Source organism: Apostichopus japonicus, chromosome 8 (genome assembly GCF_037975245.1).
Source record: "Apostichopus japonicus isolate 1M-3 chromosome 8, ASM3797524v1, whole genome shotgun sequence".
NCBI classification, from domain to species: domain Eukaryota; kingdom Metazoa; phylum Echinodermata; class Holothuroidea; order Aspidochirotida; family Stichopodidae; genus Apostichopus; species Apostichopus japonicus.
This window is the reverse complement of record NC_092568.1, coordinates 38569089-38690984: the sequence shown is the minus strand read 5'-3', so window position 1 is coordinate 38690984 and position 121896 is coordinate 38569089. Positions and strand designations below refer to the sequence as shown.

At 36.3% G+C, this 121896-nt stretch overlaps 4 protein-coding genes across 4 annotated transcripts; all 4 read right to left on the bottom strand.

Annotated features, from left to right (window-relative positions):
- Nucleotides 1-4130: 4130 nt before the first annotated feature.
- Nucleotides 4131-27627, bottom strand: LOC139971935 (uncharacterized). The gene is made up of 7 exons (XM_071978787.1): nt 27549-27627; nt 27093-27215; nt 24397-24475; nt 8386-8469; nt 7114-7132; nt 6491-6551; nt 4131-5577 (listed from the first exon to the last, which is right to left on the bottom strand). The coding sequence occupies exons 3-7, from the start codon at nt 24464-24466 to the stop codon at nt 4486-4488; spliced, it is 1326 nt and encodes a 441-aa protein (XP_071834888.1). The 5' UTR covers nt 24467-24475; nt 27093-27215; nt 27549-27627; the 3' UTR covers nt 4131-4485.
- Nucleotides 27628-32794: 5167 nt separating this feature from the next.
- LOC139971938 (uncharacterized) lies at nt 32795-56649 on the bottom strand. The gene is made up of 7 exons (XM_071978791.1): nt 56496-56649; nt 56031-56153; nt 54569-54647; nt 39550-39648; nt 36638-36656; nt 36025-36109; nt 32795-35662 (listed from the first exon to the last, which is right to left on the bottom strand). Exons 3-7 carry the CDS (start codon nt 54636-54638, stop codon nt 34643-34645), a joined length of 1293 nt encoding a protein of 430 aa, XP_071834892.1. The 5' UTR covers nt 54639-54647; nt 56031-56153; nt 56496-56649; the 3' UTR covers nt 32795-34642.
- Nucleotides 41882-49100, bottom strand: LOC139970412 (uncharacterized). Its single transcript, XM_071976061.1, has 5 exons — nt 48124-49100; nt 45691-45849; nt 44990-45073; nt 43187-43427; nt 41882-41889 (listed from the first exon to the last, which is right to left on the bottom strand). The coding sequence occupies exons 1-5, from the start codon at nt 48640-48642 to the stop codon at nt 41882-41884; spliced, it is 1011 nt and encodes a 336-aa protein (XP_071832162.1). The 5' UTR covers nt 48643-49100.
- A 37220-nt stretch (nt 56650-93869) lies between the features above and the next one.
- LOC139971939 (uncharacterized) lies at nt 93870-116429 on the bottom strand. Its single transcript, XM_071978792.1, has 7 exons — nt 116373-116429; nt 115906-116028; nt 114481-114559; nt 100701-100799; nt 97791-97809; nt 97178-97262; nt 93870-96815 (listed from the first exon to the last, which is right to left on the bottom strand). Exons 3-7 carry the CDS (start codon nt 114548-114550, stop codon nt 95796-95798), a joined length of 1293 nt encoding a protein of 430 aa, XP_071834893.1. The 5' UTR covers nt 114551-114559; nt 115906-116028; nt 116373-116429; the 3' UTR covers nt 93870-95795.
- Nucleotides 116430-121896: the final 5467 nt, after the last annotated feature.

Here is a 121896-nt window from a genome sequence, read left to right as displayed (position 1 = left end):
CTTTTAACCTTGGATAATTCTACAAGCTCACGGAATCGAAAGTATGACGTGGCTACCAAGACTGAGCGATATTCGTCAACCAGCTGCGTCCTGTTCATTAACAGACGGGCCACTGTAGCGAAAAACAGCTTTCAGTATCTGCCAGATACACCAGGCACCTACAATACATTCACCTACAAATATAATCGTAAATCGAATATGTTTGAGGCAGAACCCAGCTCTGACACCTACACCAGTTTCGAGACCTACACAGCCTCGCCGCTAGTTGCAAGTAAGCAACTGGTGGTTACAAGTAAGACCCAAGAAGTGTATTACAGCAAGACAGCCTCCAATAGACAAACAGACAACAGCAACAATCCGTCATCTTCCTTTGGCACCTCAACTAGAGAAACATCAAGGGAAACAACAAGGCAGAGTCCATCTGAGTCTTCGTTGCATGATTTAGATATAGAAGATGACGTCATAGACCGAAATGTGTGATAGTACCTACCAAGAAGATCAAACTGGCATCTATGTATATGATGTAACCCATCCTTAGGCAACACATATTAGGAAAAAGTGATAAGGCGTTTTCTTCCTTTTTGTATATAGACCGTCAACACGAATTAGAACATTGGCGTAAGCCCCTATCAAGCAAGAGAAATTCCCACAATTTATCTTTTCCTTTTTCTTACGGTCAGCATTTCGAACTTAGACTTCTTTTAATACCGAAACTTCAATTGCATATCAAATTTTGAGGGGTGATAAAGGGAGGGGGGTGCGGTAATGTTAACATGTCTTCTATTCATAGTTTTTTATTCTATGATAGGAACTTAATGACTCCTAAAAACTGCAAATTACTCCATCGGGACGTTGATAAAAAATATCAATGTTTCTTTGTGATGTCAATGAAACATATATTTAAGGTTAGTCCTTTTCGGAAACGGAAACAATGGGATGTTTACAGCTTTCACTTGAGAATTGTTTGCAGCTTTGAGAGTCATTAAGGGAACAATTAGAATGGGTCTCGTTTGATGTCGACACACATGTGGAAAAGAATTTTTACAAGAATCACTGCAAGGTAATGTCACTTTTAACCTGCTAGTCAACATACCGACAGATGGAATACTAACTAGAAGTGAAACACAACGATAATGTTTGGGTTTCAGCATCAGAAATGTGGGAAGAAAATGAATACACAGAACTAGCGGCCAGGTTCAGTTAAACTGATATATATTTGAACGTTAATACGATACAATTAGTAGAGTCATGCCATGATTACGATTATTATGATGAAGATGATACAACTAAACAAACTCAGAACAATCTATTACAAGTTTAACTGTCTCAGTGCATATAAGGATGTGTGTATATGGATGTACATTTCCAAGCTGCTTTTATCGTTGAGTTGTAACTTTGCGTTCTAATGTAATATTTTACTTAGGTTATCATGGGGTTAACACAATTTGACTATTCTTATGAGTTTACTAACTATTAAATCCAGTACAGCCGTAAATCTTGGAAGTGTTGCCGAGATATGAACGTTCCGAATGCAACATTTGCGGCCCAAAGAACATGTTGAGCAAGTTTTCAGGGGTTTTACCTTCTTTTCGCTTTGGGATACTCTACTGCAGATTCTTTATCTATCATATTTTCATTTTACTATAAAAAAAAATATAGTTAACGGGATTGGGTTCACATTTGTTCTGTTTAGGAAGTATGATAGTCATGAAGCCTAACTGTATTTTTAGTATGCCATGTAATATGTGATTACCATGGTAACTGAGGCCAAATGTATAATTTTGTTACTAAAATGTAAAAATCTCCTAACTGGACCGATAACCTCTCAAGTTGGTCGTGATATATCTCTGATAGAGACCAAGGCCTTGAAGACCTTCATAGGAAAGGTCACTTCAAAGATCGAATGAAAAGCGACTTTTTTCAATTAATACACATAGGGTATTTAGCTGAACAGACTTTCAACTTTAACAATATTAATGTAACTACATAATTAACAAGTAACAAGGTGAAAACGAGTTTATGTATGAAAGGTGTCAAGTTCATGGATGCTATTATATATCTCATAAGTTATCGATATTCATTGAGGGTCTTTGTAATGAGATATGTAAATCCGTGGATTGCCCTGCTGTTCATCTTCTACCAGATTTTTCACCAGGATGTTATGTTTCGCTCAAGCTGATACTTGATAATGTCATTTAGTTACAGTACTATGTTTAAGGGTTGTGTAGCATTGTTATGTCATGATAGAGTGGCGGTGCACATCCTCTAATTTAAATGACGTTACCTATTACATATTGGAAAAGAGTTGGTTACCAAAAGTGTGTCTTCAGGTACTTAATACGCCATATATTAGTAACCGAACACGATGCATCCATATTGATACACATTTTATGCAATGTGCAGCTTTCAAGCGCCAAGAGAAAGGTTTGTATATAATAACGATAAGCTCGAAGATCTATGTGGGTTTTACGATTTACGAACTTTTTATAATAATATGTGTCATCAAATTTAGTTTCTCTCCTGACCACTTAAATTATTTATTTATTTATTTGTTTGCCACAAAAGTACAAAGTGGAGGAAGTCTTCCATAAAGCTTAAAAGCTTAACAATGTGGAAGACTCCCTGAAGAAAGAAAAGAAAAGAAAAAACAAAATATATATATATGTGTATGAAAACATACATATAAATACAAATTAAATGTTCAATATATATATATATATATATATATATATATATATATTAATTACATACAGGTATAATTTAGTTTTAGTCAGTAACTAGCTATTATTTCCTTACAAAACCACTTCTTAAAGGATGTGACTGACTTTTCACTCTTTAAATCGTTCATTAGAAGATTCCATGTTTTTGTTGCACGGTTTTGTAGGCTTAAAGTTCCAATGGTGGTATTGTAGAGATTATAGTGGGCATGATTAGCATGCCTCGTGTTATGATTATGTACATCTCTGTTACTGGTTAAAAAATTGTCAAAGGCAGCTGGTAGTAATCCATTCCAGGTCTTGTAGGCAAATAATGCAAGCTTAACTTTAATGAGATCGTGCAATTTTAGTAAGTTGAGTTTCTTAAATAGGGGACTGGTGTGCTCACGTGGGGCTGAGTGTGTTATGTGGCGAATGGCTGCCTTTTGGAGTATTTTAAGATTGTTAAGGTTGGTGTTGTATGTACCAGACCAAATAATGGAACAATAAGTGAGATGCGGGACAACCAGGGTCTGGTATAGTGTTCTGAGTATGTTTTCCGATAGATAATATTTCAACTTAGATAATATGCCAACATTCCGTGCAATTATACTGCAAATAGTTGAAATATGGTTGCGCCAGCTAAGTTTACAATCAATATTTACACCTAAAAACTTAGTAGTATAAACTTGCTTAATTATTTTACCATCCATACATATATCTTTATTCCAAATAAGTGTATTACGAGTATTAAAGACAATGTAATTACTTTTTTGTACATTTAGTGATAATTTGTTGGCTGAAAACCAATTACAGAATTTATTTAATTCATTTGACACGTTGGAAGATAATGTGATTATGTCGTCGTTCTCGAAGAAAATACTGGTGTCATCAGCAAAGAGAATGATTTTGGCTAGTTTGGAGACATGACAAATATCGTTAATATATAGAATAAATAACAAAGGACCTAAGACTGAACCCTGTGGAACGCCGCAACGAATTGTAGCAAGATCGGATCTAGAGTTTTTATACAAGGTATACTGATATCTGTTCGAAATATAGCTTTCAAGCCAGTTGAGAGTAGTTCCTCTAATGCCGTATGAAAATAATTTATTGATAAGGATGGTATGATCGATCGTTTCAAACGCCTTCGAAAGGTCGAGGAATACACCAATGCAATTTTTGCCATTATTAAGACTAGTATGTAAACTGTTAAGTGCATCTGCCAAAGCCAGTTCAGTAGAATGTTCGGGTCGAAAGCCGTACTGTTCTTTACAGAGAATATTATATTGGTTAAGAAAATTAAATATGCGATTGAACATAAGTCGTTCTATGATTTTAGAAAAACAGGAAAGCAATGAAATCGGTCGATAATTCTCATATACATTTGAATATCCCTTTTTATAGATTGGTATAACCTTTGCCGTTTTGAGTTTATCTGGGAATACGCCAGTGTTAAATGATAAATTACATATATGGGTCAAAGGCTTAGCAATAAAAGAAATAACATTTTTTATAATACCAGATATAATTTTAAAATTATATCCTTGGAATCATCACAAATGCATGTTTTGACCATAAATCTTATCGACAAAAATATCTGGATACTAGGGAAGCAGAGAGTTGATATTATATGGCGTATGATTCATGCTGACGCCCCGCATTTGCAAGATCGTCGAATTCAAAACTTATCGCGAAATAAAAGTAACACTTAGGATGTTCGTCTGTATAAAGACAATTAAGAAAAGTGAACCGTGAGTCTTCTGCTCGAAGGAAAAAGTGGAAAACATCATTTAGGATTACAAGTTTTCCAGTCCCGCAATCTAACTTCAGAAGAAGAGCGTTGAAAAATAAGACGCAGCCTACACTGTCCCTTACCATACATATTTCTTTCAATCGCAGTCTGTTCGGAGGTTGCGTCTGTAAAGTAACTGAGCATGTTTCGCAGCTGTCCAGTGATCTTTTCGGGATAATTACGCGTTATATCATCCAGTTGTCTATTTAGCCAGATTTTATGTGATGTATCCAAAGACGTACGTTGCATAGACTGAAAGTCACATCGAACTTTTCGAATCATGTTCAAAAATGCTGTACAATTTTCTTTGATTTCGGTTGATTGTCTTTTCATTACCTTGTAATGCATTTCCCGGTAGAGTTTCATCACCTTCATATTTTTGCCTTCAAAAGACAAGATATCTTGTTCAATGGCTTTGCAGGAACCAGCTACAGCATTAAGGCTATGAGTGAAAATATCTAAGAATGGAATCATGATTTCATCCACCATGGCGAGAGCCGATCTATTGATTTTAGTTTCATGGCCCTCTGCTTCCGCTCTTCTTTCGTCAATGTTTGCACGTACATATAGAAGAGGAGAAGCAATGATATTTATCCCTGGAACGAATAAGAGATAAAATGCCCACTGTTTTTTCGTCTCAACAGAATTTTCCAATTCCATTTTCTTTCTTTCCATTTCTTCGGTGAGATTCGTTAGTTCAGCTTTCAATTCCACTGTTTGATCTCGCCTCTTCTTTACCCGAACCATGATTTCCATGTGCAGCTTTAGGAGGACGTCGCAACATTGTCTGAAACCCCTGACGTCATTCAGCATAACAGAAAGGTACTGTTCCCACTGGTCAAAGTCACGTGATACGTATTGGTTAAAGAAATTTTCTATGTTTCTCATTACTACAAAATGCAAAGGCAAAATACCATTAATATAGAGAAGGGCATCTTTTTTTGTCTCATCATGAAGATTTTTCAGAGGCAACCCTATTGCACTTTCAGCATACAGAGCACTTACAGAGATGGAGAAGATTTCTGTTTTTTCCTTTGTTTTCATCAGTTCGGACGAGAAGATCTCTAACGAGCCTCTAAGAGCACTCTGTAAACAGACAAATGAAAATATTTCATATGAGACGTTTTCAGGAAAAGCACTCGAGTACAGACGTAGATTTTCTGTATTTTTCTATCATGATAACGTGGAGGCCGATTCCAAATTTACCACACTTTTCAATCTCTTTACTATATAAAGCTTAATATTCAATAGTCAGTTTGGTTTTCTTCCGTGGGAATCTATTTCTCAGACTCTGTTTTTTCTCATCCATACCCTTTCGACCGCTTTATAAAACGGTTATTATATATGATACAGTGTAACACGCCTTTCTTTGTAGTGTTTTGGGAATTACATTAGTAATCCGTCCGTCCGTCCGTCCGTCCGTCCGTCCCTCCGTCCGTCCGTCCGTCCGTCCGTCCGTCCGTCCGTCCCTCCGTCCCTCCGTCCCTCCGTCCGTCCGTCCGTCCCTCCGTCCGTCCGTCCCTCCCTCCGTCCGTCCGTCCGTCCGTCCGTCCGTCCGTCCCTCCGTCCCTCCGTCCGTCCGTCCGTCCGTCCGTCCGTCCGTCCGTCCGTCCGTCCGTCCGTCCGTCCGTCCGTCCGTCCATCCGTCCACCCGTCCGTCCGTCCGTCCCTCCGTCCGTCCGTCCGTCCATCCATCCATCCCTCCATCCAGCCACCCAGCCATCCAGCCATCTATCCATCCAGACAGCCATCCAGCCATCTATCTATCTGTACAGTATAAACACACTTTTCCATCGCGTTGCAACTCAAGAGTTCTTTTTCGTAAGGCGATCATCAGTCTGATACTCCAAATATCTGCTTATCTAACAGATCTCAGTGAGTCGCTTGGACGTCAATGTACTCTCTTCTCCTGTGAATTTCAATACATGTTACTTTTTGTCACTTCCAGTGACCATGCACTGAATTAGAAGAATTTTGCTCGAAATATATACTGACTTACCATTGCCTTCTGCACTTTTAGAATATGTTGGGGATTTTCATTAGCCACTCGAACATATGGTCTTTGTAGAAATAAAATAGAACATTATCACACAAAATAATAATAGGCTTTAGGAATATACGGTCGTAAGTTAAATGATAATTCTGATGGTGTGTACAAAGACTCTTAGAATCAACACTGATGTGCAAGGAAATGAGAAATGCGTCCTTGTCATAAACCCTGGGATATTATCATGCCATCAGTGGGAAAGGTTATGGTATCAATTTATCGATTACCTTTGTAAAAACTTATTAAGTAAACAATATAGCATTCTGCGAACTAAATTTACCTGGATACTGTTTACAAGACATACAAATTGATACACACGAGAACAACATTGTTTGGCAATATCGCACATGATAACTAATTAACTTATGATTAGAATAGAGAGCAGCTAATGAACCTTCCTGGGAGAAGTACAGATATTCTTTACCAGTTATGTGTCACATAATTGTAATTGCAGATCTGTTGGAGTGTGCTTAGTAATGTTACTTTACAGTAAAGCTATATCACTCCACCCAGGGATCATCGGAAAGAAAGCTTGTAATATATATTCGCAAAATAAATTAAACAAGTTAACTTACTCAGGTGGCTGCATATCTGCTGTAAAAATAAGAAGAAACTCAAATTAAATGGATAAATCAATTTTAACTTTTAATGATCCGGACTATATTGAAATTTATTGAATGTACACGTCGAGGCAAATAATAATACAAGAGGGCAAGTCACGGAGTTGCTTCTTAAAAAAGGGGGAACTACAATATCTCCTAATGGGAGCGATGAGCTAAAACAAGCAATTTGTTCAAATGTTATTGAAACAAAGCTGTTACAAACAAGGAATGACATATTTAAAGCATAGGTCACAATAAACAACAAGGTTCTGCAAATCATGTCATATCAAACTTGAGACAGGTTTATAATACTTGAAACAATCTACGTCAAAATTCCATTGTTTCAGGATACGTGTTAGTACAGTCTATTTTAGAGCAAACGGGAATTTCCCAGTAGACAATGATATATTAACAATAGCTGGGATGAATTATGAAGGCAAGTTTACGTATTCCATTAGTAAATGCAAGTACTAATAGGAAGAATTTGAGCATACTCTCCCATAAAGTAAATGTAAGCATACACGTAAAATAAAGCTGGATTTTTTTTATTTCAGCAGGCACCGGCAAGATCAAAGTTAAGATGTGTGTGATGTCCCTCTATTATGAATTGAATGTTGTTTTCATATTTAATCTACTAAAACAGTCATTGGGTATGTTAAAGAAGAGTTACACCTACAGTATTCATATAATATGCAGTAATCATTCATGGTGTCTGCACATCCACAGTGATCTGGCAGCACAAAGCAGATGTTCTTTTAAAATCGTTAATCTCTCTGTAACATATCAATAACCCTAACCCTTAATATTTTCCAAATCTAGGGTATGAAGACGTATAAGAGGCAACAGAGAGATCCATTTTGGATTCTTTTTCTTTATGATTGTTTTATGAACCTTACGTTCATGTGTGTAAAACCACGCTGAATTGCCCCAATTTTTTGACCGACTTTGGCATCGATTTGAGAACGACTTTGGATTTTCACTAACCCGTACACCCCTGCATATAACTTGTCGATGTGTTATGTTTGTTCAAGATCTCGTCTTGCTTCATTTTCAAATTAAAGATATAATTTAAGTGGAGATAAAAGTTAATGTAATAGAGCATCCAGGTTATGTCATTTATCTATACCACTTAAAATATACCCATGTCTTGCAATAATTCCGTTTCTAAGTAATCCATGCATACAACCGATATTCCATATAGGTCCAGATTACTAGATTATGTAATTAACTATCTTAGAATCTAACCTTTAATTGATATGAAAGACAGGATTATTATGAGAGCAACGGCAACGGCCAGAGAGGAGACAGCCGAAGGCGAGGGTTGATCATCTGTGTATGAAACCATATTTAAACAACATTTTGTTAGCACAATATCAACACAATAATGTATATTGAGGGCATTTCTACATGCATAAGAGACATGCATACATACACACACATATACACATTTACATCATTATTTAAATCTCATTACTTGTCAGATGTGGTTTGTTAAAATATGTCTATGACTGACATATCAATATAGGGACTAAACATCAAGGCAAACTTGAAGACTTATAAGGGTGATTCCGCCCTGGGCCCCGACCAGGACTTCGCCCCTTGACCCACAAGGTCCCTAAGGCGGCCAATGGACCCCACCCGATAAAGGCTACGCTCACAATATAAATAATAAATTTTATACATGCTCAATCATTTATGTTCCCATACTTTTCAATTGGGATTGACGCCCCTGTCCTGAACTATATCAGCTTCAAATCAGTGATATACTGCGGTATACGCAAGTAAAGATAATAAAACTTGGAATAGCCTACATACATAATTATTGTGTGTATATGTTCAAGCAGTTGACTACCTATGAGATAGCATTGCAGACGACGTATACATGACTTGATCAGTTAGCCTGTTATAACTGAAACGCGTTGATAACATACAATACGTGTTAAAAGAGTTACGCATGTAATACGTCATTACTTTCAGATATGGGTGTGCGTCTGGGTGATAACGTCTATAGCAGTGCGAGTACCATAACTAATTAGCCTCTAACTTAATAGTAAACTGAAGATGTGCACAAAATTTACAGCGAACTTCAGGAACTCATATTTTCCTGCCATATTTCCTTCCCATGACTACCATGGCATAACGATAACTAATGACAGTCACCGCGGAATCATGGTGGGGGCCTTCAGCAAAATTTCAATGATTCGCAAAGGCAAGACTCAAGAAAGGTAAGACACAAACTTTAAATTTTAAGTTATCTAACAGTTGGTCAACGCTTTGCGCCCATTTGATTTATGAATCTGTCTGTTAACAATTTTTCCGTAGTAGCTTTATACTGACAGGTCTAACATGTGTTACGTTGTTATTTTATTATACTACGTTTGTCTCTTATGCACAGAACAAACTTTGTGTACATTGAAAGGGTATTACGCTCTGAAAATTACAGTTTGTATGTATCATCTAATGCATTTGGGCTAACCAGATCAAAATAAGTACGAAACTTATAATGTTATGCAGGTGCGTATCCAGGGGGGGCGTTGGGGGCGCGCGCCCCCCGGGTAAGGAAAAGAGGAGAGAAAAAAAAGAGAAGAAAAAAGGGAAAAGGAGGGGAAAAAAGAAAAGGAGGAGAGGAAGGAAGGGAAAAGAAAAAGAAAAAAGAGAGAAAAAGGAGAAAAGGAGGGAGTAGAAGATAGCCAAGACCTCGGGAAGAGAAAGATCCCTATTATATACACAGGGTAGCCAGTGACAGATCAAGGATTACGGAGGGGGTGTGCGCCTCACCCTACCCCTTACCCCGACAACTCCATTTTTGACGTTTCCGTTTTTCCTCTCTCACTAATGTACTTGAACTCGACCGAGTCGTCGGGGAACATAACGCATTTCGGGAAGGGGGCGACCGCCCCCCCCCCCGAGCAAATTTTCTTTATGACATCGCTAGTAATTTCAAAATAGACAATGCTTAGATGCAACTTACAAGACCTGGGAAGTGTCATTTCCAGCGATCTGGGAGACATTTTCGGCCAAAATTTTTCTTGTACGCTTCGCGCCAACTAATGGTGGCGCTTCGCTTAGATAGTTTGCCTACAGGCTTCGCCCTCCCTTGGCAATTACTCGCTACACGCCTGTTCGAATTTGTAAAGCAAAGAGCAGATATAACATCATATCAATGAGCATTGAAAATGCATGTCCACGATGTACAGCCTCAAAAACTGTCAATGTGTGTAGTCAAAGGCGTAGGAGCCAGATTGGATTTGGGGGCTGTAATAACTTGCCCGAAAAAAAAAGCCAAAATTTTTCGCGCAAGAAGCGCGCATTCAACATGTCGATGCCAATATCATATAGGCAAGATCGTGTACCGCACGGTCCGTCAAAGTTGCACAGTATACCGCCGGATGCTAATGTAAACAACCAAATGTCTTATGTAGATGGAGAAAAAGCATACAGATCCATTTATGTCAAAACTCTCTTTTACAGTAGTAATGTCGGCCAAGCTTACAACTTTATTTCAATTACCAAGGAGATCATTTTAAGCTATTCATTGCTATTTATTTTTTCTTTCAGTAGGTGCCTAACAAAAATGGGAAAACAATTGGGGGGGGGGGGGGCTGCAGCCCCCGCCTCCTACGGGACCTACGCCTATGAGTGAAGTGTTCGGTTTCGATATACCTGATATCGGAAATATCTGCTATTTTTCTGTTCCTTCAACCAAGTTTTGTAAAAGCCATTATAAGAGGTTGCAATATTTCTACACCAATAAATTAACTGTGTCGGAATTTTCGAAAATTTCCTCACCAACATTCTTCATAATACTTTCCTCTACTCGTTCAATTTTGACCTGTCTGTTAGGGGTTCAAGGAGGTTTTTCTATATTGGTTGTCTATAGATTGAATTTTGTGCAACATTATGGGTATGTTTTCAAGTGATTTTATTCACGAATTCTCAACAATGGGCTTAAAACCTTGAAAAGTGGGGCTTTCGGATATTGTGGGCCGTGACGTAGAATAACCTACAAAAGCAATGATCCATAGGACATGCAATGAGGTCGAACATGATGTGTGTGACTGCTGACAATCTTCAAAAAGGTTATGGATGGAAAAAACTTTTGGGAAATACTTGGTTCTCAGGCAAAAGTGTACATCTGGTTGCTCATTTTCAAGCCCGAGAAGTGCCATTTCCGGTGATCTGGGGGGTATCAAAACCAGAAATTTTCTTGTACGCTCCGCGCCAACCGATGGTGGCGCTCCGCTTAGATAGTAATTCGCGCCCCCCGGGTTAGAAAATCCTGGATACGCGCCTGTTATGTATGTACAAAGAGATCAAAGATCCATTAGTTTACCCAAGAAGATTAATTTTGCAAACTTCGGTTGATTAAATGAAAGTCATCCGTCGATTATTATGATTTCTGGCAAACCTATTTATACCGTCGAGATCCACAGGCATTGTAACGCTCGATTGTTAGAGAATGCAAGTGACTAGTTCTTCGATCTCTACTTGCTTTGAAGCTTCTCATAAATCCGACATTAAAAGCAGCAAGTTTTAGAGAGGTGCGAATAAGTTAATACAGTTTAAAAGCGCATTCTCATACGGCTACATCTGATTTGCAGGAACAAAAAATACTTAGAACATGGCAACATCAAGATTTTTGATGAGGTAGATAAAACTATGTAAATATTTGTCACTGAAAAAAGGAAATTTCTTTCGTTCATGCGGTACTAACGGCAAAGCTGGTCTGAAGTTTGAGGTATATTTTCTAATATACAATCATCATACAGTATTGTCAGTGGGCAATAATGGTTGAATATCAGTATGACTTAAGCGTACATTTTTACTTATACTTCCTTCTTTTCTAAACAATATCCTGTTCTTAAACCATTACTATACATTGTCCTTAATATGTTTATTATATTCCACGAACTTAGTAGTCGATTGAGGGGGAGGTGGGGGGGGGGGGGGTGGGGTGGGGGGGCGGTTCGGTAGGGTCGCCTCTACTTGCAAGTGATTAGAGGAGTAAATGTCTTATCCCCTCCACCACTTTTCCAAGGGATGCACTCAGCTTTGTTGAATTCAACAGCTGGAACCTTGGATTAGCAAAAAGATTGCGAGGTAATTCACAGACTGTAAATACTTAGTAAATGCGGTGATCGCACTTATTTTTTGCACACTAAGCAACAAATAACGAAATGAAAGCAGTGGTAAACATATTGTGTTCTGTCATAACTAACATCATAAACTCGTCAAACACATGCACACCCTATACGATTGCTCTTCTTGAAAATACTTAAAATTTTGTATTCGTAAACGGTTTTTATATACGATTTCTACCAGCTTTCATTGACATAGTCGTCGTCATCGCCAATATAGTTTATCTTGTTGCTTTTCACATTAACCATATTAAATTACATGTTACACAAACATTTTCGAAAACATGAAAATAAAGGTCACAGTATTAGTAAAGAAAATTAAAATATACAATATATGTTTAGTCTCTACTTTAAAACGAAACGACAAATTAAGGAAAAGAAACACACGTGGAAGTCCAAATATTAAATGATATATTGATAAACACCATTCAGATACAACAAGTTACACGTTGAACAAATGCTTATTATTACAATTTCAAGAAAAAGTAGAATTTGTTATGGTAAAAAATTGGCAGACAAGTACTTCTTCCTGAACCTGTTCAGTATGTGGTATACGGTCTGCAATCATAACATGCTAAATCGTTAAATTCTAAACAATTTAAAAGAGAATAAATTTGCTCTGCCAGTGACTTGTCTATTAATTAGTTGGGAGTGATACCAATGTAAGCCTTCATCTGTTGCAGGTGACGGTTACATGGCTTAGAAGATATGTAAGAAGGAATCAAACACCGATGCATTAATACAACCCAGAAAGCGGAAGGAAAGGAATTTCAGAAAACATCAATTCTGTTCGGGACAAGCCGGAATTTTCTGCTAATGGTTAAGCAATGATGAACGTGAGAAAGATACTTCTGAAGACACACCTCTTAACGGCTAGACCATATATTTCAATTTGAAAGAAAGGACTGTGTTTTTACCTACAATAATGACGACTTGACATGACACCACTTGTTGAACCCAACATGCTTGAATTTTAATGTCTCTGCTTTTGGTACTAGAGTAGGGTAAGAAAAGGCTAATTCGGTGCGAAAATCATAGCCTTTAATAATTATACACAACTGTGGTTTGATGGTAAAATAAAACGTTATTTTAAAACACTTTTTGTTTACATTTCGCCTAACACAGATATTAATTAATGCCAAATACAAAGTTAGCAAATGAAACGAATACCGAAAACAAATACAAATGGAGATAAGAAGCAAATAGAGACTATAACAGCTAACATAAGATCATAATATATAGCTTATAACGGCACATCGAAGCTTTAACGGCAGCAATACACAAGAACTAATTCCACATAAGCAAGTTGTCACAACCTTGTGTTCACAAGTTTGGAATAATCAGGAAAATTAAGGACGAGTGCAGTTTTCATTACCAACCGGGGAGAGGGAGTGGGTTTCAAATTACGGTATTACCTTAGAAGATCACTACAAATCTTTTCAAACAGTGTAATGTGAGTCAAACATATAAAGAGTCGTTTAAGATACGCTATTTTCCCCCAAAAAAATATGGATTTCCATTTCTCTGTTCTACATACTAAGTCCAGCAACTGGAAAAGTGATGACAAAACCGACAGAATAAATTAAATGTCCTCCTTTTCGTCCATCACAAAATGATCTTCAGCTGTGAGTGTAAAATTATGAAGCATGTTCTTCAGTTGACCTGTGATCTTTGCTGAATACTCTCTCTCTATATGTTCTTGCTGTTTCTGTAGCCATCGTTCAACATAGTTTCTGTCTTTGGGATACTCCGGTATAGCTTTGAAGTCACTTTCTACTTCTGGAATTATGGCGTAAAATTCTCGACAGTTTGTAGCAATGTTGGCTACTTGCTTTTTTATTATTTTGTAATGCGACTGCTGCTTTAATCCCATCTTCAGTTTGTTGGCTTCAAAAGACTTGATGTCACTTTCAACAACATTGAAGAAACCAGCTGCAGCATTAAGACCATCAACAAGAGCGGATATTGCTGGCATCATGGTTTCACTTATCACTAAGATAGCTGACTCACTTATTTTACTTTGCTGACCACTTGCTATAGCTTTAATGGTGTCTGAGTGTGCCCTCAATTGCAGAAGAGGAGCTGCAGTGACATTTAGTTCAGGAATAAGTAGAAGAAACATTGCCCATTGTTCTTTGCGCGTAGCTGATTTTTCAAATTCCTCCCTCTTCCTTTTTAATTCTTCGGTGAGATATTTTAGCTCAGATATTAATATCCTCACTTCATCCTGTCTCTTCTTGAAAGGAACCATGATTTCCTGATGCATCTTTACCAGAGTTTGGCAACATTGTCGGTAACCCTTCACATCATCAATCATTGAAGGAAGGAACTCTCTCCACTCAATGAAGTCAAGCGCCTCGTATACGTCAAAGAACTCTTTGATGGATCTCACTACTTCAGTAGATACTGGTAAAATTCCGTTCACATAGACCAAGGCATCTCTCCTTGTATCATCACGAATTCTGTTGAATTTTTCCGCCGTTTCTGAAGTGGTCCCTAGCGCCTATTCTGCATAGAGAGCTCTCATACAAAGAGAGAAAAATCGCATTTTTCTTGGTATGTCCTTAAATGAGTTTGCAAAGTTTGTCAACTCCCTGTTAAAATCTTCCTGTAAAAGAAATAGAAAATACTTTCGGTGGGATGCTTAGACTAGGCTTTGGCTTGGAATTAGAATGCCCTGTTCCCGGACATGAGATTTATTTTAGGCGAAACGACCATTTTTTTTATTGTTTCAATTAAACAACGTACTCGTTTTAATCTTTTTACAATTATTCTGTACTCTTTCCAGATACAAGAGACAAATGCTTTAAACACAAACTAATACACCTATCCTAATGGGTACATTATTATATGAACTTTCTTTCATCATCTAGAGTGAAATACTACACGGACTCCTAAGTGAAACGTTAAGTAACAATTGAGATAATACCATACGAGAGCAAACATAACAAGCAATAGTTGTATTTTCATACCATTTCCCTCCTGCCAACTGTGTATTTCCCTGCCAGAACTAGTTTGTTTTCCTTTTTAACTTCGCCGTGTCGACGTTCAGATGGTCTTTGTAGAAATTAGATATTATATTGACAGTTTTAATTACATCGATTTAGGGAAACATTTGGGTAAGTGTTGTATTTCAAACCAGTATTTCCAATCGTTTTTACAAAGCTTTCTGAATCCATAATAAATTAGTAAAACCTTCATCTCTTCCATGGATCATAGTTGATCAGAGAGATTTTGTACAAGGTCTCAATATCTTACGGTATATTAAATGACAATTTAGAACTGCTTACAATGCATAAGAGACTGATTCATCTAAGGAACAATAATTTAGAGTATAGTAGAAAATGATACAGAGACTAACAACAACCATGACTCCATATCGCTCCGTCAAAAAAGAATGCAGAAGAAATATCGTTTTGTAGAGTCCACCAAGCTAATAAAGAACATAGTATTATTCTGAAATTTATATGTGGGAAAGATTGTGAATTTTTGATAAACTGTTTTTCCACACTCAACATTAACGTTCTATACATTCATGTCTTCCAAGTAACTTCATCCAAATGATCAGAAAATTACTTAAAAACGTAATGCTTATTAGATCAATAACCAAAACAAAAACCTTGTTAACTCACTCGTCTTGACCCTTGCGTGCTGTCAATACAAGAAAAAAATTACATTTTAATGGAAATCTCATTTTTGTCGTAGAATGGTCAGTAAGGTACAACTGAACTATGCTCAGGCATTTAGTTAATTGGATGATCTTTTATTGTGAGACTTATATTTTTATGGGCGCAGTGGCTCAACATTGTTATTGCAGATCGCATTTCATATGTTTGACCATGCATATATCACATAGTTTACTTCAACAGCTGAAATGGTTAAGCCATACGAGCCAATACAACATTTGTGACATTCAATTACAGATCAGACATTTATCAAATTTGATTAACTTAGGATGTACCAGAAGTTTGATGCCTTTTGCGTGGTGGTGCCTAATTGATTTATCTGTACAATGTCTGACTGTATAATGGCAATAAAACATTAATTGTCCCGAATCAGGATCAATTGGGGTTCAAAACACCCTCTGTATGACCAAAGTACAAAAACAAAATAATGCTAGCTCACCATTATAGTAAAATGTACAATTATACATCATTTTACATCTAGAGACCTTAACATGTCTTATTTTGCCAAAGAAAATGGGACCCTTCCCCAGTATTCAGAAATTATGCCCCCCCCCCTCCCACACCTATAGGCCTAGACACACACACATTTGTGTATCCTTATTAGTAATTTCCTCAAAGGAACTTACAGAGAAATGGTTCCAAAACTCAGTTGAAACATTATTGCTCTTATCATGTTGAAGTTCCTGTCAAAACAGCCGAGTAGTAACAAGTTCTCGTTTTGTAAACAGAAAGCTCCATGTGGTTAAATTATCAAACAGACTACAATATATGAAATCTAGCTGTGGATTTTGGTCTTAACTATTTACTCATATTTGCTTTCAACAAATAAAAACAAGTTACGACAATTGGGTAAAAATGTTGGGCAATATTTTTCAAGCGCTTACAACTTTAGTCAAGCATACAATTGATTTTAATGTAAAATAAGCGATTGCTTGAGTTTTGCAAATGAGTTTTTACAACAAAACAAACGTGGTAAAAGAATACCATGATATGTGAGCCAATCAAGCCTATAGTTATTTTTTAACCGTGGAATGGCTGTTCGCCATTTAACATCGTGTTCTATGAAACAATTCTATGGGTGAATAACCAAAATATGATATCAATTTAAGTATAGGCCAGGTAGCATTGGATAAGCCACACAGAATGTAACGTAAGCGAAATAAAACCCATTTAGTTCTAGGCTGTTAACCCCATATACGCTAGCGCTGCCGCGCTGCTGTTTAGTATCCAGAAATTTAACTAGGCCATTCAGAATAAGCAGGTGTGAAGGTTGACAAAAAACATGAAAAATAAATTGCAATATGCAACGTAATGTATAAATAATGTCTTGTAAATGTGACCATAACATGTGACCATCAAATTGAGGAAAAGAGTTTCCCACGTGTAAAGTAAGGTAGGCCTAAATACTATTATGAAAAACATCGTCTTTCCTACGTGACGGCCTGGTCTTATCACAGATATAGATTGTATCATTTACTGTAGGTTACAAAAATTACCTGCGATGCCACTATGAGTTGTATCGATTTGGGCTAGTTGAGAAGACCTAGATAGTAAAATTTCCTTCCATCATGATACGTGTTACAGGCCCCAATAATTTGTATGATTTTTGCAACAAATAGTTGTATTATAAATCAATATTATAGAATATTATAAATTAATCTAAGAACCATAGTATAGAACTGCCTGGTATGTGTGCATATCTGGTGTGTGCAGAATATTTGGAAAAGTTGAGAAGCTTCTAGAAGAGTTAGAACATTTGAGAACAATTTAGATCATCCCAATACAGTACACATTGGAACAAGCTAGAACATTGGAGTGCCGCCAAGGGGAAATCCCCTGTGCTATTTTTAGAACACTAGGTGAGGATTTCCTGGAAAGGTGAAGTGACCTTTTGGGTTGGTTGAACTGAGCTGGAGCTACTGTAAGATGCTTCTAGAATGGATGGACATTTCAAGATCTTTCTGGACTTGTGAAAAGGCTATATAAGCACCTGATAATTTGAGATCAAGAGTTGTTTTAACCATCTTGGCTCCGGGAGTTTAATAGCATCTCGCTCAAGTAAATCCTACAATTCCAGTGTGAGTAAATACTCACTTAGTTTGACAGTAAAGTTATAGCTGTCTTTTTATTAGTGGATTTGCTACAAGTTTACCGGCTTCGAAGTCGCCCATCGTTGTGTAGCCGTCTTCGGTTCTGTGCCAGTCAGCACTACTTATTGTGGCCTCTGAGTTACCCAAGGACAGGAATCCAAGGATAAACAAGCTGCAAGCACAACTTGGACATTCATTAGTAGTCGACCTCCGAAGTGGAAGTCATCAAGTTGGGAGCTGGATTTCTTCAATATTGGACATTCGTCCGTCGACAAGTTTCGCTGGAATATTCACCAGGACTTTTTGTCACTGGACTTATGCTGCAGCTCGCGTCGCGGCACACACCAGGTCGTGAGTAAATTATAGTATAACTTATTAAATCTGTTTTAGTGTAAACTGCTTAGATATTGATAAATGATCTTTGTTTGATTTTAATTACCTTGAACACACAATTAAATAAATACTTATTGTTATATTTAAAGTTAAATTTTACAGTGTATTGTTTAGTCATTTGAGTTGTGAACCCAAGGGGAGGTGTATTCTGGCCTTGATCGAGTTGATCGTAACATACGTAAGAGTTCCATTTTCAGCCAGTCTGAACTACTGACTTTTTTCCGTAAGATCCTTTTCTGGGGTTTTTAAAACCACTTAGATAGCTCTCATCTCCTAGAAAATTGGCAATTTGTCCAACATTTTCGGCAAATTTTCCCATTTTTAGTTGACGCACGATTAATTGACCTACTGCTAACTATATGGAAGCCGAAATGCGACATATTTTCTAATAACACGGATATAGCCACTATCCATTACTGATTTATTTTACTAATTTTTGCTACTGCGTTCGGGGACACAACTTGTAACAAAATTCCCTCCTTCGTTATACCATTGCATATATTGTTCGGAAAGACACTATGTACCAACAGGCCTTGTAACATAGGTCCGGGTGACTTAAATGTACTGGTGTAAATACTGGTATAATCTAGTATACATTGTCCTATGGGGGACTAGGACAGGATGTAGGCTACTGAATCAGTGAAAACAGTTTATACTGCTACACAAGCGGATGAGTGCGTGCATGCAGTGACGTCGCTAGAGGGGGGGGGGGTAGGTTGTGGGGGTGTCTCACCCCAATGTTGGTAAAACTGACGAAAGTTGGAAAAATGGAGTGTGACAGTCGGAATTTCCGACTGTCGCAATCTTATTTACCTAGGCCTATTCATATATTCCTGTGTTTGTGAATGACCTAAGAAATGAAAAAGTTCGTTCAAAATTGACCTTTAATAAGTCACATTTACCACGTTTTCCTTGCCACTTCGAGAAATTATATCTCGCGATCCACTTTTCAAAACTTCGTATGATTCTGTATACTCTAATAAAAATGCCTAAGAGAGCTACCGTCGACGTTCGCCAGTTACAATTCGATTTATTTAAGTACTCATTTTGCTATTGGGAGGGTTGACCCTGTTCGCTAGCTTCATGTAAGTACAGTATTTATATTGTCTCTTTGGTATACAATCATAGGCGTAGGAGCCCAATTTGATTGGGGGGGGGGGGGGAGGCAGTAACGACTTGCCCGAAAAATAAAACCACAATTTTTTTGTGCGCGCTCCACGCGCGTTCAACAATATAATGTGCATTTTATATAGACATGCATAGGTTATTACATCGCATGCCAATAACATACAGAAAATTTCTGTTTTATTACCCTTATTGGTTATAATTATTGAGGAAATCGTTTCAATAAAATGATAACAAAAATATCATTTAAACCATTGAAAAACACATTGCAAATTATTTTTTCTCTCAGTAGGTGCCCGAAAAATTCTCAGCATATTGCCCGAATTTTCACAAAGTATATTTGGCTGGAGAGGGGGGGGGGGGCTGCACTTTTCTTCTTTGTTACATTAACAAAGCTTTTGTAGTTAGTACTCTATGTAGTCTTCAAAGCAAATACCTTATACTCAGTTGCTTACTTGCTCAACCAGAGTGATTAATAAGTTTGTGAAGTGAGGGCCAGTGGGTACAAATGTATCGAAACAAGTTCGAAACAACAATACAGCCGCGAAAGGTGGGGTGTCTGACTGACAATGACCTTATCGTTGACGAGTAGCGCGAGAGAGAGAAGGGGGGGGGGGGGGTGACACCTTGCTTGTTAACACGATGTCTCAAGAAGGGAGGTTTGAACCAATCTCATATTTGGTTCGTAACAATACCGCATTAAGTAGAAGCCTATCATTTTTGGGGAGGTCAAAGGTCATTTGGAGTCACCAGGGATCAAATTGTGGAAACATTGCTTTATATATTATTCAACAGTATATCCCACCGACCAGTCTATCCGATTACATGTACGTTTGGTCACATAAGAATAGGAGAGGCTGCTGCTGGCTGTTGGAAATTGGCATAGGGGCATCCGTAGGTAAGAATCCGAAGGCTCAGCCAAATCTCCATTGACTTAAGTGAGTCGGTTTCTATTGATTTGGAGTTGCCATGTACGTAAACACATATATGCTGGTACATAAAGGTGTTTAACGAACGTTGTACTGTTAGAGTAGCAGCCCCCTGGTAATACAACGTTGCTATTGGAATGGACAATATTATTGCGAATCAGCGATATTATATATCTTTGCTTCTCTTGTTGAATTTTCCGCGGTATTCTGCAATTTTCGAGATTCAGTGCCCAATAAAAACTTCAGGTTTGGATGTAGTAATGTTGGGAAAATGACCAGGCGCTATTTACGAAAATTAACTGTCGCCTAGTTAGATGTTGTAGAGGCAAACCAGACGCAAATTCAAAACTCTCCGGGGCGCCTGCTTAATGTACGGCTTTTAGGTGTACCACATTGAGTAGAAGAATCCTGTTGTATTCGGTAGAGATCAATCTGCATGCTAGGGACAAAAAAGTTTCCATCTCGGTCATCAGCCACATAGAGACAAGATACGCACACAACTCATAGCACACTCTTATTAGGAAATAATGTATCTGGTGTTGCAAAGTAGGCTGTCTTCCATGTCTTGTTTTAATGCTTACTTTGCTCATTTTTTGGGGTGAGTGGTGAGGTTGAAGCTTAAAATGCTGAAAACAATAATAAGATTGATAGTTTACTATGCCAAAAAACAGTTCTTGCACATTACTGTAAAAATGCAGTTAAAGAGGGTATTTTAATTGATTGTGGGACATGCCTGATTTTGAGCAACTGACTAATAATAGGTTGCTTCTCGTGACCTTTTGACCTGGCCCAAACTTTGTTAATATCTACTGTAGCTATTCTCGATTCGATTACGCACTGCCTGAAGATACGGTGACATACTCCTATCAGAGTATATATCGATCCGCCCGGATGTTCTCCTTCAGGAAAAGTGCCAAAATGCAGTAGGAAAACATCTTTTAAATACGTTATCAATCAGGATCTGGTTCCTTTGGCTTGCCTAGGCCTGTTGAAGTGCATGAATGGAAGTGCATATGGTGCAAAATTGGGTCGATTGAGGAAATTTTAGACCCCTTTAGTCCTCCCACGAGCAGTGTACGAAATTATTTTACTACTGAGTGAAGAGGTGTTTTAACAAGTGACGTAAACTTCCGACTCGGATAGCCAAAAAAATCTGCACTGTCATGATACAAAAAATTGATGGTGCCATTCAAGACCAATTTGTCAGCTGTGATGGGTAGCGTTTAGATAGACTTAGGGACCACATTACTTTTGTGATTTAGTGTGTAATTCAATGGGGTTTTTAATGGGCGTATGCTACCTTAAAGGTTGTGCATAGGTTGTGACATTGTTTTTAAAGACAGTTATAAGGGAAGAGAGGTGGATAGGGGGGATATTTCATGATGAAACATTCAAATTTGTTGGTCGGCAAAAGAAAAACAACGACAAATTGCCTTATACACCTTTGGTGGCAAGCACTGGTTCCTGTAGTTATAAAAAGTAGATCTTCCATTGAAACATTAATATACCTCTCTCTGGTGTCAGGGCGGTTATGGATGTGCTGTTACCTCATTTAACCAGTAGATTGCATTGATACACACCCATTCAAAGTATATATCTACGAATGCTGAGGACACATTAACTCTCTCTGAAAATTTATGACCCTGAGGCCTAGGCCTAAACTAACAACATTATGGGCATTTCATGCATTGAAACTGAGATTTCCCCTTAGTAAGGCACCACTTACTTCCAGCAAGAAATAACGTAAAATACGAATACCATGTACTTTAGGTTAGTCTGTTTTGAATATCAACATAAAGAATGTTAAATCATCATTTTAGCTTTCTTTATCTGTAAGCAAGATGGCATAATTTGGAAATTGATAAACATCGGTTGTATTTTCTAAATTGAGTGAGCCATAACTGTGTTATGTGTCATACTGTCATTTCTAAAACATAACACTATTTTCTGTGCAACGAATGGTCAGTGGCTGTTCGGCCTATAAATATGAGCTGCCACTCACAGATATCTCTAAAAACGAATTGTTTCAACTCTACATTGTCACAGTGGATGAATAGTGTGTGTAACACTCATATACTAATAATAGGATGTTCTGGAAAGTTTTATTGACTTCAATCTACATGAATTTTAGAGGAAGTTCATAAACAACAATAAAACACATACCAACCCAACAAAGCAACTGTAGGTCATTCTCAGATAGTGGAGGTATCCTGAGAAATTTTAATTTTTTTACACTTTTTAAATTCGATTTCAGATCAAGATACCTCTATTGAAGCAGATCACCAAACAGAAATTGAGGAACCTCTGAATAAACAACTCCTTCGATCATCAAAGTTGGCTTTTTTCTTATCAAGGTCACAGAAATTGCTACCAGAGGAGTGCATTATCTATACCTATGACGGCATTTAACAAGTCATCAATATACTTAAAAAAGTATCAGCTAATTTGCAAGAACCCCATGCTATTGCATTATTACTTTTTTATTTGAAACATAAGTACATATTAAGTGAAACAAGTGTGGGATGTACATTTGTGTATAAACAGAAATGCATTTTGATGAAATCTATTAATTTTAAATAAAAACCAACTTCCAACTTCATTTGACGTGCAGGACATGCAGTTAAAGTACCACATGTGCCTTCCATGTAGACAGGGACGTAAGTATTACAGGTCTTTGATGCCGTTCTGAATCATTCGGTTCGGTAGTAGCTCTGGCTCCGACCATTGTGGTCGAATTTGTATCGTTATAGGACTTTACTCATTTGTGACCATTTTCGTTTAAGTACTTGTTCGTCTTCAACATAGAGGGCTCCGTGCCGGTGTATTGTCTGTACCGTGGCTGATTATAGTAATAGATTGCGAAATCCCAGCGCTTGTCCTTTTCTCGTTTATCTGTGTGTTATACTCCTTGCATGTAATAGCGAGATTCAAGGCTCGTCGTTATTATTACACTGCCATCGTTTTCATACCACCACCTCAGTACGGAATATTTAGGCGCCTCCCAATCCTCACTTCACCCCCACCGGTATCTTAGACTGAGTTAACGTTACAATATACTATGTTATTTATACAGTAAGTTAAAGCCAGTGTATCATCAGTTTCTGACTATCAGAAATCTAATTTTTACCACAGAAACCAACAAAAAGTTGTAACGAAACTTTTCTCAATCAAGAATATCTCATTCCTGCCAAGTTTCGAGGTCATAGCTCAAGTAGAAATAACGATATCACAGCTTACATTTTTTCTAGTCAATCTTAAAAACAACATCAATTTTGGTTACCATGGCAACATCTGCTGAAGTCATCAAAACAGCTTTCAATATTCTATATTATCATATTTCTTGTGTGTATGAAACTTTCAGAAATTAATATTTGTTATGCCTTAAAAGTCTAAGCAACGGGTAAATATGCCCTCTGTTTTCCATGTAATTGTTCCCCAGTCAGTATCGGACAAATGTCACATTTGGTGCATGGGCTTATTGTTGTTGAGAAGAACCTTCATTGGGATTGTTTTATATTACTCTACTCTCCCACCCTGGCTAGTAAAAAAAAAAAATCCAAATTCATCACAGCCATATATGGGCATCTAGCCGCCATTTTGGTTCTAGTCACAGCCATGTGCACAGTTTGTTACTGCCAGCAAAGAGAAAACCAAACCTAATATAAAATTGTAAAAATTTTCACTCAAATCAAATAGTCACCCAAAATGTGAGCAAAATCCAAAACAAAATAAGCACATTTTGGCATATTTAAACAGCCTACAACCAATTGATATACACAATATGTTGTAGAGCAGTTTCTTTACACACGAACGTAGCTTTTCAGGCTTCTTACAACAAAGTCTCAACGCTGCTACACTACTAGTACTAAACACAAATTACTAAAATGTTATTTACCTTCATTAGAGTTAGCTTGACATTCCACAAGACTTGTTCCCAATAGCAACAATAACGTGATGACTTCCATGTTTTCGTTCTGTAAGAAAGAACAGACATATTTAGTGTTGTGAAGAATTGCTAACAAGGCAACGTTTAGTTCCTGTTGTGCGGACTACCTTTACGGAGGTTCTGTCTGATGGGGAAGTGGTTTTAGCAAGAAAATGTAGGCACATTATTCGTGCAATGACAGATAATATGAAAGATCATGGCGGTCTCAGGTTCTCCGTCTATGTCTTTCTGAAGAATATATTCGTTTCTAGTGTCTACCTGTTTACGAAGGAACCCGGTTTGAGTTTGTGATGTTCAAATTGGGTACACGGTTTTATTAAGTTGAAATTGGAATACCGCAAAAAAATAATATGAATAGTCAGTGAAATTTACTTTGCCTAATTATAAATTTCCATTGTATGCGACACAATCTTCAATTAAGGACATAGCCTGAATGGTAGTGATTATGGATACTTTATGGAATTGAGCCAAAATGGTGAAACCTTGGCCACACCGTTGCTATAAATATACCCTGACCGTTATTTTTTTAATTTATTTTATTCGTCGAAACACTGTTCGTGTTGTTTACTCATCGCTTTTTATGTCATGCATGTAATAGATTAACTAAACGACTGGCATATATTCTATACTCTATAAGGTCACTTGTATATATATTCCATAAGATATATCTACTCCGGGGTCACCTATGTCAAACCAGTTATGCACGAACCACCGAATAGAAGAGAAGTATAATCTCACCTACGCGTATTGAATGTGTTTTATTATTTTGTCTCACCCTGTACTGAAGCGGGATCACGACAATGCACATGGTAATATTATATCTAGTCAGTTGGTAATTGTAGCCTATGAGTCAAAGTTACCATCGCGACTGTTGCCATTGAAATGCATGGCATGGAAACTTTACTAATGCAGGAGTTCCATGATGACATAGAAATAAATAAGATTTTGGTGTTACTTGAACATTGAAGTTTTTTCACCTTCTTCCACCTATCATCTACCTATAAATTTTCTTCGATACCTGTCGTATATATATATATATATATGTTGTCCTCAATATGATAATTGGTTTTGTAGTACATCATTTTTCCCCACAATATGCTTATAATTATGGTTTTCTTCAAATCCACCTAGAGACTCCCGGGGCTACTGAACCACTCGGAGGAGATTACTGATTCTTGGAATCAAGTACTCCAAAGAGCAGGCAGGACACTCCGTAGTATCTGGAGAGAAGAGTTATCCCGCCAGGCAAAAAGGCAACGGGAGAGATTTCTAGAAAAGAAATATGTCCGATCAGTGAAAGCTACTAAAAGCTCCGAAAAATTCCGCACCACCAACAGGGAGCTACAGACTATACGTAGTCACTCAAAAGCCCAAAATCTTCGAAAAGAAGCAGAAACACTAAAAAAGTTCGTAAAGAACCTATCAGACAGAAACATGTCCAATATAGAGTTTATTGCGCTGGAAAAAGGTCTGAAGTTCATAGCCATTCCAGAAAAACCTAAACGAAGTAATATTCTCAAGTCATTGAAAGACCTAAAAGGATAAATGAGAATCCGCTTCGTCTTTACACAAAAAAAAGCAAAAAGGTTTACAAAACGCATTTGAAAAAAAAGCACTTTTGAAACATTGGCACTTAATCTCGCAACACGCGGAATTATCCAAACTGTTTCCAAAAGAACCGATTCTAGCCTACAAAAAGGCCCAAAATCTCAAAGATTTACTTGTTAACTCAAGGTTTCGTACTAACGAAGAATCAGCTAACTCTCAAGGTTCACACGAATCTTTTTTAGATGCTCTTATAGTTGCACCATGAGTCCATAAAAACTCGTGCACAGAAAATAGATGCATTTTGAGAACGAGACGCTCATGCCGAATATAAAATATTCAAAGGCTTACTACTGATGAAGCTCCTCCTATAAAAGTTGAGAGCAGAAACCGGTCTAGTTGGTCATAAGAACCTACGCTAGTCTTTCTTACTATTAAAAGTACACTCAATTCACCTAATAGGTGCAATTATGTTTCACCATGAGGAGCATGCTATAAGTTCATGTTCTTCGGGCCCTCCCTTAAAAATACTTCAGGTTCTTGGCTACTACGTTGCGTTAGATAGTGTAAAACCGCCTACACCCTCATTTCATCTCAAAGTATGCTGTTAATTTAATAAATTGTAATTAATGGTAAACTTTCAAAAGGCGTTTTCAGTCGCCTTTATGAAACTTATAACTTCAGCAGGCTGATATGACCGCCCTCGCACTTCCATTATCAATACTTACAGAGTCGTTACAAACAATACATGTATATATTTTATAAAATCAACGAAGCACTCATGCATCAAAGAAGAATTTACTGAATAGTTTAGAGCTCATAGAAACCGCCTTTTGTTTCTACCTATAGGTTAGAATTATCGAGTGCATATCCAACATTGACACCCAATCCAGCCATCATATTGAGTAGCAGACCAGGTTTAGATTAAAATATCCTTGCTATACAATCATACGAAACGCAATAGCCAAACGAATAATACAGATTTTGACTCTCTGTCTGTAAATTACAAACAAAACATACAGGATAATAGGCATATATTACGATATTTAATTTACAATAAAGAAGGAAATAATAATCTTGAAAGTCGTATGAAGGCCTACCTCAGATATTACTTCACTTTCGGTGAAAACGACAGAACAATAAGTAGGAGAATCAGGAGGGATATCTTCAGTAGAAAGACTGCAGATCCGAATGGGTGTTTCTTTCAATCCAAAAATAGCTCCCTGGAATTTTCCCGATAGGCCAGATGTAAAATATATTTTTAAAAACTACACTGGTTAACTGTTTGAGAGTAGCCAATATTTCATTCATGATTCCAGTTAAAAGACGTAACAATTTTTTTTTCGGGTGTCAACAATGGATTTCCAAAACAGATTTAGATTAAAGGTTCCTTGCTATTAAAACATTGAAACGCAATAGTCAAGCGCAAAATTAGGATTTTGACTCACTGTCTGTAAATTACAAACAAAACATACAGGATAATAGGCATATATTACGATGTTTTAATTTACAATGAAGGAGAAAATAATAATCTTGCAAGTCGTATGAAGGCCTACCTCAAATATTACTTCACTTTTGGTGAAAACGACAGAACAACAAGTAGGAGAACAAGGAGGGATGTCTTCAGTAGAAAGAATGCAGATCCGAATGGGCGTTTCTTCCAATCCAAAAGTAGCTTCCTGGAATTTTCCCGAGAGGCCAGATGTAAATGAATTTAAAAAATCTACACTGGTGGCAAGATTAATTTTTTTTGATATTTCATTCATGATTCCAGCAAAAAGACGTAACAATTTTTCGGGTGTCAACAATGCATTTCCAATTATTTTATCTGACTTAAATAAAGGGAAAGGATCTGCTTAAGCTGACGTGGCATGTTTTTGCCAATGACGACATTGATAAATGGCGCCATGTTCTAAACTATCGATCAGGATTAGCTTACGGCAAGGTTGCGTCTATTGTTTCGCATTTCACTGGCGGTGACATAGACGATCGATAGCATACGGCTTGCCTAGCAACAAGTTACTTGGAAGTCACTTTTGCTATTAGCATAACTATAACAATTATCGATGTATCAACTCAAGTAATGGTTAACAAACCTTTATAAGATTGAGATGTCAGTCTGCTCTTGCTGTTTGCCTACAATTACAAGTATGCACATAGATAGATAGAGGATTTATTCAGCCACATGCAACATGTGAGTCACTATGTATCACCGAAGGCTGTGAGAGTTACAAAATGGAGATCAATTTACAAAACGAAAACAAGTATTATTACAGAAGAGGAGACTTCTTGCAAACAGAAAACAAAGTACTGTGGCAGACTGCTAAAAATGCTACAATACACGGTTTATATGCCTATTTTTAGAAAGGTTATCTATTTCATCTTCCATGTTGACTTTATTTTGAAGTATGCATATACTGTACCAGTTTCCACTTGGACAATCCGATACATCAATTGAAAATAGTCACAAAGTATACAGAAAAATATATTCGGGGAAGATATATCCAAACTAGCATTGCGCGATGACATATTTTTCAACTTATACACAGCAATAATGATATCTTGGTTGTTTCATTAAGTCAATCTGTTAGGTACCTTTCAGTAGCCAGGCTGGATTCAGGCTGCATGCGCTAGACTATAGTTTCTCCACACCCCACCCCTTATTTTGTCTCACCACCATGTGAAAAACTTCACCCTGATGTAACATCACATGAGTATTGTGCTCCTCCTTTAATTATTGGTGGGCCTTCATAAATTGTTGATGCTCCTACTACTCGGAGTATCTACTCCCCAGGGTCCCAAACATTTCTGTAAAGCAGTTTCTCCAACATCTCTGTCTAATTAAAATCAGCATGATGGGTAGACGGTTGGGCTTTGTGCCCTATGTATCTAGATTCAAGAAAGTATGTAATATATAGGCTATATTACATACTTTCTTGAATCCTCTTTCCGACCCCCGACCCCCCCCCCCGACACATATACATATATACAAATTTTGGTTAACATGCATTTGAGACAGTAACTTTATTGTGCCCACGCTTAGGGGAATTGTGCCCACGCTTGGGAAAGTATGACTGAAATATAGTAGTCTTCACAGAAACTGTTCGAAAATTAAACGATTTAGAAAGCATTAAAACCCAGTACAAACGAGTAGACCCTTTAGGAACTGCACTATTTAAGAAGCCTATATATTACATACTTTCTTGAATCCTCTTTCCGACCCCCTCCCCCCCCCTCCCGACACATATACATATATACACATATACATATTGGTTAACATGCATGTGTGACAGTAACTTTATTGTGCCCACGCTTAGGAGAATTGTGCCCACGCTTGGGAAAGTATGACTGAAATATAGTAGTCTTCACAGAAACTGTTCGAAAATTAAGCGATTTAGAAAGCATTAAAACCCAGTACAAACGAGTAGGCCCTTTAGGAACTGCACTATTTAAGAAGCCTATATATTACATACTTTCTTGAATCCTCTTTCCGACCACCGACCCCCTCCCCCCTCCGACACATATACATATATACACATATACATATTGTTAACATGCATGTGTGACAGTAACTTTATTGTGCCCACGCTTAGGGGAATTGTGCCCACGCTTGGGAAAGTATGACTGAAATATAGTAGTCTTCACAGAAACCGTTTGAAAATTAGGCAATTTAGAAGGAATTAAAACCCAATACAAACGAGTAGACCCTTTAGGAACTGCACTATTAAAGAAGCCTATATATTAAATACTTTCTTAAATCCTCTTTCCGACCCCCGACCCCCCCCCCCACTACACATATACATATATACATATTGGTTAACATGCATGTGTGACAGTAACTTTATTGTGCCCACGCTTAGGAGAATTGTGCCCACGCTTGGGAAAGTATGACTGAAATATAGTAGTCTTCACAGAAACTGTTCGAAAATTAAGCGATTTAGAAAGCATTAAAACCCAGTACAAACGGGTAGACCCTTTAGGAACTGCACTATTTAAGAAGCCTTTATATTACATACTTTCTTGAATCCTCTTTCCGACACCCGACCCCCCCCCCTCCGACACATATACATATATACACATATACATATTGTTAACATGCATGTGTGACAGTAACTTTATTGTGCCCCCTCTTCATTTATTTTTCGAAGGTGTTACATACCGGGAAGTTTTGGTCTCCAGTTAGGTTCAAACCTTGTTATATGCAAATTCACTAGGTTAAAGCCCAATACAAACGAGTAGACCCTACACTACTAAATATTACAATCATACTACGTATGATTTATTGGTCCCATATATGCTACATATTAAAATATGGTCACCTTATGTTAAAATTCTTAAACTGTTTTATTAACCACCTTGGAGGAAATTTACCTAACTGGGAAATTTAGCCATCTTGTTGTGTGTGTTTATAATGTCAGCGAACAATATGGAGAGTGAACACCTTCAGGAAAGGACTTTTTTGAAAACTTCCAGCAATTACAGCATGCCGTAATTTGGGGCCATTACAGACTACTTTTGATGAGTATACGTATTTGAACTCGAAGCTCCTCCCCCCACAATCAATTTCCCCTCCCTAAATCTATTACGCCTGATTGACTCTGCGATCAATTTCATATATAGGTTGATGATACCTATACTTACTTTTAATTTAACATAATATGTTGATTACATATATCAACTGAAAATTATAGTGGGGGATCATAACGAGGAAGAAACTGTACCCATTAGCCTTAGATTAAAATGTATACGTACGCTTATGAGTACGGAATTTCCGACTGTCGCACTCTATTTTTCATAAATTCTTGCTATTTGTGAGTGACCTACAATTTTCGGTCAAACTTGACCTTTAATCAGTCATATTTACCACGTTTTCCTTGTCATATTAAGAAATTGTATCTCGCGGTTCTTATACTCCACCATACAAAACTTCGTGTGATTTTGAATACTCTAAAATACTCTAAATACTCTAAAAAAATGCCTAATAAACTACTGTACAACGTATACAATTAAAACGCTCAATGCTATTCTACGGAAGCTTTAAATGGCCATCAACATAAGAATAAACTTTGCCCATAAAGTGAAATTTTTCAGTAAATTGTTAAAATAACAAGATAAAATCTTATCCAAAAAAAAAACAGACAAATGTTGGATTGCTTAGTTGGTTAAACTGAGCAATTGAAAAATTTTCTGCAAAATGTTCAATTGACAACTTATCTTATCTCGTTAATTGGACATGTTTTTGGCAAAATATTCAATTGTTCACTTCATCCCAATTGAGCAATTGTAAAATTTTCTGCAAAATGTTTATTTGGCAACTTATCGTATCTCGTCAACTCAACATTTTTCTGCAAAATGTTTAACTGTTCACTTCATTCCCAATGCTCAGTTGGAATGAAGTGAACAATTTAATTTTTTTTTCATGTGAGTGATAAATAGCCCCCCCCCCCCCCCCAAAGAAAATAATATTAAGCGCGCTAGGAAAAAGCACTGTGTTTTGGGGTAGTTCACTATGTCGTCGAATATAATTTGTTGAAAAAGAAAAGTTTTCCCCTTTGTAACATTAACATAGCTTTTTTAGTTGGTAGTCTATGTAGCCTATCAAGCAGATAACTTATACTCATTGCTTACTCACTAACCCGAGTGATTAATAAATTTGTGAAGTGAGGGCCAGTGCATGCACGTGGTACAAATGTACCGAAAAAACAAAATACAGTCGCGAAAGATGGAGTGTCTGACTGACTGACTGACACTGACTGTATCGTTGACGAGTAGGGTGTGGGGGGGGGGGGGGCTGCGGGTTGCAATGCAGCAGGAGGAATTTTCTGGCTCCAAATCCCGTCCAGTTGGAATTTCAGCCACTATATCTCCCCCCCCCCCCCCACCCACTCTCAATCATCAGGCCTTAGCTACGTCCCTGTGTATAATACGTAAACGACGTTCATTACTGTTTAGGTTTTACGGAAAGGTCGAAAATAATTTATATCGCTTGAGAAAATAAGCACTATGCCAAAAAATGGCATATTCACGTGTGGTGTTTGTAAAAATCACGCACCTATATGCAAATGTATAATAGCTAAGATTGTCCTGTGTCCGTTATATAATTCCATTAAAGAAATGCATACCTGAGACACGGAAGTATTATCCTGTGAGGGTACGGTAATACATTCATGCTTGAGACACATGCAAGTCTTAAATAAACAGAATAGCAAGTCCCAAACATATAGACCTTCCTTACCGGTTTCGAACCTCTGGACATACAATCAGCGTCCATATAGCTTAGTGGTTAGGGTGTCCGCGTACAGAGCGGGAGGCCCGTGGTTCGAATCCCGGTGGAGGCTGACAGTTTTTTCACTGATCTTGATTTTCCAACTCATTACGATTTTCATTTATATAAATATATATATATATACATATATATATATATATATATATATATATATATATATATTCTTGGAAAGACTTAAGTTTTAGTATCCATAAACGGTTTATATAAACCATTTCTACTAGCTTTCATTGTCATAGTTGTCGTCATCGGCAATAAGGCTTTTTGTTTCTTTTTCTATGAACCATACTTGTTCCCAAAAATTTTTCAAAAACATGAAAATAAAAGGTCACAGTATTAGTAAAGAAAATTTAAATACAAGATTAGAACAAGATATGTTCAGTTTCTACTTTAACACGCAACGACAATTAAGGAAAATAAACACACGTGAAATCCAAATTTTAAATGATATTTTGATAATCACCACTCAGATACAAACAGTTGGACGATCATCGTGTACACGTTGAACAAATGCCTATAGTTATGATTTCAAGTAAAGGTACAATTTGTCATGGTACAAAACTTCTTGTGCTTCTTCCTGAACCTGTTCGTTATGTGCGGCAGTCTACAATCAAAACATATAAACAATGTTAGTAATTAACAACGAAAACATCTAAGTTTGTGAAATTATAAACAATTTTAAAAAGAAGCCGTTTGCACTACCGGTGACATGTCCAGTCATAAGTTGGGATTGATACCAATTGAAGCTTTTATTCGTTACAGGTGACAGTCACAGGCCACGGTATCTTGGAAAATGTGTAACAATGGATCAAACATCGATGCATTTATACCACCCAGACAGCGGCAGGGAAGGAATTTCAAAAAAACATCAATTTCATTCGGTACAAGCCGGAAATATCCAATGTCTATCAGAATTTTCTGCTAATGGTTAAACAATTGATTGACGTGAGAAAGATACTTCCGAAGAAACACCTCTTAAGGGCTCGAAAATATTTTTTAATTTGAGAGAAAGTGCTGTGTGTTTTACCTACAATAAAGACGACTTGAAACGACACCACCTGTAGAACCCACCATGCTTTACTTTTCATGTGTCTGTTTCGTTACTGGAGTTGGATATAAAAAGGCTAACTTTAAAATTGGCGTTCTATGATGTGCACACCCAAAAAATTATATTTTCATTAGGTCATCATATTTCAATGAATTGTGCCTCAGCTAGCTCTATAGTCATTTCTAAGAGGCTAAATTAAGGTTTCAGATACACCACCTTCCCTCCCTCCATCCGTTTGGAAACTCACATTAAGAGGTTAACATGTTTGATGTGGGGGGGGGGGAGGAATCTGCGATACACTATGCTCATTGATGTTTATGATTTTAGTTGTTGTTTTGGTGGACATTAGTGACTATAAGTAACTCTAACGATGCCGGCAAAACACTCACTGATGACGTAGGATTTATGGATTTTGAAAATAGTGCTGGTATTTGCCACCCCATGTTGTTTTTCTTTCCTGTAAACCAACAACCGTTCCTTGTTTGAAATGTTATTATTGCTTCTATTTGCAACTGCATGTTTCGACTATCCATCTGCATGGGCCTAAATGGTTCACGGTATCGTCACTAGCTCATTAGGGTTGAAAATAAAACGACATAATAACACCAAATCTTAACCTTTAAGTGATCATTACTTTTTTTAAAGTTGATACAGAAATTGAGAAATTAATAGCTGAATCATAATCTACATAATAAATGGCAAACGGATGAACAATGTTTTAGAGGAACCGGTTCAAGAGTGAGAGCTGGTCGGGCCCTTCCACTTACGCATTTATACTACATTTGACCCTAAAACACCAAGTGAAACGAATACCAAAAACAAATACAACTTGAGATAAGAAGCAAAAAGTTAATATACCAGTTAACATTGATTCATTACATATAGCTTAGCCTATAACGAAACATCACAACCTTTAACGGTAGCATAACACACACAAAAAAACTAATTCCACGTAAGCACGTTGTCACAACCTTGTGTTCACAAGTTTCGAATAATCAGGCAAATTAAGAAGGAGTGTAGTTTTCATTACATCTAATACATTTCTACTATCGAAAAGTGCAACAGTAGTAATCATACGTAACATTTCTGATACGTTGAATCAAAATGTCGGAACCAACCGGGGAGAGGGTTGCATGTTACGTTATAACCCATGACAAGTATATTGCTACACCGTAGACAATCAAAATAAGTTATTTCAAACAGTCTTATGTGAATCAACCATATAACGAGTCTAGGAACGTTTAAGGAATTATGGATGTCCATTTCTCTATTCTACATACCAGCAACTGGACAACTGGAAATGAAAACGAAAAAATAAATTAGACCTCTTTCAGTTTTTTATTCGTAAGATCAGCTGTGAGTGTGAGATAGCCAAGCAGAGTTTTCAGTGGGTCTGTGATCTTTGCTGCATACTGTTCCTTTATCTGTTTCTGCTGTTTTTCTAGCCATCGTTGAACGTAGTTTTTGTCATCGGGCATCTCCGGTATAGCTTTGAAGTCACTTTCTACATCTGGAATCATGGCGTAAAATTCTCGACAGTGTGTAGCAATTTTGACTGCTTGCTTTTTCATTATTTTGTAATGCAACTGCTGATGGCTTCCCCCATTCAGTTTGTTGTGTTCAAAAGATGCGATGTCATTTTCAATAACTTTGAAGAAACCAGCTGCAGCATTGAGACCATCAACAAAAGCGGATATTGCTGGCATCATGGTTTCACTTACCACGATGATAGTTGATCTATTTATTTTACTTTGCTGACCATCTGCTACAGCTTTAATGTTGTCTGCGGCTGCACTCAATTTCAGAAGAGGAGCTACAGTGACATTAAGCCCAGGAATAAATAAGAGATGACATGCCCATTTGTCTTTGCTTTTAGCTGATGTTTCCAATTCCAGTGTCTTCGCTTCTAATTCTTCGGTGAGACCTGTTAACTCAGAGATTAATACCCTCGCCTCATCCTGTCTCTTCTTCAAAGGAACCATGATTACCTGGTGCATCTTTACCAGAGTTTCGCAACATTGTCGGTGACCCTTCACGTCTTCAAGGATTGAAGGAAGGTACTCTCTCCACTCATCGAAGTCAAGCGAATCGTACATGTCAAAGAACTCTTTGAGGGATCTCACTACTGAAGTTGATACCGGTAAAATTCCGTTCACATAGACCAGGGCATCTCTCCTCGTATCATTACGAATTCTGTTGAGTTTCCTCGCCGTTGATGAAGAGGTCCCTATCGCGTGTTCTGCATACAGAGCTCTCATACAGAGGGAGAACAATCGCATGTTCTTTGGTATGTCCCTAAATGTATCTGCAAAGTCGGTCAACTGAGTGTTAAGAACTTCCTGTAAAATAAATAGAAAATACTTTGATGGGATACTTAGACTCGGCTTTGGCTTGGAATCGGACTGCCGTGTTCCCGGACTTGGGATTTATTCTAGACGAAACGACCAATATTCAATTATTTTAATTAAACAATTAACTCGCTTTACTCTTTTACATCTATTACGTACCTCTTCCAGTTACAAGAGACTAACGCTTTAAGCAAAAACGCATGTAACTTATCCAAATATGTATATAATTATATGAAATTTCTGTCATCATCTAGAGTGAAAGACTACACGGACTCCTAAGTGAAACTTTAAGTAACAATTGAGATGATACCATACGAGAGCAAACATAACAATCAATAGTTGTATTTTCATACCATTTCCCTACTGCCAACTTTGTATTTCCCTGCCAGAACTAGTTCGTTGTCCTTTTTAACTTCGCTGTGTTGACGTTCAGATGGTCTTTGTAGAAATTAGATATTATATAAACAGTTTTAATGACATCGATTCAGGGAAACATTTGGGTAAGTGTTTAGAATTCATAATGAATTAGTAAGAACTTCCTCCCTTCCATTGTTCGTAGTTGATCAGAGAGATGCTTTACAAGGTTTTCATATATTACGATGTTAATTGACAATTTACTACTGCTTATAATACAGAAGAAACTGATTCGTTTGAGAAACAATAACTTAGAGTATACTACAAAACAATACAGGGACTAGCAACAACCATGACTATTGACTCAAATAGAATACAGAAGAAATATGGTCTTGTCGAGTCCACAAAACTATTAAAGAACATATAATTATTGAGCCTAAATTACTATGTGGAAAGGGTTGTGGGTGTTTGATAAACTGTTTTCCCATACTCAACATTAACGTTTTATTTATGCATGTGGTCCAAGTAACTACATTCAAATGATAATGTCCTAACTTAAAAAGATGATGCCTATTAGATCAATTACCAAAAGTAAAAATCATGTTAACTCACTCATCATGACGCTTGCGTGCTGTCAATACAAGAAAACAAAATTACATTTTGATGGAAGTATAATTTTTGTCGTAGAATGGTCAGTAAGGTCATTCAAAAATTATTTACGTTAAATTTCTGCTGCATTTTCTTGCTACAAATATAATTTCAGTAAATGTAAAATGGTACTTAAATCATACTCTTATCATCGACGGTAATCCACTACGTCGCTCTTATATCCCACAATATATACTATAGTGTCCATGTTGCGTGAAGAGAAATACCAGACCGCAGCCAATTTACGACGTCGCTGAATGCATGCCATCTGCATAACAGACATAGGTCCGAATAAACATAGCTTTGATTTCGTCATTTAGACTTAACATGCTATATATAACTATATGATATTCGCAATCAGTGGTGTTACTTTCAATATGGGCAATCCTTAAACGTTATTATTTATATTTTTCACATTATTAGACAAACTTTCATATGCAAAGTTAACTTTTTCGTTAAGTTCGGTGCAACGCATTTAATGGCCTATATTTTATACGACCAATACTATATTTTCACTGAACCTAAATTTGAACTACCCCATAACATATAATTGTGATGAAAGGTATGAAGATATGTCAAATTTTGATGGTTTTTTAACTTTCCGTCAAGATGTGTCACTTCCAAAACACGACAGATAAGATGCTGTTCTTTATTTAGTCAATAAAATCATTCAATATAAGAACAAATCATTAAATTGGTGCAGTTATAGTATGTTTAGTAATTTGTGATAAACTCCTCAACATAGATGATATAATTGACTGAATTTGGAAATTAATGTTTCCTATGTGACACAATTTGGTTAAATATACTTTTTGTATATTTCTTTTTTCTGGGTTGAATAATATGCTCATAGATGGCATCCATTTCCTACAAATAAGACTGTTATATAATACTTATTAGGGTATTGCTAATCTATAACATGCATATTTGATAAATTGATTTCATATTTGTGTTTATTTCTCATGTACTGGACATGATACTATGCACAGTGCACACATTTGCGACAAAAATTGGAATCTTTACTTAGTAGAGAATTTTATTTCCATAGATACCGGATATAAACATAGTTAATATGATATATAGTACTATTGTACAGATTTATCAGACGTTTGCCAATTCTGTTTGTGATCTTTGCTAATGTTTTGAAGGTGACATTGCCTGTTTACATGTAATCCTTTAGGCACTCCGTAGTCTGTCAAACTTGCTACTAACATAATTGTTTGTGCTGCAATTGTAATTATTATTCACTGTACTACATTAATGTCAACTATGTTGTCTAGGTTTTATTTTGCACTGGTCAGAACTATTTTATTGTTATTGTGCTCTATAATAAACAGTAGTCTTTACTAGCCGTCCGGATTGTTGCTACATGTATGGTACATAGTACTGCAAACTATCTCCCTTTAACTATACGGATCTTGGTGAATTTGTGGTATTGTGAGTTAAGTCTTTGCAATTCGTGCAATCAACCGTCTTTTAAACTAACCATACATGCTTTCATTCCCGCTGTTCCTTCTGCATGAATAATGAGGACCCAAGAGCGTTAGCAAATGATAGAATTTTCAGCAAATATTTCAGTTCATTCCAATCACAACATGCATTTTTCATTATTTTTATGACATGAAGATAAAACAGGTTTTTAGGCTGTTACATTCAGCCTGAGAAGAATAAAACTTTGTCCAAGGCTGCCAGGATGCCCAAAAGGAGGTCCAAAGGTGAGGGATGGGTAGCACATCCCCTTCCAACCTCAGACAAGAATTCAAAAGTATTGATTGGCCCGACATTGCGTTGAGACCTAATTAATACTCCAAACATGCCTCAGAATGCACCAAATGTTTTAACATTTAACCCCATACGTGGGAGTAGGTTTCATCCATCCCACGGGCAACCGCTAGTAAATCCTGGATCCATTTCTGGCCCTCCCGTAAAAGTTAATATCCTTACCTTAATCAGTCAGTGTAAATTTAAGTCTCAACTACACCCCTCCCCCAGGCTGTGAAATTTTGCCAACATGGGTTCCTTTTCAAATTTTACCCGTGCCACCTAGTAGCAATATTCTCAATAACAGCTTATTATGGTCATGCACATTCTGCAACATTTGTCATGTGCCTTGACAAAAGCAAACGGTACGCACATCATGGCTGCAGGTATGAGGCAGAATAGAAAATAACGAAATATACGAAAGGACACGACTAAGCAAATATGAAAGTTATTGAGACAAGAAAAAACAAGCCGAGATATTGAAGACAGGCAACCTAAACAAGAGCAGCAACGCTGCAGGAACTCAACTAAGCTTCCATGTGAGAATTTGAGAAGTTTATAAATTTCTTTGTGCAAAATATCTTTACGATATACTCGGCGGGATAACGGTGTAATTTCCTTTCTTCCCATCTACTTTTCCCCTTGCCTTTGCACCTTCTTAGCAGACATAGTTTGTTACAATGCTATAATGTTAGACCCACATTGCTCACGACCTGCAACTTGTTTAAAATCGACGTGCAACATATTTTGAATGTAAAGAAAGATAAAGTATTAGATGTTTCCTTAAATTATTTATGAATGTTGGAGTTCGCAATTAGGTCATTAACCAAGATATTCTTGCATTATAAAATACATTTATATGTTAACAAATTAAAGTTTACTTAAACACGATTGTTGATTTAATTGTTGAAACATAGTTCGATTAAATCAAGTTTTGCTCAAATTTTTCTATTATATTATATTTGCATTAACATAAATTTCCTAGCTTCAAATGGACTTATTCACACACGAAATTGTTAAAAGTACATCAAATAGATGCTTGAAGTTTTTGACCAGAGTAATAACGTTGCACCACTGATTGTGAATATGATCTTGTGCAAATCTCAGTAACAAACCTCCGATTAAGTTAAAAGCAAGAAGTAGTATGATTACAACCAGTAAAACTACGACCGCAAAGACCAGGATATATACAGTCATCGAAAAAGGCTGAACAACTGTGAAAGAAAAAAAAAAAACCCATTCGTTTTATATTATGCGTTATTATCATAACAGTTTAATATATAAATGTATCAGAATATAGTCTAAGAGGCTGATTATCTAGGGAGAATATGTATAGATATCATGACCTAAGAGTAAAGGTTTGATGAACTGAATCTGGAGCCAGTGGCGTCGCTCATACATACAGAATGTGCTGTGACCCCATTGTTGAAGCTGGGGAAAGTATAATGACCTCACCAATAAGTGCATTGGTGCATAGGCAAAACATTAAAAATGGTAGTTTGAATAGTATGGTGCAAATAATGAAAGCAGGAATTGTTAGATGAATATTAAAACACCTGTGTGGAATAAATAAAAAATTAAACACCTTGTTCAAAAGCCTTACACTTTGCTGCCAACAAAACCGGGAATGTGTCATGTAACATTATTGTTAACAAATAACTATTTTATTCTTAGCTTTGATTTATGTAAATAAATACTACAACTACCCACCCACCTTCCTCCCCTCACCCCGGTCTTCTCCATGTTGTTCGTATGCATTCCATCTCAGAGAGTTTCGAGAATAAATAACTTCAAAATACAAAAGGTTCATTCGAGAACACAATCAATACTGCGAGGAAAACAGAAATTCAAGATTGCTTCATGATTTCGGTAAAGCTATTAGTTGCATAGTTTGAGATTCGGATATCGAAAGCTTCCTTTCTTTAGATACCGTCCTCGATCACAGATGGTTTACTTTAATAGACATGAAAGGAACATTTAATATTTTGAACTGAATTGATTTTTAAAAGGTGAAGTTAACCATATCTCTTCGTTCATAGCTCACACATTATGCAAGAATTCTGTCATTCCAAAACTTGAGATATTGATTTCTGTCTTTATAACTCTGTCCTCATGCATTTTATGGTAGCTCTCCAGTAACGTATACATCGAAAGGCAACTCTAAACGATTCGAGCCTATAGTGCGCACAAAACAATGTCCTAAATTCCTACTTTTACTTTACTTTGTGCAATACCACAACCAGTCCAGCGAACACAGGTAATTTCCAACAATTGGGAATGGCAGAAGGCATACGCTGTGTAATAACCTAGCATAGAACCATTGCTATCGTCCTGTTCCAATGGGCAATTGATTCATCTTACACTGTGATAACCTTCTTGACCTTGTCCGCCAAGAACAAAGAACAAAACACTTCCAACAATTGTGACTGGCAGAGCCATTGTTGTGTTGAAATTCGTTGAAATGTCTTGACATTGTGAGACCTATAATGTGAGTCATTATACTCAACCGGGGCAAGTTTACACCAGTTTATATGGATTCATACATATCAATACCAAGGTGCGCCTGCGGCATAAGTTGCTACCGGTGTGACAGCTGCTGGGTGTCTCCCTGTACAAAGTGCCCGGGGGGGGGGGTACTTTGTAATAGCACTTTTAGTCCGGCCGGACGATATCCTGCTGAATATTTTGTCCCCTTATAAGGCAAATATCATCTGGCCGGACGAATGTCCTGGTACAAAACGCCCTCAAAGAAATCATAGTATAACTTGTTGACCACATATGGTCTTGTCAATTGGTCATTTAAATGGCAACTTTTCAGTATATTAATAATTGAAGCAGATGCGTACATAGTTTGATGTTATAGGAAATAAATGAGATGTTGTGCGTTGTAACATTGCAAATTATACATTGTAAAAACCAGTGCATCAGGATAAATTAAATATATTGGGGTAACCCGCTGCAAAAGGTTTTTCAAGTAAAATCAACTGATGTCATTGTAAGTTATCTGAACTGATTGTTGTTAAAGTAACTGACCATAAAGTTGATATTTGATGTAACTTTACAAATTTTATTAACATCAACAAAACAATTTCAAGTTTTGTACACTAAAAAATAAAACAGTTCAACTGAGCATGAACAAGTCATGTACACACATGATTTTTCAGTTCAGATAGCTCAAAAAAATTAATTTGTTCAACTGAGCATGGACAAGTTGTTGAAACAAATGATTTTCAGTACAGATTACTCGAAAAATCTGTGCCATTTAAACTACATTTTACTTGTCTTCAAAACGTATACATATTGAATTATCAGAGCTCATATTAATAAAGTTGACATTACTTGAAAAACCTTTTGCAGCGGGTTACCCCAATTTGTTCGAGTAATCACAACAAGCCGTTTGAGTAATCACAACAAATCCAAAAATTTCAGTAAAAACTTTCTATTTTGTCAATCTTCTGTAACAAGAACAAAACAAAATTAACACAAACATAACAACAACTGAGTACTCCCTTAATATTTAAAAATGTATACCTCAGGATTCAATAACTAACATTGCTCCCATTGATAAACATTGTTACAAGGTTTTCAGCGTCAGAAAAATATCCTCAAGTATCCATCCCCGGATCAGTAACACATTACCACCCACCCCCCCCCCCCCCCATACAACGACCCTGGATCCACCCTAGGTGCCATGACCTATGTTTTTTCATATACTGCCAATCACACTTTCCCAGCATTCTCTTATATTATGCACAACGATACTCTTACCCCACAGTCCAACAAAATAAATACTGATTTCTTATCCACACCTTTTAAGTTAGCAGCCCCTTTCCCTTTCCCATATTTATTGGCTAAGCAAGCTGAAATATTGTTGAAATAACACTTTAAAATGAGGGATTTTAACGTACGGTTCAAATGGACTATTGTCAAGAAAGCCTGCCTAAAACACTTATTTGGCATTAGTAAAAGTGGAAATCAGGAGAAAAGGGGGATGCGAGAAATGTGTATTTCTTTGAATTTATGTTACAGTCAAGCTTTTTCTGTTTACTAAATAGTAGGCTTTTTAAATCCAGTGGGACCAACGAGAGTATGCAGCAAACCAACTGTTGGGATTTCATCTACATTAGCTTGATCCAACTCACTAAAATGCCCATGTCAAGTAATAATTAAAGTATAAATCTAACTTATATATATAGACTTTTTAAATTCCATGAACATATACTGTACGTATGAAATCTGATAGAATGATATCATTGAAAAAACTAAACTTTTGTTGGAAATATTGGAGTTTCAAGCAAACTTAAGCTATTAAGCAAACAAATAGTTCTTGAAAGAAAGTATACTTTTGAGGTAAGCTTCCTCCCTTCCTTGTTCATAAAAACTTTCTGGATTTTTTCCATGGTCTTTCTGAAGGTTAAGACAATAGTGATCCCTAAAATAAAGTGCCACTCACTGCACATGGAAAGTCTGAAATGTCTTCCATTACTATGTTTACTATGTTAACCATGTCAAAAAATAGTTATCCATGAGTTACACATACTCAATGGACCTTTTGAATTCCATGAATGTATACTGTATATGAAAATCTCATAGAAATATGTGAAACATAAAAAAAAACTCAACCTCGTTGGAAATAAATGGAGTTTGTTTCAAACAAACTTAGAAAAACCATGTTTTGTCTCAAAGAAAAGAAAAGCTATCAAGCGAACAATTTGTTCTTGAAAGAAAGTACTTTTGGGGTGAGTTTCTTACCATCTATGTTCATAAAAACTTTTTGAATTAGTTCCATGGTTTTCCCTTGTTGCTTACAATACTGAGGGTTAAGGCAATAGTGAATCCCAAAATAAAGTGCGACTGCACAGGGAAAGTCAGAAATGTCTTCAATTACTACGTTACCATCTATTATTATGCAAATGTTAACAGGATCCCCTATACCTCCTGAAACAGCTATCCTTTGCTTGGAATCCCGGATTTCTTCCACCAAAGCTGCATCCTAAATGGTAAAACAAGAAAAAGATTGAAACACCCAGAGTCAACTTGAACTTATGTTAATCTAGCCTGATAATGAGTTCTGGCCAACAATTTATCCTGGAAACTACCAGGGGCCTATCTGTATCTGCTAGGTATGGGAGCAGAGTGTTCAATAACCCAAGAATGCTGCAGTGAACAGACTTCTCTAAGAGTCCATGCAAATTAGCTTTCACTGTGCTGTTTACCAGCTTTCTCATGACAATAGGGGCCGTGAACCGTGACAGCAGTTACATAACTCTTGGAATGTGCACCTAACTTCCACAGGAACCTTCAAGATACAGTGTTTATAAAGTTGACCTTAGATGACCTTTGACCTCCAAAAACAACAACAAAAGGATTTGTGAAGCATAATCAACCAAGCAAGTATGTACTTAATTGAAGTCTGTCTCATCAAGCTACAATGTTAACAAGGTTTTCAGTTTTTGACCTCAGACCTGCACCACAAACAACAGGGATGAACACACATAATAAGTATATGCTCCTTAAAAGTTTGCGTTATGGTCTTTACAAAGTTTTCAATGTTTAAATCACCTCTGTTAACCTCATATGACATCCATCACAAACAATATGGATCATGTACTCATTATGAATACACATACCGACTGTGAGCTTAATTGAATTTGCCATATTATGTTATGGTGTTTACAAGCAATGTACATACATAGTCAATGCTTTTTTAGCGATTGATCTCTGCTGACCTCAAGTGACAGTTGATCTCCACCAAAAAATAAGGAACATGTACTTACTATGAGGAATACTCAATTGAAGTTTGCCTATTTAAGATATTGTTTACAAGGTTTTCAGTGTTTGACCACAAGTATGAGCAGAAGTAATGCTTGCCTTGTTAAGATATTGTGTTTATAAGCAGTGTCACATATATACAGACACACATACACAAATTCATTACTGCATTGGTTCTTGTCTGTGGCAAGGAATCAAAAATGAAAACATATTTTGCAGAGCATTAACAAATATATTGACTGGTTAGGGTCCCATCTTTTTCTCATCAGCCAATCATGATATGAAAATAGTTTAGCAAGTTTATATGATTTAAAATATGTTACAGTTACTCAAATTTGAAAATCTTCCTGTTATCCTATATTATTTAGTAACTTAACAAATTAAAAAAAGTGAATGGAAGCAAATTAAACCCGCAGGGTGGTATATGATGATAAGATAAGACAAGTGTATGACACTGCACGTCTTACCACAATTGATTGTATGTATGTATATTAGATCCTCCTGCAAGCAGGAACTCGCGAAGAAGCCGCATTGGCTTATCAAAGCCGCAAGCTGACCGAAGCCAGTCTCCTTCATTCATATTTAACGTCCATGATTGGATACCAAAAATGTTGCATTGAGATTTTCCCAACTTTAAATATATTGTATCATATCGCATGCATATGTACACTATTTAATTTGCCATCTGATAGTGTTGTATCGCAATAGTTTGTACAGAATGTGCACTTCACAGTCACTCTCCAGTCTCCACCCCTACAGGAAAATACATGTACCTATAGATACCTTGAAGTCTTTGTAATATTTCTGTTTCTCTTTGAAATAGAATGGTAGGCTTCTCAGGACTGCAGTTCTTCTTGAAACGATATCCTGTCACATATAAGAGAAAAAACACAATCTTACTCTACATTATATACATAGACTACATTTATTATTTTGAGGAATAGGATGACAAATTGTACAATCCCCAAAACTTACATGGTTTGGGAATTTACGAGCAACAATACTTACGTGTCTCTCCTAGGGATGAACCGGATCCCAAATTCTAAGATCCGGCCGGACTGGATTTCACCGGATATTACGAACTAAGGATTCTGAAGTTATAATGGCACATCAATAGGAAGGGTACAGGCCTAGGGGCCAGGCACGATCGATGCGAGGATTTTATCATGAGAGGGGTTGAGTTGGCCAAAAATGTGATTTAGAGGTCACTAGATGCAAAATGGTATAATATTTTGGTTTCAAAGGGGTTTGTGTGGGACTTATTCCAGCATAATAAATGTTGGCAATTATTTTTTGGCAATTTGGTGTGACCCAAGTGGAGTAGATCTCCACTCTCCAAACTTACCATCTTTGGAATGGAGGAACCAGCCTGTTAGTACATTAATCCAGTGCACTAAGACATAAGCTACACTAGGAGATAGTTAAAGTGCCATTTAATTAACTGCCATACGACAGGCAAAGGTTTCAACAACAAAAAACCTCACCTTTCCCTCGGAAGACTGTAACTCCTGTTGAATCGCCAGAGAATGAACACCCTTTCTTGACTTCAACATCTGCACCATTCTGTCTAAATGTTTATTCAGAGATGCAAAGAAGGTTTCGTTCAGGTTCATATTTGTCAATCGCCCAAATTCTGCATAAAGCTAAAAAAGAGCAAACAATTTTAATTGATTAGTTTGATAGGATTGTGATTTATGCCACAGAGCGTCAAAGCGCTTTACAATTTACCCCCTGGGTCACCGGTAACGTGTCCAACTGCCACAATACGGTGCTCACTAGGGACAAGTTACCTCGCAGGTTCCCATTCTATCCCGGTGAAATGAGCAATTTGGTTTAAAGTTCCTTGCCTAAAGACACTCCATAACAATCCAGCCAGGACTTGCACCCATGATCATTGGATCAAAGACCTTAACCACTCTCCCATCACGCTCCCTTACTGTATAGTCTTCTAAATTATGATTCTTAAAAATCATTATGAGCTGAGTTTACTTACCCATATATATTAAATTGCATTTCCCAATGCCCATATCATATCCCAGGAAGAGAACGCTTCATCCCTTATGGGTATGACCCTTTTTCAAAATTAACTAGATTTGAGAACCTCAAAATTAAGGAAATTACAAACTTACTCTCTGACAGTCCAGTGGATTCATGCATATTGTTGGGTCTTTGGTAATGGAACAGCTGGCAGACTTGCAAAAGAGGAGGCCATATTTACCTATGTGCCAACAAGATGTGTGTTTCCCCAAACTTACTGGTTTTGGAAACTGACAATACTTACACATTACTACAAAATGTCTGAATAACTCAATGCTACGTTGGAAAGCGAGAGGTCTCGATAACTAATTTTTAACGAGACACAAGCCTGGGTTCGTTTCCGTAAGGAACACAGACAAATTGACGAGTCTAGAGTTTTTAAATGAGAACGTAAACTATATTGAACAATGGAGTCTGAACCAACAACAACAAGTGGTAATTACAAATGTACAGACAATTACTCACAAACTTAACAAGATAGGAAACACTTTAAAACACGCTGGTCTCTTCCAACGGCGATATCCCGCAGCGGCCACGACCTTGATGACGACGATTCTCGGTCCGTTGTACCGTGAAATTCACTGGTCCTCGACGAAGTTTCTCGCGATCCCAGAAACAGCAGTCACCTTCTTTCCGGCGATGCTCCAAAATAGAAGACGGACTTCCAGCCACAATAGAGTGAAGCACAAGTCGAACTTCTCGCCGACTAAATATTACCAGAGTCAGTCCAAAATCAGCTTTATAGCCACCAACTCCTGGCGTAACGGACTTCCTCAACGGAGACAGAAATTCTTCACCTCCGAAATAAACACTGGAAAACTGTACTTTCACAGCAAAGTCCTCTTCAAACTTCTGAATGGAAGTGTAGAATCAATCTTGGTATCGATATCTCAGTCCTTCAGAAACCACTGGCAGTTGAGCACTGACGATATATAGTAGAATGGTATAATATGTGTCGTCGCTTGTATTCGTTCAGAAACTGAGAAACTCTCCGATCTGGGCGGGTTTTATACGATTCGCCATGTCAAGAATCATCTAGATCTTTCTCGATACACTTGACCCAGTTTCTCTATTCTTGGAAGTCCTTTGCATATCTCGCGAACATTCCAGAGAATCCACGAAAATTATTGCACACCTTACACGCGATTTCACGTAAACCGACGTTAACCCGAGACCAGCGCGTCATCATAAGGTATATACCAGAATAATCGTGTATCATAACATTCTGACACGGTAACCCGACCTAATTTCTCAAATACTGATTGTCACGTAGGCAATTTTTCAAATACTTTCTATATAACAACATTAGGTTCCTCACTAGCAGTAACTAGCGTTAAGCTACAACGGGCCCTCGTAACACTCAATGACTATCATATGACAGTATCACCTTCTAGAAGAAAGATCACCCCCCCCCCTCCCCTCTTCATGGTATATATACATATAGGACTCTATTCCTAAGGACATTCCTCTCAGATCTGGACCCGTATGATCTGTATTACCACATATTGTATGTGAATAACAAATAGTGTTATTACAAATAGTGTTATTGCTTGTAAACTAGAGTTTGCACCAGGTAGAAAATTTGTAAATGGGTAACCAGACCTCCTTTCCGTCGGGTACCCGGATTCTGTTGGCGCCGGGCACTATTGTAACGTTCCGGGCAATGATTTTCAACGTCGGTTAGTACCTGGCATGTTTTCTTTCAAGCCCGGTACTTCTATTTAGTGCCCGGCACACCCGGAAACAATGCCTGGTACCAGTTCAGTCAACTCCTTCTTGGAAAAAGAGCAACGGTTATACTTAACCCATTACCTTTTACCCGTTACCTTTTACGACATGCAGGGAAATCACAGACAAGATACAGTACATATATAACTTACCCCACTGGTCATAAACAAGCCTGGCCATCTCTCCATGATATCTGTAACTGATGGGGAAGTTAGTACCAATTCCTGCCTTCTGTGTGCAAACGTCCTTGTCATTAGCGAGTGTATCTCTTTCATATCTTTCTTTCTCTTCTGTACCTCTGCAATGAGTGTCTTTCTGTATACCTCCATACTAGCATCATCCTCACCATTCGGAAGGTCTGGCAAATAATTAAGCTCTGCTCTTTTAGGCTTTTTGAATTTTGGTGAAACTGATGCCTCATTATCAGATCTTTTCCTTGAGTTGACTTTCATCTCAAAGCATCCTACTGAACGCATTTTGGATCTCATATTACCCATTTTGTACTTTGGGCTATTAACCAACCCATCACAGCCTGATGAAGCACCTTTTTCACTAAGACAAGGGTACTTAGAAATAACACCTTTTGCCACTTCTACAAACTCCAAATGGGATGGATAGGCTTTGTGTTTACAAATTTTATTTGTCAGTGCACTCAAAAGATGACTTTTCATGTCTTTTCCGAAGAAAGTTGCACTTGGTCTGTTTTGTATCTGATGTTACCAGCTCCTAAGATTATCTCTAACTCTGGTCCAAGTTTAGGAATTTCAAACATTGCTGGCCATGTTCCTTGTCTAAACTTTGCCTCTTTAGACTGAAGATCGTCACTTGAACTGACACTCATAGTATCATGGGAGCTCACACTCATAGTATCATGGGTGCTAGTGCTATCAGAAGTGTCAGATGAATTGTTAGAAATAATACTTGTGTTGTTATTGCCCAAACCATCCAAGGATACAGGGGGATCAAAAGGTGGAGGGGGGTAGTTCAACTTAAGTGTTGTGAAGTTTTCAGGGAGATCACTTATGTTGGTAAGGTTAACTAGTACTCCATCAAAACCTGAATCTGAATATTGAACTGTAAAGTTACTCTCAAGGTCCAGTTCATTCTGTAAAACTGCCTTCAAGTTTTGCAGATTATCCGGCTGCTGCGGAATAGATAACTTTCTGATATCGGAATCCGAAACCATTACTCTCATTTTGTAGGATGCCATTTTACTTATCATTTTACATTTTACTTATTATGGAATATGTAAACGAAAAAACAAATTTGGTTACTGGAATTCAGTACAAGTAAGGTCAACCACAGAGTAGGCCTACATGAAGAAAGGAATTTTGAAGCAACATTTGTGCACACACTATACTTGAAATCTATGAGCCATATTTAACACAAAAACCTGTGTACTTTTAGGCTTTAAATAGCAACATGTCCCTCATGGAATATTATATTTATTTATTTATTATTTATTATTTATTATACAAAATTTCTATAGCGCCTTATCCAATCAGAAATTGCTCTAAGGCGCTTTACAGTAAAATACAAACAATCATGTTATACCCAGTAGCACAATAAAACAGCACCCTATCAAATATAATGTACAGTAGTATACTAGTGAATTATGTTCCTACTGACAGTTTATCTTCATGTAATGCTTCAAAACCACCATTTTCACACCACTAACTATGTACAATGGCAAGGGATAGTAGCTAGTCAATTCATCTGGATTAAAACCATATATTTATCCGTTTCTGTTACCCTATATGATCAAAAAAGGTTGTTAGAAACAGCAATATACAAACCTTACCAGAAACCTTATATTGTTCTGTACAATGATATTCTGAATTTCTACAAGTTGAGATGCACCAGTCTCATGTGGAATCGATACAAACATATCATTGCAGTATTTTGTCCCATGTAAAGTAACAGTTTCTGAGACCATTATTGATGCCAATGTCATCCGGTAGTGCATTTTGCACATTTTCTGACAAAAGATAGAGATATATATGTATGATTTTCCACAACAACAGGTATCCCCAAGTAATAGGGGGAAGCCAGATGATAAGCCATCATTTTTTGATGTCTGCTTGCCATTGTAAACAATATGTTCTTAAAATTATTCACATTGCGAATAATTCTTTTGAAAAAGTTGTGTATTGCCTCGAATCTAATTGTAGACACCTGAACAAGAGGTCCAAATAACTTTACCTTCTCACTGTAATGCTCAACATAATGGTGCTTTGGTTTGATTCTTGCATTAGCAATGTTTGATGTGAACTGACACTTATGCTGTTTGACTGTTCTGTTCAACATGTCTACCATATTTTCTGAAAGAAAGACAGGACTGTGAGATAATTCTACATTTCCTTGAGCGAACTAAGCACAGCCCAGACAGGGTCACCCACTGGAACAAAATCTCCGATGAGCAAAGGTTACAGACGAATCAAGGTTCTATTCTCACTTTAGTTGCCACCGATTGTGCCCTTTTGTTTTAAAATAAGCACTTAAAAACTGTGGTTGGTTAACTCTATCCACTGACTTGTACTGAAATTCTCGGATTCTTTTGTTCAGAGACTCCAATGTCAAATAGTTGTGAGAAATAAAGTAACTAAAGCACAATGCAAGCTCATACGGAATGATACCTTCTAAAAGATCATGAGAAATATCAAATGGAAGACCCTGGGTTGCATGAAAATGATCTAGATATTCATGTAAGACGCAATCCTGTTCAATTCCATGTAAGTTTGAAACTGATGGATTTTCTCTCACTTGGTGGACATGGTAAGTATAATTTTCTTTGTCTCGTTTTTGACCTTCATCCACTTTATAATCCGGATTCTGCAAATTTACATTTGTAATCATACATGCTCTACACGGTCGCATAACATATGGACCAAAACTCTCAATAAATCCCCCAAACTGATGAGCTCCAAGATTGTCAAGTGATTCAATAAAAACACCTTCCTTTTCAAGAAATGCCAAGTCTGTCCAAAGAGGGGACATGGCTCTTTTGAAGCCAAATTCTGTCAAATGCACTGACTTGACTAATGTAGCAAGTTGAATAGCATGAATTTTAGAACGAAACTTTGCAGGCATGTCAGCCAGCACCCAATAGACTGCACATATTTTGTGCTTTTTTCGGGATGTTCCCAGGGGGTTACACACCTCAAATTCATCAATGTATAAGCCAATCCCTATCCTGTTTTCCTCAAACTCAAAAAAGGATTGTTCTTATACACAGATCCATCTTTAAAGGTACAGTATTCAGTACTTTTCTCTTCAATTGATAAAACCTTATCTAACACATCTGTTCTCTGTAGCAATTTTTGCAACATGAAAGGTACTGACACATATCACATCCAACACAGTTTGCTATTAAAGTTACCTAATTCATAGTCTCTAGCTTCAACAATGGAAAAGTTCCGTTAAATATGCATTTCTTAAAGTAGGGGAGGAAAGAATCCCATTTGCAGATTGTTCAGCTCTGCTCACGCATTTTACAAATGGCTATTCCTCCAAAAAGACAGTCATGACTCGCGTCATGTCCTCTTTCTTAAGCCCCTCCACATTTTCAAAGGAAAGTCTTAAATGATTGTGAATCACAGACCATGACAAGTTATGCACATCTAAGAGCTCATCAACTATTTGATTAACTGTTGCAGTGGGAACATGCAAAACAGATTCCAACTTCAAGAAAAAAGGGCAATTCTCCTGACAATTTTGTCATTATCATTCCGAGCAAATTCTTGACCAAGAACCTCCAACTCATTAAAATCACAACAATCTGTCTGAACTGTGTCAAGATCTGAGCAGTCCACACTACCTGAATATATGTCATCATTACAAACTTCCTGATCCAACAAACAATTTTCTGAGAAATTATCGGGGCCAGAATTGCAATGCTTTCGACTTTTATGAGATGAAAATGAGCTTAAAATATTGGTCACATATTCACAACCTTGAAAAGGACACTGAACATTTTCATACAATTTAAGGTGTCTGTTTAAATGACTTATCAACTCATTAACAGGCTGGTGACACACAGGGCATTTGAAAGACAACTCAAGGTGATTGGATATTTTGAGTGAATGTGATTTTGCCACATGAGATTTTTTAAGCCAGCTATAGTTTTTGAAGTGATAACACAACTTTCATATAAACATGGGAACACTCTGTATCTGTTTTGATGGGCATGTTGTAATCTATAATGTCTGAGTAAGGAACCCCTTTTGTCACATGTGAAATAACAGAGCTTGCATTTCCAATCCATGATCAAAGTGTTTGTTCTGCAAATAAAAATGATAAATTACAAGTGGTTAAACTGTGTTTAACCCCCCCCCCCCCATCATGAATACACACAACATTTTTCTCCCAAATAACCTGCAATAATAGGCTAAAGATATTCCCATTTTTTTCTATTTTATTATATTTTACAAATGGGATAAAAGAAAAGAAAACCATTTTAAATTTATTATTCACGTCTCCAGATAGCCTAGGTCTAGTTAATATATTTTGGTTTCAAACTTGCATTCGTTTCAACTTTCAATTCATAAAACTGTTTTACAGCATTTGGGAAACAAAATATTTAAACAAAGTAATAATGGGTTGATAGCTACAGTAGCCTACAATATTCCATATTACTAATATAAGTAAAAATAGACCTAGTGAAACCCTTAACACCCTTTTTCTAACCTTGCCATTTACCCTGCTGAATTACCCTGCTCAATACTTCACACAAACTGCTACTGCAGCCATGATGAAAACGTCAATCAGTGAAAATGTAATTTACCCGGAGCCAACGTCACTAATTCTACAGCAATTTTAGGTGCCCGGACTACTTGCCGTGATGCCCCTAAGAATCAAGCTCAACCGACGGCAATTACTGCCTGCCCCCATTTTGGCCCTTCTGCCACCAAAGATCCTAATTAATTAGGGCTGGAAAAATTTCCAGGCGAGCCAAAAAATATTTTCGAGGAGAAAGTAGTGGCGAAGGCACAGCCCGATTATCACCTGACCGGCAACAAATGTTTTTTATAAATGTTACAGTATTAATTCATTTTTTTTTTAACTGTTCGATGTGACTATTATTACAGATTTACAGTAAACAAAAAAAAGTTGGTTTTAGTGTTTTTGGTTAGGGTATGTTGAAAATATGTACGCATTATTAAATCGAGCCAGAGTTAGTACATAGGGTATATATAACCTCACGTATGGCTTCTGCTTAGCCTAACGTTACTAACTAACACTGTAACAGAAACATTATGCTCCAGCCTAGTCTAACCGTTACCAGCACTAGTCTAAATCTAGGGCCTAGCCATAGAAATTGATAATTTATATGGGCCTAGCCCAGGCAGTAACTCGTCGACCGCTGTGTAGGCTAGGCCTAGTGATTGTGCCTAGTCATTCAGTCTAGTCTGTGACCTAACTTATGAACAAAAACTCACCAGAACAAAGATGAAGGCAGACTAGGCATAGTAGTAGTAGGCTACTATGACTCTATGAGGATGAGATGTTGGTTATCTAGCCCAGACTCGCGCGTCGTCACCAGTGGTCGCCATAAGTCCTCCAGCACTAATAATATGCTATGTTGATTATGTGAATGTGACGCATGCATGCATGATGCATTGCAATGCATATGATATGCGCAGTGAACGTACGTTCGTAACGATGTACTCAGAGTATTTTGGCGGTAATCATATGACCTTTGTACTGCATAGATTTCTACCTCAAGTCGTTTTCATAATTTATACAGTAAGTTAAAGCCAGTGTATCATCAATTTCTGACTATCAGAAATTTATTTTTACCACAGAAACCAACGAAAAGTTGTAACGAAACTTTTCTCAATCAAGAATGTCTCATTCCGACAAACTTTCGAGGTCATAGCTCAAGTAGAAATAAAGATATCACAGCTTACATTTTTTTTAGTCAATCTTAAAAACAACAATTTTGGTTACCATGGTAACATCTGCTGAAGTCATCAAAACAGCATTCAATATTCTATGATATCATATTTCTTGTGTGTATGAAACTTTCAGACATAAATTATTTCATACAACCTCTAATGTTTCTTAAACAGCTTAGTACATTTGCCTTAAAATTCTAAGCAACGAGTAAAGGGCGCCCTCTGTTTTCCTGTTATTGGTCCCCAGTCAGTATCGTACAAATATCAAATTTGGTGCATGGGCTTATTGTTGTTGATAAGAACCTTCATATGGATTTTTTTATATGACTCTACTCTCCCACCCTGGCTAGTAAAAAAACTTCCAAATTCATCACAGCCATATATGGGCATCTAGCCGCCATTTTGGTTCTAGTCACAGCCATGTGCACATTTTGTCACTGCCAACAAAGAGAAAACCAAACCTAATATAAAATTGTACTCATTTTCACTAAAATCAAATACTCACCAAAAATGTGAGCAAAATCCAACAAATAAGCACATTTTGGCATATGCAAACAGCCTACAACCAATTGATATACACAATATGTTGTAAAGCAGTTTCTTTACACATGAACGTAGCTTTTCAGGCTTCTTTAAAACAACAAAATCTCAACGCTGCTGCACAACTAGTACTAAACACAAGTACTAAAATGTAATTTACCTTCATTGGAGTTAGCTTGACATTCCACAAGACATGTTTCCAATAGCAACAATAACGTGATGACTTCCATGTTTTCGTTCTGTAAAAAAGAACTGACATATTTAGTGTTGTGAAGAATTGCTAACAAGGAAACGTTTAGTTCCTGCTGTGCGGACTACATTTACGAAGTTTCTGTCTAGTGGGGAAATGGCTTTTGCAAGAAAATAGGGCACAGTGTTCGTACAATGACAGATAATATGAAAGTTCATGGCGGTCTCAGGATCTCCGTCTATGTCTTTCTGAAGAATATATTCGTTTCTAGTGTCAAGCTGTTTAAGAAGAACCCGGTTTGTGTTTGTGATGTTCAAATTGGGTACACGGTTTTATAAAGTTGAGATTGGAATACCGCAAAAAAATAATATGAATAGTCAGGGAAATCTACTTTGCCTAATTATTAATTTCCATTTTATGCGATACAATATTCAATTCAGGACATAGCCTTAATGGTAGTGATTATGGATACTTTATGGCATTGAGCCAAAATGGTAAAACCTTGGCCACACCGTTGCAATATATATACCCTGACGGTTATTTTTATTAATTTATTTTATTCGTCGAAACACTGTTCGTGTTGTTTACTCATAGCTATATATTTCATGCACATGGTAATATTAGATCTAGTCAGTTGGTAATTGTAGCCTATGAGTCAAAGTTACCATCGCGACTGTTGCCATTGAAATGCATGGCATGGAAACTTTACTAGTGCAGGAGGTCCATGATGACATAGAAAGAAATACGATTTTGGTGTTAGCTGAACATTGAAGTTTTTTCACCTTCTTCCACCTATCATCTACCTATAACTTTTCTCTGATACCTGTTGTCTATAAATGTTGTCCTCAATATGATAATTGTTTTTGTAGTACATCATTTTTCCCCATAATGTGCTTAAAATTATGGTTTTCTTCAAATCTACTTTTCAAAGAATGCTGTTATTTAATAAATTGTAATTAATGGTAAACTTTCAAAAGGCGTTTGCAGTCGCCTTTATGAAACTTATAACGACAGCAGGCTGATATGACCGCCTTCGCACTTCCATTGTCAATACTTACAGAGTCGTTACAAACAATACATGTATATATTTTATAAAATCAACGAAGCACTCATGCATCAAAGAAGAATTTACTTAATAGTTTAGAGCTCGTAGAAACCGCCTTTTGTTTCTACTTATAGGTTAGAATTATCGAGTGCATATCCAACATTGACACCCAATCCAGCCATTATATTGAATATCAGACCAGGTTTAGATTAAAGTATCCTTGCTATACAATCATACGAAACGCAATAGTCAAACGAATAATACAGATTTTGACTCGCTGTCTGTAAAAATTACGAACAAAATATACAGGATAATAGGCATATATTACGATTTTTAATTTACAATAAAGAAGGAAATAATAATCTTGCAAGTCGTATGAAGGCCTACCTCAGATATTACTTCACTTTCGGTGAAAACGACAGAACAATAAGTAGGAGAATCAGGAGGAATGTCTTCAGTAGAAAGACTGCAGATCCAAATGGGCGTTTCTTTCAATCCAAAAATAGCTCCCTGGAATTTTCCCGAGAGGCCATATGTAAAAAAATTTTTTAAAAATCTACACTGGTTGCAAGATTAAAATGTTTTGAAACTGGCCAATATTTCATTCATGATTCCAGCAAAAAGACTTAACAATTTTTTTCGGGTGTCAACAATGGATTTCCAAAAAAGAATAAGATTAAAGTTTCCTTGCTATACAATCATATAAAACGCAATAGTCAAGCGCATAATAAAGATTTTGACTCACTGTCTGTAAATTACGAACAAAACATACAGGATAATAGGCATATATTACGATTTTTACTTTACAATGAAGGAGAAAATAATAATCTTGCAAGTCGTAAGAAGGCCTACCTCAGATATTACTTCACTTTTGGTGTAAACGACAGAACAATAAGTAGGAGAATCAGGAGGAATGTCTTCAGTAGAAAGACTGCAGATCCAAATGGGCGTTTCTTTCAATCCAAAAATAGCTCCCTGGAATTTTCCCGAGAGGCCAGATGTAAAAAAAAATAAAAAATCTACACTGGTTGCAAGATTAAAATGTTTTGAAACTGGCCAATATTTCATTCATGATTCCAGCAAAAAGACGTAACAATTTTTTTCGGGTGTCAACAATGCATTTCCAATTAATTTATCTGACTTAAACAAAGAGAAACGATCTGCTTTAGCTGACGTGGCGTGTTTTGGCCAATGACGACATTGATAAATGGCGCCATGTTCTAAACTATCGATCAGGATTAGGTTACGGCAAGGTTGCGTCTATTGTTTCGCATTTCACTGGCGGTGACAAAGACGATCGATAGCATACGGTTGCCTAGCAACAAGTTACTTGGAAGTGAATATTACTATTAGCATAACAATAACAAATATCGATGTATCAACTCAATTAATGGTTATAACAAACCTTTATAAGAATGAGATGTCAGTCTGCTTTTGCTGTTTGCCTACATAGGCGTACAATGACAATTAATAGTATGCTCATAGATAGGTAGATGATTTATCCAGCCACGTGCAACATGTGAGACAATATGCATCACCGAAGGCATCTGAGAGTTACAACATGGAGATCAATTTACAAAACGAAACAATGTATTATTACAGAAAAAGAGACTACTTGCAAGTAGAAAACAAAGTACTGTGGCAGACTGCTAAAAATGCTACAATACACGTTTATATGCCTATTTTTAGAGAGGTTATCTATTTCATCTTCCATGTTGACTTCATTTTGAAGTGTGCATATACTGTACCAGTTTCCACTTGGACAATCCGATACATCCATTGAAAATAGTCAGAAAGTATACAGAGAAATATAATTTGGGAAGATATATCCAAACTAGTATTGCGTGATGACCTAATTTTCAACTTATACACAGAAATAATGATATCTTGGTTGTTTCAGTGTTTCATTCAGTAGCCAGGCTGGGTTCAGGCTGCATGCGCTTGACTATTGTTTCTCCACACCCCACCCCTTATTTTTGTCTCACTACCGTATGAAAAAACTTCACCCTGAAGTAACAGCACATGAGTATTGTGCTCCTCCCTTAATTAATGGTGGCCCTACATAAATTGTTGGTGCCCCTACTACTCGGAGTATCTGCTCCCCAGGGTTACAAACATTTCTGTAAAGCAGTTTCTCCAACATTTCGGTCTAATTAAAATCAGCATGATGGGCAGACGGTTGAGCTTTGTGCCCTATGTATCTAGTTAAGGGCCTAACGTAAGATTGTTCATCATTTTCGAACATGCTATGATGGTTTTTTTTTTTATTCTCTTGTTAATGTGAACATTAACAACAATTTCTTAGATCCTTTATATCCTAATGATAGTATATTTTAACAAAATGTGCACAACTCAGCTGTGTATTAACAATTTTCCTACCGTTTGTGGTTTTACTGGCTATTTACTTTTCTCTGCATTCTAGCAAACAACCATACACTGCCGCCTACTATGGCCATTCTTGGGAGGCAACATTTTAAATGAAGTGACATTTTGCTGCAAAAAGCAGAAAGTTATGAGAAAATTAAGTGAGTCAGTTGAATAAACTTGATTAAACTTTCTTGCCACAAACCTTTTTGTCTGTTCAATATCATTTTGTCAATGTTGATACCAAATTTATTTATTTCCAATTTGCAGTTTGAATAATTTTGCATTAGCCGTTGTTTGAAGTTGTGTTCGCACATGTTTCCAATATATAGTTTATTTGTTATTGCTATTGTTCTGAGCTGAATTTGTTTAGCTAAGAGTATTTAAGGCTACATTTTGTTTCGTATAAAATTATGCTCTCTGTTTGGGTTCCTGTCTTTAGGATTATATGGTTAGGCTACTGCAGTGTACGCCTATTATTGCTTATCTAGTGTTAGCTTGTGTTTTATTGGATTTGGGCTCAGGTGTTGTTTTAGAACGTCCTTCATTGTGCATACAGCAGAGATGTTTTTTGTGCAGGGCTGGGGATGAAGGATCTGCCTAGCAAATTTGTTTTCCACTGTTTACATTTATAAGGTATAATGGTATTCAAGTGACATATTTTCTGGGTTGGGGCTAGTTATAGTTTTGACCAGAGTATAAAGTTTTTCATTTTCATCTTTTCTTTGTCTACAGCATATCGTCTTCCATACAGACAGTCGAAGATTACTTTTCGGTCCTTGTTGTGGTGAGGAAATTGTTTCGGTGAGAATTTGTGTGCAATTTGGTTGTCTCTTTGTCATATGGCATGGGGTTTCATATGATTTCAAGATTAATACTTTGGTTTTGGGAGCATGGCTTTAAGTTAGTAATTTTAATAGCATTCTAGGTCGATATGGACCCAAATAATCATTGAATTCAAAAAAAAAAAAAAAAAATAGAACTCAGCCATCTTACATCCTACAACATTCATTTAGGTATTGAAATGTAGCTAAGACCATGCGTTTGTGTAGAAAACATATAAAAAGGGGGTTACTGTGATTTTTTTTAGTGGTTGAGGCTCAAATGTCAAAGGTCAATCTAAAAATGACGTAATTTGGGTAAAAAGCGATATTTGCATCAAGAAAATCGTGACAGAAAATAAAAGTTGAACCGCCCCCCCCCATTATATTTGGAATAAATCCTAACATGTTTTGAACATATTCTGAGCATTTCAGCAATATATCTATAGAGGGTTCTGTGAAAATGCAAATTTCCTCAGAATTTCCTGTAATTTAACACCAAAATCGGCCAATTCGTTCATTTTTTGAAAAAAAAAAAAAAATTATCGCTCCCGAACGCTACATCCTAGGTACGTGATATTTTCTTCTTTTGTTAGATATTTAGGCAACTGCCACATTTTTAATTGATAGTTATAACATAGGGCCCTCGCATACCTTTGTAATTTGATCGCATCCGCAGCTGTTGCGTCATACTGTGCACGTACACTTGCAAATACAGTGTATACAAGTGTACCACGCACTGTACGCAGCTAGCCCACATTTACGACCCAAGAGGTCTTAGAGATGTGGGACGATTGGTCCGATACTATTGATGATGAGGACCAGGACGTTCTGGTCGGACCAGTGTTTTAAGGTTTGGTCCTTTTTGAGGATCCAGAAATTGTAATTCAATAGCGTTGTTTACGACAAAGGCTAGGCTAGGCCTATCGTTATGCCAACGTTAGGCTGTAAATGTCGAATGTAAACAAAGAAAACAACATGTGTACTAAATATGAAATCAGTCATAACTATGTCAATCCTCAACATATTTCAGAAAAGCTGGTATTATCTGAAAGAACAACCCCAGAAAAACCTTTATCATATATTTTTAAGTCAATTTTGAAGTCATTAGTGATTTTATTGGGTATTTTGGTGTTTTCCATTAAACACAAAATTGCGTCCTAATTTGCATATTATAATTTGCATATAATTTGCATATTTTTTATTTTTCAATTCCAAATTTTGTTCCCTATTGATCTAAATCAACTTCCTAATAGAGCAGTTGTCTCTTACCTTTATAAACCAGCCCTAACAAGATAAGTGCCCCAAATCCTAATTGTGTGCCCAACCCCCCATGCGGAAAAGAGGGAGGAAATAGAGGCTATTTTGGTATGAAGTTTTACTTGTAATTGTTGGATGTTTTGTCTCTTATTCAAGTGTAATTTATTCAAGATTATTTACTTGCCAACATGTCGAGAGCCAATGACGTTTATCAAAGGCATGTAATGATTCAATTGTGTTCTTTTTAGGTCTTTACAATGTTGTTCTTTTGTGGTCTGTTGTCATGGAAGTGCGATAGTGATGCACTTATTAATTACAAGCTGTTTGTGGATGACAGGTTTGATTTAAAGAGAGGATATCGGGTTACAACTGGTATTAACAATTTAAGAGGGGAGTGGTTATTTAATATCAGAAATTTGTTAAATTAGGTGTTCGGATTTGGTGTTTGAGCTTATGTGTTTTCTGGGGAATTAAGATTAGGCGTTGCCATTGTATTTTTTGCTATCATTTCCTTTCTTTGTTAAGGTTAAGAATTGTATTGGTTTCGATTATCTTTCATTTAATCGTTGTCACCATATTGTCAGCGTTTTAAAGGGCAAAACAAATATTGCTATCTCTTTTTCAATGGCAAATACCCTTACAGGTAAATAAACCAAACAACATACAAACAAAGAATACAAACAAATCAGAAAACCAATCAGAAACATGCACATTTTTATCAAGTTTAGAATAGGTAACAGATCAGATCAAATTACTTTTTTTTAACTTTATTTAGACAACACACTCTTGTTCTTCAGCACTGGAAGTATCGTTTTAAATAAAACAAACAAACAAGAAAATCAGACATGAGAACATAAGTAATTTAAAAACATTTCAGATTACAGAAACAAGTCAGCTTTAAATTTCTTTACGTTGAAGGTTCTATAAGCTGGCATCAAAATCTTGTTCTTCTACCTTGGAAGTAACATTTAAAATAGGATCAGGGGCTTACTGAGGTATTACGAAGATAAAGCTGGACATATGACATAGGTGAGAAACTAAAGAAAACATTAACAATCACAAGGATATGCCTTAAGTTTAATCTCATACATGCTGATGTAGGCATCGCAGTACCTTCTACTCATAATAAGCTTTTTGAATTAACGTACTCCTTGCAAAGTTGTTTAGTGAATCTTCAATTACCCATGGCCAATGCTTGGCACATGAAATATGATTGAAATTATACTATTTACCATCAATTAACATGCTAGCTATTTCCTCATTCATATCATCCTGTTACTGTCATGAAGGTTGTATAGGGTTAAACATGCAATATGAATAAATATTGAACCACTTTCTGTACGCCATTTCCTTGACCGACAACAGAAGAGAGGTTGTGATAAGTGTCATAATACCATAAAATCGGAACCATGTTACCATTGAAACTAAAGTGATGTTGCTCTCTTTTTACATATTGCGAATAAACTATGACTAATAAATGCTTTAAAATTGTCAGTATTTTCCTCAAAGTAGACAAATATTTTTTGGACTAAAGCACTACTTCAACATTTCTAAAAGTAAGTGGGACTCTCTCTTCTCTTAAAAAAGTTTCAGCGTCTTCATACAAAGTTCTTTTTCTCTGGAATTTCCAGAGCAAGCATATATCATATAGGCCAACAAAAGTTACTTTATTTTATTCCAGAATTGTATCTCATTCTATGACTTTTAAACCGATTTATGTCCAATTTGGGCCAAATCGGGCTGAAACACAGTTGTCGCAAGCCTTTTTTGCACCCGCTCCAAAACTTGTTTGTAGGGAACTTTTGCCCACGTTTCCCTATTTGTGATGATTAAGCCCCGCCTCCAAGTCTGGGTTGTAGCAGATTGGCTATGACTCATGGCAGCTACACGTTAGATATACGAAAATGGCTACCCTCGCGACCATTTTTCTCTACTGTTGTTAAGTACGTGGCTGGTACGTGGCTGGTTGCTACGTAGTGCATTTAATGTATATTAGGCCTTCGTCTGTTTATAGCTGCATGATTTTAGTAATATCCATTCCAGGATTGTACTGGTGTTTGGGTAGCTTTTCAGAGCAAGGGTCATGATAAGTTTGTTTGATTGCCCTTGATTGCCCATCAGTTTTTTTTGTGTATAATTACGTATAGGCCTACACATTGTTGCACTGTCGAAGGCTACTTAGGCCTAGTGCATCCTATATTAGGCCTTCATTTAGTAATAGCCACATAAGCATTGTACTGGTGTTCAGGCAGCTTTTGGGCCAGGGTAAGTTTGTTTGATTGCCTTACAGTGTGTATTAATTAAGTTTAGTTTCCAACTTATATACATATTAACTGTGACTCCATAATTTGAACATAATGTTAATGGGATAATACAACAACTATTCATTTGGAATAGAGTGTATATTGTGTATTTCTAGAATGAAGCATCATTATGAATTAACAGCTTGTTTGGTATATTTCAACCCCCCCCCCCCCAAAAAAAAGGAATTAAAAAACAAAAATAATAATCTATCACATTTTATTTTCACTGGAGTATGTATAAAAGAGGAGCCGGCCATAGCATCAAAACTTTCATTAGACTAAAAATTGTATAAGGTTATGTTTTATTTATAAGGATATAAGATGTATAACTATAAGGTTATAAGAAGTATGTTTAGCTTTCTTTTGAACCTGTGATGTTTGACATCATATATACAAAGAATTAAAAGAAAATACTAAAATGGAGAGGAACTGGGGTGGCTATTAGGGGAGGAGGAGACAACCCATCACTTTCAATTTAAAACTTGTAATTTACTTGTAATGTACATTATTTTTTCAAAGTCATAAATCCATGAAATCTTCATGTCAGAAAAAAATGAGATGAAAAAACGTGGGTTGTTTTGATACTTGGAAGTGGACACAGTTTTGATGGTAGTCACCACTACAGTCTACAGTAGCATACAGTAGGTCGATAGGCCTAGCTTTCTCAAGGCGGGGATCAAGAATATTGGTCGAGTAGTTCGCCTCTTCTTTGGCCGTTGTCATTGACGTCAAACTATATGACCAAAAAGTCCAACAGAGACTGAGCCAAGATGAAGGATACCACATAAAAAACAAGTTCTTAAATTTTCTATGACATTACTCTACCTTGCAACGCCGTTATCTCTACAAACAGGCAATGAGCGCTACACTCGCAGGATGAAGTGTAACCTGCAGAGACTATTCGTGGCAAAGTAGCGTTAATGCAAGTTCTCTCTATGTAGTACCATGAATCCATGATTGATATTGATAATTTTAGAGACAGAGCAAAGATATGAAATTAGGAATCAAAATTAGAACTTCCAGTATTGAGATACTGCGTCATTGATGTTCTTGTTCATGTAAGCTATTATATTTTCCGGTCTGCATTAAAGAACACAAAATGCTGGCCATTAATGAGTTTTTCCAAAAAAAAAAACACATCTATTTCTGTGTGTAAAAGCTGTTAGTTGACTCAGTGAAAACATATTGCAGAATGTACTCATTTAATAAGGCTATTACATGAGTCTGAAGTCTCACAATCACCTCATGATGAAAGTTATTTTAAACCAATTGGTTTTAAGGAGCAATCATTTAACTGTAAAGAAATTGTTTTGTTTTATATATAAATCCAATATTTGGTTAAGACATGATCGTCAAAATTTTGATTTGTCACATAAACTGAAGGCTATTAAAGTGATAACATATTGGCGGCGGGTTGAAGAATGAAGCGCAAACTATTAAAGTGGTAACCGTATTGATTGTGGGTTGTCGCATATACCGCAGTTCGTTAAAGTAATAAACATTTTAGGGGTGGATTGTTACAAAACCTGCGATTATTAAAGTGAATTACGTATTGTGTGGCGTTGTCGCGTAACCTACGACTATCAAAGTGATTTACATGATGGTGTTGCGTCATCGCATAAACTAGAGACTATTAACGTGATTTACATATTGGTGTTGCGTTATCGCATAACTACAGACTATTAACGTGATTTACTTGCATATATATTGGTGTTGCGTTATTGCATACACTGCAGACTATTCACGTCATGTGCAGATTGGTGGAGAGTTGTCGCATAAACTTTTTGATAAAATAAACATTTGATAACAAATTTCTACCAGCTAATATTGTTTTTGTAGTATATACGGTATCAATCTATCAACAAGTCCTGAGACTGTGATTGATACTTCCATTTAATTATGTACAAATGTAAGGAAATGTATTTGTGTAGTCAACTTTAACATATATGTTAATATGATCGACATCCCTTATCATATTATGAAAGATAAACTACTGGTCTACTTCAAGCAAAACATGCAGCATTCAGAGACGTTAACAATCGCAGTTGTGTCAAGCATTATAATAATAATAATAATCAGTATTGCTTATTATTGCGATTCAGTATTGCTTATCAGTAGTGGCTGAAGCCAGTCGGAGTATATAGCATGCAATTAGCATTTGCTGTACAGCGTCTATTAAAAAAAATACCTCTTTTACTCCTCTGTCAAGATTTCAACGTGGCGCTGCACAGTGGCGACATCCTGTTAGCAAAACTCGGTGTTCAACTCACATTTTATCATGGATATTTGTCGTTTTAATATTTTGTTTGGTGGTAGGTGTTGTTATATGTTCAAAGTGGTGTATTTTGTGTTCTTTATCGTGCTTTTGACTCTCCCTGGAGCCTTTTCTAATGATGTTGGTCTTGTATCGAGGCTTACTTACAGCGCTCCTGAACTCATACGGCTACAGCCTAAGCGGATGCTTAGACCATTTTAATACGACTATTACCCAAAGGACATAAAGAAGCGTAAAAGAGGTAGGAAAGGTGGAGTACGAGCTCGTTTAAGACGTGTAAGGCATAACACCCCTCTACCCTGTATTATACTTAGGAACGTTAGATCCCTTCAGAATAAAATTGACGAACTTTCAATCTCAACGCGAGGTAAGCATGAGTTCCGCGAATCCAATGTCATGTGTTTTACTGAGAACATACCCGACAGTGCAGTTGACATTGATAGTTTCACTTTTATCAGGGCGGATCGTTCTCATAACTCCGGAAATCTAAGGGAGGTGGTGTTTGTCTTTATTTTAATAAGAACTGGTGCAATAATTACGTTGTAAAGTTCTGCTGTGAGGATATTGAATTACTGACCGTTGGACTGCGGCCATTTTACCTTCTCCGGGAATTTGGCCAGTTGTTCATTACTGTTGTTTATGTTCACCCGGAGGCGAATAATAGTAGAGCGATTGAAAGCCCTCTCTGTTAGAATCCAGAATATTAACACATCAAATCCTGAAGCTGTACAACTTATAATGGGAGATTTCAATAAATGTGACTTTAGTTATCCTAACTTTGTACAGTACATTGACAAATGTACAAGAAAGAATGCTATCCTAGATAAATGTTTTGGCAACGTTAAAACTCAATTCAAGGTCAAACTCTGCTCACCCCTTGGGAATTCCGATCACAATACCATGTACTTCCACTTTACAGACAGATGGTCAAACAAAAGAAACCGATTAAAGCTACATACCATGAGTGGTCGGATGAAGTCACTGAGACGCTACGTGGGTACACTGAAAACACCGACTGGGGCGTGTTTCAAGATGACGACACCAACGATTGGGTTACAGCTGTCAGTGAATATATTAACTTTTGTGTTGAATCCATTGTACCAACTAAAACAAGATGGGTATTCCCGAACAGTAAACCGTGGTTATCTAAGGATTTGAAGGTATTGATCAAACGGAAACACGTGGCCTACCATAACAAAGATTACGAAACAGCAAGAACTCGTCAAAGGGAAATTAAAGGAGAAATCAACGGTGTAAATATCAGTACGGAAAGAAACTTGAACGTAAATTTTAGTGCAACGATATTCGAGCAGCGTGGAAAGTCTACCATCACTGGTCATAAACTTAAAAAGTCAGACACTGCACATGCTATTATGGACTTCATCAATGAACTCAATCAGTTTTATTGTAGATTTGATGAGAACAGCTTTCTCTTCTTTCTATCTATCTATCTATCTATCTATCTATCTATCTATCTATCTATCTATCTATCTATCTATCTATCTATCTATCTATCTATCTATCTATCTATCTATCTATCTATCTATCTATCTATCTATCTATCTATCTATCTATCTATCTATCTATCTATCTATCTATCTATCTATCTATCTATCTATCTATCTATCTATCTATCTATCTATCTATCTATCTATCTATCTATCTATCTATCTATCTATCTATCTATCTATCTATCTATCTATCTATCTATCTATCTATCTATCTATCTATCTATCTATCTATCTATCTATCTATCTATCTATCTATCTATCTATCTATCTATCTATCTATCTATCTATCTATCTATCTATCTATCTATCTATCTATCTATCTATCTATCTATCTATCTATCTATCTATCTATCTATCTATCTATCTATCTATCTATCTATCTATCTATCTATCTATCTATCTATCTATCTATCTATCTATCTATCTATCTATCTATCTATCTATCTATCTATCTATCTATCTATCTATCTATCTATCTATCTATCTATCTATCTATCTATCTATCTATCTATCTATCTATCTATCTATCTATCTATCTATCTATCTATCTATCTATCTATCTATCTATCTATCTATCTATCTATCTATCTATCTATCTATCTATCTATCTATCTATCTATCTATCTATCTATCTATCTATCTATCTATCTATCTATCTATCTATCTATCTATCTATCTATCTATCTATCTATCTATCTATCTATCTATCTATCTATCTATCTATCTATCTATCTATCTATCTATCTATCTATCTATCTATCTATCTATCTATCTATCTATCTATCTATCTATCTATCTATCTATCTATCTATCTATCTATCTATCTATCTATCTATCTATCTATCTATCTATCTATCTATCTATCTATCTATCTATCTATCTATCTATCTATCTATCTATCTATCTATCTATCTATCTATCTATCTATCTATCTATCTATCTATCTATCTATCTATCTATCTATCTATCTATCTATCTATCTATCTATCTATCTATCTATCTATCTATCTATCTATCTATCTATCTATCTATCTATCTATCTATCTATCTATCTATCTATCTATCTATCTATCTATCTATCTATCTATCTATCTATCTATCTATCTATCTATCTATCTATCTATCTATCTATCTATCTATCTATCTATCTATCTATCTATCTATCTATCTATCTATCTATCTATCTATCTATCTATCTATCTATCTATCTATCTATCTATCTATCTATCTATCTATCTATCTATCTATCTATCTATCTATCTATCTATCTATCTATCTATCTATCTATCTATCTATCTATCTATCTATCTATCTATCTATCTATCTATCTATCTATCTATCTATCTATCTATCTATCTATCTATCTATCTATCTATCTATCTATCTATCTATCTATCTATCTATCTATCTATCTATCTATCTATCTATCTATCTATCTATCTATCTATCTATCTATCTATCTATCTATCTATCTATCTATCTATCTATCTATCTATCTATCTATCTATCTATCTATCTATCTATCTATCTATCTATCTATCTATCTATCTATCTATCTATCTATCTATCTATCTATCTGTCTATCTATCTATCTGTCTATCTATCTATCTATCTACGACATTGTCTCTCTGTGTTATCACCTTAATTGACCAACAGTAACTAGCAAAATATTTATGTTAGCTTACAGATATGGCACGTTTTACCAAATGCATGGCAACTGCAGGGTGGATGGTCACCTCCACAATTGCCACATTTTTTTCACCTTTTGGGTTGACCGGGTTAAACCATAATATTAAGAGATAATGTACTGCCCCCCCCCCCCCTTCCAAAAAAAAAATGTTTAAATTCTTCTTTGCATGACTCTGGTTTGCAAAACAATTGTATATGTATTAGTTCATCCATAGAAGATGAGCAAAACATGTGGTATATAAATGAAATTGTCTTAGTTCTTACTTGTTCAAACTTACATTTTCATCAACAGAAAATTCAAAACAACTTTCTTTTTTGATATCATTTTATTAAAGGATTGCTTCAACAAGCAGCCGAGCGGAAAAAAATTGAGCCCAATTTGATGCAAATAAGAGGGAAAGAATGTGTTGCACTGAAGTGAGGTACCACTCTCTATGTTATATGAACCACATATGATTCTTGGAAAGGAAGACTGACACAGATCATGAAAGGTAAATTACTTTCTTCAATGTGTGGTTTCATTGAGTGTTCAGGGGTGGATCTAGGGCTCTTGGAATATGGGGGTCCTCCCCAAGAAAAATAAAAAAAATCTCTAAACGCTTTGAGATACAATATCAGGTTAATCTTTCCATTGGAAATTTTTAAGTAATTTGCAACATATTTCTAGGTGAATTGTATTTATATTGGTACCCCATCATAAAATGTTAGACTAAAAAATCTCCAATTTCATGGTACGAGGTGTTCTGTTCATCTCCATCCTCAGAGCAGAGTTTACCACCAACAAAAGATGCTCTGATCTAGCATGTAAAGCAGTGCACTTACCAGACTGGTATTCACCATAAGGAGTTACAGCAAAGGATTGATGCACCCTCACTAGAAGGACATGGATGGACTTTATAATCACTTGGATGATAAAGCCACCTGGCCAAGCTGTTTTGCTTCAGTATGTCACCTGTAGCTGTAGAGTCAGCAAATGTCTTTAAGGGGATGTTCCTGTATGAATGCACAGCTGCCGTGTACAGACCTATGTAAATGTAGAAATTGCAGCAACTTCCAAGATGTTGAGGTTGTTGATGCAGGGGGAAGATGATTTGGAGGATGAACTGTGATGGTGTTATATCTTGGTCTGAAATTTTATTCAAGTTCGAAGTTTGTGAAGAGGGTTAACTTTTCCCAAGTCATGTTGTCATTATTTGCTCCCTGGAGTTATAAGGAATCAGAAAACATGATCACATCAATAGGAGTAGTTCTAACTAGATTACCCTTATACCTCGCAGACACCTAATGATAAATATCCACAGTTTCTTCAAGTCTCTCTCTCTCTCTTTCTGAGAGGGAGGGGCAAGAGATACTTAGTTTTGCAGAAGACTGTAGGAGTACTAAGGTAACGGATATAAACCCGCTATAACTTTATTTCACATCTACGATATGCCATGACGTCTCAGTTTGCCAACTTATATATTGATTTATACAAAAGAAATAGCTCACTGCAGTCGTGGGGCATTGGTATATCGCACTGTAACCAGGCATTTAGCAACATGTAAAGTAGAGGGGGAGGGGTCACATGTGTAAAACAGTTGGCATGGGGAGTGTAACAATTATGGAGAGGACTTTTTTATTATATGTGTATGTTTACTCATTCATGCACAGACGAAATGCATTCGAAACACAGAACAAATCTTTTTATTTTATTTATTACAAACCAAAGTATATCTGAGTTTAGTAAAAGTGGTTCATATTTAAAATGAAACCCTTATTAAGTTATGTATAATAGTCCACAGGCCATATCACTTAAATATATATGTTGTGTTAGTATGCTATTAATACTATTATGGTGCACATGAATAATTAATATTAAATATTAAAATTAACAAAGGCTTAAAATATCCAAAAGACAGTTCTTAACTAAAGGGGCACATTTTATTTGCCAGTAGGTCACATTTGCTATTTTGAGAAAAAGTGGGAGGGGGCACGTGCCCCCCGGCTCCTACCCCATGCTTTGTTATTCCTTTTCACAACCCTTCATCTGCCCCTGCATGTGGTCTAACCATGGACTGTAACAAACCACACGCCATGTTAATGCAATAACTTCTATGATAGTGTGGTTACCAGTACCTTATTGTTTATACAAAGCATTTTAAAAATAGTGAAAACAAGCCAGGAATGGACATTTTAAATCGACCATAAACGCAAAAGCCTCTACCATTATAACAGCTTCTAAGGTCAAAGGTTATGAAAAGGAAACCTATCTACACAAACATCTTTATACCGTCCCCCTTATCAACAGAATTATGTACCATCTTTAAAAAGGTTCCTTCATCTGTGGGGAAGAATTAGGTCACTGTATATCAAATATTTCTTTGGTGAGAAGAAATTTTTAGTTGAAAACAGCAACAAGAAAAATGTGTACTCTTTGTTATCAAAACGCTTACAAGACATCATTTAAGATTCATCCAGGGATGACTCCAAGAATAGGTAAGTCAAAACAAAAAAAGTACCTGTATAAATATTCAGTGTTCTGTACATTTTTTTCTCTTCCAAACTTTCCTATCACAATGGATAATGTGGATAAGTGGGTGGTGTTAAATAAACTAGGTAAAATTAAATTTCATTTGCATGCCTAAAGCAACCTTCCAGTGTAGAAGGATTTTCCTACACTGGTGATAGCAGTGGCCCATGAAGGTTGTTGTACTCACTTCTGAGAATTTCCGTACCAACTATATTTCAAGTTGGAATTGCTATTTTGTTGTAGATCAATTTGACATCCAACATTAACATATTCATAATTTCATAGCAAAGATTATTTCAAAATTTCTGTCACAACCGCCTTAATATCAAAAGGAGAAATGAAAAAAGGAAAAGTATGCAAAGAAAGATGACATAAAAGAAAAGGAAATGAATATGAAAGAAAAGAAATTTCCATCTTCTAATAAATCTGATACACTTTACACTGACAAGTTGATTGATTCAGTAAAGGTAGTCCCAGGGGAATAACCAAAAAAAAATTTGAAAAAAGCAACTCTTTATTCAGTTGGGTCCAATGTTTTTGTAGCGAGATAATATGCAAAAGACTATGGCTTCCTATCATCAAATATGTTTCTTGGTTTTGATTTAGCCTGATATTGTGGTGACCTCTATAAAATTCAGAGATTTCATTTTAGTCAAGCCAGCTTATTATGGATTAAATGCTTACAAGAAGCCATTATTATTTTTTTATATCTCTTTCGTCCTTTCACCTTTGGGGGGGGGGGCTGTCTTCTTTGTTCAACCCAAAGGCTTCCTAGAACCCTTCGTCTAACAGCTATGTTGTAAAACTTTAATGACTCAAGTATATGTTGAAATATAATATTGTTGTAGAAAAAAATTATATGAAATGAAAAAAAACCACAAGAAGACAATGAACAAATTAGGAGATTTGAAAGAGAAAAGAAAAAATACCTACTTGGAGAAATTTCTGGACTTCTAACCAACTAAACTCTGGCTCCTATCTTGGATACATTCTTTGGGTTACATTGATGATCTTGATTCACTGTAAAATACAACGCTGAATTATTGTGGCGGAACAAATCCTGTAGTAAAATAGAATGTTACATTCACAATCGCGGCGGAATATTACGAAAGCTACTTTTACTGCATAGAGATGATATCTGAATTGAACAAGTGGCTTTTAAACAAAAGAATTGATTTCATTTATTGACTTATGTGATGACATTATAATTGTGACCTATTTGTTGGGATGCATTTCGTGTTAAATTAGTCACATTCATGTAGTACATTACTCTAATGTTAAAGGAAAGATAAGACATCTGGAAACATTTTACCGGGAACCTAATAAACGTAGACTCTAGGCGGAATTTCAGTCTTGACATTTATCATTGACAAATTAATCTTTAAATATGATTAATTGATGATGATGTCAGCCCATCGATGCAGATTTAAATTATGGTAAACCATTTGTTTAAGATTTCCAATAACTCTGAGACAAAAAAGACGTTCTTTCAGCTTCAGTTATGTGAGCAACACAACACCCTTGGACGTCAAACAACAATTTGCATACAAAAAAATGGAATGCATCAGTAACATATTTCCTGAGGTCATGAAAATAGGTGATGTCCTAGTTTGTATTACGTTACATCTGATGGACTGATTAGATGTTTAAAAGGTATTTTCTCAAAAATTAAATGTGGTATAGACACAGAACATTGACTGATATCAAACACTGATAACAAATCAATATTAATAATATGTGCATAGTCACCTTTTAGTCCACCAAAACCGTACCACCAAAATAAGAACATCAAAGTTACTTTATAGGATGCAAAAGCTGTGTGGTTGTATGTGTAACCATAGCTATCTCCTAGTTAAGAGGAGTATCCAAGTACGTGTGGCATTGCTAGATCAGGGTGACGGAAACGCAATTTCATATCCATGAGATTAGCAAGTAAAAATACACCTTTCAATTGTTAGTTATGAGAGATCTATCATATAGTATTAATATTAATACCCGATAGCCAATAAACAGAAGTGTATCCGCTGTTACATGTGCTCAATTACTCGTCAACCGTCACGCCATCTAGCAGCCTGATGTAGTGAAGGGCGCCATCTGCAAGTTTCATTGTTGTTTCCTTTGTGATTCTGGTTGATTGTTCGGGGAGCCATTCAAAATTAAATGTTTGAAGAAGTCTGGCCAGTATTACTTTCATTTCCATCTTTTTCATGAAAAAAACAAAACGAGAATACCAATATCTTGTCATCAAATATTTCAAACAAAACTTTTTCTTTCTAGAAGATAAACAAATCAGAAAATTCTCCTAGAATTGCTAAATAATGAAGGAAAATTTACAAAGCACAGTAAAATCGAATTTGCCCTATTTACCGCATGTCTAGTTTCCACAGTATTATCTTATTGAAAGCTGAGAGAACCGATTGTTTGTCAACTTGAAATTCCAAACGATTTTAACTAACAATACATCAAGCTTGCTTAATCTTTGTCTTTGTTAATGTAGTGCTGATATAAAAGTTGACTGACCAGCTAGTAGAGGTACAATATGGTACTTATATTAAATGTACTGGGGGCAGCATTCTGAAGTTGTGTGACAATACTACTGACCCCTTATAGGTACAAATAAAACTGTAACAAAATGCAACCAACATTCAGGAGGACTGAAGGATGTATAGGACATAAGTAGAAGTTTGGTAGGACTGTCTCTAAGGTAAATATCCCAGTGTGGGATGTATAGGACTTTAGGCCTGACTCTAACGTAACATGAAAATAATAATAATTTATTCTTAAATAGAGCTTTACATCAAAAGAACGATCACAAAGCACTTAACAGAATTGCATAAAATAATACAACTTAAAATTATTACAGCTTAAAAATATTACAGCCTAAAAATATTGCATCCTAAGAATTACAGAAATAAATAACTTAACAATAATTATTGAAAACAAAATTCAGAAATATCCTAGTGTTGGATCATGGATGTATATAACTGTAAGTAGAAGTTCAGTAGGCCTGTCTTTAACATAATATCCTAGTGTGGGATGTATAAGACTATATGTAGAAGTGTGGGCCTGTCTTTAACATAATATCCTAGTGTGGGATGTATAAGACCATATGTAGAAGAAGTGTTGGCCTTTCTCTAACGTAATATCCCAGTGTGGGATGTATATGACTATAAGTAGAAGTTCAGTAGGACTTTCTCTAATGTCATATATCCTAGTGTGGCATGAATAGGACTATACTGTAAGTATAAGTTTGGTAGGACTGTCTTTAACATAATATCCTATCACAAGTTGGACCTATGTATAAAGTATCCAATGTTGCATGTCTTTACTGTTAGTAAAACCGTAAATTTAAGGCCTTGTCGATATATAATTGAACTAAAATATTTTTCTGATATTAAAGGATTTGCACAAATTTTTTAAAGCTTCTCGAGACTGGAGAAAACTTGCGCACGACACATCTGAGGCCCCTAGGGTGTACCAAGATTATACTGACCATAGCAAAGAAAACCAGAGAAGAGAGATTTTCAACTCTTATTTGTAGAACTTCCTTGTGGGCGACATCAACCATTTAATTCAAAGATTTGGAAGGATTTTACAGTAAAGATATGTTATTAAATGTCTGAACACCCAGAACATCCAGTTTCCTATGTAGTAACAGACCCCAATAGATGGTCTGTGTAGCAAACAGACTTCACACTTCACTGTGGTATTCCTTGAGATTACCTTATCTAGTAACTTCAGTGTTTCAATCAGACATATAGGTGATGGCTGTGTACCACGGCTTCAGATGTTAAGAATTATTGTGTTGAATGATCATTATAGTTTTCTGACCGATCATTTGTAAGTTTATTTACCTTTTAAATGTGCTTTGCCAATTGTTGTACATAGATATTGCATTTTAGTACAGAATTGTGCTCAAATCTTTTGGGTTTTTGTTCTATGTTGCAAATAGACATTTTCTTTTACGAAGTTTGAGAAAGCAAATCAGCTCTGCCACCAACCATCTTTTCAATATTTGTTATTAATGAATGAGAGTCATGTGACAACTTTAAATAACTTACTGCCAAAGTCATCTAGTATAAATCATCACAAATAAGACCAATTTTGAGACCATTTGAGATAACCTGTTGACCCTTCAAAGCTCAGTGTGAAAACTGATAAGGTCTCTATGTGTGTTTACAGCAACCAACACAAGAGTTTCAACTATTGGAAGCAGATTTCAATTCCCAGATGACTGCTTGTACTGTTGAAGACCTATTGTTGAAGACCTTCGCAAAGCTATACTGAACTGAAATTGACCAAAACTATCTTCACCATAAGGAAACTTGGAAAATCAGAGAACTCACAGATTAATTGCAGCTTTATTTTCGATGTTATCAAGGATTACAGACTTTGACACCTGTTGACCTCATGTGACCTTTGACCTCTAACAATTTCAATAGGGTTCTCTAGGGTACTAAGAATGAAGTTCAACAAAGATGTACTTTATAACATATTGTGTTAGCAAAGTTTTCAGACTTTGACCTCTTATGACCTTGAATAACCTTTGACCTTCACAGCAAAGCATAGGGTGCTCAAAAGAATGTATGAAGTACGAAGGTCTTTTTGAGTTATTATGTTTACAAGCAGGTGTCAAATGCACTTAAGTTTTGGCCCCCGGCAAGAAATACAGAATGAACAAAAGCAATAAGAGTGAAAATCATATCAGATGAGAGCACTTACATTGTTTGCTGGAGGAATCTTTCTGGGTTGAAATTATTGGGGTCGGGGAAGTACTCCTCCACCTTTTCTATACAGATTGTTATCTGCAAGTAAATAAAAGCAAAAATATAAAACAGGTAGAGTGAACTTGTATTTTAATTTAATGAGAGGATGCTTGCCACAAAGAATTTGGTTGTGATTCTTAAACCATATTTAACTTTACAGCAGATTTGAATAATGAAAAGAATAGTACAAATGTCAGAATGAACTTCATAATTTCTTCAGTTCAGGACTGTTCGGTGGTGAAGAATTAATAAACTGATTTACAAGCCTATATATGTATCCTCCCCTTGAATGTCAGTAAGGAAAATAGGACGCATGTCAAACATTTTCAGATTCTGTAACACTTAAAAAAACCTCCATTATTTTTTATAAGCAATATGAGGAATGATCAAGATTAAAATTCATTTGTAATTATATTAAATTTGAAAGTTAGTAATACAGTGAATATTCATAAACGATCCACTTTCAGATCTTTGATATTTGCAATTTCCATGATAGGTCAAACTCACGATCACTTCACTTCCTTTAGGTATAAGATATCTATTGACCACAAAGTCATTACTAGAAACTCTCCCTGTCCCTCCTATAGGTGGAGAGGCCCGAAATGTCTCCTTGATAACCTGATACATCACAAAGAAATATGTGAACTGTCAAAGATGCTGTTGCCAAAGTTAGCTTAAGTAAAGAAGATTGCCTCATCAAGTAAAATTGAGATATATAACTTGCAGGTTGGATAATCAAGAGGTATCCATGAAAACTAAAAATGATGATATTATTTTCCTTCACAATAATTCTAATTATTTATTATTTAGGTTTACAGTCTTGTTCTGGAACCTCTCACATGACTTTACAACTTAACCCTGGTCATTGGTAACTTTTCACACCTACACACCAAAGTGTGCACAATTCAATCATTCTCTCCTGGGGCACCCAGTGCACCACAACCACGTGTTTCCGGGGGACTTCACAAAGGGCGCTGCGACAAACAGGCGCTCGCTACTATATTTACAAGTTACCTCGCAAGTCCCCATTTATTCACTTGGGTGAAGAGGGGCAATGGAGATAGAGTGCCTTGCCCAGGGACACAACGCAATGATCTGGCCAGGACTCGAACCTATATTCCTTAGTCCACTGCCTTAACCACTTGACCACAACGCCAATTGGCATTGAAGAGACCACAATGTGTCATCTTTAAAGAGCATCTTAATACTTATACAGCTAAAATGTGTAATTTTTTTCAAGATCAAGATTTGTTTATGCTGCTTAAATTGCCATTAGCCCCATGGTATATCTTCTTGTTAATGTCAGGCTATGAATGTCAATGTAAGTGTCCACTCTTCTAAAGAGAATATGTGGTCTCCTGCTCCCATCCTGTACTGCCACTAAACTTATAGTTCAACACTCCAAAGATTCTTTCTGTTTACTAGAGTTTACAGAAGTTATTTCCCAAGTTTTCTGTGCCACTGATTAAGAACCACATATCGAGAGCATGCTTTCTTGCAGAATACACAAAATACACAATTTTAAAAGAAAACTTTATCAACCAAGATGATATAATAGAAGTTTTGCCTGGCGAATTTAATTGACCTTCAAAATATCGTATAGAGAGTGAAACTTTAGTCCCCCAATAAAGGTGCAGATAGACAGCCACTGGGATATGATATCATCATCATTTCACCGGGTTACCTTTAATAGACTGCATGGTGTTATCATGACCATTCAAACATGAATATTCAATATGCAAAAAGTACTTTAAAGGAATATCAATAAAGTGGTGCAGGGCATCATTTGCTGGCTGGCAATTTGATGTAGACAATTTTTCTGTTACATTTGTGTCTTTGAGCCAATGCCGGCTGCCCAAAGAGATCTATTAATAACGACTGGCTGTGTTCAAAACTACAGTGACACAAACTCATGCTATGCTCATTTCAGATTCAGTCAAGTGTTAAGAAAAATCTCTACTAGGATTAGATTATTAACCTTCTTGTTTTTCAAAGGAAATTTGAATATCCTAGTTGCAGGACAAACGCAGTTTTCGAAAATTGTTTCTAGGTTCTACTCGCATAATTATCATGTGGATATGTTGTTGATCACTCACAATGACATCACACAGTACTTAATATTTACCTGCCACAAAGAAAGTCACAAACTCATCAACCACTTCTGTCATTCCAAACGATTTATCTGTGAGTCATGATATACTTCCAGTAAGTAATATACCCTGGAGACAAAACCATGTTATTAAAAACAAGCAAACTGCAGAAAATGCAGTATTGATAAATGGATTAGAGAAATTCATATCTGAGGTAATTCCAATACAGAATACAGCATTTTACACTTATTGTGCTGCAAACTTGGAATACCTTCAATTTCAACATATTTTCTCTCACATATTGTGTTAATACGTAGCAATGGTCAGGTTAAGAATCGTTGTGCAGTCTCTGAATATCTAAATGTGATAGATACATCAACATATTAAATATGACATCTGTCCTTGTTGAAATATTTTGTAAAACATGGTTTTCACAACTTGACCCCTGGTAGACTCAAACGACCATTGACCTCTGCCCACAACATTAGGCTTCTTGTACTCAATGTGGCACAATTGTCCAGTCTTCCCTATGTTAAGGAAGGTGCATTAGTGTAGAAAGACAGGTAAGAGGTGAGTGATGTTAATGTTTGGCATTAGTTGACCTCAAATGACCTTTGACCTCCACCGAAAACCATACGCTTCTTGTACTCAATGCGGTAATTCTATACTCCAAAAATGAGTTCTGCCCAAGCTTTTCTTCTTGAGATACTTTGTTTACAGGGTTTTCACAACTTGACCCCTGGTGACCCCAAATGGACTTTGACCATCACTGAAAACAATAGGCTTCTTGTACTCAGTGTGATACTTCTACACACCAAACGCGAGGTCTGCCCAATCACACACCTACTCACGCACACACACATACGCCATCATGAAAGCCAAGGTTACGATTATCATCAAAACCAAAAGTTGTCCCTAACTTGGGATGCATTTGATTGAATGTGACCTATTTTGACAGGATAAATCTTAACTTTCTCCTAAAGTGGATCACGCCAGATGGTCTGTGTTGTCCTCCCCATTGTATAGATGTTCCTTATAGGCTTTTTTGTCTTCTGTAATATTCTTGTTGATTTATCTTTTTCCACATTCAACGGGAATATGCACTCAACTTTAATTACTGGATATCTTTCTAAAGGGTGTAGCGTATAAGGACATAGAAGCTGTCTGTACATACTAATTTATCATATAAAGAGGTTCTGATAAAGCCTGAAGCTAAGGGTGCACTTGTGTCTGTTTGATGACCACCTTGTTACTGTCAACATTTCAAAGGTGTGTCTACAATACACAAGTAGTGACCTGCTGTATTCCGGTATGTACAACCACACATAAACTATTTAGAATATTTGGGATCCAACTGAATGAACAAAGGAATATCTCCCATTTGAACTCTCTATGCATACTGTCTGTCTGTCTGTCTGTCTCGATTTATGTTCTGCATAAAACAGGAACAGAATTATATGCATATAATGTAAGCATGGATAATGGCATCCCACTGAAAGTTTCAACATGTTGGATATACATCTATGTTGAATGTCTGTGGCCAATTAACACACATATTCACAAAACCAGCAAAGCTGAAATGATTATCACTTCACAAATATAACATTGAATAATGTGTGAGCAAGGTTAACTTAAAATTGTTTGGCCTCAACAACTGTAGTTCATGCGTATTTCAAATATGAAAGCATCAATTTAACTAAAAAGAAATGGGCTCACATATTATTTATTATTTCTATTATATAGTATTGCAAATACTGCAATTCATTGACTTGTCTATGAATTTACAGACCAAAACAAAAGTTTTTTCCATGCCCCCTTAACCACTCGTTGGTCAGACTTCAACAATAATGTTTATTTACCTTCGATGATAGGCAGGGTTGAAGAGATTTCTTCTTGCTGCCCAGATGTGATATGTATGTTCGACCACCAAGCCATTTCCCAGAAACCGCTCGGCTAGGACTGTATGGAGTTTTTGATAGACAGCTGGAGTCTTAAAATGCCTTCCAGAGGTAACAAATTCCTATTTCAAAGATAAAAGAAGGAACATTTACAAGAAAATATTTAATGCAACTGACTGATCAAAATGCTAACACTGTATGAAAATGGCTGATACATAGGAAGGCTGGTAATACCAAGTATGCAAATTTTGACAGGGATGCTGATACTTTCTACCAATAAAATGCTAATAATACCATAAACACCTATGGCCAAAGTTCTAGAAACTTACACCACTGACAGACGGTAATGCGGACACCTCACACCATTGACTGATGATAATGCTTACACCTTACATTGACAGACTGTAATGCTGACACCTTACACCATTGAAAAAAGTGAATGCGGACACCTCACATCATTGACTTACAGGAATGCTGGCACCATACATTGACTGACAGTTATGCTGACACCTTACACCATTGAATAATGTGAATGCGGACACCTCACACCATTGACTGGTGATAATGCTTACACCTTACATTGACAGACTGTAATGCTGACACCTTACACCATTGAAAAAAGTGAATGCGGACACCTCACATCATTGACTAACAGGAATGCTGGCACCTTACATTGACTGACAGTTATGCTGACACCTTACACCATTGAATAATGTGAATGCGGACACCTCACACCATTGACTGGTGATAATGCTTACACCTTACCTTGGCATAGGTGAATGCTGACACTTTACACCAGACCGAGATGAAGGCTGACACCTTACACCATTGACTAACAGGCATGCTGACAATTAACACTATTGACTGAGGTGAATGCTGACACCTCACACCATTGACTGATGGGAATGCTGACACCTTACACCATTGACTGAGAGGAATGCTGACACCTTACACCATTGACCAATGGCAATGCTAACACCTTTCACCATTGACGGATGATAATGCTGACACCTTACACCATGACTGCGGGAAAAGCTGATATCTTACACCATTAACTGAAAGGAATGCTGACACATGGTGACTTTTCCTTGTGGTTGATTGTATGTTAGCATCCATTTTTTGGTGCGATAAATATCTGACTCCTACATGTGTCCAGTGAAATATTGTTTTATAAGATGTTAAGACTTTCAAAAGTTTATGCTGAAACATTTTAATGAAAATTTAGATCTTTTTTTTATTGAAAACTCAGCCCTAACTACTACAATAAAACTTTGTAGGATAACAAACATTATTTGAGATCATCCTATAACACTTGCTGCTGATTGGATATTATCTTAAGTAGCAACTTGAACTCTCACTTTTACAGATTCCTTTGATGCAAACAATATCATCGACCAGGAGAAAACATGGACTACCATCCCTGGCCCAGTTTCACGAATCCTGCAGCAAGAAACAATGAAAATCTACAACAGCAGATTAAAACCTTTAAATACATCATTTTTTTTTTAAATTTTGCATTCTATTGCAAAGCTACAAAGTCCCCTCATCTTTTAAAACATAGCCTTAATAAGTTAATATATTTGTATTTTATATACATAATTATTACCTTAATGGTACAGTTTTTGTGATAAGTAATGGATATTCAGATGTATGCATGTGAGTGCTGGGAATACAAGAAAAATATTGCCTAATAAAATATGCACATCAATTGAAAACCTGTCTCCACAATCTCTTCTATCCTGGACAATCAACACCCTAGCAGTAGTCTCTTCATGACAGAACAGTTAACAACCAATGTGTTGCCTGCATGGTAAGATCAATTTTTCCTTCATGGAAATAATATCTGCAAAAGGTATACTGCTATTTATTTAAGGTCACAATCCAGATGCTATTCACTCTTTTACATGTGCCATTATTGGTGAAGATTCTTCTATAGAAATGAACCACAATTTCATCAATGTTTTGTCAAAATACATAAAATATTGATTTCCATGCTATTATGAGTCTACGACATTGCAAAAGTTAGATATGTAAGAAATTGTTCGTTTACCAGATCAGTGTTCGTTCATCCATTGTTTCTTCTCCGGTTCTTACTTTATCCATCTGGTTGGCATGCCCAAAAATGTAGCTGTACATAGGGAATGGTCAAATAACAGTGTCTACTTTTATTTTAAATTCAGTTAGCATATATTGTACACTGCAGAAATTAATGTTTAAATGGTCCAAAATTCCACTGGGATGTCTGAAATGTGAAACACGAGACTGTCTGAAGAGTATTTTCTAAGCAACCCATTTGATTAAAGAGATGTCACCAAGGAATTTTGTTATCTAGAGCAATTCTATACTGGAGATGTAATATCAGAGCAATGACAATCAGTATATGAAGGGAAAGGAGAGACAGCACTGCCTCAGCTGACTAGAAAAATATAGTACCAGCCATTGCGTTTCTGCAAAACAAAATAAAATAAGCAATTATTTATGTTATGGACATTGCAGTTCATACAGATAATTTGCTTAAAGGGTAACAGATGATCCCTCTTAAATTGTCCTGGTCAAAGTGGTTATGGGGTAATGGCTTCAAAAACTATACAAATGAAACATGAATTCACTGGTACTTTTACAAAGAGATTACCGAAGGTTCAATCAAACTCTTTTATAATACTAAACATATCGCCATTGAACTTCATGTAAATCTACTATTGGCCTACGTAGCTATACGCAAGTGAGATTTGGAGATTCCACTGTGAGATCATAAAATGGTGAGTGGAATAGAATAATATTTAACTTGGATTTCACAGAGATGAAGGCTGGACTTAAATGTTTACTAAACTAAAGAGAAATGTAAAGCCTAGGAATGCCTATGAGGCTATGATTGAGGCTTAAATTTGACTGATTTTGAGAGTATATCGTAGGGCCTAGCCTACCTCTTAAGAACCATATCGCATGATATGCTGACAAGTTGGACACTGATTAACAAAATTTGTGCAAGATCAAGAAAGGCAGGGTACTCTTTCTGGTGTGGAGGCGCAGTCATGATGGGTGATGGAACTTGACTGGGATACATGTGTACATGCACAGAGATTATTTCATTAAAATGTTTATTCCACTGAGGCTCCATCCTGGTGTAGACAGGTATGCAAATCGAACGTATGTTGATAATCTAAGATTAACAACTTGGATGGAGATTATTGAACATATAAATGTTTAAGTCCACTCAGCCTCCAAAGGCTCTAATCCATTCGATCTGGTGTTTAGGGGTGCATCTGTATAGTGCCAGTGGTGATAGCTTTGTGCATAGTTTTTTTTTTTTTTTTTGAGGTCTGGAACTGCACCTAATGTGGCGAACTGTGCTTTCAAATCGACAAGTAGCCTACTCTACAGTTGTCCCATGACTAATGCTAAGCTGGACTCTTGTCAATCTGGCAACTGTTAGTGTAAACATTACATGTTAAAAGCTTGACCTAAGTTTAGCCAAGGTCTACTTTAACGTTAGCCGCACTTAAGTAAGACTAAGAGTAATCTAGCCCTAGACTAGTATTCCTACAGTAGGCTACTTCGTTTCTCTGCACGATAACAAACAACAACGTTCATCGTTGTGTTAACTGGAAATAAACGTGATATACGTACCTACGAATGCTTCTAGAAGCACTAACATGAAAGATGCAAAATCAAATCAGGGGTTTAACTTACTGTCGTCTGTATGCCGAATGCTTCACAGGTAAGTACAAGTAAGGCCATTATTAGTCAAATATTTTATGAAGAAACAAAAACATTTTCAGCTGAACTGCCGTGATGACATTATTCACTCTGCCATTGCCAGATGCATTTACAAAATACTACTACTCTTCAGTATCTCATATCTTTGCCATACGAAGTCTAGGTAGGTAGTTTTGACCTATTTATGCAGAAAAGTTCTAGTGTAGAGAATTTTAATAAGCAATTAACTGCAGCCACATTGAAACCGACAGTAGGGCTCTGAGTCCCACATTAATTATGAAATATATTTGCTACGAGAAATACATTTTGTTGCTATGATTGATTGGATATATCGGACCTGATCAAGTCTAAATCCAAGTCTAACATCAGCGTGCTACAATTTGTCATTTGTTTTGGGTTTTTTTATTACGTTTATAGACTATACATGCGGAGGGAGGCAAATATGGAATCTAAAATATCATATAATAGGTTACTTATTTCTTAGTTAGCTTTTTGGGCAATAATTTTGATTGTCATACAAGGCACATCTAACTCCCGTGTTTTTTCACTCTTATAAGAATGCTGGCACAGTCGAAATCACTTTCATTGTGTTAAAATCACTTTATCATACCTCATCAGCAAAATTACTTAAAGTGGATCTATGAAATGTTGAGAGTGCATAATTATACGTAATACACAGATTATTGTGCAATTCACTTATCCAATTTTACTGAATAAACTGCAATATTTTATGTATCAAGCACGGAACACACCGTTAAGCTGAGAGCGCCATTTTAATCAATGTGCTTCGTTTTACCAGCATTATTTTCTTCAAATTTCAGACCCTGTTAATGCAATGTATTAAATTATACTGATCCTGATTTGGAATGAGTTATCCGCTCCTGTAATTTCGTTTCAAATAAGATAGGCAAGTTTAAATTACTCGATTCAAGTCACAGAAAGTTAATTACAATGCCGAATATGGTCATAAAGCTTATCCCAAGTGCAAAAAATCGTTTCTTTTGAAAGCGTGAAAATAATTGATTTGAAAGAAAACAATTAATCACCATTTTCACATAAAAAACATCCTGTTCTAGGAAAGAAATCACAAGAGGCTAGTATAATCGGTTTTATAACTTTTCGGTGATACAGGTTTTTCATCAATTTGAAAATTAGAAAAGGTGAAAAAAAATTGTAGATTACACTGTCTTGAAGTCATAGTGAACCCACCCTTATATTTTATCAGTATTCTATTGAGCTTGCGTGTTATTCGACATTATTTCACTACGCATAAGTGACTGTCTTGTTGAAGGCCACAGAACTGACATTAATTTTTTTGACATTGAAAGTCTGTTGCTTCGTTGTGTATTAATAACGGATGTAGTATTACAACTGAACGTTTGTCACTCAAAACCGAAAAAAAACGAAACAGCTTAACTTGGACAACATAACATCAGAATTCTTGAAAGCTTTCGAAAGTTTCATTTAATACGCTTGTTAAGAAGGAAGTCGAATAAGCTTGACTTATCATTGCATTATTGAAAACATTTGAGTTTTCACAATGAATTCATGTGCATGCTAATCACTGCAACAACCATTTCAAGGGGTTAATTTTGATACCTTAATGTTCAACTTGGATATTTTAATAACATCCTTGGAATCAAAGATGAGCATTATTATCCATGCTGCTTGGTTTGTGTGCCTGTTGAAACAACGCTCAGCTGCTGCTAAGCTTTTATATCATTACAATTAAAAAAAATTCTTAAAATGGAAACAAATTGTTTCCAAAAGTTGAAATGATTTCAGTTATGTTGGTTAACATTTCAATACTTTCCCAATTTTTGATAATTTGTGAGGCTTGAACGTAGCACACACAACACATTTTAATATGACTTAGATACAAATGAACTTTTGATATGTTGGGGCCATTAAAACTCACTGCTGTCATTACAGGTTATTTCTATCATACATTCTATTTAAGACACTTTAAAAAACCGAGGCTCAACAATTGAAGTGACTGGACTATAAAGTCTAATGTACAGACAATTAGGTCAATACCTTAGATACAACACAAAGCAAGACATTTATGGCCTCAAAATGAAATGTTTGTAAAATATAATATAGAATGTTATTCAAGGCTCTGCTGTAAATATGAAATTAAAAATACTTGGCTTTGTTGAGTTATTAGAGGTTTTCAAATAAAGGATTAACATTAAGATTATGCCTGCACAGAGGAGCCGACGTCATCAAAAAGCTTTCCAGACATTTCTTAAAAGTGAATATTTTGCAATCCAGAAGAGCTGTAGAAATTAATTGCACTCCTTTGTTTTCTTACACTATAAAATTTAACGATATTACATTTGGCCTAGAGCTATCCTTATAAGCCTTTAAGGGAGACATGGTTGATTGAATCATGGGCCTGCTTTTAAAAATCCATTCCCAACTTTATGTATTTGATTGCAATATCATGCATAGTGTAGGTCAATGCTGATAAATGGGCTTATTTTTTTAATTGCTTCCTGGTCGTAGTCTGTTTAGAGTGATATTCTGGTGGCAGATCGACGTAAAACATTTATTCAAGAGGCAAATATTTCACACTGTTAGTGCAATACCTCATTTTAATATCCTGTCCCTAACTGGAGATGTGGTTGACTGAATCATGGGACTGTTATTACAAATCCATTGCATGTACCTATATTGAATCATTCAAAATTCCTTTACCCGATGGTTCCACTTGTGATGTTATCACGTCATATGTATGATCTTTAAAAGCTTTACTTGGATATTTTCAACCTCATTGAAACCTCATATTTTGAAAGGTTTGCATAAAGTTAAAAGTTTACAGTCCAATGTTAAGGTCAAAGTCTTCTCACGGGACCTTACAACAGTTAACCCCTTGTCTTTTTTTTTTCTGTTTTGTCTTTTTTAATTTTATAGAATTTGACTTTATATCTCTTTGCAGGCTATCATGTCAATATGATAGAGTAGTTAATAAATTAATATAGATTTATGTTTTCTTGGAAAAGCGTAACTTAATTTACCTTACTAAGTCACAAACCCCAAATTTAGATCACACTTTTTATTTCAGACGAAGTGCCGACGGCATCATCATTATCGTGCGAGTTATACAACAAGCTGACTGGTGAGGGTCTATGGACCTGGCATGTGTCCGGTGACAATAACTGCCAGCAAGACAATTTCAAAATAGGAGGTATACTTTTAACCTTGGATAATTCCAAAAGCTCGCGGAATCGAAATTATGACGTGGCTACCAAGACTGAGCAATATTTGGCAACCAGCTGCGTCCTGTTCATTAACAGACGGACAATTGGAGCGAAACACAGCTTGAAGTATCTGCCATATCCACCTGGCAACTACAATACATTTACCTACAAATATAATCGTAATTCGATTATGTTTGAGGCAGAACCCAGCTCTGACGCCACACCAGTTCCGAGACCTACACAAGTACAAGTAAGACTCAAGGAGTGTATTACAGCACGGCAACCCTCAATAAACAAACAGACCACAGCAGCAATCCATCTTCTTCTTTTGGCGCCTCAACTAGAGAAACATCAAGGGAAACAACAAGGCAGAGTCCATCTGAGTCTTCGTTGCATGATTTAGATATAGAAGATGACGTCATAGACCGAAATGTGTGATAATCCCTACCAAGGAGATCAAACTGGCATCTACATGATGATGTAACTTATCTTTCGGCAACACATATTAGGAAAATGATAGGACGTTTTTTATTCTTTTTGTATATACACAATCGAAATGAACTAGAACATTGAAGTAGGCCCGTATATAGCAAGAACATTTCACACAATTAGTCTTTTTCCTTTTGAATACGGTCAGCATTTCGAATTTAGAACTCTTTTAATATCGAAACTTCGATTGCATAACAAATTTTGAGGGTTGATTGAAAGGGGGGGGGGGGTGCGGTAGTGTTAACATGTCTTATTTTCATAGTTTGTTATTCTATGTGGGAATTTAATGACTCCTACAAATTGCAAATGTAAAAATCTCATTATTTAACCGATAACCTCTCAAGTTGGTAGTGCGTAGTGATGTAACTGTAAATGAAAATCATGCCTTGACGACCTTCATAAGAAAAGGTCATTTCAAAGTTCGAATGAAAAGTGAAAATATGATAACACAATTTGACTGTTGTTATGAGTTACTAACTATTAAATCCAGTGCAGTCGTAAATCTTGAAAGTTTGCCGAGATATAAACGTTCCGGATGCAACATTTGCGGCCCAAGAACATGTTGAGCAAGTTTCATGGATTTTCCTTCTTTTAGCTTGGGGATACTCTACTGTACATTCTTTATCTATCATATTTTCATTTTACTCTAAAAAAAATTGGTTTCCGGAATTGGTTTCACATTTTTGTGTTTAAGACGTATGGTAGTCATGAATCCTAACTGTATTTTTTGTATGCCAAGTAATATGTGGTTACCATGGTAACTGAGGCCAAATGTATAATTTTGGTACTAAAATGTAAAAATCTCCTAACTCGGCCAATAACCTCTCAAGTTGGTCGTGATATATCTCTGATAGAGACTTAAACCTTTAAGACCTTTATAAGAAAAGGTCACTTCAAAGGACGAATGAAAAGCGACCTTTTTTCTATTAATACATAGGGTAATAGCTGAACAGACTTTCAACTTTAACAATATTAATGTAACTACATAATTACAAAGGCCCGACTGAGGTCAAGTCACAAGGCGAAAAAGAGTTTATGTATGAAAGGTGTCATGTTTATGGATGCTATAATATATCTCATAAGTTATCGATATTCATTAAGGGTGTTTGCAATGAGATATGTAATTCCATGGATTGCCCTGCTGTTCATTTTCTACCAGATTTTTCGCCAGGATGTTATTTTTCGCTGGAAGCTGATACTTGATAATGAAGCTAGTTAAAATACTATGTTGAAAAGGTTGTGTAGCTTATTTATGTCATGATAAAGTGGCGGTGCACATTTTCTAATTTAAATATTTTTATATGTTACATATTGGAAACGAGCTGGTTACCAAAGGTGTGTCTTCAGGTACTCAATACGCCATATATTAGTAACCGAACACGATACATCCATATTGATACACATTTTCCAAAGACGTACGTTGCATAGACTGAAAGTCTCATCGTACTTTTCGAATCATGTTCAAAAATGCTGTACAATTTTCTTTGATTTCGGTTGATTGTCTTTTCATTACCTTGTAATGCATTTCCTGGTGGAGTTTCATCACCTCTTATTTTTGCCTTCAAAAGACAAGATATCTTGTTCAATTGCTTTGCAGGAACCAGCTACAGCATTAAGGCTATGAGTAAAAATATCTAAGAAGGTAATCATGGTTGTATTCACCATAGCGAGAGCCGATCTATTGATTTTAGTTTCATGGCCCTCTGCTTCCACTCTTCTTTCGTCAATGTTTGCACGCATATAGAGAAGAGGAGAAGCAATGATATTTATCCCTGGAACGAATAAGAGATAAAATGCCCACTGTTTTTGCTTCTCAACAGAATTTTCCAATTCCATTTTCTTTCTTTCCATTTCTTCGGTGAGATTCGTTAGTTCAGCTTTCAATTCCACTGTTTGATCTCGCCTCTTCTTTACCCGAACCATGATTTCCATGTGCAGCTTTAGGAGGACGTCGCCACATTGTCTAAAACCCCTGACATCATTCAGAGAAGCAGAAAGGTACTGTTCCCACTGGTCAAAGTCACGTGATACGTATTGTTTAGAGAAATTTTCTATGGATCTCATTACTACAGAATGCACAGGCAAAATTCCATTACTATAGAGCAGGGCATCTTTTTTTGTCTCACAATGAAGATTTTTCAGATGCAATCCTAATGCACTTTCAGCATACAGAGCACTTACAAAGAGGAAAAAGATTTCTGTGATTTCCTTTGTTTTCATCAGTTCGGACGAGAAGCTTTCTAGCGAGCCTCTAAGAGCACCCTGTAAACAGACAAATGAAAATTCTTCATATGAGACGTTTTCAGGAATGTATAGCACTCGAGTTTAGACGCGGATTTTCTGTATTTTTTATCATGATAATATGGAGGCCGATTCCTTATTTACCACACTTTTCAATTTCTTTACTATATAAAGCTTAATATTCAATAGTCAGTTTGGTTTTCTTCCCGGGCAATCTATTTCTCAGGCTCTGTTCTTTCTCATCCATACCCTTTCGACCGCTTTATAAAACGGTTATTATGTTGGATACAGTGTTATACGCCTTCCTTTGTAGTGTTTTGGAAATTACATTAGTAATCAGTCCGTCCGTCCGTCCATCACTCCATCCATCCATCACTCCATCCATCCATCCATCCATCACTCCATCCATCCATCCATCCATCCATCCATCCATCCATCCATCCATCCATCCATCCATCCATCCATCCATCCATCCATCCATCCATCCATCCATCCATCCATCCATCCATCCATCCATCCATCCATCCATCCATCCATCCATCCATCCATCCATCCATCCATCCATCCATCCATCCATCCATCCATCCATCCATCCATCCATCCATCCATCCATCCATCCATCCATCCATCCATCCATCCATCCATCCATCCATCCATCCATCCATCCATCCATCCATCCATCCATCCATCCATCCATCCATCCATCCATCCATCCATCCATCCATCCATCCATCCATCCATCCATCCGTCCATCCAACCATCCATCCATCCATCCATCCATCCAACCATCCATCTATCTATCTGTATAGTATAAACACGCTTTTCCATCGCGTTTCAACTCAGAGTTCTTTTCAGTGCGGCGATCATCAGGCAACTATATACATATCACGAAATCGGATTAAAATAGTCTGATAATCCAAACATCTGCTTATATAACAGATCTCAGTTAGTCGCTTTGACTTCAATGTACTTTCTTCTCCTGTGAATTTTAATTCATGTTACTCTTTGTCACTTCCAGTGACCATGCACTGGATTAGATGAATTTATGCTCGAAATATATAGTGACTTACCATTGCCTTCTGCACTTTTAAAACATCTTGGGGATTTTCAGTAGCCACTCGAACATATGGTCTTTGTAGAAATAAAATAGTGCATTATCACACATAATTGTAATAGGCTTAAGGAAATATACGGTCGTAATTTAAAGGATAATTTTGATGGTGTGTAAAAAGACTCTTAAAATCAACACTGCTGTGCAACGAAATGAGAAATGCGTCCTTGTCATGAACCCTGGGATATTATCATACCATCAGTGGGAAATGTTATGGTATCAATTTATCGATGACCTATATAAACATTATTAAGTAAACAATATAGCATTCTGCGAACTAAATTTACCTGGATACTGTTTACAAGATATACAAGAGGAGTACAGATATTCTCTACCAGTTATGTGTCACATAATTGTAATTGCAGATCTGTTGGAGTGTGTTTATTAATGTTACTTTACAGTAAAGCTATATTACTCTACCCAGGGATCATCGGAAAGCTTGTAATATTTATTCGCAAAAAAACAAGTTAACTTACTCAGGTGGTTGCGTATCTGCTGTAAAAATAAGAAGAAACTAAATTAAATGGATATATAATTTTTAATGATCTGGACTATATTAAAATTTATTGAATGTACTCGTCGAGGCAAATAATAATACAAGAGGGCAAGTCACGGAGTTGCTTTTAAAAAAGGGGAACTACAATATCTCCCTATGGGAGCGATGAGCTAAAACAAGCAATTTGCTCAAATGTTATTGCAACAAAGCTGTTACAAGCACTAAAAATTAGGCCTACGTAAGGAATGACATATTTAAAGCATAGGTCACAATAAACAACAAGGTTCTGAAAATCATGTCATTTCAAACCTGAGACAGGTTTATAATACTTGCAACAATCTACGTCGAAATTCGATTGTTTTCAGGATACGTGTTACTACAGTCTATTTTAGAGCAGACGGGAATGTCTGAGTAGATAATGATTTTTAAACAATAGCTGGAATGAATTATGAAAGCAAGTTAATTTATTCCATTAGTAAATGCAAGTACTAATATTAAGAATTTAAGGATAATTTTCCATTAAGTAAATGTTGGCATACACATACAATAAGCCACGAAAATTATAATTCAGCGGGCACCGACAAGATCAAAGTTAGGATGTGTTTGGTTTCCCTCTATTATGAATTGAATATTGTTTCTATATTTAATCTACTAAAACAGTCATTGGGTTTAAAAAAGAAAATAAACTTACAATATTCATATAATATGTATTAATCATGCATGGTGTCTGCACAGCTATAGTGATCTGGCAGCATAAAGCAGAAGATGTTCTTTTAAAATCGTTAATTTTTCTGTAACATATCAATAACCCTAATCATTAATATTTTCCAAATCTGGGATATGTAGACGTAAGGAGCAACGAAGAGATCCATTTTGTTTCCTTTTTCTTTATGATTGTTTTATGACCCTTACGTTCATGTTTTTAATTTTTTTGACCGACTTTGGCATCGATTTGAGAACGACTTTGAAGTTTCACTAACCATCATTCACTAACATTACAGCCCTGCATATAACATGTCGATGTGTCATGTTTGTTCAAGATCTCGTCTTGCTTCATTTTCAAATTAAAGATATAATTTAAGTGGAGAGAATAGTTAATGTAATAGAGCATCCAGGTTATGTCATTTATCTATACCACTTAAAATATACCCATGTCTTGCAATAATTCCGTTTCTAAGTAATCCATGCATACAACCGATATTCCATATAGGTCTAGATTACTAGATTATGTATTTAACTATCTTAGAATCTAAGCTTTGATTGATATGAAAGACAGGATTATTATGAGAGCAACGGCAACGGCCAGAGAGGAGACAGCCAAAGGCGAGGGTTGATTATCTGTGTTTAAAACCATATTTAAACAGCATTTTGTTAGCACAATATCAACACAATAATGTATATTGAGGGCATTTCTACATGCAAAACAGACATTCATACATATGCACACATATGCACATAAACTTCATTATTTAAGTCTCATTACTTGTCAGATGTGGTTTGTTAGAATATGGCAATGACTGACATATCAATATAGGGACTAAACGTAAGGCAAACTTGAAGATTTATAAGAGTGATACCTCCCTGGGCCCCAAACGGGACTTCTCTCACTGACCCCACACATGGTCCCTAAGGCGGCCAATGGACCCCACTCGATAAAGGTTGTGAGCAAGTCGCTGGCGGTGTGCGCTACGCGCACAATATTTCAGTTTATATACATGCTCAGTCATTTATGTTCCCACACTTTTCAATGATTTACGCCCCTGTCCAGAACTATATCAGCTTCAATTCAGTGATATGCTGCGGTTAACGCAAGTAAAGTTAATCAAACTTGGAATAGCCTACATACATAGCTATTGTGTGTATCTGTTCAAGCAGTTGACTACCTATGAGACGGTATTGCAGAGGACGTACATGTTAATAACATACAATACGTGTTAAAAGAGTGGACAGTTACAACTAGTGAAATGTTACGCATGTAATACGTCATTACTTTCAGATATGGGTGTGCGTCTGGGTGGTAACGTCTATAGCAGTCCGAGTACCATAACTAATTAGCCTCTAACTTAATAGTAAACTGAAGATGAGCACAGAATTTACAGCGAACTTCAGGAACTCATATTTTCCTGCCATTTTCCCTTCCCATTGACTACCGTAGCCTAACGATAACTAATGACTGTCACCGCGGAATCACTTTGGGGGCCTTTAGCAAACTTGCAATGATTCGCAAAGGCAAGACGCAAGAAAGGTCGTATAGTGGTAAGGCACAAACTTTAAATTTTAGTTATCTAGCAGTTGGTCAACGCTTTGCGCCCATTTGAGTTATGAATTTGTCTGTTTACATTTTTTTCCATAGTAGCATTATGCTGACAGGTCTAGCATGTGTTACGTTGATATTTTATTATACTTAATTACGTTTGTCTCTTATGCACAGTAATAACTGATTATTATGATTTCTGGCAAACTTATTTATACTGTCGAGATCCAAAGGCATTGTAACGCTCGATTGTTTGAGAATGCAAGACTACTTCTTCGATCTCTACTTGTTTCACAGCTTCTCTTAAATCCGACATTAAAAGCAGAAAGTTTAAGAGAAGTGTGAATAAGTTATTACACCTTATAAACGCATCCCTATACGGCTACATCTGATTTGCAGAAAAAAAAACAATACCTTGAACATGGCAACATCAAGATTCTTGATGAGGTAGAAGAACAAACGAAATTTCTTTCGATCGTGCGGTACTAACGGCAAAGCTGGTCTGAAGTTTGAGGTATATTTTCTAATATACAATTATCATATAGTATTTCCAGTGGGCAATAACAGTGGTTGAATATCAGTCTGACTTCAACGTACATTTTTACTTCTATATACTTCCTTCTTTTCTAAACACTATCTTGTTCTGAAAACGTTACTATACATTGTCCATATTATGTTTATAATATTTCACGTAGTTAGAAGTGTAGTAAGGTGGAGGGGGGGGGGGGGCTTGGCAGTGGGCGGTTCGGAAGGGCTGCCTCCACTTTGCGAGTGATTAGAGGAGTAAATGTCTTACCCCCTCCACCACTTTTCTAACAAGGGATGCACTCTAGCTTTGTTGAATTCAACAGCTGGATCCTTGGATTAGCAAAACGATTGCGAGGTAATTCACAGACTGTAAATACTTAGTACTTATTTTTTCACACTTCAAAATTAAATACTCGAAATCAAGGCAGTGATAAAGAGCTTGTGCTGTGTGATAACTAACATCCCTATACGATTTGCTCTTCTTGAAAATACTACAATTTTGTATTCGTGAACGGTTTTATATCCGATTTCTACCAACTTTCATTGACATATAGTTGTCGTCATCGCCAATAGAGCTTGAACATAAAAGGTCACAGTATTAGTGAAGAAAGTTCAAATATAAGCTTGAACAAGATATGTTCAGTTTCTACTTTAACACGAAACGACAAATTAAAGAAAGGAAACACACGTGAAGTCCAAATTTTAAATCATATATTGATAACCACCACTCAGATACAAACATTTGGACGATTATGATCGTGTACACGTTGAACAAATGCTTATAGTTATGATTTCAAGAAAAGGTGCAATTTGTTATGGTACAAATCTTGACAGACAAGTGCTTCTTCTTGAACCTGTTCGTTTTGTGCGGCAGTCTGCAATCATAACATATTAAACAATGTAAGTAATTAACAACGAAAACATCTATAAGTTCGTGAAATTATAAACAATTTAAAAGAGAAACCTTTTGCACTACCAGTGACATGTCCAGTCATTAGTTGGGATTGATTCCAGTTGAAGCTTTGATTCGTTGCAGGTGACAGTCACAGGCCACGGTATCTTGAAAAATGTGTAACAAGGCATCAAACATCGATGCATTTATACCACCCAGACAGCGGCAGGAAGGAATTTCAAAAAACATCAATTTCATTCGGTACAATCCGGAAATATTCAATGTCCATCAGAATTTTCTGCTAATGGTTAAACAATTGATTAACGTGAGAAAGATACTTCCGAAGAAACACCTCTTAAGGGCTCGAAAATATATTTTAATTTGAGAGAATGTGCTGTGTGTTTAAGACGACTTGAAATGACACCACCTGCAGAACCCAACATTTTTTTACTTTTAAAGTGTCTGTTTCGTTACTGGAGTTGGATATGAAAAGGCTAACTCTAAAATTGGCGTTCTATGACATACACACCCCAAAAATGATATCTTCATTAGGTCATCATATTTCAATGAATTGTGCCTCAGCTAGCTGTATAGTCATTTCTAAGTGGCTAAATTACGGTTTCAGATACACCACCTTCCCTCCCTCTATCCGTTTGGAAACCCACATTAAGAGGTTAACATGTTTGATGGGGGGGGGGGGGTGGGGGATCTGCGATACACTAGGCTCATTGATGTTTATGATTTTATTTGTTGTTTTGGTGGACATTAGTGACTATAAGTAACTCTAACGATGCCGGCAAAACACTCACTGATGACGTAGGATTTATGGATTTTGAAAATAGTGCTGGTATTTACCACCCCATGTTGTTTTTCTTTCCTGTAAACCAACAACCGTTCCTTGTTTGAAATGTTATTATTGCTTCTATTTGCAACTGCATGTTTCGACTATCCATCTGCATGGGCCTAACTGGTTCACGGTGTCGTCACTAGCTCATTAGGGTTGAAAATAAAACGATATATTAACACTAAATCTTAACCTTTAAGTGATCATTACTTTTTAAAAAGTTGATACAGAAATTGAGAAGTTAATAGCTGAATCATAATCTACATAATAAATGGCAAACGGATGAACAATGTTTTAGAGGAACCGGTTCAAGAGTGAGAGCTGGTCGGGCCCTTCCACTTACGCATTCATACTACATTTGACCCTAAAATACCAAGTGAAACAAATACCAAAAACAAATACAAATTGAGATAAGAAGCAAAAAGTTAATATACCAGTTAACATTGATTCATTACATAAAGCTTAGCCTATAACGAAACATCACAACCTTTATTGGTAGCATAACACACACAAAAAAACTAATTCCACGTAAGCACGTTGTCACAACCTTGTGTTCACAAGTTTCGAATAATCAGGCAAATTAAGGAGGAGTGTAGTTTTCATTACATCTAGTACATTTCTACTATCGAAAAGTGCAACAGTAGTAATCATTAGTAACATTTCTGATACGTTGAATCAAAATGTCGGAACCAACCGGGGAGAGGGTTGCATGTTACGTTATAACCCATGACAAGTATATTGCTACACCGTAGACGATCAAAATAAGTTAGTTCAGTCTTATTTGAATCAACCATATAACGAGTCTAGGAACGTTTAAGGAATTATGGATGTCCATTTCTCTATTCTACATACCAGCAACTGGACAACTGGAAATAAAAACGAAAAAATAAGTTAGACCTCTTTCATTTTTTTATTCGTACGATCAGCTGTGAGTGTGAGATAGCCAAGCAGAATTTTCAGTGGGTCTGTGATCTTTGCTGCATACTGTTCCTTTATCTGTTTCTGCTGTTTTTCTAGCCATCGTTGAACGTAGTTTTTGTCATCGGGCATCTCCGGTATAGCTTTGAAGTCACTTTCTACATCTGGAATCATGGCGTAAAATTCTCGACAGTGTGTAGCAATTTTGACTGCTTGCTTTTTCATTATTTTGTAATGCAACTGCTGATGGCTTCCCCCATTCAGTTTGTTGTGTTCAAAAGATGCGATGTCATTTTCAATAACTTTGAAGAAACCAGCTGCAGCATTGAGACCATCAACAAAAGCGGATATTGCTGGCATCATGGTTTCACTTACCACGATGATAGTTGATCTATTTATTTTACTTTGCTGACCATCTGCTACAGCTTTAATGTTGTCTGCGGCTGCACTCAATTTCAGAAGAGGAGCTACAGTGACATTAAGCCCAGGAATAAATAAGAGATGACATGCCCATTTGTCTTTGCTTTTAGCTGATGTTTCCAATTCCAGTGTCTTCGCTTCTAATTCTTCGGTGAGACCTGTTAACTCAGAGATTAATACCCTCGCCTCATCCTGTCTCTTCTTCAAAGGAACCATGATTACCTGGTGCATCTTTACCAGAGTTTCGCAACATTGTCGGTGACCCTTCACGTCTTCAAGGATTGAAGGAAGGTACTCTCTCCACTCATCGAAGTCAAGCGAATCGTACATGTCAAAGAACTCTTTGAGGGATCTCACTACTGAAGTTGATACCGGTAAAATTCCGTTCACATAGACCAGGGCATCTCTCCTCGTATCATTACGAATTCTGTTGAGTTTCCTCGCCGTTGATGAAGAGGTCCCTATCGCGTGTTCTGCATACAGAGCTCGCATACAGAGGGAGAACAATCGCATGTTCTTTGGTATGTCCCTAAATGTATCTGCAAAGTCGGTCAACTGAGTGTTAAGAACTTCCTGCAGAATAAATAGAAAATACGTTGATGGGATACTTAGACTCGGCTTTGGCTTGGAATCGGACTGCCGTGTTCCCGGACTTGGGATTTATTCTAAACGAAACGACCAATATTCAATTATTTTAATTAAACAATTAACTCGCTTTACTCTTTTACATCAATTACGTACCTCTTCCAGTTACAAGAGACTAACGCTTTAAGCACAAACGCATGTAACTTATCCAAATATGTATATAATTATATGAAATTTCTTTCATCATCTAGAGTGAAAGACTACACGGACTCCTAAGTGAAACTTTAAGTAACAATTGAGATGATACCATACGAGAGCAAACATAACAAGCAATAGTTGTATTTTCATACCATTTCCCTGCTGCCAACTTTGTATTTCCCTGCCAGAACTAGTTCGTTGTCCTTTTTAACTTCGCCGTGTTGACGTTCAGATGGTCTTTGTAGAAATTAGATATTATATAAACAGTTTTAATGACATCGATTCAGGGAAACATTTGGGTAAGTGTTTAGAATTCATAATGAATTAGTAAGAACTTCCTCCCTTCCATTGTTCGTAGTTGATCAGAGAGATGCTTTACAAGGTTTTCATATATTACGATGTTAATTGACAATTTACTACTGCTCATAATACAGAAGAAACTGATTCGTTTGAGAAACAATAACTTAGAGTATACTACAAAACAATACAGGGACTAGCAACAACCATGACTATTGACTCAAATAGAATACAGAAGAAATATGGTCTTGTCGAGTCCACAAAACTATTAAAGAACATATAATTATTGAGCCTAAATTACTATGTGGAAAGGGTTGTGGATGTTTGATAAACTGTTTTCCCATACTCAACATTAACGTTTTATTTATGCATGTGGTCCAAGTAACTACATCCAAATGATAATGTCCTTACTTAAAAAGATGATGCCTATTAGATCAATTACCAAAAGTAAAAATTATGTTAACTCACTCATCATGACGCTTGAGTGCTGTCAATACAAGAAAACAAAATTACATTTTAATGGAAGTATAATTTTTGTCGTAGAATGGTCAGTAAGGTCATTCAAAAATTATTTACGTTACATTTCTGCTGCATTTTCTTGCTACAAATATAATTTCAGTAAATGTAAAATGGTACTTAAATCATACTCTTCTCATCGACGGTAATCCACTACGTCGCTATTAAATCCCACAATATATACTATAGTGTCCATGTTGCGTGAAGAGAAATACCAGACCGCAGCCAATTTACGAAGTCGCTGAATGCATGCCATCTGCATAACAGACATAGGTCCGAATAAACATAGCTTTGATTTCGTCATTTAGACTTAACATGCTATATATAACTATATGGTATTCGCAATCAGTGGTGTTACTTTCAATATGGGCAATCCTTAAACTTTATTATTTATATTTTTCACATTATTAGACAAACTTTCATATGCAAAGTTAACTTTTTCGTTAAGTTCGGTGCAACGCATTTAATGGCCTATATTTTATACGACCAATACTATATTTTCACTGAACCTAAATTTGAACTACCCCATAACATATAATTGTGATGAAAGGTATGAAGATATGTCAAATTTTGATGGTTTTTTAACTTTCCGTCAAGATGTGTCACTTCCAAAACACGACATATAAGATGCTGTTCTTTATTTAGTCAATAAAATCCTTCCATATAAGAACAAATCATTAAATTGGTGCAGTTATAGTATGTTTAGTAATTTGTGATAAACTCCTCAACATAGATGATATAATTGACTGAATTTGGAAATTAATGTTTCCTATGTGACACAATTTGGTTAAATATACTTTTTGTATATTTCTTTTTTCTGGGTTGAATAATATGCTCATAGATGGCATCTATTTCCTACAATAAGACTGTTATATAATACTTATTAGGGTATTGCTAATCTATAACATGCATATTTGATAAATTGATTTCATATTTGTGTTTATTTCTCATGTACTGGACATGATACTATGCACAGTGCACACATTTGCGACAAAAATTGGAATCTTTACTTAGTAGAGAATTTTATTTCCATAGATACCGGATATAAACATAGTTAATATGATATATATTATTATTGTACATATTTATCAGACGTTTGCCAATTCTGTTTGTGATCTTTGCTAATGTTTTGGAGGTGACATTGCCTGTTTACATGTAATCCTTTAGGCACTCCGTAGTCTGTCAAACTTGCTACTAACATAATTGTTTGTGCTGCAATTGTAATTATTACTCACTGTACTACATTAATGTCAACTATGTTGTCTAGGTTTTATTTTGCACTGGTCAGAACTATTTTATTGTTATTGTTCTCTATAATAAACAGTAGTCTTTACTAGCCGTCCGGATTGTTGCTACATGTATGGTACATAGTACTGCAAACTATCTCCCTTTAACTATATGGATGTTGGTGAATTTGTGGTATTGTGAGTTAAGTCTTTGCAATTCGTGCAATCAACCGTCTTTTAAACTAACCATACATGCTTTCATTCCCGCTGTTCCTTCTGCATGAATAATGAGGACCCAAGAGCGTTAGCAAATGATAGAATTTTCAGCAAATATTTCAGTTCATTCCAATCACAACATGCATTTCTCATTATTTTTATGACATGAAGATAAAACAGGTTTTTAGGCTGTTACATTCAGCCTGAGAAGAATAAAACTTTCTCCAAGGCTGCCAGGATGCCCAAAGAGAGGTCCAAAGGTGAGGGATGGGTAGCACATCCCCTTCCAACCTCAGACAAGAATTCAAAAGTATTGATTGGCCCGACATTGCGTTGAGACCTAATTAATACTCCAAACATGCCTCAGAATGCACCAAATGTTTTAACATTTAACCCCATACGTGGGAGTAGGTTTCATCCATCCCACGGGCAACCGCTAGTAAATCCTGGATCCATTTCTGGCCCTCCCGTAAAAGTTAATATCCTTACCTTAATCAGTCAGTGTAAATTTAAGTCTCAACTACCCCCGCCCCCAGGCTGTGAAATTTTGCCAACATGGGTTCCTTTTCAAATTTTACCCGTGCCACCTAATAGCAATATTCTCAATAACAGCTTATTATGGTCATGCACATTCTGCAACATTTGTCATGTGCCTTGACAAAAGCAAACGGTACGCACATCATGGCTGCTGGTATGAGGCAGAATAGAAAATAACGAAATATACGAAAGGACACGATGAAGCAAATATGGAAATTACTGAGACAAGAAAAAACAAGCCGAGATATTGAAGACAGACAACCTAAACAAGAGCAGCAACGCTGCAGGAACTCAACTAAGCTTCTATGTGAGAATTTGAGAAGTTTATAAATTTCTTTGTGCAAAATATCTTTACGATATACTCGGCGGGATAACGGTGTAATTTCCTTTCTTCCCATCTACTTTTCCCCTTGCCTTTGCACCTTCTTAGCAGACATAGTTTGTTACAATGCTATAATGTTAGACCCACATTGCTCACGAACTGCAACTTGTTTTAAATCGACGTGCAACATATTTTGAATGTAAAGAAAGATAAAGTATTAGATGTTTCCTTAAATTATTTATGAATGTTGGATTTCGCAATTAGGTCATTAACCAAAATATTCTTGCATTATAAAATACATTTATATGTTAACAAATTAAAGTTTACTTAAACACGATTGTTGATTTAATTGTTGAAACATGGTTCGATTAAATCAAGTTTTGCTCAAATATTTCTATTATATTATATTTGCATTAACATAAATTTCCTAGCTTCAAATGGACTTATTCACACACGAAATTGTTAAAAGTACATCAAATAGATGCTTGAAGTTTTTGACAAGAGTAATAACGTTGCACCACTGATTGTGAATATGATCTTGTGCAAATCTCAGTAACAAACCTTCGATTAAGTTAAAAGCAAGAAGTAGTATGATTACAACCAGTAAAACTACGACCGCAAAGACCAGGATATATACAGTCATCGAAAAAGGCTGAACAACTGAGAACGAAAAAAAAACAACATTCGTTTATATATAAATGTATCAGAATATAGTCTAAGAGGCTGATTATCTAGGGAGAATATGTATAGATATCATGACCTAAGAGTAAAGGTTTGATGAACTGAATCTGGAGCCAGTGGCGTCGCTCATACATACAGAATGTGCTGTGACCCCATTGTTGAATCTGGGGAAAGTATAATGACCTCACCAATAAGTGCATTGGTGCATAGGCAAAACATTAAAAATGGTAGTTTGAATAGTCTGATGCAAATAATGAAAGCAGGAATTTTTAGATGAATATTAAAACACCTGTGTGGAATAAATAAAATATTAAACACCTTGTTCAAAAGCCGTACACTTTGTGCTGCCAACAAAACCGTGAACGTGCCAAGTAACATTATTGTTAACAAATAACTATTTTATTCTTAGCTTTGATTTATGTAAATAAATACTACAACTACCCACCCACCTCCCTCCCCTCACCCCGGTCTTCTCCATGTTGTTCGTATGCATTCCATCTCAGAGAGTTTCGAGAATAAATAACTTCAAAATACAAAGGTTCATTCGAGAACACAATCAATACTCCGAGGAAAACAGAAATTCAAGATTGCTTCATGATTTCGGTAAAGCTATTAGTTGCATAGTTTGAGATTCGGATATCGAAAGCTTCCTTTCTTTAGATATCGTCCTCGATCACAGATGGTTTACTTTAATAGACATGAAAGGAACATTGAATATTTTGAACTGAATTCATTTTTACAAGGTGAAGTTAACCATATCTCTTCGTTCATAGCTCACACATTATGCAAGAATTCTGTCATTCCAAAACAAACTTGAGATATTGATTTCTGTCTTTATAACTCTGTCCTCATGCATTTTATGGTAGCTCTCCAGTAACGTATACATCGAAAGGCAACTCTAACGATTCGAGCCTATAGTGCGCACAAAACAATGTCCTTACTTCCTACTTTTACTTTACTTTGTGCAATACCACAACCAGTCCAGCGAACACAGGTAATTTCCAACAATTGGGAATGGCAGAAGGCATACGCTGTGTAATAACCTATCATAGAACCATTGCTATCGTCCTGTTCCAATGGGCAATTGATTCATCTTACACTGTGATAACCTTCTTGACCTTATCCGCCAAGAACAAAGAACAAAACACTTCCAACAATTGTGACTGGCAGAGCCATTGTTGTGTTGAAATTCGTTGAAATGTCTTGACATTGTGAGACCTATTATGTGAGTCATTATACTCAACCAGGGCAAGTTTACACCAGTTTATATGGATTCATACATATCCATACCACGGTGCGCCTGCGGCATAAGTTGCTACCGGTGTGACAGCTGCTGGGTGTCTCCCTGTACAAAGTGACCGGGGGGGGGGGCACTTTGTAATAGCACTTTTAGTACGGCCGGACGATATCCTGCTGAATATTTTGTCCCCTTATAAGGCAAATATCATCTGGCCGGACGAATGTCCTGGTACAAAACGCCCTCAAAGAAATCATAGTATAACTTGTTGACCGCATATGGTCTTGTCAATTGGTCATTTAAATGGCAACTTTTCAGTATATTAATAATTGAAGCAGATGCGTACATAGTTTGATGTTATAGGAAATAAATGAGATGTTGTGCGTTGTAACATTGCAAATTATACACTGTAAAAACCAGTGCATCAGGATAAATTAAATATATTGGGGTAACCCGCTGCAAAAGGTTTTTCAAGTAAAATCAACTGATGTCATTGTAAGTAATCTGAACTGATTGTTGTTAAAGTAACTGACCATAAAGTTGATATTTGATGTAACTTTACACATTTTATTAACAACAAAAAAACAATTTCAAGTTTTGTACACTAAAAAAAAAATCAGTTCAACTGAGCATGAACAAGTCATGTACACACATGATTTTTCAGTTCAGATAGCTCAAAAAAATTAATTTGTTCAACTGAGCATGGACAAGTTGTTGAAACAAATGATTTTCAGTACAGATAACTCGAAAAATCTGTGCCATTTGAACTACATTTTACTTGCCATGAAAAAGTATACATATTGAATTATCAGAGCTCATATTAATAAAGTTGACATTACTTGAAAAACCTTTTGCAGCGGGTTACCCCAATTTGTTCGAGTAATCACAACAAGCCGTTTGAGTAATCACAACAAATCCAATAATTTCAGTAAAAACTTTCTATTTTGTCAATCTTCTGTAAAAAGAACAAAAGAAAATTAACACAGACATAACAACAACTGAGTACTCCCTTAATATTTAAAAATGTATACCTCAGGATTCAATAACTAACATTGCTCCCATTGATAAACATTGTTACAAGGTTTTCAGCGTCAGAAAAATATCCTCAAAGTATCCATTCCCGGATCAGTAACACATTACCACCCACCCCCCCCCCATACAACGACCCCTGATCCACCCTAGGTGCCATGACCTATGTTTTTTCATATACTGCCAATCACACTTTCCCAGCATCCTCTCATATTATGCACAACGATACTCTTACCCCACAGTCCAACATAATAAATACTGATTTCTTATCCACACCTTTTAAGTTAGCAGCCCCTTCCCCTTTCCCATATTTATTGGCTAAGCAAGCTGAAATATTGTTGAAAGAACACTTTAAAATGAGGGATTTTAACGTACGGTTCAAATGGATTATTGTCAAGAAAGCCTGCCTAAAATACTTATTTGGCATTAGTAAAAGTGGAAATCAGGGGGAAAGGGGGGATGCGAGAAATCTGTATTTCTTCTGACTAAATAGTAGGCTTTTTAAATCCAGTGGGACCAACGAGAGTATGCAGCAAACCAACGGTTGGGATTTCATCTACATTAGCTTCATCCAACTCACTAAAATGCCCATGTCAAGTAATAATTAAAGTGAAAATCTAACTTATACATATGGACTTTTTAAATTCCATGAACATATACTGTACATATGAAATCTGATAGAATGATATCATTAAAAAAATTAAACTTTTGTTGGAAATATTGGAGTTTCAAGCAAACTTAAGCTATTAAGCAAACAAATAGTTCTTGAAAGAAAGTATAATTTTGAGGTAAGCTTCCTCCCTTCCTTGTTCATAAAAACTTTCTGGATTTTTTCCATGGTTTTTCTGAAGGTTAAGACAATAGTGATCCCTAAAATAAAGTGCCACTCACTGCACATGGAAAGTCTGAAATGTCTCCCATTACTCTGTTTACTATGTTAACCATGTCAAAAAATAGTTATCCATTAGTTACACATACTCAATGGACCTTTTGAATTCCATGAATGTATACTGTATATGAAAATCTCATAGAAATATGTTAAACATAAAAAAACTCAACCTCGTTGGAAATAAATGGAGTTTGTTTCAAACAAACTTAGAAGAACCATGTTTTGTCTCAAAGAAAAGCTATCAAGCGAACAATGTGTTCTTGAAAGAAAGTACTTTTGGGGTGAGTTTCTGACCATCTATGTTAATAAAAACTTTCTGGATTAGTTCAATGGTTTTCCCTTGTTGCTCACAATACTGAGGATTAAGGCAATAGTGAATCCCAAAATAAAGTGCGACTGCACAGGGAAAGTCAGAAATGTCTTCCATTACTACGTTACCATCTATTATTATGCAAATGTTAACAGGATCCCCTATACCTCCTACAACAGCTATCCTTTGCTTGGAATCCCGGATTTCTTCCTCCAAAGATGCATCCTAAATGGTAAAACAAGAAAAAGATTGAAACACCCAGAGTCAACTTTAATTTATGTTAATCTAGCCTGATAATGAGTTCTGGCCAACAATTTATCCTGGAAACTACCAGGGGCCTATCTGTATCTGCTAGGTATGGGGGCAGAGTGTTCAATAACCCAAGAATGCTGCAGTGAACAGACCTCTCTAAGAGTCCATGCAAATTAGCTTTCACTGTGCTGTTTACCAGCTTTCTCATGACAATAGGGGCCGTGAACCGTGACAGCAGTTACATAACTCTTGGAATGTGCACCTAACTTCCAGAGGCACCTTCAAGATACAGTGTTTATAAAGTTGACCTTAGATGACCTTTGACCTCCAAAAACAACAACAAAAGGAATCATATACTTGTGAAGCATAATCAACCAAGCAAGTATGTACTTAATTGAAGTCTGTCTCATCAAGCTACAATGTTTACAAGGTTTTCAGTTTTTGACCTCAGACCTGCACCACAAACAACAAGGATGAACACACATAATAAGTATATGCTCCTTAAAAGTTTGCGTTATGGTCTTTACAAAGTTTTCAATGTTTAAATCACCTCTGTTAACCTCATATGACATCCATCACAAACAATAAGGATCATATACTCATCATGAATAAACATATCGGCTATGAGCTTAATTGAATTTGCCATATTATGTTATGGTGTTTACAAGCAATGTACATACATAGTCAATGTTTTTTTAGTGATTGATCTCTGCTGACCTCAAGTGACCGTTGATCTCCACCAAAAAATAAGTAACATGTACTTACTATGAGGAATACCAAATTGAAGTTTGCCTATTTAAGATATTGTTTACAAGGTTTTCAGTGTTTGACCTCTGTTGACCTTTGACCTCTACCAAAACAATAGGGACCTTTTACTCATTATGGGTAATCTACCTAACAAGTATGAGCAGAAGTAATGCTTGCCTTGTTAAGATATTGTGTTTATAAGCAGTGTCACATATATACAGACACACATACACAAATTCATTACTGCATTGGTTCTTGTCTGTGGCAAGGAATCAAAAATGAAAACATATTTTGCAGAGCATTAACAAATATATTGACTGGTTAGGGTCCCATCTTTTTCTGATCAGCCAATCATGATATGAAAATAGTTTAGCAAGTTTATATGATTTAAAATATGGGGAAGTCCCGTTGATGACGTCACAGTTACTCAAATTTGAAAATCTTCCTGTTATCCTATATTATTTAGTAACTTAACAAATTAAAAAAGTGAATGGAAGCAAATTAAACCCGCGGGGTGGTATATGATGATAAGATAAGACAAGTGTATGACACTGCACGTCTTACCACAATTGATTGGATACCAAAAATGTTGCATTGAGATTCTAAGTATATTGTATCGTATTGCATGCATATGTACACTATTCAATTTGCCATCTAATAGTGTTGTATCGCAATAGTTTGTACAGAATGTGCACTTCACAGTCACTCTCCAGTCTCCACCCCTACAGGAAAATACATTTACCTATAGATACCTTGAAGTCTTTGTAATATTTCTGTTTCTCTTTGAAATAGAATGGTAGGCTTCTCAGGACTGCAGTTCTTCTTGAAACGATACAAGAGAAAAAACACAATCTTACTCTACATTATATATAGACTACATTTATTATTTTGAGGAATAGGATGACAAATTGTACAATCCCCAAAACTTACATGGTTTGGGAATTTACGAGCAACAATACTTACCTGTCTCTCCTAGGGATGAACCGGATCCCAAATTTTAAGATCCGGCCGGACTGGATTTCACCGGATAGTACGAACTAAGGATTCTGAAGTTATAATGGCACATCAATAGGAAGGGTACAGGCCTAGGGGCCACGATCGATGCGAGGATTTTATCATGAGAGGGGTTGAGTTGGCCAAAAATGTGATTTTGAGGTCACTAGATGCAAAATGGTATAATATTTCAGTTTCAAAGGGATTTGTGTGGGACTTATTCCAGCATAATAAATGTTGGCAATTATTTTTTTGGCAATTTGTTTGAACCCATGGACCCCCCCCCCCCCCCTCCCCTCTCGTTTCCGATCGCGCTTGTTTTAGATTATGTGTATTTGGTGTGACCCAAGTGGAGTAGATCTCCACTCTCCAAACCTACCACCTTTGGAATGGAGGAACCAGCCAGATTGTACATTCATCCAGTGCACTAAGACATAAGCTACACTAGGAGATAGTTAAAGTGCCATTTAATTAACTGCCATACGACAGGCAAAGGTTTCAACAACAAAAAACCTAACCTTTCCCTCGGAAGACTGTAACTCCTGTTGAATCGCCAGAGAATGAACACCCTTTCTTGACTTCAACATCTGCACCATTCTGTCTAAATGTTTATTCGGTGATGCAAAGAAGGTTTCGTTCAGGTTCATATTTGTCAATCGCCCAAATTCTGCATAAAGCTGAAAAAGAGCAAACAATTTTAATTGATTAGTTTGATAGGATTGTGATTTATGCCACAGAGCGTCAAAGCGCTTTACAATTTACCCCCTGGGTCACCGGTAACGTGTCCAACTGCCACAATACGGTGCTCACTAGGGACAAGTTACCTCGCAGGTTCCCATTCTCATCCCGGTGAAATGAGCCATTTGGTTTAAAGTTCCTTGCCTAAAGACACTCCATGACAATCCAGCCAGGACTTGCACCCATGATCATTGGATCAAAGACCTTAACCACTCTCCCATCACGCTCCCTTACTGTATAGTCTTCTAAATTATGATTCTTAAAAAATCATTATGAGCTGAATTTACTTACCCATATATATTAAATTGCATTTCCCAATGCCCATATCATATCCCAGGAAGAGAACGCTTCATCCCTTATGGGTATGACCCTTTCCAAAATTAACTAGATTTGAGAACCTCAAAATTAAAGATTACAAACTTACTCTCTGACAGTCCAGTGGATTCATGCATATTGTTGGGTCTTTGGTAATGGAACAGCTGGCAGACTTGCAAAAGAGGGAGGCCATATTCACCTATGTGCCAACAAGATGTGTGTTTCCCCAAACTTACTGGTTTTGGAAACTGACAATACTTACACATTACTACAAAATGTCTGAATAACTCAATGACTATCATATGACAGTATCACCTTCTAGAAGAAAGATCAGCCCCCACCCCCTCCCCTCTTCATGGTATATATACATATAGGACTCTATTCCTAAGGACATTCCTCTCAGATCTGGACCCGTATGATCTGTATTACCACATATTGTATGTGAATAACAAATAGTGTTATTACAAATAGTGTTATTGCTTGTAAACTAGAGTTTGCACCAGGTAGAAAATGTGTGCATGGGTAACCAGACCTCCTTTCCGTCGGGTACCCGGATTCTGTTGGCGCCGGGCACTATTGTAACGTTCCGGGCAATGATTTTCAACGTCGGTTAGTACCTGGCATGTTTTCTTTCAAGCCCGGTACTTCTATTTAGTGCCCGGCACACCCGGAAACAATGCCTGGTACCAGTTCAGTCAACTCCTTCTTGGAAAAAGAGCAACGGTTATACTTAACTCATTTAGTTACCTCTTACGACATGCAGGGAAATCACAGACAAGATACAGTACATATATTACTTACCCCACTGGTCATAAACAAGCCTGGCCATCTCTCCATGATATCTGTAACTGATGGGGAAGTTAGTACCAATTCCTGCCTTCTGTGTGCAAACGTCCTTGTCATTAGCGAGTGTATCTCTTTCATATCTTTCTTTCTATTCTATACCTCTGCAATGAGTGTCTTTCTGTTTACCTCCATACTAGCAACATCCTCACCATTCGTAAGGTCTGGCAAATAATTAAGCTCTGCTCTTTTAGGCTTTTTGAATTTTGGTGAAACTGATGCCTCATTATCAGATCTTTTCCTTGAGTTGACTTTCATCTCAAAGCATCCTACTGAACGCATTTTGGATCTCATATTACCCATTTTGTACTTTAGGCTATTAACCAACCCATCACAGCCTGATGAAGCACCTTTTTCACTAAGACAAGGGTACTTAGAAATAACACCTTTTGCCACTTCTACAAACTCCAAGTCGGATGGATAGTCTTGTGTTTCCAAATTTTATTTGTCAGTGCACTCAAAAGATGACTTTTCATGTCTTTTCCGAAGAAAAGTTGCACTTGGTCTGTTTTGTATCTGATGTTACCAGCTCCTATGATTATCTCTAACTCTGGTCCAAGTTTAGGAATTTCAAACATTGCTGGCCATGTTCCTTGTCTAAACTTTGCCTCTTTAGACTGAAGATCGTCACTTGAAGTGACACTCATAGTATCATGGGAGCTCACACTCATAGTATCATGGGTGCTAGTGCTATCAGAAGTATCAGATGAATTGTTAGAAATAATACTTGTGTTGTTATTGCCCAAACCATCCAAGGATACAGGGGGATCAAAAGGTGGAGGGGGGGTAGTTCAACTTAAGTGTTGTGAAGTTTTCAGGGAGATCACTTATGTTGGTAAGGTTAACTAGTGCTCCATCAAAATCTGAATCTGAATATTGAACTGTAAAGTTACTCTCAAGGTCCAGTTCATTCTGTAAAACTGCCTTCAAGTTTTGCAAATTATCCGGCTTCTGCGGAATAGATAACTTTCTGATATCGGAATCCGAAACTATTACTCTCATTTTGTAGGATGCCATTTTACTTATCATTTTACATTTTACATTTTACTTATTATGGAATATGTAAACGAAAAAACAAATTTGGTTACTGGAATTCAGTACAAGTAAAGTCAACCACAGAGTAGGCCTACATGAAGAAAGGAATTTAGTGATTTGAAGCAACATTTGTGCACACACTATACTTGAAATCTTTGAGCCATATTTAACACAAAAACCTGTGTACTTTTAGGCTTTAAATAGCAACATGTCCCTCATGGAATATTATACCCAGTAGCACAATAAAACAGCACCCTACCAAAGATAAAGAACAGTAGTATACTAGTGAATTATGTTCCTACTGACAGTTTATCTTCATGTAATGCTTCAAAACCACCATTTTCACACCACTTACTATGTACAATGGCAAGAGATAGTAGCTAGTCAATTCATCTGGATTAACAACCATATATTTATCCGTTTCTGTTACCCTATATGATCAAAAGTGGTTGTTAGAAACAGCAATATACAACCTTACCAGAAACCTTATATTGTTCTGTACAATGATATTCTGAATTTCTACAAGTTGAGATGCACCAGTCTCATGTGGAATCGATACAAACATATCATTGCAGTATTTTGTCCAATGTAAAGTAACAGTTTCTGAGACCATTATTGATGAGGCAGACACAATGTCATCCGGTAGTGCATTTTGCACATTTTCTGACAACAGAGAGATATATATATATGTATGATTTTCCACAACAACAGGTATCCCCAAGTAATAGGGGAAGCTAGATGATAAGCCATCATTTTTTGATGTCTGCTTGCCATTGTAAACAATATGTTCTTAAAATTATTCACATTGCGAATAATTCTTTTGAAAAAGTGGTGTATTGCCTCGAATCTAATTGTAGACACCTGAACAAGAGGTCCAAATAACTTTACCTTCTCACTGTAATGCTCAACATAATGGTGCTTTGGTTTGATTCTTGCATTAGCAATGTTTGATGTGAACTGACACTTATGCTGTTTGACTGTTCTGTTCAACATGTCTACCATATTTTCTGAAAGAAAGACAGGACTGTGAGATAATTCTACATTTCCTTGAGCGAACTAAGCACAGCCCAGACAGGGTCACCCACTGGAACAAAATCTCCGATGAGCAAAGGTTACAGACGAATCAAGGTTCTATTCTCACTTTAGTTGCCACCGATTGTGCCCTTTGTTTTAAAATAAGCACTTAAAAACTGTGGTTGGTTAACTCTATCCACTGACTTGTACTGAAATTCTCGGATTCTTTTGTTCAGAGACTCCAATGTCAAATAGTTGTGTGAAATAAAGTAACTAAAGCACAATGCAAGCTCATACGGAATGATACCTTCTACAAGATCATGAGAAATATCAAATGGAAGACCCTGGGTTGCATGAAAAGGATCTAGATATTCATGTAAGACGCAATCCTGTTCAATTCCATGTAAGTTTGAAACTGATGGATTTTCTCTCACTTGGTGGACATGGTAAGTATAATTTTCTTTGTCTCGTTTTTGACCTTCATCCACTTTATAATCCGGATTCTGCAAATTTACATTTGTAATCATACATGCTCTACATGGTCGCATAACATATGGACCAAAACTCTCAATAAATCCCCCAAACTGATGAGCTCCAAGATTGTCAAGTGATTCAATAAAAACACCTTCCTTTTCAAGAAATGCCAAGTCTGTCCAAAGAGGGGACATGGCTCTTTTGAAGCCAAATTCTGTCAAATGCACTGACTTGACTAATGTAGCAAGTTGAATAACATGAATTTTAGAACGAAACTTTGCAGGCATGTCAGCCAGCACCCAATAGACTGCACATATTTTGTGCTTTTTTCGGGATGTTCCCAGGGGGTTACACACCTCAAATTCATCAATGTATAAGCCAATCCCTATCCTGTTTTCCTCAAACTCAAAAAAGGATTGTTCTTATACACAGATCCATCTTTAAAGGTACAGTATTCAGTACTTTTCTCTTCAATTGATAAAACCTTATCTAACACATCTGTTCTCTGTAGCAATTTTTGCAACATGAAAGGTACTGACACATATCACATCCAACACAGTTTGCTATTAAAGTTACCTAATTCATAGTCTCTAGCTTCAACAATGGAAAAGTTCCGTTAAATATGCATTTCTTAAAGTAGGGGAGGAAAGAATCCCATTTGCAGATTGTTCAGCTCTGCTCACGCATTTTACAAATGGATATTCCTCCAAAAAGACAGTCATGACTCGCGTCATGTCCTCTTTCTTAAGCCCCTCCACATTTTCAAAGGAAAGTCTTAAATGATTGTGAATCACAGACCATGACAAGTTATGCACATCTAAGAGCTCATCAACTATTTGATTAACTGTTGCAGTGGGAACATGCAAAACAGATTCCAACTTCAAGAAAAAAGGGCAATTCTCCTGACAATTTTGTCATTATCATTCCGAGCAAATTCTTGACCAAGAACCTCCACCTCATTAAAATCACAACAATCTGTCTGAACTGTGTCAAGATCTGAGCAGTCCACACTACCTGAATATATGTCATCATTACAAACTTCCTGATCCAACAAACAATTTTCTGAGAAATTATCGGGGCCAGAATTGCAATGCTTTCGACTTTTATGAGATGAAAATGAGCTTAAAATATTGGTCACATATTCACAACCTTGAAAAGGACACTGAACATTTTCATACAAGTTAAGGTGTCTGTTTAAATGACTTATCAACTCATTAACAGGCTGGTGACACACAGGGCATTTGAAAGACAACTCAAGGTGATTGGATTTTTTGAGTGAATGTGATTTTGCCACATGAGATTTTTTAAGCCAGCTATAGTTTTTGAAGTGATAACACAACTTTCATATAAACATGGGAACACTCTGTATCTGTTTTGATGGGCATGTTGTAATCTATAATGTCTGAGTAAGGAACCCCTTTTGTCACATGTGAAATAACAGAGCTTGCATTTCCAATCCATGATCAAAGTGTTTGTTCTGCAAATAAAAATGATAAATTACAAGTGGTTAAACTGTGTTTAACCCCCCCCCCCCCCCCCCATCATGAATACACACAACATTTTTCTCCCAAATAACCTGCAATAATAGGCTAAAGATATTCCCATTTTTTTCTATTTTATTATATTTTACAAATGGGATAAAAGAAAAGGAAACCATTTTAAATTTATTATTCACGTCTCCAGATAGCCTAGGTCTAGTTAATATATTTTGGTTTCAAACTTTCAATTCATAAAACTGTTTAACAGCATTTGGGAAACAAAATATTTAAATAAAGTAATAATGGGTTGATAGCTACAGTAGCCTACAATATTCCATATTACTAATATAAGTAAAAATAGACCTAGTGAAACCCTTAACACCCTTTTTCTAACCTTGCCATTTACCCTGCTGAATTACCCTGCTCAATACTTCACACAAACTGCTACTGCAGCCATGATGAAAACGTCAATCAGTGAAAATGTAATTTATCCGGAGCCAACGCCACTAATTCTACAGCAATTTTAGGTGCCCAGACTACTTGCCGTGATGCCCCTAAGAATCAAGCTCAACCGACGGCAATTACTGCCTGCCCCCATTTTGGCCCTTCTGCCACCAAAGATCCTAACTAATTAGGGCTGGAAAAATTTCCAGGCGAGCCAAAAAATATTTTCGAGGAGAAAGTAGTGGCGAAGGCACAGCCCGATTATCACCTGACCGGCAACAAATGTATTTTTTTAATAAATGTTACAGTTTTAATTCATTTTTTTTTTAACTGTTCGATGTGACTATTATTACAAATTTACAGTAAACAAACAAGAAGTTGGTTGTAGTGTTTTTGGTTAGGGTATGTTGAAAAAATGTACGCATTATTAAATCGAGCCAGAGTTAGTACATAGGGTATATATAACCTCACGTATGGCTTCTGCTCAGCCTAACGTAACTAACACTGTAACAGAAACATTAGGCTCCAGCCTAGTCTAACCGTTACCAGCACAAGTCTAAATCTAGAGCCTAGCCATAGAAATTGATAATTTATATGGGCCTAGCCCAGGCAGTAACTCGTCGACAGCTGTGTAGGCTAGGCCTAGTGATTGTGCCTAGTCATTCAGTCTAGTCTGTGACCTAACTTATGAACAAAAACTCACCAGAACAAAGATGAAGGCAGAGTAGGCATAGTAGTAGTAGGCTACTATGACTCTATGAGGATGAGATGTTGGTTATCTAGCCCAGACTCGCGCGTCGTCACCAGTGGTCGCCATAAGTCCTCCAGCACTAATAATATGCTATGTTTATTATGTGAATGTGACGCATGCATGATGCATTGCAATGCATATGATATGCGCAGTGAACGTACGTTCGTAACGATGTACTCAAGAGTATTTTGGCGGTAATCATATGACCTTTGTACTGCATAGATTTCTACCTCAAGTCGTTTTCATAATTTATACAGTAAGTTAAAGCCAGTGTATCATCAATTTCTGACTATCAGAAATTTATTTTTACCACAGAAACCGACGAAAAGTTGTAACGAAACTTTTCTCAATCAAGAATGTCTCATTCCGACCAACTTTCGAGGTCATAGCTCAAGTAGAAATAAAGATATTACAGCTTACATTTTTTTTAGTCAATCTTAAAACAACAACAATTTTGGTTACCATGGTAACATCTGCTGAAGTCATCAAAACAGCATTCAATATTCTATGATATCATATTTCTTGTGTTTATGAAACTTTCAGACATAAATTATTTCATACAACCTCTAATGTTTATTAAACAGCTTGGTACATTTGCCTTAAAAGTCTAAGCAACGAGTAAAGGGCGCCCTCTGTTTTCCTGTTATTGGTCCCCAGTCAGTATCGGACAAATGTCAAATTTGGTGCATGGGCTTATTGTTGTTGATAAGAACCTTCATTTGGATTTTTTTATATGACTCTATTCTCCCACCCTGGCTAGTAAAAAACTTCCAAATTCATCACAGCCATATATGGGCAACTAGCCGCCATTTTGGTTCTAATCACAGCCATGTGCACATTTTGTCACTGCCAACAAAGAGAAAACCAAACCTAATATAAAATTGTACTCATTTTCACTCAAATCAAATAGTCACCAAAAATGTGAGCAAAAATCCAACAAATAAGCGCATCTTGGCATATGTAAACAGCCTACAACCAATTGATATACACAATATGTTGTAAAGCAGTTTCTTTACACATGAACGTAGCTTTTCAGGCTTCTTTAAAACAACAAAATCTCAATGCTGCTGCACAACTAGTACTAAACACAAATTACTAAAATGTAATTTACCTTCATTGGAGTTAGCTTGACATTCCACAAGACATGTTCCCAATAGCAACAATAACGTGATGACTTCCATGTTTTCGTTCTGTAAGAAAGAACTGACATATTTAGTGTTGTGAAGAATTGCTAACCAGGAAACGTTTAGTTCCTGCTGTGCGGACTACATTTACGTAGTTTCTGTCTAGTGGGGAAATGGTTTTAGCAAGAAAATAGGGCACATTATTCGTACAATGACAGATAATATGAAAGTTCATGGCGGTCTCAGGTTCTCCGTCTATGTCATTCTGAAGAATATATTCGTTTCTAGTGTCAAGCTGTTTACGAAGGAACCCGGTTTGAGTTTGTGATGTTCAAATTGGGTACACGGTTTTATAAAGTTGAAATTGGAATACCGCAAAAAACTAATATGAATAGTCAGGGAAATCTACTTTGCCTAATTATAAATTTCCGTTGTATGCCACACAATATTCAATTAAGGACATAGCCTGAATGGTAGTGATTATGGATACTTTATGGAATTGAGCCAAAATGGTGAAACCTTGGCCACACCGTTGCAATAAATATACCCTGGCGGTTATTTTTATTAATTTATTTTATTCGTCGAAACACTGTTCGTGTTGTTTACTCATCGCTATATATGTCATGCACATGGTAATATTAGATCTAGTCAGTTGGTAATTGTAGCCTATGAGTCAAAGTTACCATCGCGACTGTTGCCATTGAAATGCATGGCATGGAAACTTTACTAGTGCAGGAGGTCCATGATGACATAGAAATAAATAAGATTTTGGTGTTACTTGAACATTGAAGTTTTTTCACTTTCTTCCACCTATCATCTACCTATAAATTTTCTCTGATACCTGTTGTCTATAAATGTTGTTATCAATATGATAATTGTTTTTGTAGTACATCATTTTTCCCCACAATTTGCTTAAAATTATGGTTTTCTTCAAATGTACTTTTAAAAGTATGCTGTTATTTAATAAATTGTAATTAATGGTAAACTTTCAAAAGGCGTTTTCAGTCGCCTTTATGAAACTTATAACGACGGCAGGCTGATATGACCGCCTTCAACAATACATGTATATATTTTATAAAATCAACGAGCACTCATGCATCAAAGAAGAATTTACTTAATAGTTTAGAGCTCATAGAAACCGCCTTTTGTTTCTACTTATAGGTTAGAATTATCGAGTGCATATCCAACATTGACACCCAATCCAGCCATCATATTGAATAGCAGACCAGGTTTAGATTAAAGTATCCTTGCTATACAATCATACGAAACGCAATAGTCAAACGAATAATACAGATTTCGACTCGCTGTCTGTAAATTACGAACAAAATATACAGGATAATAGGCATATATTACGATTTTTAATTTACAATAAAGAAGGAAATAATAATCTTGCAAGTCGTATGAAGGCCTACCTCAGATATTACTTCACTTTCGGTGAAAACGACAGAACAATAAGTAGGAGAATCAGGAGGAATGTCTTCAGTAGAAAGACTGCAGATCCAAATGGGAGTTTCTTTCAATCCAAGAATAGCTCCCTGGAATTTTCCCGAGAGGCCAGATGTAATAAAAAATTAAAAAATCTACACTGGTTGCAAGATTAAAATGTTTTGACACTGGCCAATATTTCATTCATGATTCCATCAAAAAGACTTAACAAATTTTTTTTCGGATGTCAACAATGGATTTCCAAAACAAATTTAGATTAAAACATCTTGCTATAAATCATTGAAACGCAATAGTAAAGCGCATAATGAATGAAGATTTTGACTCACTGTCTGTAAATTACAAACAAAGCATACAGGATTATATACATATATTACGATGTTTAATTTACAATGAAGGAGAAAATAATAATCTTGCAAGTTGTACATAGGCCTACCTCAGATATTACTTCGCTTTTGGTGAAAACGACAGAACAACAAGTAGGCGAATAAGGAGGGATGTCTCCAGTAGAAAGAATGCAGATCCGAAAGGGCGTTTCATCCAATGCAAATATAGCTTCCTGGAATTTTCCCGAGAGGCCAGATGTAAATGAATTTAAAAAATCTACACTGGTTGCAAGACTAATTTTTTTGAAAGTGGCCAATATTTCATTCATGATTCCAGCAAAAAGACGTAACAATTTTTTTCGGGTGTCAACAATGCATTTCCAATTAATTTATCTGACTTAAACAAAGAGAAACGATCTGCTTTAGCTGACGTGGCGTGTTTTGGCCAATGACGACATTGATAAATGGCGCCGTGTTCTAAACTAACGATCAGGATTAGGTTACGGCAAGGTTGCGTCTATTTTTTCGCATTTCACTGGCGGTGACAAAGACGATCGATAGCATACGGTTGCCTAGCAACAAGTTACTTGGAAGTGAATATTACTATTAGCATAACTATAACAAATATCGATGTATCAACTCAATTAATGGTTATAACAAACCTTTATAAGAATGAGATGTCAGTCTGCTTTTGCTGTTTGCCTACATAGGCGTACAATGACAATTAATAGTATGCACATAGATAGGTAGATGATTTGTTCAGCCACGTGCAACATGTGAGAAAATATGCATCACCGAAGGCATCTGAGAGTTACAACATGGAGATCAATTTACAAAACGAAACAATGTATTATTACAGAAAAAGAGACTACTTGCAAGTAGAAAACAAAGTACTGTGGCAGACTGCTAAAAATGCTACAATACACGTTTATATGCCTATTTTTAGAGAGGTTATCTATTTCATCTTCCATGTTGACTTCATTTTGAAGTGTGCATATACTGTACCAGTTTCCACTTGGACAATCCGATACATCCATTGAAAATAGTCAGAAAGTATACAGAGAAATATAATTTGGGAAGATATATCCAAACTAGTATTGCGTGATGACCTAATTTTCAACTTATACACAGAAATAATGATATCTTGGTTGTTTCAGTGTTTCATTCAGTAGCCAGGCTGGGTTCAGGCTGCATGCGCTTGACTATTGTTTCTCCACATCCCACCCCTTATTTTTGTCTCACTACCGTATGAAAAAACTTCACCCTGAAGTAACAGCACATGAGTATTGTGCTCCTCCTTTAATTAATGGTGGCCCTACATAAATTGTTGGTGCCCCTACTACTCGGAGTATCTGCTCCCCAGGGTTACAAACATTTCTGTAAAGCAGTTTCTCCAACATTTCGGTCTAATTAAAATCAGCATGATGGGCAGACGGTTGAGCTTTGTGCCCTATGTATCTAGTTAAGGGCCTAACGTAAGATTGTTCATCATTTTCGAACATGCTATGATGGGTTTTTTTTATTCTCTTGTTAATGTGAACATTAACAACAATTTCTTAGATCCTTTATATCCTAATGATAGTATATTTTAACAAAATGTGCACAACTCAGCTGTGTATTAACAATTTTCCTACCCTTTGTGGTTTTACTGGCTATTTACTTTTCTCTGCATTCTAGCAAACAACCATACACTGCCGCCTACTATGGCCATTCTTGGGAGGCAACATTTTAAATGAAGTGACATTTTGCTGCAAAAAGCAGAAAGTTATGAGAAAATTAAGTGAGTCAGCTGAATAAACTTGATTAAACTTTCTTGCCACAAACCTTTTTGCCTGTTCAATATCATTTTTGTCAATGTTGATACAAAATTTATATATTTCCAATTTGCAGTTTGAATAATTTTGCATTAGCCGTTGTTTGAAGTTGTGTTGGCCCATGTTGCTAATATAAAGTTAACTTGTTATTGCTATTGTTCTTGGCTGAATTTGTTTAGCTAAGAGTATTTAAGGCTACATTTTGTTTCGTCTAAAATTATGCTCACTGTTTGGGTTCCTGTCTTTAGGATAATATGGTTAGGCTACTGTAGTGTACGCCTATTATGTGTACGCGGGTAAAGTCATGTGTACGCATGACTTTAAGTTAGTAATTTTAATAGCATTAATGAGGAAAGAGAGGCTATTAACGTATGAAGTTTTACTTGTAATTGTTGGATGTTTTGTCTCTTCTTGGCACGAACCTTTTTGCCTGTTTACTTTCATTTTTGTCAATGTTGATACCAAATTTATTTATTTCCAATTTGCAGTTTGGATAATTTTGCATCATAACCGTTGTTTGAAGTTGTGTTGGCACATGTTTCCAATATATAGATTATTTGTTATTGCTATTGTTCTGGGCTGAATTTGTTTAGCTAAGGGTATTAAAGGCTACATTTTGTTTCGTCTAAAATTATGCTCACTGTCTGGGTTCCTATCGTTAGGATTATATGGTTAGGCTACTGCAGTGTTCGCCTTTTATGTGTACGCGTGTAAAGTCATGTGTACGCAAGACCTTAAGTTAGTAATTTTAATAGCATTAAGGAGGAAAGAGAGACTATTTACGTATGAATTTAACTTGTAATTGTTGGATGTTTTGTCTCTTCTTGGCACGAACCTTTTTGCCTGTTTACTTTCATTTTTGTCAATGTTGATACCAAATTTATTTATTTCCAATTTGCAGTTTGGATAATTTTGCATCATAACCGTTGTTTGAAGTTGTGTTCGCACATGTTGCCAATATAGGGCCTATAGTTTATTTGTTATTGCAATTGTTCTGGGCTGAATTTGTTTAGCTAAGAGTATTTAAGGCTACATTTTGTTTCGTATAAAATTATGCTCTCTGTTTGGGTTCCTGTCTTTAGGATTATATGGTTAGGCTACTGCAGTGTACGCCTATTATTGCTTATCTAGTGTTAGCTTGTGTTTTATTGGATTTGGGCTCAGGTGTTGCTTTAGAACGTCCTTCATTGTGCATACAGCAGAGATGTTTTTTTTGTGCAGGGCTGGGGATGAAGGATCTGCCTAGCAAATTTGTTTTCCACTGTTTACATTTATAAGGTATAATGGTATTCAAGTGACATATTTTCTGGGTTGAGGCTAGTTATAGTTTTGACCAGAGTATAAAGTTTTGTCATTTTCATCTTTTCTTTGTCTACAGCATATCGTCTTCCATACAGACAGTCGAAGATTACTTTTCGGTCCTTGTTGTGGTGAGGAAATTGTTTCGGTGAGAATTTGTGTGAAATTTGGTTGTCTCTTTGTCATATGGCATGGGGTTTCATATGATTTCAAGATTAATACTTAGGTTTTGGGAGCATGGCTTTAAGTTAGTAATTTTAATAGCATTCTAGGTCGATATGGACCCAAATAATCATTGAATTCAAAAAAAAAAATAGAACTCAGCCATCTTACATCCTACAACATTCATTTAGGTATTGAAATGTAGCTAAGACCATGCGTTTGTGTAGAAAACATATAAAAAGGGGGTTACTGTGATTGTTTTTAGTGGCTGAGGCTCAAATGTCAAAGGTCAATCTAAAAATGACGTAATTTGGGTAAAAAGCGATATTTGCATCAAGAAAATCGTGACAGAAAATAAAAGTTGAACCGCCCCCCCCCCCCATTATATTTGGAATAGATCCTAACATGTTTTGAACATATTCTGAGCATTTCAGCAATATATCTATAGAGGGTTCTGTGAAAATGCAAATTTCCTCAAAATTTCCTGTAATTTGACACCAAAATCGGCCAATTCGTTCATTTTTTGAAAAAAAAATTATCGCTCCCGAACGCTACATCCTAGGTACGTGATATTTTCTTCTTTTGTTAGATATTTAGGCAACTGCCACATTTGTAATTGATAGTTATGACATAGCGCCCTCGCATACCTTTGTGTTTTGATCGCATCCGCAGCTGTTGCGTCATACTGTGCACGTACACTTGCAAATACCGTGTATACAAGTGTACCACGCACTGTACGCAGCTAGCCCACATTTACGGCCCAAGAGGTCTTAGAGATGTGGGACGATTGGTCCGATACTATAGATGATGAGGACCAGGACGTTCTGGTCGGACCAGTGTTTTAAGGTTCGGTCCTTTTTGAGGATCCAGAAATTGTAATTCAATAGCGTTGTTTACGACAAAGGCTAGGCTAGGCCTATCGTTATGCCAACGTTAGGCTGTAAATGTCGAATGTAAACAAAGAAAACAACATGTGTACTAAATATGAAATCAGTCATAACTATGTCAATCCTCAACATATTTCAGAAAAGCTGGTATTATCTGAAAGAACAACCCCAGAAAAACCTTTATCATATATGTTTAAGTCAATTTTGAAGTCATTAGTGATTTTATTGGGTATTTTGGTGTTTTCCATTAAACACAAAATTGCGTCCTAATTTGCATATTATAATTTGCATATAATTTGCATATTTTTTTATTTTTCAATTCCAAATTTTGTTCCCTATTGATCTAAATCAACTTCCTAATAGAGCAGTTGTCTCTAACCTTTATAAACCAGCCCTAACAAGATAAGTGCCCCAAATCCTAATTGTGTGCCCAACCCCCCATGCGGAAAAGAGGGAGGAAATAGAGGCTATTTTGGTATGAAGTTTTACTTGTAATTGTTGGATGTTTTGTCTCTTATTCAAGTGTAATTTATTCAAGATTATTTACTTGCCAACATGTCGAGAGCCAATGACGTTTATCAAAGGCATGTAATGATTCAATTGTGTTCTTTTTAGGTCTTTACAATGTTGTTCTTTTGTGGTCTGTTGTCATGGAAGTGCGATAGTGATGCACTTATTAATTACAAGCTGTTTGTGGATGACAGGTTTGATTTAAAGAGAGGATATCGGGTTACAACTGGTATTAACAATTTAAGAGGGGAGTGGTTATTTAATATCAGAAATTTGTTAAATTAGGTGTTCGGATTTGGTGTTTGAGCTTATGTGTTTTCTGGGGAATTAAGATTAGGCGTTGCCATTGTATTTTTTGCTATCATTTCCTTTCTTTGTTAAGGTTAAGAATTGTATTAGTTTTGATTATCTTTCATTTAATCGTTGTCACCATATTGTCAGCGTTTTAAGGAGCAAAACAAATATTGCTATCTCTTTTTCAATGGCAAATACCCTTACAGGTAAATGAACCAAACAACATACAAACAAAGAATACAAACAAATCAGAAAACCAATCAGAAACATGCACATTTTTTACAAGTTTAGAATAGGTAACAGATCAGATCAAATTACTTTTTTTAACTTTATTTAGACAACACACTCATGTTCTTCAGCACTGGAAGTATCGTTTTAAATAAAACAAACAAACAAGAAAATCAGACATGAGAACATAAGTAATTTAAAAACATTTCAGATTACAGAAACAAGTCAGCTTTAAATTTCTTTACGTTGAAGGTTCTATAAGCTGGCATCAAAATCTTGTTCTTCTACCTTGGAAGTAACATTTAAAATAGGATCAGGGGCTTACTGAGGTATTAAGAAGATAATGCTGGACATATAACATAGGTGAGAAACTAAAGAAAACATTAACAATCACAAGGATATGCCTTAAGTTTAAACTCATACATGCTGATGTAGGCATC

Coding starts and splice junctions, on each gene's coding strand:
- LOC139971938 (XM_071978791.1), bottom strand. CDS start 54,638: ATGGAAGTCATCACGTTATTGTTGCTATTGGAAACATGTCTTGTGGAA. Junction 39,649..54,568: donor TCAAGCTAACTCCAATGAAG/GTAAATTACATT, acceptor TTTCTTTCACAG/TTGTTCAGCCTTTTTCGATG. Junction 35,663..36,024: donor AAGTTGGCAGTAGGGAAATG/GTATGAAAATAC, acceptor TTTATTTTACAG/GAAGTTCTTAACACTCAGTT.
- LOC139971939 (XM_071978792.1), bottom strand. CDS start 114,550: ATGGAAGTCATCACGTTATTGTTGCTATTGGGAACATGTCTTGTGGAA. Junction 100,800..114,480: donor TCAAGCTAACTCCAATGAAG/GTAAATTACATT, acceptor TTTCGTTCTCAG/TTGTTCAGCCTTTTTCGATG. Junction 96,816..97,177: donor AAGTTGGCAGCAGGGAAATG/GTATGAAAATAC, acceptor TTTATTCTGCAG/GAAGTTCTTAACACTCAGTT.
- LOC139970412 (XM_071976061.1), bottom strand. CDS start 48,642: ATGAAAAGTCATCTTTTGAGTGCACTGACAAATAAAATTTGTAAACAC. Junction 45,850..48,123: donor GCTTGTTTATGACCAGTGGG/GTAAGTTATATA, acceptor GCTCTTTTTTAG/CTTTATGCAGAATTTGGGCG. Junction 43,428..44,989: donor AATATTACAAAGACTTCAAG/GTATCTATAGGT, acceptor TTTACCATTTAG/GATGCAGCTTTGGTGGAAGA.
- LOC139971935 (XM_071978787.1), bottom strand. CDS start 24,466: ATGGAAGTCATCACGTTATTGTTGCTATTGGGAACAAGTCTTGTGGAA. Junction 8,470..24,396: donor TCAAGCTAACTCTAATGAAG/GTAAATAACATT, acceptor TTTCATACACAG/ATGATCAACCCTCGCCTTCG. Junction 5,578..6,490: donor TAAAAGTGCAGAAGGCAATG/GTAAGTCAGTAT, acceptor GTCTGTTTACAG/AGTGCTCTTAGAGGCTCGTT.